At 44.7% G+C, this 144,179-nt stretch overlaps 1 protein-coding gene across 3 annotated transcripts; it reads right to left on the reverse strand.

The window, feature by feature from the left end:
• Positions 1–1,227: 1,227 nt before the first annotated feature.
• On the reverse strand, positions 1,228–121,372 carry NCOA1 (nuclear receptor coactivator 1). 3 transcript variants are annotated; one of them, XM_069975768.1, is made up of 21 exons: positions 121,280–121,372; positions 95,018–95,117; positions 89,673–89,839; positions 52,434–52,534; positions 44,514–44,691; positions 44,039–44,218; positions 34,396–34,491; positions 31,971–32,111; positions 31,307–31,454; positions 29,839–31,141; positions 24,315–24,489; positions 17,335–17,502; positions 15,214–15,334; positions 9,244–9,394; positions 8,375–8,695; positions 7,471–7,572; positions 6,837–7,257; positions 6,549–6,723; positions 6,218–6,401; positions 4,958–5,047; positions 1,228–1,912 (listed from the first exon to the last, which is right to left on the reverse strand). In XM_069975768.1, exons 2-21 carry the CDS (start codon positions 95,098–95,100, stop codon positions 1,745–1,747), a joined length of 4,473 nt encoding a protein of 1,490 aa, XP_069831869.1. In that variant the 5' UTR covers positions 95,101–95,117; positions 121,280–121,372; the 3' UTR covers positions 1,228–1,744. The 3 variants fall into 3 exon arrangements, with proteins under 3 accessions (XP_069831869.1, XP_069831868.1, XP_069831871.1); XM_069975767.1 differs by having other exon boundaries at positions 4,958–5,050; XM_069975770.1 differs by lacking the exon at positions 17,335–17,502 and having other exon boundaries at positions 4,958–5,050.
• Positions 121,373–144,179: the final 22,807 nt, after the last annotated feature.

Genomic DNA, 144,179 nt, shown 5'->3' on the forward strand with positions numbered 1-144,179 from the left:
GAGATTTTTAATGCTTTTTGATTTATTTAATACAATTTCCAATGCTCATAATCATTGTTCAATCATGAATGGCAAATTGATTGAATGTCTAAAAGTTTCTAGTTGCTGAAATATTTTTGGATTTTTAATATTTATTTTGTTTTTGCTGATTTTCAAATTTACCTTCAAAATCAACAGGGCCCCACAAGTGCAAGTTATCTGCCAATACATTTTCTTCCCTCTCAACAACTAAAATATGTCCAAAAATTTGAAAAAAAAATAATAATAATGTACAACTATAATTACAGGTAGAGATGAGCGAATTTACAGTACAAACGAAGCAAATCGCTTCATTAGCTCAGCAATCTGCTTATCAGCCTGTTGCGTTTGAAGTCTATGCCAGTCCACTCTGGGTGCCTGAAAAGCTGGATCCAGTCCCGGGAAACTTCTCTCAGGACTGGATCCAGCTTTTCCAGGCACTGGGATGGAGCAATACAGAGATCAAGGGCAACCGGCTCATAAGCAGACTGCCGAACTAACAAAGTGATGCGCTTCATTTGTACTGTAAATTTTCTCATCTCTAATTACAGGAGATGGTCACTGACATACAGGATGTCGGGTGTAGAAGTAATGCTGTCAGGCTCCAGGCCTACCTCTGCGACCCCTAAGGTTGTAAAGACCCTTCGCAGAGGTAATATGGCGACACCTTAATGGACATGTTACTTGTAGATCAGAATCTGAATGCCAACCTATATAACAAAGCTCGAAGGGATTACCGGCGCTTTAGAGGCCGTCCTCGGCAAATTTCACTGACCTCCTTTGTGTATACAGCGGATGGCAAAAAAACAAAACAAAAAAAACACTTCAGTTAACTCCATGTATTTGCGACATAAGGATTTTTTTTTTCTCTTTTAATTTTTTTTTCAAGAAATTCTTCAAAACTTCAGGAAAAAAAAAATATCACGGGCTGCCACCTTCGCTGCACCAGCAGCAAGAAAGGGTTAAAAAACATGCCCCCCAAAAAAGGTGCGCAAAGCGGGCCTCTCACTTAGTAAAAACATGATTGTACATACTAGCCAGAAATAGCTTCTACAAATGCACTTCAGCTGCAACAAAGATGCGCTTTACCTCGGTATAATATATATATATAGACTTTCTCTCTTTTTGTTGTTGTTTCCCCCCCCCCCCCCCTCAATCCTCGCCACCCGTAAATTACCCAGAACCCTCAATTCCCCTCCCTCCCCCCATCTTCTACTTCGGGTTCCACATCAGTGACAGAACCAGCTGAAACTGACATTCTGCGACATTCCTCTCCGGGCACCAGAAATGCGCCGGTTCCGTTCAGTGTCATCACAGCAACTGCGTACAAAAATAACTATCATCTCTCATTTGGCTCGAAAGGGGGACCGTCGGTCCGATTGTCCAGCCCTACAGCTCTTTCTCTCCAAAAGTCCAACGCCAACCAAGAGTTATCCAAAAAAGGACACGGGGCTTCAGGGTAAGTGAAAAAAAAAACTGTGACAAATGTTTTTGTCTGTTTTTGAAAGTTCTTCTCGCTCTCCTTTCTCCAACATTTGTCAACGCGTCTTCGCAGTCTTCCTGCCCGAAAGGATGGCTGCAGTGTAAGAGATAGTCAGATATCTCTTGCAAAAATATAGAAGGTATATACGTTGCATATATATAGACTTCTATAAATCGTCTGCGTTTCACGTCTCTTTGCGCTTTGTATCACTCCCCTTCACAAGGCTCAATCCTGACAAGCTTGTCATTCGGTCAGAAGCTGTTGCAAAAGGCTCTTCTGTTGAGCCTGTGGTGTTTGTGAGCCGGGCGTGGCCTTCTGAGTAGGGATGGGTCCTGGTTGGTTCAGGTAAGGGTCCCCGCCCACGAGGTTCACTGTACACTGAACATCTGCAAAGACCTGCACTTGTTGTACCTGTCGAGAGAAGAAGACAATACTACAGCTATCTCCGATGGACCACAAAAGGGACACTAGGCACTAAATGCATCGCCTCCTCAGATGTATCAGATTTCTCTAGAGAGTTCCTACAGATATGTTTGCAAATCGTCTTATTTATAAAAAATAACTCCTTAGGCTGGGTTCACACTGCGTTTTTAGCATACGTTTAACGGACCTGTTTTTTTTAACGGACAAAAAAAATAGTGTCAGCAACGTTTTTGTGTCCGTCAAAAAAAAACGGATCCGTTTTGATCCGTTTTTTTTTTTTTTTTATAATGGAAGTCAATGGAAAAACGGATCAAAACGCATGCACACAAATACATCCGTTTTTGCAATCCGTTTTTCTTTCGTTTTTTTTTTCTCTCCAAAAAACGGATTGCAAAAACGCAGTGTGAACCCAGCCTTACTCCAGAAAAGAGAGACCCCTATAGTTTTTGCCACTAGGTGTCTCAATTCTCTGCAATTTTCTGTCTACTGCTTGTGCAGTGTCCCAGAGCAGGTATGGCCCCGGCTATGCTTCTGCCCTCCTGTAGAAAGGTTCCTTCGTATAGGACCCTCTGCGTTGTATGTGTATGTATTGTATGTACTGTATGCACAGCTGAAGGAGATTGTTCACAAAGGGTTAAAGCGACTCCGTACCCACAATCTGACCCCCGCAAACCACTTGTACCTTCGGATAGCTGCTTTAAATCCAAGATCTGTCCTGGGGTCCGTTCGGCAGGTGATGCAGTTATTGTCATAAAAACAACTTTTTAATCCGACATTGCTGTGTCTAACGGCCGGGGCTTACATTTGTATATGCATTAGGCTGGCACCACCTCTCCGTCCTTCCTCCCCACCCTCCTCATTATTAGGACTGATCCAGGAACATTTACTGCTGTTTGAGCTTTGCACAGGTGTATTAACAATCCAGCCCATGTGCCGGGCTGCCACAGGTGGGGAATAGGAAGCAATCTGCCTGGAGCATTCCTAATGATGAGGAGGGTGGGGAGGAAGGACAGCGAGGATGTGCCAGCCTAATGCATATACAAATGTAAGCCCCGGCCGTTAGACACAGCGCTGCAGGATTAAAAGTTTTTATGACAATAACTGCATCACCTGCCGAACGGACCCCAGGACAGAGCTTGGATTAAAAGCAGCTATCTGACGGTACAAGGGGTTTGGGGGGGGGGGGGGGCAGATTGTGGGTACAGAGTCACTTTAACTGTCCAACTGTCACTGTTGTATGAGGTGATTTTCCCCTGACCAATCCCTGAGCTCGGTACCTCACGTTATCTCACCAATCACTGGCCAGCGGACAGACCTTCCAGTTGTATTCTGCCCAATCAGAGTGTAGTTTATTCCCTGAGGGGCATCTAGTTAGTTTCTGTGAGGGAGCTGCTGCAATGAATCCCCTGTACAAGACCCCTTCATTATTTCTTTTCAAGCAACCCCATCTTGGCTATATGTGGCTAAAAGCTCATAGGGGAGACTGAGGGACTGAACAGTGACTAAAGGCAACACCTCTACCTATGCTGGACGACTGCTCTTTATTCATCCTGATAACCAAGACAGAATCTCAAGTCAGTGGCTCAGTAAGCGTACACTGCTGTTGATATGGTTTCCTTAGGGGTCACCCTGACGACTAGCTTCATCCACAAAGTTGGGGCCTACGTTCCTGTTTTATGTCACTCCGTGCCCATAGACCTATGGGTGTAGGTACTTTTACTCTAAGCCCACAGCCTTAGGGTCTAGGTGGGGCCCCCTATATCCCTGAAGTAGCACTCAGTCCAATCCTCTTCTAAAGCCAGTCTATCAGACTAAGTTTAAAGAGGATGTACCACCTGGTACATCCTCTTTAACCTAAACCCACGGATCGATTGGCGCCGGCACGGGGAAGCCGGTGCCGCGGTGCTGAAGCACTGGAGGTCGGCCGGGCCGCCCCCAGTGGGAGGTAATTCCATCCCCTGTATGACGCGGCTCGCTTAGAATGAATGGAGCCGTGTCATACAGGGGAGGGAATTCCCTCCCACTGGGTTCTTGGTGCACGGGAACCGAGCGGCGGTCCAAAAAACGCCGATCGATCCACCGATCGATCCGTGGGTTCAGGTTATAGAGGGTATACCGGGTGGTACATCCTCTTTAAGCTACAGTATCCAAAGACTTTTCAAGTAAATACATTACTACTCCTTCAGCAAGAAGCTGTATTTACTTCCAAGTACCCAGCTCAAAGGATTGAGATTCCTTTATTAACTATGAGGGAGATTTATCAAACATGGTGTAAAGTGAAACTGGCTCAGTTGCCCCTAGCAACCAATCAGATTCCACCTTTCATTTTCCAAAGAGTCTGTGAGAAATGAAAGGTGGAATCTGATTGGTTGCTAGGGGTTACTGAGCCAGTTTCACTTTACACCATGTTTGATAAATCTCCCCCGATATCTCTACTGGAAAAAGAGAACTGTAAACTGTGTATTGCATTTAAGGATCTACAGTAAATTGGTTCCTGTTAAACTTCAACAAAGACTGTGTGATTTTTTTTCCCCACCTACATCTATACTAAAAAGTTTGTGTTGGTATATCCAGGGGTGGGCACATACCACTCCTGGCCACCGTGACAAGTGCCTTAGGGGTACACCACCATCTTTCCCAGCTATATAACACCACCTAGCAACGCCTGGTTACCACACTTGTTGTTAGGCTTAGTCTGTCTCTAGTAACAGAGACACTGAGACATATTCATCACAACTACGCAATGGAACAACAGATAGATGTGCTGTCCTGTGATTGGCCAGACAAAACTATGCAGCCATACACTATGTTCTCCCAGAGATCTAGTGTACTGCCATATATGCCCCTAATCATACACTGTGCTAACATATAATGTATGCCAAATATACCGTGCAGACTTGGAAACAAATTCGGATCTCATACCCCAAGTTGTCACCTGCCCTTGCCCCTTGTGGGCCCTTGTATGGGGGAGATTTATTGTGTTCTGTACAGTCTTACAGATCAGTCAGTGCAGGGTGAGGGACCATTATTTACCTGCCCCGTGTCTGGCTCTGTCTTCAGCAGATCCGTCGAGGAGAGTTGGCTGCAGTAAAGTCCACCGGGTCTCAGAGAAGGATCGTTCACCTGCTGTAAGGAAGAGACTTTATAACACTGCCATGGATTCTTGTATACAGCTTTAGTATTAACTCCGGTTGTATGTGCACTGTTTAGTGGTATTTTTTATGCAGTGTATATTATATGTATTATTTATGTACTGTATATTGTCTACTGGGTATTATACAGTGGTGTTTAATAATGCACTATAGGGCACTGCTGTATCAGTACAGTAAAGCAGTATTAAGTATAAACTGTATAGTGGAAACATAGTATTTAGTGCTTGATACTGTACCACCACCCATATGGGTAATATATGGAGGTATTTAGGCATGTAGTATACAGCGCTGTCATATGTTCACTGTATAGTGATAGTATGTATGTATTGCATAGTATATAACACACAGTAGTGTATGGCATTATACAGCGCTGTTCTATGTTCACTATATAGTGGTATTATGTATGTATTGCATAGTATATAATACACAGTAGTGTATAGCATTATACAGCACTGTTATGTGTTCACTGTATAGTGGTATTGTGTATGTATTGCATAGTATACAATGCACAGTAGTATATAGCATTATACAGCACTGTTCTATGTTCACTGTATAGTGGTATTATGTATGTATTGCATAGTATACAATGCACAGTAGTATATGGCATTATTTGGCCACTATGTGGTATCATTACTAACCTTATTCTTAAAAAGGTTGTTCACGGACATTTTTTTTCTTTCAAATCAACTGGTGCCAGAAAGTGCCAGAGATTTGTAATTTACTTCTACAAAAAAATCACAAGTCATCCTGTACTTAGAAGCTGATGTATGTCCTGCAAGAAGTGGTCACCAGTCTGACACATTGCTATCTGCTGCCACCTGTCTGTGACAGGAACTACTGTTTAGAGCAGTAGCAAATCGCCATAGGAAACTTCTCCTGCTGCCCAGACTGGAAACAGTACCACTTCCAGCAGGGCATACAACAGCTGATGAGTACGGGAAGAATTTTTGAATAGAAGTAAATTTCATATCTCTGGCACTTTCTGGGACCAGTTGATTCAAAAGAAACATTTTTTGGGTGAACAACCACTTTAATGCCCCCATTTACCTTAAACTGCAACTAGATATCCACAGGCACCTGCATTATGCTACCCAACCACATCGACAGTGACGACAATGGCAAAACCTTAAATGACACTGACCTGGTCTGTACACATGCTGTTCATGGTTTGCATGGGCAGGGAGCTCATCTGCATCTGCCCAGTCATCTGGTTGACATTCTGGACCCCGGCATTGTTGCCCCCCATAGATACTGTAATGCTCATGTTGTTGTACATTCCTTGCTGGCCTGGGGTGGGCTGGTTCTGCCCTGCTTGCCCAAAGACACTGTGAAAGCGAGAGAAGAATGTTGAGCAATGGTTACTTCCTCCTGTCTATAGTCTGTGTGACCCTCATTGAGTCCATGTATCTTCTTCCACCCCCATTACACACATAATGTCATGCCGTAATTTACACCCCAGACGTTCTACATACCTTGAGCTTCCCAGTGTGCTTTGCTGCCAACTTTTAAGGTCAGGTGACTGGTACCCAGGAGTGGATGGATTCTGCTGGAGCATTGGGCTTTGAGAAGGGGTAAGACGAGGGGACATCAAGGGACTGGTGGGGCTCAGAGATGGTGCAAATGTTGGGTCTGTCTGTTGGCTGATACCTGCAGGAAATAGAGGTACAGGTGTAAGCTTCATCCTACACTATGGCTGCACATCCGCCACATACAGGCCTGGTTAGTCGGCCCCATAGGTCATCATGGCTTTCCCCCCTTACCTGTTCCCGAGTACTGAAAGACATTTTGTGTCATCTGAGGGCTCATCCCAGCTCCAAACTGCCCTCCGACGTTTCCCATCATGCCTCTGTTCACTAAGCCTCCTCGAGTGGCGCCTCCACGGTTTGGTAATGTGGCCTCAGGGGTTGTGGCCATGGGTGAAAAGGGACTGGTGGACGGAGGTGGGTTCACAGGGTTGGTACCATAACTGTGAGGATAAGGGAACTGCTGTGGAGGTCCCTGTGGGAGCCTGGAAGCCCCAATGGTGACAGGAAGTCCAGCGTTAGGGGGGATGTTGTTGCCAAAATTTTGCTGCCTCATAAGAATCGCTCTTTGCTGCATGATCTGCTGCTGCTGCTGCCGATGCTGTTGGCTGTACAGTTCCCGCTGGCGCTGGGCGAGCATCTGAGCATTTATCGGAGGCTGCGGGGAAAAGCACACATGGGGTCACATGACCTGAAGCTAACAGTAGCTGTAGCAGGTTCTACAAAGCTCCCAGGCCCAAAGCTTGGCCCACAATATGAGAACAAGTCATAGGCAGGAGACATAGGCAGTGGGAAATATTTCCAACATTTGTGCAACAAATCAATACATGGCTTAAAAATTTTACAATATAATGTATCTACATAACAGTACCTGAGGGGTGATGGCTTGTTGTATCCCCGGCCTCATTCCCATCTGAACTGCATTACCAACACCAAACTGACTGAGAATGGCCTGACGGTTCTGGTGCAGGATCTTATAGATAAAACAAAAGGTTATAAGAACATAAGATGAGGGTAACATACGTTGCATATCGGGGGCAGTATTATAGTAGTTATATTCTTGTATATAGGGGGTTGAATTATAGTAGTTATATTCTTGTATATAGGGGGCAGTATTATAGTAGTTATATTTTTGTATATAGAGAGCAGTATTATAGTAGTTATATTCTTGTATATAGGGGGCAGTATTATAGTAGTTATATTCTTGTATATAGGAGCAGTATTATAGTAGTTATATTTTTGTATATAGAGAGCAGTATTATAGTAGTTATATTTTTGTATATAGAGAGCAGTATTATAGTAGTTATATTTTTGTATATAGAGAGCAGTATTATAGTAGTTATATTCTTGTACATAGGGAGCAGTATTATAGTAGCCTCTTCCATCCCCTCCCCGCTATGTGTAAGTTCACACAATAAAGATTTGCCTGATTGCATCGGATCCGGTGAGTGTGGAACTTGTTTTCTCTTACCTCATCATTATAGTAGTTATATTCTTTTATATAGGACCAGTATTATAGTAGTTATATTCTTGTATATAGGGAGCAGTATTATAGTAGTTATATTCTTGTATATAGGAGCATCATTACAGTAGTTATATTCTTGTACATAAGGAGCAGTATTATAGTATCGTAGTTTTGTTCTTGTATATAGGGGGCAGTATAACAGTAATTACTATTGGCCTATGAATGACAATAGTGTCATACAATTAAGGCTTTCCCCCATCTCTATATTATGAACCTAGGTATGTGGTTACAGCCTTCTTTGATATGTTACCTGTTGCTGTCCTTGTAGCCTTTGCTGCAGCTGTAGACGTAGCTGGTTGGAGGGTGTTCCTGGCCTGGCTAGTGCCTGCCGAGGTTGCATGTTCATAGCATTTGGATGAGCCCCTCTTTGCATAGGTGGTGGCACTTGAACTGGCATAGGACCAAAGTTGGTCTTTTGTCTGACCATGCTGGAGAAAGGACTGGGAAGTCCAGGGTTGGGAGAGGCAGCAGGATAAGACTGAGGATACATTCCCGGCTTCTGTTCCATAAGGACCGGAGCAACGGGCGGCTGCTGAGGAAATCTGTCATTGACGATGTCCAGACCTCCTCCCTACGGGACACAAATAGGGGGAATGTAAGCCAATGTAAATACACACAAGCAAATAACATGGATGACATAATACGATGTGAGAGCTCGCTGCTAACAGTTCTCCACTAACACAGATATGAAGATTTCCCTGTTAATTTCTATTTCAGCCAACAGAAGGCTTTGTTTTGGGGGACTCTGTGACCCTTCACTGGAGCAGGAGGCACTTATAAAATATGTGAGAAAGAAGAATATGTACTCTGTCCTTTCTGACACATTGGCCTGCTTCTTTTTAGGCAAGGCCTGGCATTGCAGCTTAGTGCCATTTACTTGAATGATAATGAGCTGCAATAACTGTTGCAGTCAATGGACAAGAGTGGTGAAGGTTCTGGAAAAAAATCTAATAGTTTGGCAATACATACATTTAGTTTCAGACCAGGGCTATGTCTACTTCTCCCGTCAGTTTCTGTCATCACCACAGCTTAGCCTGCAGCCTCCTGACATTGATTCTGTCCATGAAGGACTCTATATACCAGCAGTGTGGCCAGAGGCTTTCTGTATGCCTTTCATACCTGCACTAGCTTGTCAATTCCCAGGGCTCTATCAAGTTCAGCCAGCTCGTTCTCGTCTTTGCCGTTGAGGTAGGATACGAGTTGCTCCAGCAGGATCTTCTCGTCGTCTCTTCCCTCCACAGTGGTTGGAGAACATAGAAAGACATCAATCCTGCCAGGGAAGGCAAAACAGTTATGGAGCTGCAGGCAGGATGGCAGAGGTTACTGGCGTTAAGTCAATGACACGAAACATTGCCTACATGAATTGTCCTTGTTTTCGGCACAGAAAAAGCAAATTGTCTAAGCACATTAGTAGCGTAAGACTAAAGACTGGTGCATGAGGGGCATCCAGGCCTTACCCTGTTTAGAAAAATTTCATGTGATTTAGGTTCCTGTCTATATGGATTTCATATCACAACAGAGGGAACTTATTTCTATCCATTGCATCTATTCAATGTAGCCATACTGTGTACCCTTAGGAGGGTCTTGTCCTTGATCGATCATTAGCCATCTCACTCTACTGCCCACCCTTTTTTTAGTGTTATGAAACTTTACACTGGTACAGATTAAGGGACATGAGCTAGAGGGCAAGGCTTGGTGCCAGAACACCCCAAGCGGTGGAAATCTACTAGTGGTGGAGGTGCTTTTGTATATTCACAACCTTTGAATCTATGGGACCACAGTGGTCTATGATGGGAGTTAACTACCTTATTTGCCACTGGGACTACAACCCATTATGGGGATGGTGGTCCTTGCCCCCCAAGTGAGTGAAGTGGCAGCGCACATGTTCTTTCTCCAGTCTATTTCTCCACTACAACTATCTACTGCTAAGAAATAAATTAGTGTTAGGTGGTCAACTACTTTGATGCCTCCCTTCCAATACCTTTATGATTGTTTCAGTATAGCAGTATAGCTTGTTTAGTATGATTGCAACCTGTATTTGACCCATCTTGCATGGCTTCAGTTGCCGATCCTGTTCACCTGTTGCAGTTGCCAACCTGGAACAGCCTGACTGTATCTGTAGAACAGTTTGGTTGACCATCTAATGGAGACTGTTCTGGGTAAACAATGGTGGATACACAGACTCGTTCCAGGGGCAGTCAATCCCCTGGAACTCTTTTTTGCTTTGCTTGGTCTTAATTCTATTTGTTCCTCTCCAGAACGTCTGCTGCCTCCACACATGGCTAGCTATGCTCTTGGACTAGTGTTCATATGGGTCTACAGCTAGTGTTGCAAATAATCCATTGACCTTTATTGATTTTTGTTAGTGTTTATCAGGCAAGAGTCTGGTCAGGTTAGCACACAAAGGCTTGCCTAGACTAAATACAGCAAACTCTTAGCTTTGAGAAGTATTCGGCACACACATCTGTTCCCTAAGGTGGCAAAAGATGGCCACCATGGATCCAAAAGTAGTGGTAATGACCCTCCAACATTTACCTCTTTACCCAAACCCATGGCGCACAATGGCATGGCAGCTCATGGTTAATTGTAGTAAGATAAAAGCAATACGAAAAACTTTAGCAAAACAAACCCAAAAAACTAGAGCAGATTAGGTGATATCTGTTGGATTAGGTTGAGGATCCAAACCCACAAGTCCACTAAGTGCACACAATAACTAAAGACTTCAGGGGTTAATTCTAGTAATCTCGTAAACCCAGCTTTGTGTCCATTCTGCAAGTCACATCAGATGTAAAGAATTAAATAGGTCACCGGTGACCCAGGGGCCCCCGAAACTCCTACACGACTCTATGGCCACGACTCCTGAGTGTTCACAATATATAAGGTATCAGGTCCCCTCCAAAAGATCCTATAATTACACCCAGGACCATTTAGGCTAATAAAATCCTTGGATGTGCCAGGGAAACAGAAGGCGGCTTTGATAGGGAATATGTGGAGTGCGCGCTTCCCCTGGACCAGTAATGTTTATCCTTTTAGTGATAGATGAGTACCAGATGTGGAGACCCCGAGCTGAAAATATAAAAACAAATGTAGGGACGGTGTACGAACGTGACTCCATGAAGAAGAAGTCTTCCCAGCTTTGTGCTGCCCTGAGCCGGATTAACTCATTTATAGCTGGAGCATCAGACGGGCACTGCCAACGTGTGCTGCCCAACAGTGCTCACATCCTCTAAGATGAACAATCTGTAAGGGGGAGAACAATCTTTATGGACCCCTATAGTATGTGGAAGATGATTGCGTGATGCCGATCTCATTCAGCATGCTTGAGATTCCAGTTATGTCTTCTTCTCTTTAACTATAGCAGAACTACAATAGATTCAGGTACAATTTCTCACGACTACTGGTGTAGGGCAATTTTATAGTGGGGTCTTATGGTGTACAGCTGTTGGACCACTGCACTGTTGTGTGCTGTGACCCAGTAACTATATAAGCTATAGACCTTCACCATGGTTGTATAGGTGTGATGGTGACCTGATACCCCCTCCTTATGTTGCACCATACAATGCCCAAACAATACAGTCATAGGTCATGTTCACATGGCGTAAGACACTGGCCGTTCCGTGACCCGGCCAGTACCAGAGAAGTTCAGTACTGCAGTACCGGCCGGATGATCTTCACTCTTGATGAATTGGGATGCCGGCGCATCCATGCGCGCCCGCATCCCGATTTGCCGCCGCCTGCTCCATTGTGTGCACTGACAGTTTTTTTGCGGACGCTATTCAGTGATTAGCGTGTGCAAAAAACTGACATGTCAGATTTGTGCAGTGATCCCGGCCGGAGCGTATACTATGTGTATACACTCTGGCCGGGATTCAATAGACGACAGCACTGTGTAAGTTCTGTAGTAATCATGGCCGTTGTTGCAAGAACATAGCCATACAGTGTATAGATATAACTGCCACAATGGTGCCTATGTAACACTGGAGGTTCTTAGATACAGGTGCACAGGTCATAGGAGCTAGTGGCAGTAATGTAAGGAGATGCTCTTTGCTACACACCCCTAAGGCCAGTTGTGGATACTAGTACATTTTGATTGAATGCTAGACACAGACTTTAAACCTTGGCAACAAAAGGGTGTTCCATCTAGACGCATGATCGGAGGTGGAGGTTGAACTTTCAGTGCCACAGACTTTGTAGTGGTAGAGGACATGCTCGATTGCCAATCCATTCAAAATGATTCTACCGGTGGTCATGCATCTGTTGCAAACAAAGGACTGGAATCCCTTGTCCGCCAACTAGTGAGGGTCCCTGTGATCAGACTACTGATCCATCACTTATCATCTATCAAAGATTGGTGATCAATGCTTAGTCAGTGGGGGTTCAACCATCTGCGCCATAGACTCTAAATGGAGTACTGGAGGTTGTGCCCCTACATTCAGACTCTTTCTAGCTGAGATCACGTGGCTGAGGGTCTGTCGTTCTACCTCCATGTCTTGGGGCATCTGGTAAAAACCAGGCCAGTTTCTTCTCTCCCATAGGCAATAATGGACTTTTAGAATCCCTACTCTCAGCTCTGAAAAGGATTACACTGATCAGACACTATTAGTGCATGTAATCCATATGCAGTGTACCATTTTATCTAATCCTGGCTATTGCAGCAAATGTGGGATATTTAGCAAAGATTAAATGTGCATAATGACATCCATGTCATGCATCTGCATTAGCCTGATGGTAAGTTGCAGTCCAGAATAAGGACCCTCAGCTGCATTTTCCCATTGTCATACAGCATCGCTACTCCACCAGCAACCATAAGGTGGCAGCATTCCTTCTTAGCGGTCAAACAACCAGATTACTGTAAATGATGCAGGCCGAAGAAAAAAATAAAGAAAGAAAAGAATAAGAATTTAAAGCCTCTGCGACGATCCTATTATGCCCTGGGAATTCAGGTGCCTTTGATTTCCTCTAAAAAGCACTGAAGGGGAGCAAAGAGCGCCTGAAGGGGATTATCGGTGCATGCTCCCCGGGGAAAAACATGTGATCCCATTGGTCTGCCCTAAACTCCCTAGAAACTTCCAGAGCTTTTTAAGGAACAGAGACCTAAAGAATAACAGGCAGCTGTAAGCTTTCTAAAAATAGCCGGGGCGGCCGTGCAATGTTTTGTGCTCCCTGTCCTCAGAAGACCCCTGCAATGAGGTAGAGGCTTCTATAATGGCTGCACAGATCTACGGCTTTATGCGCCTTCTGGACACTTGTTATAATAATGGATTCGTAGGCGGTGGATATATTATACACATGGAAGCCCTGTGCAGTTTAGAGGCATGCAACGTGCTCCTCCGAGCCTCATTCTTTAGGTTTCCTCCTGCTGGATCTCAGGCAGTAAAGGACAACATATGTTAGGGGCCCAGCGAAGGGTTGGGACAGACCTAAACAATACTGCAGGCTATGCGGAGGAAGACATTTCTCGTACAACGGGGGATGTGATTTATACCCCTCAAGCTTCACCAATGCTTAGACAAATGTGTTATCGGAATTTAATCCGACATCTGAAAATAATTTTGAGAGATCTTTGTGGAAAGGTGCTGTAAGGGCCTGAGAGCTATGCTTTACCCGCTATCCGTGAGGTTTCCTGTAAATAATTCAAGGGGGCATCTACCCTCTGTGAGTAGAGTGACCCTCGATCTTTAGGGGTCATGTAGTATATTCCCAGCTCAGATTATGATCACTGGAGGTCTTGGTACATGGGTGAGATTTTGCAATGGAGCAATTGGATAGAGGATAATCACTGGAGATCTTGGTACCCTGGCAAGGTATCAAATTACCATCTTGTGGTGGTGGAGTTATAGCATTTACCCCTTGTGAGAAGAGCGACCCTCAATCTTAATGGGCCCAGACACTAGGCTCTCAGCTCAGAATATGATCACTGGAGGTCTTGGTACATTGATGAGATGTTGGATAAGCATCCTGCAATAAAGGAATTGTAGCATTTACCCCTTGTGAGTAGAGCGACCATTGACAGTAGGTTCCAAGCTCAAAATATGATCACTGGAGGTCTTGATACATTGATGACATTTTGGATGAGCAACCTGCGATAGAGGAATTGTAGCAGAGTGTACACAGAGTACAGTGACCCTCATACTTCAAGGGCTTCGATAGTAAATTGTCAAATCAGAATCACAGGAGGTCTTGGTACATTGGCGATGGCTTCCAAATGAACAGATTTTGGTGGAGTCTTGGAATTTACCCCTTGTAAAGTTGTTACCTTTAATGAAGCGTTCAGCCAGTAGATTCCAAGCTCAGAATATGATCACTGGAGGTCTTGGCACATCAATGACATTTACAATATGCAACGAATGGTGGTGGAATTGTAGCATTTACCCCCTTGGGGAGTACAGCGATCCTCATTCAGCCCTAGAGGGTACATGTTGGTTCACTGATGACATCTTTCCAATTTTGGTAGAGGAGTTATAGAATTTACTACTAGTAGGTTATGTTAATGTTGTTTAAAGGCTGTAGATCCTAAACTCAGAACCTGATCACTGGAGGTCTTGATGCACTGATGTCTTCCCAATGACCATCTTGTGGTGGCAGAGCTGTAGCATTTATCCCTTGTGAGTAGAGTGAGCCTCATTCTTCAAGGATCCAGCCCATATTGTTTACCAGTGATGTATTTCCAATCAGTAGCTTGTAGTGGAGGAGTTGTATTTTTACTTAAAATCCATAGAGGCCTATTAATGCCACTGACCCATAAAAGATAAGTTGTCAAAATCTTGGCAATCCCATTAAATCAATACTAAAACTGTATACTTAAAGGGTAAATCTGTCTTACATCAAAGTTAACAAGATGTAGTCAATATCTGGAGAAATATTTAACCAACAAGAACCATTGCTATGACATCAATGATTATTTATTCTTAAGAAGTGAAACTCTATGATTCACAATGTTGGTAAAAGGGGTGGAGCTGTGACAAACTCTCTCATTTTTATAGAAAGAACTGTGAAATAGGAGAACATTCTAATTCTATGGCCATGTGATCATAAATGATGGTCTATCCCTTTAAGAAATGTTGTCTCATCACATGCCAGGGTACTCACTCTTCCTGTGTGCTGGGAGTCACGCGGTTCTGTAAAGTCAAGCTGTCCGACCAGGGCATCTGGTCAGCCATCCCCGACTGCCCAAACTGGTCTGCGATTCCCAAATCTGAATCCGGTAGACCTGAGGAGATAGGGAAGAAAAAAGTTGGATATGTACTGAATCCCTTTAAGTATACATCATGCCTCAATACTAAATATTATTTCATTCTCAGAATACAGAAACCATTAATATTAATATTTGTTATGGATCTTATGGCCATAGTGAATGGATCCAAGGTGTAGGTGGCGCTATACACCATTGCTGTAGATGTGATTGCTACAACTTTCCAGATCATTGTACGTAATCCTTTGTTGACTTGTAGTAAAGTAAATATATGTAAAAAGCAAAAAGATATGTAATAAAAGGAAGATAAAAAGTTGAACAGTAGCTATATGCTATATTATATATACTGACGGCTCTACACAGTAGTATTTTCTCACACCAGATCTCACTCTAGGTGGTGTTATCTCTCGCTAGGTGTTGTTTTCTCATTGGGTCTCGTACAAGGTGATAATGTCTCAGAATAGATGTGCTTTCGTCAGTCAAGGTTGGGGAATTTGCGGCCCTTAAGCCAAAGGCTTGATGGAAATTGTAGTTTGGCAACAGCTGGAGGGCTGCAGGTTTTCCATCCCTGGCCTAGGTCAAACACTCTCAGACCAGGCGCCTTCTTCTGTTGCTCCATGCTCTAGTTCTGATGCCCCTGTAGACAATTTTGGTGGTGGACAGGGGTCAAATTGGCGCTCTGACTGGTCTGTGGGGCCCCATACACAGCAAGCTGCCATGTCCTGTGTGATTTGACTCCTTTCTATTACAACCAGCAGGAAGTTTTTCAGTGCTTTGCTTTACAGCAGCTCTTCTGTAGACCACATAGGCTAACCTTCACCCCCCCCCCCCCCATACATATCAATGAGTCTTGGGTCCCCATGCCTAGTCCTTGCTCCCTGCTTGTCCTTCCTAGGACACCATTGGTCGGTACTAACCACTACATACCAGGAGACAACCCACAAGACCAGATGCTCTTGAGATGATCTGACTCTGGAGTCTACTCATCACTATTCGGCACTGGTCAAAGTTGCTCAGATCCTTACACTTTACAATTTTTTTTTGTATCAACTTCAATAAGTGACTGGTCACTTTCTTCCAGGTATATCCCACCACCGGCAGGCGGCATTGTCACCAGATAGTCCATGTTAATCCCTTCCCCTGGTTTTAATGTCATGGCTGCTCGGTGTATGTCCCACATATCAGATTCAGTTCTTCATATGCAAACCGTGCTACGGCAAACAGCTTGGAGATGTCAGGCCGGGGCCCCGCGTGGCTGGCTCTGTGTTCAGGCACTTAGCATGCACATTATACAGGATACGTCTTAATGAGACAGGACTGTATTTACACACATCCGCCGGCACAATTAGCTGCAGGCCGTAATTGCGGATTTATAGGGATGTGAAAGAAGACGAAGCCTGTGCTTCCCTAACAAAGAGGGGTTAACCTGAGTCAGAACCCTCATGGACCCCCTGGTGAAAGGTAAATATAATATGTAAATCTTAGGAAAAGGAGAAAGGAAAGGAGAGAACACAGTATTCCTTACGGAGATATGGCGGGTGTAAGGGTTGTAGTGATACAAGGGCCCTGGTGGGGGTTCTTTGATGCATTATTATAAATGTTAAATGTGTGACATTAATGTTTGGGTTACAAGCTGCACCTCTACTTCTTTACTAGTATACAGTAACAATATGTCATAGGGGGTCCTAAAAGATGTAACCCCTAATGCTGTGAATGGTAGAATTCTATCTGACTGCCCAAGAGAGAACAGGTGCAGCACAGGCAAAGGACAGATTGTGATTAGATACTATACATCATTGCTTGTAGGCAATAAGAAGTCTGGCAAGGTAAAGCATGGTGGGCAGTCTTGAGATCAAGAGTATTAGATTAGATTGTCAAACTTACTATTAGTGGGGACCTAGCATGCACGGGGGATGAGAATCCTAGCAGGACTACAGCTATTTGATGAACTCAATCCATTCGCAATCCAATTGCAAAAAAAGTCTATGTGTGTGTGATGTTACATTGGTGTTACATACCAGGATCTGTCTGAAATGTTGGTGCTCCAGGTAAAACGCCACGGCCCTGCTCCGGGGTCAGTCCTGACCGAGGACTGGTGTCAGTAGGTGCAGGGAATGGATTCAGCTCCGGGTCTAAGGACTCACAGAATCCAAAGGGAGACTGAGTTGGGTTGATGCCATTGAAATCTAAGGAGTAAGGAACATGCATGTGTGTGGTTAGAGTCATGCCATGTACATGCAATATCTATGCATCCAATGAACCATGCAAGTAATGAGCCCAGATACTAGAACAGAAATATTGCCTCCCACACCCTTAGTCTTCATTGTTCCTAAAGTTAAGAAGTTCCTATATCTGCTCTGTCTTAATGTCCTTCCACTCCCAGGATCTATCTATTAGATCTTCTCATTCGAGAGCATTCTAGATCTCAACTCATTTTGATTAGCAAATAGTGAGAACCTCCACCACTTATCATCTCAAGACCACCCACAAGACGTTTGGCCAATGGCTTACACATCTGGTTGGAATCAAGAAGGTTTGGAAACATCTAACATCTGGTAGTGTAGGTGTTTAGTTATGGCTGTTCTGGATTCTAGGCCATAGTGTGGTGTTAGTAAGAAGCCAGGCATTGTATGGAAACATTAGTACAATCATTGTTCAGGTTTTTCTTTTGGGAGTCTATGGCTGGTGTGCGATTTGTCTAATCATCACTCTCTATTCTTGGTTTTCTACTACTGTAAAATTTTGGAGGCAGTAGGACATTGTTTGGAGTCTTGTTAGCGCTGGTCCAGAACCTTGATGTCAGGATGGTACTGTGGTAGAATCTTTTTTAACAGATCATGTGACAGAACTGGAGAAATCTGCCATACAACAACTCACACATATCTAACTACATGAAGTGTAGGCCCTTTAGTGTAAACTCCAAGGTGTCGGCTCCTTGGTGTGGATCTTTATGGTCCTTTTAGACGGAGCGATAATTCGCCCAATCACACAATTAACGATTTTGAATACACAATGTGTTTTTTATAACAATCATCATTTAGACTGAACGATACATCGTACGGAGAAATTTTTTTGCGATCGCTTAAGCCTATCTCACACATAGGTCAAATCGTTGAAAGAATGTTTACACGGAACAATCTGCAAATTTTTAGCGAACGATCAACGACGATTTGAGAACATGTTGAAAGATAAAAATGAACGATTTTTTGCTCGTCGCTTGATCGTTCGCTGTGTTTACAAGGAACGATTATCGCTCAAATGCGATTGTTATCGTGCAAATTCAAACGATAATCGTTCCGTCTAAAAGGACCATTAGTCCATATTCCTTGCTGTCTCATTGTGAAAGGTCCTTGATGTTGCTTCCTTGCTATGGCTCTTTGATGTACATTGCTTGGGGTTGGCTCTCCGATGTAGGCTCCATAGCGTAGATTCATTGTATAGGTATAAATAAAAATAATGTGTAGGCATGGTGTAAACTTCACGGTGTAGAAGCCTTGATGTAGGCTTCCAAATTAAGCTAAATGGTGACAGGCTCTATGGTGTAGTGTGACTCTCTGATCTAGGTTCTGTAGTCCACAGTGTTAGCTTTGTGGTATGGGGTGGATGTAGTATGGATGGACTCCCAGGAGTAGGCTTCATTGTATTGGTTCTTTGGTGTAGGTTCCATGGTGTAAGGTCATTGGTGTATGACTCATTGTAGAGGTTGATTGATGTAGGCGGTTCCTTGGTATAGACTTCCATGAGTATAGGTTCTGTGGTGTAGGCTCCATAGTGTAGGCTGGTCATTGATGTAGGCTCTATGATATGGGTTTATTGGTGTAGGCTCCATTGTGTAAGGTCATTGGTGTATAAATCATTGTATAGGTTGATAGGTGTAGTTGGTTCCTTGATGTAGACTCCATGCTGTGAGGTCACTGGTTTAGGCTCCATAGGGTAAGGTAATTGATGTATTTAATCATTGGATAGATTGATTAATGTATGTGGTTCCTTGGTATAGACTTCGAGTATAGGTTTTATGGTGTATCCTCCATAGTGTGTGCACGGTTCCTTGATGTAGGCTCCCAGGTGTAGACTTCTAGGAGTAGGCTCCATGTTATGTGGTGTAAGTTCCTTGGTGTGGGCTGCTTAGTGTACACTTCCAGGTGTTGACCTCTATGTTACTTACTGATGTTTTACTCACTTAGACACTACTAAGTAGGCACAACCATGACTCATATGGTGCTATCTATACCTGCTACAACAAGACAACTCTTGGTCTTGTCTCAGTATGAGGAGGTTGTTCTGTTTAACGCCTTGGCTTAGTACACAGCTTGTTGAAGAGAACCTGTAAGTGCCTCCTAGTTCATGGCTGACAGAGGTCTCAATGAAGCATAGACATAGCTGTCACCAATCACTCGTATACAGGAGGTGTCGCTGTGATGGGGCCAGGAGAGACTGCCTGATTTTCCTAGCGCTGAGTGACATGCCTCTATAGGACTTAGTTTTCGTCCTTGAGAGTTGACAGCCCGACACTGGGAGAGTTGAACAGGCTCAAGTCCAGACATCCTTCTGGCAATTCCTCTGCGTCTTACAAAGTATATAAAAAACACAGGCAGAATATGGCTTAGTGTCTCCGCAGGTTTGAGGCTGGATTTGGCCCAAGATTGGTCCCCCCCTCCTCCGAAACATGAAAAAACTTGCCTTAAATTCTTTAAACATTCCACGCTGCTTATTCTCACCCATTAAGATCTTCATATCAAGTATTAACCTACTGGTGGACAGAGAGGAGAAGACTATGTCTGACAATGGTGACCTATGGCCTACTACGAGTAGCTTCCTAAGGCGCTGATCAAGAATGTCATGTTTTATAGCCGACTGAGTGGCCATGGTGATCCAAGGTGGCAAAACAACCCAGGGTTCAAATATGTCCTGCATTGTCACCCCCTGGATTCTCAAATTGATTGTGGGCAAATAGGGATGACACCCCACCACAACTGTGGACTGTGGTGACCAACTACTTGTACATTATATGGGTATTCCACTCAAGCATAACTATTCAGTTTCCTTCCCCCAGTTCTCAGCTGCTGCTGAAGACCAAAAATCTTTGTGTGAGCCTTTCTCTCTGTCTACCCCTCCCTTCTGAGACAGCTAATGAAAACAAGTCCCTGACTGACTTTATATGCAACATTGTAGCTTCTTTGTAATGTTAGGAGAGATAATCACAGAGAGTTTATGAGCAACCTGACCTCAGAATAACCCTCCCAGCATTACAAAGAAGTTGTCAGGGACTTGTTTACATCAGCCGTCTCAGAAGGGAAGGGGGAAGAGGGGGAGACAGAGAGAAAAGCTCACACACAGATTTTTGTGTTTACAGCAGAAAGCAGCAGCTCAGAACTGGGTGGAGGAGACAAAATTGATAATAATTATGGAATGAATTGTTAGTCTCATCATGGGCAGCAACAGATCAAAAGTAATGTTTGAGTGGAATACCCCTTTAACCCCTTCCTGTAACTGTGATTTTTTTTTTCCTCCTTGCCTTCTAAGAGACTATCATTTTTATTTTTCCATCAAGTCATTCGGTGTAGGGTGCAATGGGAACAAAACTAGCGGGCTTAGGGGCCTTCACTAGGCCTTCAGCTGTCATCTCAACCACATCCATCACGGGGTGGCAGCCACTAAAGCAGAAATAGGCCCTTCACCCGTCATCTAATACTGTGAAATGGATTAATTAGACGGAATCCATTTTATCTCAGATCCCGGCCCCCAACCAATGTCACTGATATTTTTTTCTGTAACATAGAAGTTGCCCAACCATCATAGTAGTGGAAAAATGGAGGAGATGATGGTCCACCAGCCACAGGCCCATGCAGCATAACCGGAGGTGGGTTCATTTTTAGTTCCTCCTATGGGGCCTCCCTTACCGCTATGTACCCCTAGTTTTCCTTGTTGCTGACACTTTTTATCTTTTTCCTACTTAGATGAATGAAAGATTGTGCAGGAATACATGCAGGAACAAGAGGTACTGTGTTAGGGAAAGCTCCTGGTGCCCCATTAACCCAACAGAGACCAAAACAGTGTAGTCAAAATTGAAAGCATTTGGGGTGCAATACCAGACCCAGCCTAATGGAGCGCTGTTTCTGGAAGAAGTTAATTATGTTTTTTCTAATCCCGTAGAACCCCTTTAAAGGGGTAGTCCACCCAAATTTTTTTTCTTTCAAATCAACTGGTGCCATAAAGTGCCAGAGATTTGTAATTCACTTCTATTAAAAAATCTTAAGTCTTCCAGTACTTATCAGCTGCTGTATGCCCAACAGGAAGTTGTATTATTTCCAGTCTGGAGAGCAGGGGAGGTGTTCTATGGGGATTTGCTGCTGCTTTGGACAGTTCCTGACATGGACAGAGGAGGCAACAAAGAGCACTGGGTCAGACAGGAAAGAAAACACCACTTCCTGCTGGACACACAGCAGCTGATAAGTACTGGAAGACTTAAGATTTTTTAATAGAAGTGAATTACAAATCTCTGGCACTTTATGGCACCAGTTGATTTGAAAGAAAAATTTTTTTGGTGGACTACCCCTTTAAGAGCATAATATGCCTATTTTGAGGGCTAGTCAGCACCATGGGATCCTTTTCCCTCTTTCAGTGTCATGAAATGTCTTGACGCCTTTTGTAGCACAAAATCCTTTCCAGACCTTTTTAAGCAAATATCGTCCCCACGTACAGGTCTTCTGTGACTGCAGATCTGTGTGCCTCCACTTCATATCATCCTCCCAGAGACAAGATGTTTGTTTATTTTATGGAGGAAAAATCAGGATATGACTGTACGGAATTTCTGAAAACAAATTATCATGTACAGTATATACAGTATGAGCGAGCGGGAAGCCGAGCGAGCGGCTCAGAATTTCTCTTAATTAGAATTGCAGAATTTCTCCCCATCACAGACTAAACTGTATGGTGTTTCCAAGCTGAATCGAATGTGTTGGTCATTTAAAGGGGAATACCCCATCAGTGGGGTCGAAAGGTTGAGACCACCCTGCAATTCCCAAAATGAAGGCAGATTACTTTAGTTATTTTGAGTGTGTTCACAATAGAGAGCTATAGAAATTAGTGGCACTCTAAACAGAAGGCATTCTAAAATGTATCAGTTATTGGAATGTTGGCAATCCTTAAAGGGAAATCCCACAAATTCTGACAATGAAGGGGTCACAATGCTGGCATCTTAACTATCCCCACTCCCTTGCACAGCAGCGCCCCCTAAAGCCCAGAATCAGGACTGCAGGGGTCCAAAAGGTTGGACAGCCATTGATGATAAAGTAGTGCCTTACATTCCAGTAACATCCCCATTCACTAATGGCAAGCAGAGATTTTAAACAACAACAACACAAAGTCTACAAGAAAGTTGTACAACTACTGAGTTGGATGAACCCTTTCAGGGCCACCGTCCACATGTAACAACTGCTATAGCTCCCTATTGTCCCCAGTGTGAGCAGATGGAGGGGCTCCAGCAATGCTGAAGAATTATGAGCCTTGGGGGGGATGGGGGGGGGATACGGTGCACTGACTGTTGTGTGCATACAATCCATCAGCAGCCTCTTCCTCCCCTCGCTGCCATCCATCAGCCTCCTGTCCTCCAGTCTGGGCCAGAATGAGTATTAATGCTGATTCCTCTTAGCAGGTCACTCGTACAAATCACCACAGCAGCTCCATGAGATAAAGCAGCCCGGCCTGGAGATTTATGTCGCAGCCGCTCAGGGAGGGGGGGCGAATGTTACACAAACCATCCAGACAAGGGCGCCGAGCCATCGCCTGGACTCCTCCTACTCTTCTGTCAAGATGGGTGACAACCAATATGGCCGCAATGTGGCTCCTACATGGGGGTTCTCAGGTTCTCACTCAGTCTAGTAATGCAATGGCGTGGAAGTGGCGCATATATATATATATATATATATATATATATATATATATATACACACACACACACACATTTGTTGTTCAGGAGCATGGGAAAGCAGAGTACCCATATGGGCACTATTACGGCTCCCACATGGGGGCTCTCACCCAGTGTACCTAATCCTAGTCTAAAATCAGACAAGTAAAGCAATGCCATATATATATATATATATATATATATATATATATATATATATATATATATATATATATATTTATTTTTTTTATTGCTGTTAGGGAGCCTGGGGAAGCAGATTACCCTTATGGGTCTCAACCATCATTCTTATTTGCCAGCCTTGGTATACAATGACATTGGAGTGGTAGGTGCATGTTTTGTATATTTAGGACAATTTGCCAATTAGAAGCCTGTCAAAGCTGGGTGTCCATATGGGCACTATAACAGCTTATACATAGGGGTCCTTAATAAGCATTTCTACTCCTAATGTAAAATCAGCCTAGGTATGCAGTAACAGTGATTGTATAATTTGGATGATTTGCCATTCAGGTGCCTGGAAAAGCTGTGTAACAATCAATATGGCTGCTATGACTGGTCCCACATGAATTCTCATTCAGCATTGCCAACGTACAATCAGACTGGTGACAGGGTCACATGGAACTCACATATAATGTAAACATATACTAGGGCAGTTTGCTGTTCAGGAGCCCGAGAAAGCTGGGTGACCAATATTGCCGTTTTTACTACTCCCACATGGGTGTTCTTAATCAGCACTCCTAATCCTAATGTGAAGCTGACCGTAAAACTTATTAACATGGTAGCAGTGGATGTATATAGTGTATACCAAGGCACCTGGAAAAGCTGGGTGACAACCAATATAGCTGGTATTACAGATCCAAGTAACACAGTGACATGGGAGAAGCAGATGTATATAATGGATAAGTAGGGTGTCCTGCTGTTCAGGACCCTGAGAAAGCTGGGTGACAACCAGCTGTTGATGGACCCTGTTTGTTTATCCAGGATGTCATGTCAATGGGAACTACTGGCTGGGTGAGATGAGTAGCGCCATGGGCGCTAGTAGTTGGTACCGATGTAGGTGAAGTTTATACTTACTGTTCAGCCCCGTGGGCGTCCGAGCCACGGTACCAGCTTGTAAAGATGGCGGTAGATTTTCACTCTTCAGAGGTAGCCCCGTCTCGGTCTGGTCAGTTCCTCCAAATCCAGGAAGCTGCGCCTCTTTTTCCAGTGTTGGAAGTAACTGGTCCAGCTGATCAAACTCTGCCGCAAACTGTAATAAAAGGCGTAAAAGTTATCAATGTGACGCAGGTAAAGGGGTGGACTGAAGAGTGTGGTGGTATTATAATGTGGACTTTTTTCTCTCTTATATGTTGTAAGTCAGATCACTATCTGGCTTTGAAAGATCTATAGGACAGCGGTAATTTTTATGGAATTTAAAGTCGCAAGATAACAAATAATACTGTTTAAGGAGCACACATTCAGTTATTGTGTCTGTATCAATAAAGTTATCCCACTTGGGATGCAGTCCTATGTCCTGCGGCATCACCACAGGGGGGCGCACAAGATCACATATGCATTATCAATGACTCCCTGACATAAAGGGTCATGGCCCTAAATTTAGGAACCATAAAAGCAACAAATTTATTTACATTGTATTTAGTGATGGAAGCTCAATATATCTGTGAAGAGAAAAGTTGCAGGTGGAGTTGCCCTTTAAATGTTAACTCCCTGCAGAAGACAAATTCTCTGGAAACGTCCTCCTGCCACTTTATTCTCCTAATATCCTTTAAGCAAAAACTGGAAGGACCATTAATAAATCCACTGAAGTGGCTGCAAAAAACACTCCAGAGGAGAAAGGAGAGAGAAGAGCGTCCGTACAAGTGATCAAATAGAGAGAGAGAGAGATTGTGTCTATTAGGAGAACGGCACATCTAACAGAGGAGGACAGAAACTACTGTATTATAGTGTCCAGAGGTGAGACCCCGGGCTGTGTACTGTCTATACTAATACATCCACCAGCTGTACATATATAGTTATATACAGGAGATACCCAGGTTATACCGGCTGTACATATATAGTTATATACAGGAGATACCCAGGTTATACCGGCTGTAGATATATAGTTATATACAGGAGATATCCAGGTTATACCGGCTGTACATATATAATTATATACAGGATATATCCAGGTTATACCAGCTGTACATGTATAAATACATACAGGAGATACCCAGGTTATACCAGCTGTATATATATCATTATATACAGAAATACCCAGGTTATACCAGCTGTACATAAATAATTATATACAGGATACATCCAGGTTATACCAGCTGTACATGTATAAATACATACAGGAGATACCCAGGTTATACCAGCTGTACATATATAATTATATACAGGAGATACCCAGGTTATACCAGCTGTACATATATAATTATATACAGGAGATATCCAGGTTATACCAGCTGTACATATATAATTATATACAAGAGATACCCATGTTATACCAGCTGTACATATAATTATATACAGGAGATACCCAGGTTATACCAGCTGTACATGTATAATTATATACAGGAGATACCCAGGTTATACCAGCTGTACATATAATTATATACAGGAGATACCCAGGTTATACCAGCTATACATATATAATTATATACGGGAGATACCCAGGTTATACCAGCTGTACATATATAATTATATACAGGAGATACCCAGGTTATACCAGCTGTACATATATAATTATATACAGGAGATACCCAGGTTATACCAGCTATACATATATAATTATATACGGGAGATACCCAGGTTATACCAGCTGTACATATATAATTATATACAGGAGATACCCAGGTTATACCAGCTGTACATATATAATTATATACAGGAGATACCCAGGTTATACCAGCGTGCTCCATGTAACTGTATATAAGCTTGTGATATTCTAGGCCTAGGGCACCTGGTGAGACACTAGGGGGCGATCTGTCTGTATACACACTAGGTTGTATACTCAGTGTGGTTTCCAGGATTATATTAGATCTCAGTTATTGGGGTCACATATGGTTCGGGGGTCACAGACGTGCTCGGCGGTGGCACTAAGCATCCATAAGTGATTGTGGCCTAACAAGTGCGGTGCGGCTGCAGTCACGGTGAAGCTTCGGTCTCGCTCATTGCCGGCCTCATCGCCATGGTGCTTGTTGCCTGGCTCCCAGCAGGCACATTATTCAGGCCGCAGCTTTGCTTCTCCATCAATCACAGACATGGCTACTCATTCCCCCGTCTCTGCTCTAGGGTGGGGGGCACAAAGCAAGCGGGAGATACAGCTCCCCTCAATCGGAATAGACAAAGCACCCCCATAAGAGACACAGCACCCCCATAATACAGCCAGACACAGCACCCCCATAATAGAGCCAGACACAGCACCCCCATAATACAGCCGGACACAGCACCCCCATAATAGAGCCAGACACAGCACCCCCATAATAGAAACAGTGCCCCCATAATAGACACAGCTCCTCCATCATAGTGCCAGACATAGCTCTTCTATAAAAGAGTAAAAGTGCCTCCATAATAGAGCCAAACAAAGTACCTCCATAATAGACACAGTACCTCCATAATAGAGCCAGACACAGCACCTCCATAATAGAGCCAGACACAGCACCCCCATAATAGACACAGCACCTCCATAATAGAGCCAAACACACCGCCCCCATATTAGAGCCAGACACAGCGCCTCCATAATAGACACAGTGCCTCCGTAATAAAGCCAGACATAGCGCCCCCATAATAGAGCCAGCCCCCCCTAAAATAGACACAGCGTCTCCGTAATAAAGCCAAACACAGCATCTCCAAAGTGCAGCCAGACACAGCTCCTCCATAATACAGCCAGACACATCTGGTCTGGGGTCTGTATACAGAGAAGGCCGGATCTGGGGTCTGTATACAGAGGAGGTCTGTTTTGCGTCTGTATACAGAGAAGGCCTGGTTTGGAGTCAGTATGCAGAAGAGGTCTGGTCTGGGGTCTGTATACAGAGGAGGCCTGGTCTGGGGTCTGTATACAGGAGGTCTGGTCTGAAGTCTGTATACAGAGGAGGTCTGGTCTGGGGTCTGTATACAGAGGCAGCCTGGTCTGGGGTCTGTATACAGAGGAGGTCTGGTCTGGGGTCTGTATACAGAGGAGGCCTGGTCTGGGGTCTGTATACAGGAGGTCTGGTCTGGGGTCTGTATACAGAGGAGGTCTGGTCTGGGGTCTGTATACAGAGGCAGCCTGGTCTGGGGTCTGTATACAGAGGAGGTCTGGTCTGGGGTCTGTATACAAAGGAGGCCTGGTCTGGGGTCTGTATACAGAGGAGGTCTGGTGTGGGGTCTGTATACAGAGGAGGCCTGGTCTGGTGTCTGTATACAGAGGAGGCCTGGTCTGGGGTCTGTATGCAGAAGAGGTCTGGTCTGGGGTCTGTATACAGAGGTGGTCTGGTGTCTGTATACAGAATAGGTCTGGTCTGGGGTTTGTATACAGAGGAGGCCTGGTCTGGTGTCTGTATACAGAGGAGGTCTGGTGTCTGTATACAGAGGAGGTCTGGTGTCTGTATACAGAGGAGGTCTGGGGTCTGTATACAAAGCAGGCCTGGTCTGGGGTCTGTATACAGAGGAGGTCTGGTCTGGGGTCTGTATACAGAGGAGGCCTGGTCTGGGGTCTGTATACAAAGGAGGTCTGGTGTCTGTATACAGAGGAGGTCTGGTCTGGGGTCTGTATACAGAAGAGGTCTGGTCTGGGGTCTGTATACAGAGGAGGTCTGGTCTGGGGTATGTATACAGAGGAGGCCTGGTCTGGGGTCTGTATACAGAGGAGGTCTGGTCTGGGGTCTGTATACAGAGGAGGTCTGGTCTGGGGTCAGTATGCAGAGGAGGTCTGGTCTGGGGTCTGTATACAGAGGAGGTCTGGTCTGGGGTCTGTAAACAGAGGAGGTCTGGTCTGGGGTCAGTATACAGAGGAGGTCTGGGGTCTGTATATAGAGGGGCCTGACCTAGGCCTGGTGTGCTGATCATATGTGAAGATGGTGGTAAAGTAGGACAATGCTGTAAGAATATTCTATGACAGGCTGAGGCCGGGGATGTGATGTGGAGGCATTAATCCTGGAGAGCTGGAAATAGCAATAATCCAGAGCCCCCCTCCCCCCGAGAGGGGACCCCCAAAAGACAACTACAAACAGCATCTTCACAAAGCCTCAAAGCTTCCCGCTAATCTCCCCCGAGTGGTAATTCTACAGACTGTGATACAAAGAAACACTCGCTTACAGTCCTGCAAGGCTGCGGGTGAGGAGTTCAGGAGAAAGATCAATGTATAAACTGGATGACAAGAACAACCCCCAGAGTCATAGGACCATCACTACAACCCCCATCCCTAACCACAGGAAAGTGATAGGACCATCACTACAACCCCCATCCCTAACCACAGGAGAGTGATAGGACCATCACTACAACCCCCATCCCTAACCACAGGAAAGTGATAGGACCATCACTACAACCCCCATCCCTAACCACAGGAGAGTGATAGGACCATCACTACAACCCCCATCCCCAACCACAGGAGAGTGATAGGACCATCACTACAACCCCCAGCCACAGGAGAGTGATAGGGCCATCACTACAACCCCCATCCCTAACCACAGGAGAATGATAGGACCATCACTACAACCCCCATCCCTAACCACAGGAGAGTGATAGGACCATCACTACAAGCCCCATCCCTAACCACAGGAGAGTGATAGGACCATCACTACAACCCCCATCCCCAACCACAGGAGAGTGATAGGACCATCACTACAACCCCAGCCACAGGAGAGGAATAGCATCATAAATACAACCCTCATCCTCCGAAAGCCACCGGAGACTCATAAGACTATGAATACAACCCTCATCCACCAAAAGCCACGGTAGAGACATAGGACCATCAGTTCGGTGTATGGAGAATAAACACACAGGAGTCATAGGGCCATTAACACTAGACACTCCAGCCCAACTGCACCGCCTATTGGTGTCTTAGCTTCACTGTCTGGTGTCAGTGTGTCATTATCCTGTACCCCAAGGGTCAGTGTGTCAAGTCTTTGCAAATCAGACTGAATAGACATGGAATGCACTCTCTTAGGGCCCTATTACACGGAGCGATGATCTGCTGAATAAGGCCGATTCGGCAGATCATCGCTCCGTGTAATAAAGGCAATGATAAGCCGTTGACAACGATGATCGTGTTTTAAGGTCCAGGCCTAAAATAATTGGCTGCCGGGAATGCATCGCTATGTGTAGCCATCGGTGCACCTTCAGAGCGGTCTCTGCAGTGACAGGCCACTTAGCCAATCACTGGCCGGAACAGGACCGCCATGGCCAGTGATTGGCTGAGTGGCCTGTCACTTCAGAGAAGGGCTACAGGGAGCGGGGAGAAGACTGAACAACATCGGGGAGCGTTGAGAGGTATATACATACATATATATATTTATTCATCTTGTCCAATAAGGCCCTTCGAGCTTTCCTCCCTGTATAGCGGTGGTCTGGAGACCACCGGTGTATACAGCATCTGGAAAGTTCTCAGCAATAAAAGCTTTGCCCAGACACTCACCTGGTCATGTGTTTCCAGTTTTATGTCCTCTTGGATCGGCTTCCCCATATTGTTGGAGACACACTGATCAATTGACTCGTTCTTCTCCAACTTCACCTTCACATCATCCAGACTCAGAGAAGGAGAAGGTTTCACATCCTTCTCATCCAGTAGGTTACGTAGAATCTGATCTTTGGAGTCCTTTTTCTCCATTTTTATCTCCTGTGTATTCCCCGAAGCCTGGCCGCTGCCAGACCCCGAGCTTTTCTTGTCGTGGTCTAAAGACAAAGTACTTAAGTCTGAGGGGCTCCCTTCTTGAAGGAGTCGATGTAGTAATTTGTGCCTCTCTGTCAAAGAGCTGTGAGATGAAGGACACGTCCCACTCGAGGAACTTCCACAGCTCGAGTTTGAAACAACAGGACAAGTTAAAGGGTCTCTGCAAGTAGGGTCGCCTTCCCGCAACTTGCTTTCAGCAGTGGACGCCAAGAGTTGTACAAGTTTTTGACTTGAAGCAGCCAAGGAACTTTTGGTGTCTCCGTCCCCGACCCTGTGCTCACTACTATTGTCCTTGGGTTCCATTTTTATGGGCTGCATACCGAGTCTCCCAGGAGAGTTCTGGGACGAGACCTGTCGTAGGACAGGGGATGTGGTAGAATAGGTTGACTGGTTGTTAGGTCCATCATTCATGGCCTGATTCATTGGGGCATTAGAAAAGAGTCTACCGTTGTTGTTGGTGCACATCCCACCCACCATGCCGGGAGATGGAGAAGAATACCCTACGGGGGTCATGGGTCCTTCATTGAGCATTGGCATTGAGTTTGGTGGAACGTTGGAGAAGGATCTGTTGTTACTATTACAACCACTGCTTGAGATCCCAACAGGGGAGTGCATGGTAGGCATTGGAGGAGAAAAGGGGTTACCTGAAGCTCGAGGCCGAGACACCAACCCTGGACTTCCCCGGGGCCTCGGAGACATGAATTGAGGAGGACTTATCCCTGGACTACTCATGGGGGAACTGTTGAGGTTTAGATTGTTACTGTTTTGGGGTCCAGCCTGCCCCATATTTAAGGCAACATTGGTTCCCATCTGACTTCCAGGGGAACATCCATAGTTTGTTTGGCTGGTGTTGGAGCTGCTGATGTTATGGAGGCCAGTGACTGGCTGCTGGTTTATACTAGAGGTCAGCATGTTGCCACTGGATGGGGAGGTTGTCGAAGAGAAGGGCACCCCCGGAGCTGGCGAGACGGTAGAGTTGATTGAGGGGCTTAGCCGGGGTAGTGACATTCCTGAGTTAGTGTCTTGACTACAAAGAGAGCTTTGATCCCTGAAAGAAAATAAGAGATATATAAGATATGTATACAGAAAGACGTTCTCTGTAGTATGGGTAACACTAAATGGGGGCTCGTCTCTACTCATCTGACCCATGGTGGAGATCGCATTATGTTAAGAGCAACACAAGGTAAAGAGCACTTGTAATTCCCTCCATCACCTTTCAATGAAATGAATTCCCATGACGAAAGGTTGCATCTCAGCGCTCTGGGGGTAGTACAGCTTGCACTTGGTGTGCGCACTCAGCTCGGTCCCGTCACTCAGGGTGAACTTGTATGATGGGCTGCAGGCCGTTCCCTTCATCATTACTGCAAGGGGGGAGAAGAATAGTAGTAGTCAGATCAGTGATGTAACTAAGGATCAGTACAGGATAAGTAATGTAATGTATGTACACAGTAACCCCACCAGCAGAATAGTGAGTGCAGCTCTGGAGTATAATACAGGATGTAACTCAGGATCAGTACAGGATAAGTAATGTAATGTATGTACATAGTGATCCCACCAGCAGAATAGTGAGTGCAGCTCTGGAGTATAATACAAGAGGTAACTCAGGATCAGTACAGGATAAGTAATGTAATATATGTACACAGTGACCCCACCAGCAGCATAGTGAGTGCAGCTCTGGAGTATAATACAGGATGTAACTCAGGATCACTACAGGATAAGTAATGTAATGTATGTACACAGTGACCCCACCAGCAGAATAGTGAGTGCAGCTCTGGAGTATAATACAGAATGTAACTCTGGATCAGTAATGTATGTCCACAGTGACTGATCTTCTCATGTAGATAGATTCTATAGCTTTACGACCCTTGAGCACTCACCTTCTTGAAAAAGCTGTTTGGCATAAGATGGTTCCGTACCCTGAGCTTGAAAGAAAGCATAGATACATTTTCTGACCAGGTCTTCCCACCCTGTGCTGCCTGAGGCTCTCAATGTACTGGTATCAATGGAGATGATTTTTCCTAAAAATGAGCAGAAATAATAAATAAATCCGCGCCGTGGTCATTGCTGGAGACAGTCTCCTGGTATGAGGCGGAGCAGCTCATGTTTAATGGGGAAAAATGACAACATTGTCTCCGGCCATCGCACAGAATGGCACCTAACGCTGGGATCCGTCCGCTGCGGCCTCGCTGGAAGGAAAGATCCCTGGATACGGGGAGAAGGTTTATGCAGCGCCTGTTTACACAACCTCTCGACCGCTCTGTCACTGCGCCAATGAAAATAAGTGGAGAATGAAACGTCTCTCGTCCAACTTTGCGGACAGATCTGTGATATCAATTTGTCATTTGTTAACCATGGTCTAAGGAGGTGTGAAGATTAAACGGTACATTGATATCCACTGCCAGAGGGGAGAACGTGTGCTGAGCCCAAGAGCTGGCAATCTAAATATCCACATTGGAGCAAAACAATGTTACTGGAGAGCTATGAGAGGTCTTAAAAGAGGATAACACTTAAAGGGGTTATCCAGCGGAATTATTGTTCTTTCTGGCATCAGCTGAAGTTATTGAGATTTGTACTTCACTTGTATTTAAAAATCTCAAGTCTTCCAGTACTTATCAGCTGCAGTATGTCCTACAGGAAGTTGTGTATTCCTTCCAGTCTGACACAGTGCTCTCTGCTGCCACCTCTGTCCATGTCAGGAACTGTCCAGAGCAGTAGTTAAAGGGGTTCTCCAGCGAAAATCTTTTTCTTTCAAATCAACTGGTGTCAGAAAGTTATGTAGATTTGTGATTTGCTTCTATAATAAAATCTCAAGTCTTCCCATACCTATTAGCTGCTGTATGTCATGCAGGAAATGTTGTTTTATTTTCAGTCAGACACAGTGCTCTCTGCTGACATCTCTGGCCGAGACAGGAACTGTCCAGAGCAGGAGAGGTTTTCTATGGGGATTCATAGAAAACCGAGACAGAGTTCCTGTCTCGGCCAGATATATCAGCAGAAAGCACTGTGTCAGACTGAAAATAAAATAACATTTCCTGCATGACATACAGCAGCTAATAAGTATGGGAAGACTTTTTTGTTGTCTGTGTATGTTTGTAGTCTGTTTTAAGTTTGTCAAGGTATGGTCCGGCTGGTCTGGCCCGGGGGGTGTTTGTTTATTTTTGGCCTGGGGGGGACGGGGGGATGCTCCCGCGCCGATAGGATAGGGTAAATATTGTTTATGATAGGGGTGGTTTATTGGAGGATAGACAGGCACCCTAGGTTTTTGGGTCAGTGTTAGTTGGGCCGTGGGGTAACTCCACAGTACTTCAAGTTTTTGTATGAGGTTGGCGATTTAATCGGGAGGTATTCTCTGTGTTAGGGTGGGGTTGGGGTTCGTAATATTTGTGAAGTGTCCTTTTTTTCTTTTTTTTTTATGGATGTTTTGACTTTTGTAAAACTAATAAAAAATTTTATAAATTAAAAAAGTATGGGAAGATTTTTTTAATAGAAGTAAACGACAAATCTATATAACTTTCTGATATCAGTTGATTTGAAAGAAAAAGATTTTCGCTGGACAACCCCTTTAATCCCCATAGAAAATCTCTCCTGCTCTGGACAGTTCCTGACATGGACAGAGGTGGCAGCAGAGAGCACTGTGTCAGACTGGAGATAATACACCACTTCCTGCAGGACATACAGCAGCTTATAAGTACTGGAAGACAGGAGATTGTATATCAGAAGCAATTTACAAATCTACATATCTTTTTGGCACATGTTGATTTGAATAAAAAAATTGCTGGAGTACCCCTTTAAAGGGGTTGTGTGTAATTACAAAAAAGTATTTTATACATCCTATCAGGAAATTCTGAGTTTATGCAGAATGGTCTTCTTTAGGAACAGCATCCCTTGACCAGAAAGGAGGACAGCTCCAAAGAGCGCCTCTCGCTCTGGAGGACCTCCCCTGTGCTGCATTACATAGACAACACAAGGATGTGAACGGACACTGTGCAATACTTCATCTCCCCTGTGGTGGCACTGCAGGGACACTAAACACTTCCTGCAATGTCTCCTCACAGATCACAGCTGATCAATGGGGGTATCAGCAGGAGGACACTTTGCTATCAGCTTATTATCAAGTCTAAAGTGGAGTACCCTTTGAACTCCTTGAAGCCCCTTTAAGGGTATGTTTACGCTAAGTAAAACAGGCCAGTGTGAACAGGCCCTTAGGGTGGCATCAATCCGAAAGAAATCCTAAACATTCATCACTGGGGTGTACTGTGATTCTCAACCTATGGCTCTAACCCCTAATCCCATAGCTCTTACCTGTAGCATCTTGCTTTGTCACAAAAGACTCTAGCGAGGTGATTGGTGTGGGCCGAGGTAATCTCCGAGCTATGCAGATTAGACAGGACTGGAAATCTGTAAAGAAAGAAGACATTGGTTAAGATAGCCGTGACTTGTAATGTATACACAGGTTATACTGGGCACAGGTGATTGTACCAGTTGTACTGTGCATAGATGGTACTGGGTACAGGTTGTATTGTGCAGAGGTGCTGCTGGGTTTGGGTTACAATGGGCATAGATGTTACTAGATGTAAATTGTACTGAGCACAGGTGATATTGGGTACAAGATGTTTTGCGCAGAGGAGGTACTAGGTATACTGTAGGTGATGATAGGTATTAGTTGTACTGGGCATAGGGAGTAATATTGGTGGTTGTGGGTACAGGTAATAGTAGCTGGTACTAAGTACAGGATTACTAGGATTGGATAGTACCAGGTGTGGCTTGGACTGCACATGGGTGGTATTGCGTGCCAGTACTTGGCGTGCTAGCTGCAATGGGCACAGGTGACACTGGGTATTAGTTATACTGAGAACAGGTTGTATTGGGTACTGGTTATACTGAGCACAGGTGACATCGGGTACTGGTTATACTGAGCACAGGTGACATCAGGTACTGGTTATACTGAGCACAGGTGACATCGGGTACTGGTTATACTGAGCACAGGTGACATCGGGTACTGGTTATACTGAGCACAGATGACATCAGGTACTGGTTATACTGAGCACAGGTTGTATTGGGTACTGGTTATACTGAGCACAGGTGACATTAGGTACTGGTTATACTGAGCACAGGTGTATCAGGTACTGGTTATACTGAGCACAGGTGTATCAGGTACTGGTTATACTGAGCACAGGTGACATTAGGTACTGGTTATACTGAGCACAGGTGTATCAGGTACTGGTTATACTGAGCACAGGTGACATCGGGTACTGGTTATACTAAGCACAGGTGTATCAGGTACTGGTTATACTGAGCACAGGTGACATCGGGTACTGGTTATACTGAGCACAGGTGACATCGGGTACTGGTTATACTGAGCACAGGTGACATAAGGTACTGGTTATACTGAGCACAGGTGTATCAGGTACTGGTTATACTGAGCACAGGTGTATCAGGTACTGGTTATACTGAGCACAGGTGTATCAGGTACTGGTTATTCTGAGCACAGGTGTATCGGGTACTGGTTATACTGAGCACAGGTGACATCAGGTACTGGTTATACTGAGCAAAGGTTGTATCGGGTACTGGTTATACTGAGCACAGGTGTATCAGGTACTGGTTATACTGAGCACAGGTGACATCGGGTACTGGTTATACTGAGCACAGGTGACATCGGGTACTGGTTATACTGAGCACAGGTGACATCGGGTACTGGTTATACTGAGCACAGGTGTATCAGGTACTGGTTATACTGAGCACAGGTGACATTAGGTACTGGTTATACTGAGCACAGGTGTATCAGGTACTGGTTATTCTGAGAACAGGTGTATCGGGTACTGGTTATACTGAGCACAGGTGACATCAGGTACTGGTTATACTGAGCAAAGGTTGTATCGGGTACTGGTTATACTGAGCACAGGTGTATCAGGTACTGGTTATACTGAGCACAGGTGACATCGGGTACTGGTTATACTGAGCACAGGTGACATCGGGTACTGGTTATACTGAGCACAGGTGACATCGGGTACTGGTTATACTGAGCACAGGTGACATCAGGTACTGGTTATACTGAGCACAGATGTATCAGGTACTGGTTATACTGAGCACAGGTGTATCAGGTACTGGTTATACTGAGCACAGGTGACATCAGGTACTGGTTATACTGAGCACAAGTGACATCGGGTACTGGTTATACTGAGCACAGGTGACATAAGGTACTGGTTATACTGAGCACAGGTGTATCAGGTACTGGTTATACTGAGCACAGGTGTATCATGTACTGGTTATACTGAGCACAGGTGACATTGGGTACTGGTTATACTGAGCACAGGTGACATCGGGTACTGGTTATACTGAGCACAGGTGACATTGGGTACTGGTTATACTGAGCACAGGTGTATCAGGTACTGGTTATACTGAGCACAGGTGTATCATGTACTGGTTATACTGAGCACAGGTGACATCGGGTACTAGTTATACTGAGCACAGGTGACATTAGGTACTGGTTATACTGAGCACAGGTGTATCAGGTACTGGTTATGCTGAGCACAGGTGACATTGGGTACTGGTTATACTGAGCACAGGTGACATCGGGTACTGGTTATACTGAGCACAGGTGACATCAGGTACTGGTTATACTGAGCACAAGTTGTATCGGGTACTGGTTATACTAAGCACAGGTGTATCAGGTATCAGGTACTGGTTATACTGGGCAGACCAAGCCATGTTCTTATTCCCTGTACAGATTTGGCCTTTAACCTAGGACAGAAGCGCCCAGTGCGTCTCCCATGGTATCATCTCCTTCATTCACTATACCTTCTTAAAGGGCGGGGCTTATTCTGTCTGACTCCTCCCCTGCAGACAGGACAATGGGGGAGGGCTGCTACTGCAGTAAGCTAACTGTCTGATCTAAGACCTGTTAAACTAAAGGATGTTTTCTCTAAAGACACTCTGTTTACATTCAATATCCCTTTAAGAAATCAAGGAAGTATATACATAACTAATCCAGACGGTATAACTAGGAGAGTCAGACGTCAGTCCATCTATCTGCACAGTCCATCTCCCTTGTGACTGGCTCTATGTGTGTCCTCTATACATCCATCTATACATCAGCTGAACCATGCCTCCATACATCCCTGACCTTTCCCCAACACAGCCGCCTTTATGATCATTTTCCACGTTCCCTTCGGCTTCTTACACAACAGGAGACGCCACACTTTAAAGCTGCAAAATTACTTATGTAAACCTTCCCTTATATAAGATGTAACAGCCCGGCTACTTATTAGTGGCGTCCATCACTTAGGAGTGTTAGGCCTCCTGGAGCCTGTGTGTCTGCACATGGTGCCCCCAATAGATAGTCAAAGGGGTGGGGCTTAGCCTACTTGGTTCTTTCCCTGTAAACTCCTAGACCAGGAATATGGAACATTTGGCCCTCCAGCTGTTGCAAAACTATAATTCCCATCTTGCCTCGACAGCCAAAGCAAAGCCAGGCATGATGGGAATTGTAGTTTTGCAACAGCTGAAGAGCCAAAGGTTCCCCAGCCCTGTCCTAGACCCTCAATGCAAAATTTGCACCAGGTCCATATAGTCTTATGAGGTGGATAAGCCTTCAGGACCTTTAGTGGCTATAGCCCTGATATACCGGAACTATATGAGAAGCTTATGTTTAGATACCTAGGGGTGTAATGACTTATGCAATGGCAGGTTGCACAAGTCCAGAATTGTCGGTCCTCTGACTTTGATTAAGAAGCGGTGAGTCAGCGGCTTCTAATTATTCTGCCATTACTTCTGCTAATTGTTTCCGCAGCCCTAATGGTCACCATAGCGCTGAGCAGGTGGTCGGGGGGAGGGGATGTCACATAAGTCGTTGTCTTATATTGTGCCAGGCTAGCAGTTTTTCCTGTGTATTAGGTTATTGTTATATAACATGACCTGGAGTAACCGCGTGCTCTTCTGCTGACATCATACTTCTGCATTTCGTATACAGGATGTGTGAAGCATGCTAGCACCGGGATATACCATTAATAGCTGGCTGATCATGTGACTCACTGACAGCAGTGTGCCCTGCGCTGAGCACAGACTGGGCAGGCTCAGAGATACCAGGGAGTATAACATAGTCCTAGGTGTCCCCTTATGTAGACCCCACAGCTGATCCCCTTACAAACATAGAGCCCAAACCAATGCCCTTTATACAAACCATAAGACCAGACCCCCCCCTTAATATAGACACAGGACTAGCCCCCCTTTATACAGACCTTACATCAGACCCCTCCTTATACAGAACTCAATCAGACCCCCCTTTAATACACTAGACCACTATATATTCAGACCCTACACCAGACCACTATATATACAGACCCTACACCAGACCACTATATATACAGACCCTACACCAGACCCTCATTTATACAGACCCTACACCAGACCACTACACCAGACCACTATATATACAGACCCTACACCAGACCCTCATTTATACAGACCCTACACCAGACCACTACACCAGACCACTATATATACAGACCCTACACCAGACCCTCATTTTTACAGACCCTACACCAGACCACTATATATACAGACCCTACACCAGACCCTCATTTATACAGACCCTACACCAGACCACTACACCAGACCACTATATATACAGACCCTACACCAGACCCTCATTTTTACAGACCCTACACCAGACCACTATATATACAGACCCTACACCAGACCCTCATTTATATAGACCCTACACCAGACCACTATATATACAGACCCTACACCTGACCCCCATCTATACAGACCCTACACCAGACCACTATATATAGAGACCCTACACCAGACCACTATATATACAGACCCTACACCAGACCACTATATATACAGACCCTACACCAGACCACTATATATACAGACCCTACACCAGACCATTATATATACAGAGTTGCCGTGATCAAGGGGTTTCTCCCCGAAACATGTAGGCCTACGTTTTTATCCTCCCTTTTTGTAATTTTTATATGCCCTAAATAAAGAATCTACTTTGTTGGAAGCTGTGGACTCTCTACGTTCTATTTCCATTATTTACCGGGCGCGGCCCGCTTCACATCCACCTGCTTCAACTGGGATTACCACCAACCCTGCACAAGTCTCCTCATGGTGAGCTGACCTACCCCTGTATCTATCAGATTATATATACAGACCCTACACCAGACCACTATATATACAGACCCCACACCTGACCACTATATATACAAACCCTACACCAGACCACTATATATACAGACCCTACACCAGACCACTATATATACAGACCCTACACCAGACCACTATATATACAGACCCTACACCAGACCCTCATTTATACAGACCCTACACCAGACCACTATATATACAGACTCTACACCAGACCACTATATATACAGACTCTACACCAGACCACTATATATACAGACCCTACACCAGACCCTCATTTATACAGACCCTACAACAGACCACTATATATACACACTAGTGATGCACGATGCACCGAAATATCGATACTACTATCGATATTTCGGGCATAAAAACGGTTCGGTACCAGGATTTCCTGGTATCGATACTTTATGTTAAGCTGCATAATAGAGCAGCTTAATATAAAGTATAGAGCAGAGAACACGGGCAGCGGCTAGTTGAGCGCCGGACGTGTTCTCTGTGTGCCACCCCCGGCCCCCTGGTGTCCCCTCCTCCGCCCACGTGGTCTCCGCTCCCGGCGGCGGCAAATTCAAATAGCCGGCACATAGCGAGCGCTAGTGCTGGCTATTCAGGGTAAATGCCGCTGTCACAACTGACAGCAGCATTTAACCCTTCCCGAGCCGCTCCATATGCAGCAGGAGTCTGCTGCATATGGAGCGGCCCCCACTGCTAATGACTGCGGCCCGCGAGCGTGTTCGGGCGGCAGTCATTTAACTATTCCATTCCCACCTGGCAGTTCCCCACCATCCAGCACCTGCCAGTTCCGCACCCGCCCCGAGCAGCATGGTCCCCCGCACCCGCCCGTGCAGCATGGTCCCCCGCACCTGCCCGATCCCCCACCACCACCCTTCCCCCGGGTACAGTGACACAACAACTCCCAGCATACCTTCTTGTGGGGAGTTGTTGTGCACAAGGAGGTATGCTGGGAGTTGTTGTGTCAGGAGGCTGCTAACGCACTACAACTCCCAGCAGCATACATCCTTGTTCACTACAACCCCCCAGCATACCTCTTTGTGCACAGGGAGGTATGCTGGGAGTTGTAGTGCACAAGAAGGCATGCTGCTGAGAGTCGTGTCAGGAGGCTGCTAACGCACTACAACTCCCAGCAGCATACCTCCTTGTGCACTACAACCCCCAGCATACCTTTTTGTGCATAAAGAGGTATGCTGGGGGTTGTAGTGCACAAGGAGGTATGCTGGGAGTTTCAGTTTTGCATTAGCAGCCTCCTGATACAACAAATCACGGCATACCTTCTTGTGCACTACAACTCCCAGCATACCTCAGTGTCCACTACAACTCCCAGCATACCTTCTTATGGTGATTTGTAGTGCACAAAGGGGCTATTCTGGGAGTTGTAGTGCACAAGAAGGTATGCTGAGAGTTGCAGTTGTGCAGCAGAAGCCTCCCGACACAACATCCCAGCATGCCTCCTTGGGCACTACAACTCCCAGCATGCCTCCTTGGGCACTACAACTCCCAGCATATCTTCTTATGCACTACAACTCCCAGCATATCTTCTTATGCACTACTACTCCCAGCATACCTCCGTGTGCACTACAAATCCCCATAAGAAGGTATGATGGGAGTTGTAGTGCATAAGAAGGTATGATGGGAGTTGTAGTGCACAAGGAGGTATGCTGTTGTGCACAGGGAGTTATGCTGCAGGGTTGAGGGGAATTAAAAAGTGTTATTAAAAAATTTAAAAAATCACAATAAAAGGTTCTAATAATCCATTTTGCTTTTTTTTAAAAAAAAAAAAAAAAAGTGGAAGAAAAGGAACATACATGTTTGACATCCATTGCATGCGTAATTGTCCGAACTATAAAATGTAACAAAGTTATCAAAAATCACATAAATAAGTATATCGCTTATATTTGTATTGTTACTTATTTTTTTTAAACTTTATTTAGTATCGAATTGGTATTGAGTATCGAAATAAGAAAGCTGGTATCGGTATCGAACTCAAAATTCTGGTATCGTGACATCCCTAATACAGACTGTACACCAGACCACTATATATACAGATTCTACGCCAGACCTCCATTTATAGAGACCCTACACCAGACCACTATATATACAGACCCTACACCAGACCCTCATTTATACAGACCCTACACCAGACCACTATATATACAGACCCTACACCAGACCCCCATCTATACAGACCCTACACCAGACCACTATATATAGAGACCCTACACCAGACCCTCATTTATACATACCCTACACCAGACCACTATATATACATACCCTACACCAGACCACTATATATACAGACTCTACACCAGACCACTATATATACAGACCCTACACCAGACCCTCATTTATACAGACCCTACACCAGACCACTATATATACAGACCCTACACCAGACCCCCATCTATACAGACCCTACACCAGACCACTATATATAGAGACCCTACACCAGACCCTCATTTATACAGACCCTACACCAGACCACTATATATACAGACCCTACACCAGACCCCCATCTATACAGACCCTACACCAGACCACTATATATAGAGACCCTACACCAGACCCTCATTTATACAGACCCTACACCAGACCACTATATATACATACCCTACACCAGACCACTATATATACATACCCTACACCAGACCACTATATATACAGACTCTACACCAGACCACTATATATACAGACTCTACACCAGACCTCCATTTATAGAGACCCTACACCAGACTCCCACATATTCAGAACAGAATCCTACCCTATACACACCTGGCATCAGGGCCCTCCTTCACACAGATCTCAGCCCATATGTGCAGATACCATTCACCTTTCCCTGTTATTACCGTCCTCTTCATTACTAGGACCACCATAAGGGCACTGTGTGCAGCGGTGCCCAGGAGTGAGGAGAACGGCGGTATCAGGGAGAGGAGAGTAGTTTCCTTCCGGTGACCAGGAGATTTATCTGTCCTTCCCGGGCTCGCACATCTCCCCTTGGGGGTCTCCTGCACATTGAGGGAGAGTGACAACTCTGAGGGCTTAGCCTTCTAATTCTACATAAAATGGGATGTGGTGACTATAAGCAGTGAAAGTCTCTTGTGTAATGAAGGAAAGTGACAACTAGAATGCTTAGAGCTTTCAGATCCTAGATGAAAAAGTATAGCTTTCTAATCTTGTGTGACCTAGGAGAGTGACAGCTATAAATGTTTATAGCCTTCTATTTTTATATGAATAAGAAAAGTGGCAACTATAAACACCAAATAGCCAGACTGCTTATAATGTATGAGAATGGAAAGTGACAACTATGAGTGCTCAGAGCCTTCTGATCCCGAGGCAACTAACAAAGTGACAACTATGAGTGCTCAGAGCCTTCTGATCCCGAGGCAACTAACAAAGTGACAACTATGAGTGCTCAGAGCCTTCTGATCCCGAGGCAACTAACAAAGTGACAACTATGAGTGCTCAGAGCCTTCTGATCCCGAGACAACTAACAAAGTGACAACTATGAGTGCTCAGAGACTTCTGATCCCGAGACAAATAACAAAGTTACAACTATGAGTGCCTTCTACTTTTACGCAAAGAAAGAAAGTGACAACTATGGGAGCTTAGAGTGGTCTGATCCTGTGCGATGTACAAAAGACAGGATCCTTATCATAAAGATGAAAAGTGACATCAATGGGTGCTCAGAAGCTTCTGAACCTGTGTAAATGAAGAAGGTGACAACTAAAGGCCCTAGTCCACGGAACGTTTTCGAACGATTATCGTTCATAAAATCGTTCAAACGACCGCTCATTAACGATATTCGTTCTGTGGAATAGCTGTAAACGAGCGAACGACAACAGCGAAATCGTCGTTGAGTCGTTCCCTATTTTTTTTCAACATGTCGAAAAAAAAATTGTTGGTCTTTCAACAATAATTCGCTAATCTTTTCGTTGAATAAAAAAATCTTTCAGTCGTTCTTGAAATGTCTACCTACATTTCCCCATGTTTTAAACGAACATGTTACGATGTAACGACCGCAAAAAATCGTTACACTACAGATATCGTTCACGTTCCCACTCGTATTATGTGTTATCGTTCGCTTAAAAAAATCGTTAAGTGCTAGTTAACGAGCGGTCGTTGGAGCGAGTTTATGAACGATAATCGTGTAGTGAAATAGGGCTATAAGAGTGCTCAGAGCCTTCAAAGTGACAACTATGAACACTACCAACCAGCCTCCTTATCATGTATGAAGATGAAAAAGTGACAACTATAAGTGCTCAGAGTAGTCTGATCCTGGGTAGACTATGAAGGTGACAACTACAAGTGCTCAGAGCCTTTCAATCTGGTGTGTGTAGAAAGAAAGTGACAATTTCGAGTCCTCAAAGTCTCCCAATTCTATGTGAAGTGACAACTATCAGCCTCCTTATCCCATATCATATGTAAAGAAAAAAAAAAAGTGACAACTATGAGTGCTCAGAGTATTCTAATCCTTTGTGATCTACAGAAGAGAGATCTAATCCTGTGTAAAGGTGGAAAGTGACAACTATCAGCTCTGAGAGTCTCCCAACCTTCTGTGAAGAAGGAAAGTGACAACTATAAGTACCAGGAGCCTTCTAATTCTGTGTAAAGAAGTAACGTGACAACTATGAGTGTGAAGGAAAGGTGATACCTATCAGTGCCCTTAGCTGCTCACTAAAGTGACAACTATGAGCGGTGACAGGCTTTGCCTTTATTTTTAGCCCCAGTCACACACAATGTACCACATGTATGACAGTCATCCAGGCCTTACCTTCTCCTTCCTCCTTGAAGGATTTGGGTTGGGACACAGTAAAACACTGCATCACTTCGTACCGTTGCCGTGCCTCCTGGTTCTCCGCCCCGGCATCATCCGGGGGACGGATCAGCATTCTACAGTTTAATGTATGGCTATTTCGCCTGTTGGATTCTTGGGACCAGGGGGCTCCATTGACTATAAGAAATACAAAGAGTTAAAGGGGTTCTCCACAATAAGAAATAGTCAAATTTACTTTCTTGCAAAAACAGCACCACCCCTGTCCTCACGTTGTGTGTAGTATTACAATTCAGCTCCATTCACTTAAATGGAATGGAGCTGCAAAACTTTAGGTTGCCTAGCAACCACTGACTTCCTGTCTGAGTGACTACTTTCATTCTACGTACAGATATGAGTAGTGAAGTGATCACAGGAAATGAAACCAAAATGGCCGCAGTCATACCTGAACCCCACCAAGCGACTGGCTTCTTACCTAAAGATTTGGGCAGCAAGTTCTTGACAAACTGCTCGTGGTCCCCCACGTGCAGGATGCTGTAGATGCTGTCCTTCATCAGCTCCTCCTGCTTGTAGCCCAGATAATTTGTGACATTTTCAGAGACAAAGACAATCCGACCCTCCTGGTTCACAACAAAGAAGAAACCGTCCAGAGCCTGAAGCCGATCGAAAAAGGGAAAATAAATTATACTAAAATAATAGTATTCAAAAATATTTTCCACTTAAAGGGTTTGTCCATTCTTAAAGGGGTATTACCCTTTCAGAAAATAAAGTTAATGGTTATTTTTTTTATTATACTCCTCATCAGTTCTGATTCTACATTTGACTTCTATCTGTTTCTGGGAAAGCTGGGTGACAACCATTAGGACCACCACGATATAGGCGACACATCAGGGTCACTCAGGATCCAGAGTGTCTGAGCTGCCCGTTGTATGCCTGTTGTGTAGTATGTGACGAGTTGTAAAGCTGCTATATGAGCAGCCGCAGTCAGGTCAGTGTCCGGCATTGGTCAGGAAGGGGTTAAGGCCGACCTGGTGTCTCGCCGCCTGATGTGACGTAGAGCACACAGCTGTACGATGGTTGTTGTTGTCCTGCCAGCATACATCCTTGTTATGTCATGGCTGGGAACGGCCTGGAACGCGGAGGACATTCCCCTTCCAGCCTGTGATCAGCAGCGCTCACTCTCTGGCCCCCGGCCTAATATAACAGCATCTAATGTACCCCGGTAATTATTAACAAGTGCCCCCGCCGCCAGCACCGGAAAACCCCCAAACGATGCCGGGATCTCTGACACCCCTCCCCCCCGCAGGGGCAGCACCATTATATCATTAACCCCATCCCTGCCAGACTGATATCTACTCCCTGCACCATTATAACATTAACCCCATCCCTGCCAGACTGATATCTACTCCCTGCACCATTATATCATTAACCCCATCCCTGCCAGAATGATATCTACACTGCAGGATTATAACATTAACCCCATCCCTGCCAGACTGATTTCTACTCCCCACACACTGCAGGATTATAACATTATCCCTATCCCTGCCATGCTGTTATCTACTCCCTGCACCATTATAACATTAACCCCATCCCTGCCATACTGATATCTACACTACACCATTATATCATTAACCCCATCCCTGCCAGACTGATATCTACTCCCTGCACCATTATAACATTCTCCCTATCCCTGCCACACTGATATCTACTCCCTGCACCATTATAACATTAACCCCATCCCTGCCAGACTGATATCTACTCCCTGCACCATTATAACATTAACCCCATCTCTGCCACACTGATATCTACACTGCAGGATTATAACATTAACCCCATCCCTGCCAGACTGATTTCTACTCCCCACACCATTATATCATTAACCCCATCCCTGCCAGACTGATATCTACACTGCACCATTATAACATTATCCCTATCCCTGCCATACTGATATCTACACTGCACCATTATAACATTACCCCTATCCCTGCCATACTGATATCTACACTACACCATTATATCATTAACCCCATCCCTGCCATACTGATATCTACACTACACCATTATAACATTATCCCTATCCCTGCCATACTGATATCTACACTACACCATTATAACATTATCCCCATCCCTGCCATACTGATATCTACACTGCACCATTATAACATTACCCCTATCCCTGCCATACTGATATCTACACTACACCATTATAACATTATCCCTATCCCTGCCATACTGATATCTACACTGCACCATTATAACATTATCCCTATCCCTGCCATACTGATATCTACACTACACCATTATAACATTATCCCCATCCCTGCCATACTGATATCTACACTGCACCATTATAACATTACCCCTATCCCTGCCATACTGATATCTACACTACACCATTATAACATTATCCCTATCCCTGCCATACTGATATCTACACTGCACCATTATAACATTATCCCTATCCCTGCCAGACTGATATCTACACTACACCATTATAACATTATCCCCATCCCTGCCAGACTGATATCTACACTACACCATTATAACATTATCCCCATCCCTGCCAGACTGATATCTACTCCCCACACACTGCAGAATTATATGGTCACCACTCACAGGCGCCCCAGTATTAATAAAGTTAACCCTTTCCGTGTCACACTATATTCGCTGCCTGCACACAGAGGCTGCTAAATTACATAGTTAACTCTATCTGTGCCATACTAATATCCACTCCTTGCACACCGCTGCTCACAGGTAGTGTAGAATCATATGATTAACCCTTTCCCTGCCACACTGATTTCTACTGCCTGTATACTGTCACTTGCAGGAGACGCAGTGTATACAGTTAGTCCCGCACTGATATCTTCTTTCTCTATACTTCTGCGCACAGGGTATTATACAGTTAACCCTATCGCTGCCACACTCCCTCCTGCCCCTTAGCGCTCCTTTTATCGTGCCTCCCCAGTATATCCGTCACTCTAGACTCCCACCTGGGTCCATGTGGGTGGACGGGGGAACCTCTCTATCATCCATTACTGTACATCGCCTTTTCTTCCTCTATAGGAATGTACGTTCCCCCTCCGTCCTAGCATAAAACAAACCTCACCCCCTGACTCCCGCAGAGTACAAAGGGACAGCATGGACAGTTCAAAGGCAAGCGAGTGTATGTGAGACATTATGAGAGTGTACCACACACCTTGTGGGCTCAGCATAAGTATGTGCCCCCCATGTTTACAGAAAAATAGCCCAGGAGACATGGACTGCTTAGCTACTGTATCTAAGCCTAATATGTTAAAGTGTCTTCTGACCTTTGTATCAAAACCTTTTAGGTGCAATACTTTTTGCAGAGTTGGTGTATCTAATCTTATCAAGTGTGATACTATGTGCTGAGTCACATCATCTAATCCTATCACGTGTGATACTGCCTGTTGATCCAGTGTATCCAATCCTACTGTGTGATACAGACTGCTGCAACAGTGTATGTCAATGTGTCTTGTAAGATAGGGTCTGCCGAGCTGCTGTATCATACCGTGTGGTCATTTAATAACACCACCTAGTGGTTAGTTACTGTGAAGAACAGAACCGTCCAGGGGTGAGTTATTATGTACAGCGCCATCTAGTTATAAGTCATTGAGAATCATAAAAACATCAACACCTAGGGGGAGATTTATCAAACATGGTGTACAGTGAAACTGGCTCAGTTGCCCCTAGCAACCAATCAGATTACACCTTTCATTCCTCACAGACTCTTTGGAAAATGAAAGGTGGAATCTGATTGGTGGCTAGAGGCAACTGAGCCGGTTTCACTTTACACCATGTTTGATAAATCTTCCCCCTAGAGCTCAGGTTTTATGCAAAAATACTATTCTTCATATTAACTGACCACTAGATGGTGCTATTCTGTTACTATCTATCATAATACCAGACCACTAGATGGTGCTATTCTATGACTATGCCTCATAAAAACTGACCACTAGATGGTGCTATTCTGTTACTATCCTTCATAATACCAGACCACTAGATGGTGCTATTCTGTTACTATCTATCATAATACCAGACCACTAAATGGTGCTATTCTATGACTATGCCTCATAATAACTGACCACTAGATGGTGCTATTCTATGACTATCCATCATAATAACTGACCACTAGATGGTGCTATTCTATGACTATCCATCATAATAACTGACCACTAGATGGTGCTATTCTATGACTATCCATCATAATAACTGACCACTAGATGGTGCTATTCTATGACTATCCATCATAATAACTGACCACTAGATGGTGCTATTCTATGACTATCCATCATAATAACTGACCACTAGATGGTGCTATTCTATCACTATCCATCATAATAACTGACCACTAGATGGTGCTATTCTATCACTATCCATCATAATAACTGATCACTAGATGGTGCTATTCTGTTACTATCCATCATGTTAACTGACCACTAGGTGGTGCTATTCTGTTACTATGCCTCATAAAAACTGACCACTAGATGGTGCTATTCTGTTACTATCCTTCATAATACCAGACCACTAGATGGTGCTATTCTGTTACTATCTATCATAATACCAGACCACTAGATGGTGCTATTCTATGACTATGCCTCATAAAAACTGACCACTAGATGGTGCTATTCTGTTACTATCTATCATAATACCAGACCACTAAATGGTGCTATTCTATGACTATGCCTCATAATAACTGACCACTAGATGGTGCTATTCTATGACTATCCATCATAATAACTGACCACTAGATGGTGCTATTCTATGACTATCCATCATAATAACTGACCACTAGATGGTGCTATTCTATGACTATCCATCATAATAACTGACCACTAGATGGTGCTATTCTATGACTATCCATCATAATAACTGACCACTAGATGGTGCTATTCTATCACTATCCATCATAATAACTGATCACTAGATGGTGCTATTCTGTTACTATCCATCATGTTAACTGACCACTAGGTGGTGCTATTCTGTTACTATGCCTCATAAAAACTGACCACTAGATGGTGCTATTCTGTTACTATCCTTCATAATACCAGACCACTAGATGGTGCTATTCTGTTACTATCTATCATAATACCAGACCACTAGATGGTGCTATTCTATGACTATGCCTCATAAAAACTGACCACTAGATGGTGCTATTCTGTTACTATCTATCATAATACCAGACCACTAAATGGTGCTATTCTATGACTATGCCTCATAATAACTGACCACTAGATGGTGCTATTCTATGACTATCCATCATAATAACTGACCACTAGATGGTGCTATTCTATGACTATCCATCATAATAACTGACCACTAGATGGTGCTATTCTATGACTATCCATCATAATAACTGACCACTAGATGGTGCTATTCTATCACTATCCATCATAATAACTGATCACTAGATGGTGCTATTCTGTTACTATCCATCATGTTAACTGACCACTAGATGGTGCTATTCTGTTACTATGCCTCAAAATAACTGACCACTAGATGGTGCTATTCTGTTACTATCCTTCAAAATAACTGACCACTAGATGGTGCTATTCTGTTACTATCCCTCAAAATAACTGACCACTAGATGGTGCTATTCTGTTACTATCCTTCAAAATAACTGACCACTAGATGGTGCTATTCTGTTACTATCCCTCAAAATAACTGACCACTAGATGGTGCTATTCTGTTACTATCCTTCAAAATAACTGACCACTAGATAGTGCTATTCTGTTACTATCCTTCAAAATAACTGACCACTAGATGGTGCTATTCTGTTACTATCCTTCAAAATAACTGACCACTAGATGGTGCTATTCTGTGACCATCCATCATAATAACCGACCACTGGATGGTGCTATTCTGTGGGGGGTAGAGCATGACACCAGAAAATTTTCAGGTCAGTAAAAAGATTAGTCATGCTCTGCCCCCTTAGGCCCTGCACCAAACATACCAGTGTGATCCTTAGAGGGGCACTTTCATAAATAATTTTTTGTATTCTTTACATAGTGAAAAGCATTGTGTGCCTATTATATGAGTAAGTTCACACTGACACATGATGTAGGATAAGGCTGTGGTGTCCCTTTAAGACAGTAGCTGTGTGTCACCTGTGAGCGGCATGGCCTTGCCTGGCAGCTATTTGATCACACACCTTCCTGTTGACTCCTGGCGATCAGAGCCGTGAAGATCCGCTCTGGTGATTCCATTATTTGATCCCGCTCCAATTATCCTGCATTTAAGAGCGGCGGGGAAGATTTACATGTGTAATAATGTGCTGGCGGGAGACACAAACCGCAGGCCCTGCTGATGACGGAGCCGGCTCCGTGTGCTGGGATCATTCCTTCTCATTAATAGTGCTACTGATACACTGTCGGCAAAGCTGCATCTCTGCAGCTTAGAGTGTAAGCTCCTGGGGCTCAGGGTAACGGGGAGCGACCACCACCAGCTCTGCACAACTAACATAATGGTGTTAACTCCGTACGGAAGACAAGGTGCTGCCCTATGGGGTGACACAATATTGATGGGAACATCACCGATTTCTTAGGGTGCAGAGGAGGGATGCTATAACCTGCACGGTAGCGCTCTGAGAAGTATTAGAACAGGAAGGGTTAATAAACTCTGGATGTTCATACTCAGATTGAGAAATTGAAATGCAAAGTATATGGGAAACTTGTAGATAAAGTTTTTAAGTTATAATAAAGGGGTTATCTGGAATTAAAGAAAGAAAAGCTACTTTTTTGCAAAAAAAAAAAAAAAAAGCGCCACCCCTGTCCTCAGGTTGTGTGTGGTATTACAATTCAGCTTCATTCACTTCAAGGGAACTGAGATGCAAAATCACAATCAAACTGAGGACAGGAGAGGCGCTGTTTCTGGTGGACGTGGCCTGGAAGAGCCACGCTGGAGGGAACACACCTGTTCCCCAGTTAAGATACAGCAGACAAGGACACTCACACGTTTTACCCAGTGAGGAAACAGCAACATATGTGACTGAAGGCCTGAACTCCTATGAGCCAGCTGCCCTGCACCTGCCGCTATCTACGGAGCTGGAACACGACAGGTTAACCCCTCCAAGGCCATAATCCACCCACACAGGCTGTATCATATAGAAACTGTATCAGTCTATACACTCCAGTCACAGCCAGAGGTTACACAAGACCTCAGCTTCACCCCCTGCTGCTTCAGTGTATGATGTATGGAATAAAGAAGGTACATCTTCTGCAAGTCAAAAGGTTTGTCTATGATCATCTGATCGAGGGTCCTGGGGGAGAGACCCCCCTAACTCCAGACATGCCAGGATGGCGCAGACTGACAATCACTGATCCCTGGATCATCGTTATACAGACTGACAGCATGACACAGACAGATCCAGCGTGTCACTCACAGGAAACGTGGCCATTAGTGACTCGCTGACGAGGCAGGTTGCTAAGCAACATCTATTTCTGCACTGGATCCAGACTGGGATGCGATAGATGGCGGCAACGGAGTATTATCACTGTATACATCCATACTGCTCTGTATATCACCACAATGTATATACACAGTGACTCTAGCAGCAGCAGAATAATGAGTGCAGCTCTGGAGTATAATCAGTGGCGTAGCTACCATAGAGGCAGGGTAGTAAGTTGCTATGGGGCCAGTGCAGGAGGGGGGCCCAGGGGAGAAGATAAGAGTGTGTGTCCTTCTGCTTATGTACTGCAGTATGTAAGTGTAAGTAAGTGACCCAGTGTTAACTTACATGCTGCAACACAAAAAAAGGGTTAACAAGCAAAAGACAGATCTCTGCTTCACTGCTCTGATAACCCCTGACCTCTGCACTTGCAGCTGTAGAACAGTGGAACAGTAAAGCAGATATCTCTTTGTCTTCTGAACTTTGGGTCACTTACACACTGCAGTACTAAGGGGTTAAGCAGAAGGTAGTCTGCTCCTGCACCTATGTATTTAACCATAAGGGCTCCTAATGGGCCCTTATAGGTAAAAACAGTGGACTCATAGCAAGCAGCCATTGGCTCTCTGCTCTGCCAGTCACTCTTGTGGCTGCAGCCAGGAACATAACAGAGCATATACTGTGTGTGTATATTGCTTTTTGTTGTGCGTAGGGGAGGGGGCCCCTTACATTTTTTGCTATGGGGCCACGTGAATCAGGATCAGTATAAGTAATGTAATGTTTGTACACAGTGACCCACCAGCAGAATAGTGAGTGCAGCTCTGGAGTATAATACAGGATGTAACTCAGGATCAGTAATGTATGTACACATTGACCCCAAATAATCATTATATCCCAGCAGTCCTTTGGAGTCACACCACAATGTCAGCATATCCACCCCTCTATACACACCACACACTGTACAGACACCTCATGCACAGGGGGGTCACCTACCTCCAGGAGTAGAGGACCCAGCGACTCCTTCTCAATGACTCCTCCGCTGCTGGACGAGATGTCAGATTTCTGAACGTCGTCATCGATGCCAGAAGTTTTCTCTGCAAGATAGAAATAACTAAGTATCAGACTGGGATTCGTGGTGCCAGTACCCCCTTCAGTACAAAGCGCTAGATCATATACTGTATATACATGTTCCTTCAGGGTATATATACTGTATACATGTTCTGCTTATATCACATACTACCCTTACGTGAACAGACGGACACTGCTCTGATCCTAAGAGCTTACACTCAAAGGAACTGGAATAGTTCCTCACAGTGCCCCCATACCAATTTTTTGGCTTCAAATGGGAATGTGATTTTTTTAAAATTTATTTCGAAACAACTGGTGTCAGAAAGTTAAGGCCGTATTAAGGAGCAAGCAAGCGCCGACCTGTCAGGAGCAGGGGTTAATCGTTTGGTGTAATAGGGCCCTTATAGAGATGTGTAATTTAAAAAAATGACACAGTGCTCTCTCCTTCCATCTCTGTCCATGGGTGCGTTTAGATGACCCGTGGCGGATTCCGTCGCTCACCCCCGCTCGCATCCACGCGCATCTCTGCCCGTGCCATAGACTCCATTCTATGGTTGGGCAAATTCCACCGTCCACCCAAAGAATTCTTTGGCTGGATGGCAGAATCTGCCTGACTATAGAATGGAGTCTATGGCACAGGCGGAGATTTGCGCAGCCATGAGCAGGGGTGAACCCACCCCATGTCAGAAACTGTCCAAAGTAGCAGAGGTTTTCTATGGGGATTTGTGACTGCTCTGGACAGTTCCTGACATGGAGAGAGGTGGCAGCAGAGAGCACTCTGTCAGACTGGAAAGAATCCACTACTTTCTGCAGGACATACAGCAGCTAATAAGTACTGGAAGACTATAGATTTTTAAATAGAAGTAAATTACAAATCTATCTAACGTTCTGACACCAGCTGATTTGACACCCTTTTAATGATTGCAATAATGAAATTGTGGAGGCTGACAACACTGATTGACGCACCCCACATCTGAGGGTTTGTTACAATTTCATCCAGTCTAGACAGTCATATGTTTACAGCTCTACAGTGACCCATCACCTGGTATCAGTATCAGTGTAAAACTAAATAAATCTGCCGTTCAGGGGTGTGGGAAAGCTGGGTGATGGCTCATGGAGGAGCTCCGCTGAGATCTAATAGGAATTGTCTTCCCATTTCAGGTACTGCAGATTAGAGTCAGTAGAGCCCCCCCCCCCCCTTTGTGAGGAGACAGACGTGTCAGCGGCGCCCACACACACACAGCCACTTACTGTAATGGACTTAAATACTAAATTTCATTAGATGCCAATCTGTAAGTTTCTATCTTCTAAAAGCACTTGCTGCAATCCCCGGGGGACGCCAGCGGAATACATTACACACCGGGACCGGGGAGGGGGCACATACATCCACCGCCTCAAGGTTACCCGCAGAACCCAACAATAGTGAGAGAGGAGAAAGAACTAGAACATAGGGAAGAGATGTATGGATCAGTAGGAAATGATCAGCAAGATTGATAGATAGATAGATAGATGGATATGTCTTGGGTGGTATTGTGACAGTCACGCCAGCAGTCTGTCATGGCTTGTAGCGTCCTCCCAGACAGGAGTGCGGTGCCATACTAGGCAGCTGCTATATGGCGGTATATGCGGGGTGAGTCCCCGGAACCGTCTGGCTGGCCACCTTCTCCTTGCTATCTTGTGGGATCCTTCAGCAGCTTGTGAGGAGGAGGACAGATGAGGCCCAGGACCCGCCAGCACATTACATAACCCAGCAGTGTGTGGTGGTGCCGGTGCCAAGACCCCTCAGGAAGGCGGCTGCGACAGGGTGACCGCGGAAGATGTGCTCCTCAGGAAAAGGAGCTGTGATTGAAAGGAAGAGGAAGGAATGGCGGAAGCTCAGGAAATCCTGCTGCGTCTGGCTATTTTAGGATAGGCCAACAATTTACTACAGGGCCTAGAAGACAGAGACAATACAGAAGGTGGGCACCATAGTGGGGTCTCCATAGCAACAATGACTACAGAGCCCCTTCCATATACTTATACCCTCATACTGCCTGGGCAGTACCCAATACATGTTGCATCAGTATAGAGTGAGGGACACATACTTAAGGGGACTCCCTGATCTTCTCCATGGAGGAGGAAGAAAGAGAAACTGCCCATCCTGCTGGGGGAAGAGGAGAACACAGTGGCTATAGTGGCACAATATGTCAGTTTCTGTCATGGTCTGTGATATACCATAGACTTCTCCCCTACCCTGGATGTGTCCTTATCCTACCTCCTTCTAGAACCTGCGCCTTCCCGCCACCATATTGGCAGTGGACCCCATAGAGAGACATACTACCCTCAGGGTATGTTGGTCTCACCAGCTCCCTATGCTTTGGCACAGGGCGGCCATTAATCTGCAGGTGGGCTCTGTCACGGAGGGTTCTGCAGCAGCCAGGGAGAGAGTATTACAGAGAATCTGTGGCCTTGTGTCTATACATTGCCGCACAATTCACCTGTGGCTTGTAATATTCTTATAATGAACAGCATGGTATATATGCCACATGATCTTGCAGTAGGAATCTCCATCCAGGCGTAGCCCCCCCTCCCCCGCCATTATCCCTGTTTACTAGCCAATGGGAGCGCTGGTCCCCGCTCACACTATGTATTCATGGCTGCCGCTCTCTATAGATACAATATGAACACAATAGCTGGAGGGTATAGAGAAAAGTGACGGTTCATCTGAGGACAATGCAGTGTCACCGCGGGGGGAGGGGGTCCCGGCAGGAGCAGCTACATCAGCAGCCCTGGAAAGCTCCGGCGTTTTCTTCCATCACATTCACATCTTCTACAGACATCTGACTCCACATTGTCAGACACACCAAGGGATATAGCTGTGGCCTCTATGATACACTGTAATATATATATATACAGTATAATTCCTCTAATCGGTGTAATCAACATTGGGGTCTGGATTATCAGAGACCCCTACTCACTCACATCTTACATCACAGACTTCACTCACAACTCAGACAGCAGACGTCTTCTGGTTATACAGTCACAGCCTGGATATATGGACCCTCCAACAAAGCTTAACACTTAACCGCAGGGGTGACATTTGAAATCTACGTGTAAATGTATATATATATACATGATAGATAGATGATAGATAGATAAGAATGAAATCAATGGGAGATAAAGCATTATTACTATATGGGAAACAGCAAAGGGTATTATTACTATATTGGGGCACAGCAGGGGGCATTAAAAATATATGGGGGCACAGCATGGGGAATTATTACTATATAGGGACACAGCAGGGGACATTTTTACTATATGGGGGCACAGCAGGGGGCATTATTACTATATGACAGCACAGCAGTGGGCATTATTCCTATATGGGAGCACAGCAGGGGGCATTATTACTATCTGGGAGCACAGCAGAGGGCATTATTACTATATGACGGCAAAACCAGGGGCATCATTACTATATGGGAGCACAGAAGGGGATATTATTACTATATGGGAGTATAGCAGGGGGCATTATTACTATATGGGAACACAGTGGGGGGCATTATTACTATATGGGGACACAGGAGGGGGCATTATTACTATATGGGAGCGCTGCAGGGGGCATTATTACTATATGGGAGCGCAGCAGGGGGCATTATTACTATATGGGAGTGAAGCAGGGGGCATTATTACTATATGGGAGTATACCAGGGGGCATTATTACTATATGGGAACACAGTGGGGGGCATTATTACTATATGGGGGCACAGGAGGGGGCATTATTACTATATGGGAGCGCTGCAGGGGGCATTATTACTATATGGGAGCGCAGCAGGGGGCATTATTACTATATGGGAGCGCAGCAGGGGGCATTATTACTATTGGAGCACAGCAGGGGGCATTATTACTATATGGGAGCACAGCGGGGGGCATTGTTACTATAAGGGGGCACAGGAGGGGGCATTATTATTATATGGGAGCACAGCAGGGGGTATTATTACTATATGGGAGTAAAGCAGGGGACATGATTACTAAATAATTATAATAGGATAATAAGAATAACTAGTGACTATTTTTGATAATTATTGATGGTGATATAATGGTTATAAGATCGGTGTCTTTCCTCTCTGATCATCCAGTAATGGAGAGCAGTACGCTCACAGAGATCCCCTATACTACATACAACAGTAGCAAAGCCTCACAACAATGCCAGGAGCAGTTTCCATGTTGCCGTTCACTGACAGCAAGCGGAGATCTTAAAGAAAAGGTGAAGAATCAAGACACCGGCTTAGAGTCATGCCAGCCGTTTAAAGGGAAAGCCATCTATTTTGCCCACAGCAACCAACCACAGCAAAACTTTCACTTCTCAACCAAGAATAGTAAGGACACCTGCACTTCGATGGGTTGCTATGGGCAACAAAGATGGTGTCCTATATGTGTTGTGATAAAAATGTAGAGCTGTTCATTGTACAGCGATGGCGCCATCACGTCAGCATCCCCCCCAATCTGCCTGGCCTCACCATGTTTGTGCCCACCCGATAATCCATAACAATGCCAGACTAAAGGAAATGGAGACAATCCTCACAGCAACGTAAGGTTGTGTAGACCAGTCGGCGAACCCCCTGTCCTCGTCCCCTCCGCCCACGTTAAAGGAGACGGTCCCCAGTGTGCAGGAGGCGCTAATTACTATTGATGGCGCGTCCGCCGGCCTGAAAGGAGTGTTTAACCTTAATGAGCTTTTTCATTTCGAGAAAAGAAAACAGGTAACGGAGGGGAGCGCAGCCCCGCAGAGAGCAAACGCACAGCAATTAGCAATTAGTACCCCTAGGGGGCCCCGCTCCAGAGGAGGCTGGTAATGCAATAGCCCAGGTTGGGTTACATCATGCCGAGCAGGGAGGCTAATTAAAGGGGGTGGCACAAAGTAGGGCACAGACGCTCTATCTGGAGCTCATTCTTTTATTGGTGAACGGCGCGGCTCCGGCTATGGCTCGGCAGTGGCGGCTTTCAAGCTGCATTAATTAAACACTGAGAGGCAAGTGTTAACCTGGCGGCACGCCAACGTAGGGAGGCATACAATGGCATCAATACCAACTCAGTATTACTTGGCTTAAAGGAAAAGCGCAACGTGTTTGGTCACGTCACTGTGAGTACTTTCCTATAGAGGGGAAAGTCATGATACACTCATGTCGGAATTCTTAACCCCCCACCCCAATGGTCACCACTCTCTATTGATTTAAAAAACATGACTGCCTTTTTTTTTTTGCAAATACAGCACCACATTAGTCCACAGGTTAAAAGTGGAATCGCAGCTCTGTTCATTTCAAAGATACATAGTAGCAGCAATACCAGGATACTGCGACCAATATATTAGCACCATGTTGGAATTCTTGCAGTCACTGGGAGTCACCACGGCGGCTGAAGTCATGTGACTAACACGATTTTACTAAAGCTAAAAGTGAAGTGTAACCCACCCACTTAAAGGGATTATGCTTGAATTATAATTTATCCTCTGATAAGTAGCTGGTTGGTGGGACCCCCACTGATCGCAAGAGAAAGGGTCCACTGTCAATAGGAAAGAATAGGGTGGCCAGTGAGCTTGTATACTGAGACACTGAATAAGCAGGGAATGCTGGTTGATTTCAGCTCTGAAGTATGCGGAATTACTCATTCATATAGTTATACGGTCACTGGTAATCACCTCACGTGGACAGATCCTGCCAGTGACTGGCCGCAGTTGGTTTGGCCGTCTCGGGGATGTAACACGGTTCTCGGCTTTCATGCTGGGATTACAGATTGGCTTGCAGGTGTCTTTATACAGTGAGTGTCACATAATATGACATAATGCGGTGTAATAACTACCCCAGTGTTACAGCACACCTCCCAAATATTAAGGATTGAACTGGAGCTAAGCCCAGTATTCCCCAAAGGCTTGTCATAGTCACGGGGATCTAGGCTGCTGTATGCAGGCTCCTTGTAATGAAGATTGGGTGGTTCTGGTTATGGACTGAATATACACAATGCATTTGGTCCATTATAGTCAATGAACTCATGGTGGTGTCCACCAGTAACCTTTTTTGACGGCCTGCAGACGTCTAAATAAGTCACATATGCTTAAAAAGTGTTGTGAATAGAGCCTTAGGGCCCTATTCCACCAGACGATTATCGTTCAGATTATCGTTAAATCGTTCGAATCTAAACGATAATCGCTCGGTTGACGATTAACGACCGAACGAGAAATCATTGATCGCTTTATAAGACCTGGACCTATTTTTATCGTTGCTCGTTCGCAAATCGTTCGCATTGAATAAGACGTTGTTCAGTCGTTCGCAGTAGATACGAACGCAATAGCGAAGAAATAGCAAAGAAAAAACGAGCGCAAATACGATCATAAGTAACGATTATCGTTTCATGGAAATGAGTGAACGTTTTCAGGTGTTTCGCAATAGCGGTCGTTTGAGATCGTTAATCATTAACGATTATGCGGACGGTCATCCGGTGGAATAGGGCCCTTAGATGGCGGATGTATTATATGTTGTATATAAAGTCTTCCACAAGGATCTGATAAAACTCCATGTAAATGGGGCACCTAGGAGCAGCTGTAAAGTTTGTAGGGTCTGAAATAGAAGATTATGAACTGCTTGGTGGGTCATCTTGACAGGCTTCAAGACCCTTGATCTCAACACTGCTGATGGGGTGGGGCTTCGGGAGTGGGGGGCAAACTTTCTTTTTGATTCCTGACCCAGCACAGACAGACTAGTCCATTTACTAGCGGAGCTACTCTTCTTCTCTTATTCCAGGACCTCTTGTTTCTGACCATCCTATCCTGAGACCCTTCGTTTCAGCCTATCCAAGGACTTGTGGTTTCTGTCGATCCCATTCTGGGACCCCTTGTTTCTGTCCATACTGAGACATCTAGTTTTTGCCCATCCCAGGACCTCTAGTTTCTGTCTAATCCATTCTGAGACATTGCATGTTTGCCCATCCTCTGCCAGGACCTCCCATTTCTGCCCATCCCAGTAGCTGTCTTTGATGCCCATCCTAGGACCTCTGATTTCTGCCCATCCCATTCTGAGACATCTCATGTTTGCCCATCCTCTGCTGGGACCTCCTGATTCTGCTCATCCCATCCCAGTAGCTGTCTTTGTTGCCCATCCCAGGATCCCTCATTTCTGCCCATCCTATCCTGAGACATCTCATGTTTGCCCATCCTCTGCTGGGACCTCCTGTTTCTTCCCATCCCAGTACCTGTCTTTATTGCCCATCCTATTACCCCTCATTTCTGCTTATCCTATCCTGAGACATCTCATGTTTGCCCATCCTTTGCCGTGGCCTCCTGTCTCTGCCCATCCCATGCTGGGACTTCTTGTTTCTGTCGCTTACATCTGGTCTGCCCATCCTATCCCGAGACCTTTTTTAGGGTCACAGTGTTGATATCCTTGGGTCTTTCGGTAATCTCATACAGATAGGACTCCATTCAGCTCAATCTTTTAACGACCGTTTCCTACATAGTCATTAGCGAGGCCCCGACAGGTTACATTTAAGACACTGCGGCGCCAAAACTATTCATTAAGAGCCGGCTATCTCTCGAATTTCCAGCCCCCATTGTCATCTCGCCCTGTTTCCATTTCTTGTTACCAGCTCCCATCAATAATCTTATATGGTGTTAGGACGGTGGGTGGGGTGGGGGTGGAGGGGGTCCTCAGGATGAGATCAGACTTATGGATTCTTCAGGTTGCATAAACAGCAGGACTATGGGGGTTTGGGGTGGACAGGAATTCGGGATGGTGGCTCGCTGCCTTCCCGTGTTACAGTATCCTGGGCAGGCAGCCAACTCCAAGCCATAAATTATACAGTATATCTCCTCTAAAAATGCTATGTGATTTTCCATGCTCTCTATTGGGTTACATATGTGACACCTGCGCTCCTATGTATTCTCATTCCGGGAGCAGATGACAGGAGCTGGGATATAGCGAGCACCTGAAGTGTAACCTAAAACCCCTGGGGCCCTAATACAAGACCTGGCACAGCCCCCCCATCTATATTATTTATGGTATATATATAGTATACCTACTGTACTACTACAACCCATGTAGGTTCACCCCATGGCAGCAAACATGAGTGGCTATAATTATACAATGATAAACCCTGAGAGATCTATGGAGAATTAGGGTGCATTGTATATTTATCCACTGGGGGGGCGCTCTCCTTGTCCTTGTGTTATATTTATCCTGACATATGGATTGGACGTGTCACATGCTATATGACCATTCTATTGGCATAGTTAATGAGCGTGGAGCTCGCTGACAACCATTCTCTATAGATTCCATTGACTGACTCTCATCCCAGGGAGAAGGTGGTGTTGGGGTGGGGTCAGGAGGGAGCCCACTAGGGTTCCTGTCACTCCAGCTAAAGACTTCTCAGGGATAAGACAATATACACCTGAAATATAGAGCTAAATAGATACAAAAAGTTTCCACAATCCTTGGCCGTGACACTCAGGGGACCTGCGGTCCTCTGTTGTGGAAAAAATGTCCTGACGCCTGGATCTCAGTGATCATGTTCAATTCTCCTGCAGCGCCGCCACAGGGCAAAGGAAGTATTACAAGGTGTTCAATGTAATGCATGGATGTGTGGGGTGCTCTGGATCAGCACTCTCTTTGTAGCTCCTCCTCGACCTGGCTATTGGACTGGGGTCCTTAAAGGGGGATTCCTCCCTATCCCTAACAGCTCCTCAGCTCACACATTACATTATTAATATTCACCTGACAGGTGGGAAGGACAGGTGTCAGGTCCTGGGGCCCATCTGCATAGCACCTAAGATCTGAAAGGTTCTTTTTAAAGTGCCTATTCACACACAGCGTTCAGTTATTTAGTTAGCCTGATTTATGTACAATGTATCAGGCTGGAATACGGGCTGCTTAGCTCACAGAGCATTGCCTACACTGGATACAATTGTATCTACTTCTCAGCTGAGAGCAGGACTAGCTATGTACAGTGTATCAGTATGGAGTCTGGGCTGTTTAGCTCACAGAGCATTGTCTAGACTGGATACCATTGTATCACTTCTCAGCTGAGAGCAGGACTAGTTATGTACAATGTATCAAGCTGTAGAGCTCACAGAGCATTGTCTACACTGGATACATTTGTATCACTTCTCAGCTGAGAGCAGGACTAGCTATGTACAATGTATCAGTCTGTAGAGCTCACAGAGCATTGTCTACGTTGGATACCATTGTATCACTTCTCAGCTGAGAGCAGGACTAGCTATGTACAATGTATCAGTCTGTAGAGCTCACAGAGCATTGTCTACGCTGCATACCATTGTATCACCTCTCAGCTGAGAGCAGGACTAGCTATGTACAATGTGATTGGAAGTAATGTGTGTCCATCCGGAGTCACAGATGACTGTATGCAGCTGTAACAAACCCTCAGCTGTATATAAGATCTATAATGGAAGCTGGAATGTATTGGCGCTGGGCTATAGGGAGGAAACTTCCAGCTGTGTGAGGTCTCCGGGTAATGTTACAGTGTAACCGCTGACTAATGAGGAAAGTCATCTTATCAGATTAAGGTTTTCACCTTGAGGAATAATTTTTCCTTCAGCGTGGAGAGAAAGAAAGAGCGAGGGAGAGAGAGAGAGAGAGAGAGAGAGACGTCTTCACTAACCCAATGTAATAATTGTGGCCCCGGGAGATGAGGACAGGCCGGGGATAGATGTCTGCCATACAGGTAGCTATGATCATAAGTGAAAACAGACGCCCACCAGGGACCATGGATGACACAGAACAACAACCTACCATGGACTGTATACCGTCCCATAAACCAGCTGTGTTGTAACATTGCTTGATCCAGTATTTCACCTATGTGGATAGTCAGATGCATCTCTCTCTCCCCCTCTCTTAGCAAGAAATCCCAGCACTGAATGAGAGCTGAACTGGGCCTACAGCGAGAGGGAGCAGGGACCTGAAGGTGTCTCCCAGCCAGACTACAAAGTGGGCTCCAATGCCACATGTGTTAATCCGGGCCAATCACAGGTTAGACTGCAACTTCTGCCCGTGTTTAGGGTATGAATGGTTTCATCCCAGCCCACTCTATCCTAGTATAATATCTTTTTAAAGGAGTACTCCAGCAATAAAAAAATCTTTTAAATCAACTGTGGCCAGAAAGTTATATAGATTTGTAATTTACTTCTATTTAAAAATTTCAAGTTTTACAGTACTTATCATCTGCTGTATGTTCTGCAGAAAGTGGTGTATTCTTTCCAGGGTGCCACCTCTGTCCATGTCAGGAACTGTCCAGAGCAGGAGAGGTTTTCTATGGGGATTTGCTGCTGCTCTGGACAGTTCTTGTCATTGACAGAGGTGGCAGCAGAGAGCACTGTGTCAGACTGGAAAGAATACACCACTTCCTGTAGGACATACATCAGCTGATAAGTACAGGAAGACTGGAGATGTTTAAATAGAAGAATTTTACGTATCTATATAGGTTTCGTACACCATTTGATTTGAAAGAAAACTTCTTTTTCGCCGGAGTGCCCCTTTAATAAGCCCATGATGCACTGCGGCAGGCTGCAGCCATTGTTACAGCTCCTGTGTGGGTTGTGAATAGTAATACCACCTAGATGTTAAGTGATAAGAACGGCTAAAGACGGCTGAATGGACAACTACAGGTAACGTCCAATGTAAAGAACCATATGAATATATTATATATGGCCCCCCTCCCTGCCTGCTATTGTTCTCTGTAGTCAGGCCATTGTGTTTACACATTAAAGCCATGGCAGATTAGAGGTTTTACGTAAATCACAGCGTCGCCTCCAGTTGAACTTATACATTAAAAGGTCGCCCCCGTTTACATAATCCCCCCCCCATTCACCTGCCTATAGAAGGGTCGTTGTGACTTATGCATCACCGCCAGCATACGACTCCCCCTTCCCCCCCCAGTAATGGGTCCAAGATTTATCTCAATTAGAGGAGTCAAACGACGCGAACACAATGACACAAGTCACCGAGTCACCGCCGCTGCTGCCGCGCTAAAACCAAGTCGCTCCATTAATCCGCTCAAGGAGATCAGACATAAAGGGGCTCCTTGTGACCGCGTCTTTATGCTTTGTGTGCCGCCTGCGTCTCCACCACTAAAGAGCGTGCAGGGCGAGGATTATCCGACAACACAACACAACTTTATATACAAAACGGAGGAACAAAAGATGATTCCGGAGGAGGATGCCATAAGAGGAAGGGGGGAGCTCTACTATATGGTCACCAGACAGCGAGGGAGGAAGATTTCCAATAACCCCAGTAATAAGAACACATAGATCCAGTATGCCAGGACCGAAGGCTCTCCAGCTGTTCCTGAACTACAATTCCCATCATGCCGGAACAGCCAAAGCCTTCGGCTTTGGCTGTCCAGGCATGATGGGAATTGTAGTTCCGCAACAGCTGGAGGGCCGAAGCTTCAGCTATAGAAAGCCATTGATTGCATATTCTGAATATCATTCTATTCATGCACCAGGAAGCTCAGGATGAGCGGCAGATATCATTTAAGAAAGGCCACTACTTCGAATGGCTCAGATGACAGCGACAAAAGGCCAGTTTAGCGCCGCCGTCGATTTGTAGGGTAAAAGCGTCTCCATTTGTTCTTGGAGGGCGAGCTGCCACTTACGGTTACCTGTGAGCGGGATCATGTGGACGCCATGCTTTTAGTATTGTCAGGAGCAGATGCATCATTCATGAGGAACCTTTCACTGAACAAGCCTATGGCCGGAGATCAGCTTCCCCCCAGGAGCCTGGCCGATCCTGGTTACTCGTACACCCCTCCCCCCACATGGGACACCTGCCAACAGGTAGTGCGAGGAGGTGAAGCCACTTATCCCTTGAATTATCCAAAGCCGATCGGTGTCATGTGATCCGGCGACACCGACTTTCTAATAATACGGTCAGGTGTCCGCTCAGAAAAGAAGAACCTGCGGCTTTCTAGTTGTTGCACAACTACAACTCCCAGCGTGCCCTATCAGCTCTATGACAGTGTTCTGCAACCTGTCTCTTTGTACTCTTTTGTAAGACTACAACTCCCAGAATGTTCTAACTGTTCTGTGGCAGTGTTATCCACATGAGGCTCCTTAGCTATTGCAAAACTATTACTCCCAGCATGCCTGAGAGCTCTATGGCAGTGTCTCTCTCTCAAGCATGCCCTGACAGCTCTCTATCAGCATCCTCCAACTAGTGTCTCTCTAGTTGTTATAAAACTCTCAGTATGAGCAGACAGCTCTATGACCATGTGCTCCAACCTGTAACTGTTCTAGGGCAGTGTTCTCCATGTTTGGCTCCCTAGCTATTGCAAAACTACAACTCCCAGCATTCCCTGACAGCTCCATGGCAGTGTTCTCTGAGTTTAACCTGTACCTTTCTAACTGTTGCAAAACTACAACTCCCAGCATCCCCTGACAGCTCCATGGCAGTGTTCTCTAACCTGTACCTTTCTAACTGTTGCAAAACTACAACTCCCAGCATCCCTGACAGCTCCATGGCAGTGTTCTCTAACCTGTACCTTTCTAACTGTTGCAAAACTACAACTCCCAGCATCCCCTGACAGCTCCATGGAAGTGTTCTCTAACCTTGACACTCCAGCTGTTGCAAAACTACAATTCCCATCATGCCTGAACAACCAAATATGCCTTTGGCTCCCCAAGCATGATAGGAGTTGTAGTTTTGTAACAGCTGGAGTGTTATGGTTAGCCATCACTGCTGTACCTTTCTAACTGTTGCAACACTACAACTCCCAGCATTCCCTGACATCTGTATGGCAGTGTTCTCTAACCTGTAACTTTCCAACTGCTGCAAAACTACAACTCCCAGCATTCCCTGACAGCTCTATTGCAGTGTATTCCAACCTTTATCTCTCCAGCTGTTCCAAAACTATGGGGGAGATTTATCAAACATGGTGTAAAGTGAAACTGGCTCAGTTGCCCCTAGCAACCAATCAGATTCCACCTTTCATTCCTCACAGGCTCTTTGGAAAATGAAAGGTGGAATCTGATTGGTTGCTAGGGGCAACTGAGCCAGTTTCACTTTACACCATGTTTGATAAATCTCCCGCTATAACTCTCAGCATGACCAGATCGCTCCATGACCAAGTTCTCAAATCTGTATCTCATGCAGAACTACAACTCCAAGCATGCCCTTACAGCTCTATGGCAGTGCTCTCTAACCTGTAGCTCTCAATCTGTTACACAACCACAACTCCCAGCATGCCCTGTCCGTGTCATGGCATGCTGGGAGTTGTAGCTCTGCAACAGCTGGCGAGCCTAGTGGATTGGGGACTAGTCGTCTATGGCCAATGAAAGGGCCGGTTCCAGCGCTGAGAAGCGGGTGTTACACTGTATGGAGGGAGGAATGTTTCAGTGGAATGGAATCTGCCCGGAGGGAGGTAGAGGCTGTGGAGGAATGTTCACAGGGTCTATACCACATGGCGGCTGCAAGGGGATTGGACGGTGAAAAACAAAATCTATATTTTACTGTAACATGCTGCAACACAGGGTACAGTTACAGATTCTCGCTCTTAAAGGGATATCGCCCCTAAATGCCCCTCTGGGTAGAATCCGAAAATCTGTAACCAGGACAATTCTGTTGCAAAAGAACCAAAGGAAGGAAGGAAGTGACTGTATCTGGGGACTGTTTTATAGGCTAAAGTTGCATGGCGGCGTAAAATCTCGGTAGCCATGTGACCAGTATTAAAGATTTATTGTATTTTAGTGATTTGTGCGCAGCTTCTTGACGCCATGTTGAGGTTGTCGCTGCTGAGCCCCCTTCTTTAGCAGATGGTGGATGCCACTTTACCTTCTGTATGTTAAGTACATGCACCGTGGCGTGATCCTCCGCTGCTCAGCATGCCGTCCCATGACAAGCTTTGCAGCTGGTAAGGTGTCACATTAACCTACAACAGTTGGTGAAAACTGCTGCTGCGCCTTCCTGCAACTTTATGAAAGTGTCACGTAATATCACATGAGGATGCAGGTGCACTTTACAATGTGCACCTGCTGATGTCCTTCACTTACGACACAGATTGACAGGGAGAATCAAATCGTATGCTAAAGTTGCATGACGGTGCAAACAATCTGATTAGTTGTATTTGTGTATAGGAGGAGACAATGATTTTTCTATAGTCCGCCAGTAGCTATAATACTGGGATTCTGAAAGAGTTTTTCACAAGGTCACTGGTGACTTTTTTCCCCCATAGGATATAATGAAATGAAATTGTGGTTGTATTGTCACTACAACTTTATATTGATCTGTGGATGGCTTTATGACACTGTGTTCCCCCCAGCCTTATGCTAGGATGAAGCTGTTACTAGTAAGTCCCCTCTTGTAGCAACTGGCATATGCTATATCTCCATTTACTACCTCCACTTTTGTTAAAGTTGCATGATGATGCAAGACAACAATGGTTTTCTATGATCTGCCATTAATTCAGTATGTCAAGTACTGTCATGTGCCTCCTTTAAACCTGCACCAAAGTTATCCTCAGCTCCAGCTTTACAGATGATATTACGTTACGTTACGTTAAGATACAGTCAGTGTCATTGCCAAAAACTGTTGCGGCACCTTCATGCAACCTTTGCAGAAAAGTTCATGCTACAGTATATCTGTCACCAGCCACTTTATAAGATTTAAAGCGTTGCACATGTAATGTCACATGATACCTTTTATTTAAAATCTAGAATGACTGGGATAATATAATTATGTGCTAAAGTTGCAGGATGGTGCATTATTACATCATTTCATTATTGTGTTTTGTAAAGGAAAAAAAAAAACAGCAACGACTGTTGTCACTTGTTGTTAAAGTGACAGTGACGTTCCACAGCCCACCCATGACTGCAACATTGAGTGGGCTCACTTGGCCGCCACAATTTTCTGAAAATTCCTTAATAAAAAAAACAATGGCACAATGGCGTCTCCATGAAGCAACGTGGAAAGTTTCAGAAGAAGTTTACAAATAAGAGAAGTTTTTGGTGTGACCATTATCTGCAGGGTCTGGCGGTATCAGGGAGGCCGGGTCCTCTATACGGAGGCGGATAATGGCGGGCTGTCAGCTCAGGTGAAGGCTGCACTTAAACAGCTGAAATTATTAGCTTTCCGCCGGTACACTGGATGCTGAGAGTTGACACAAAGAATCCGGCATTTTTTAGGCGTTTGACATGTAAAATTATGGTTCTTTACTTAGTATTCGAGGAACAATCGTGCTGCAAAGAACAGCGCTGGTCACCGGCGGTGACGAGAGAGACATGGCGGGGGAGAAGCCGGCTGAGCCGGGAATAAGGAGACAGGACATGTCTGAAGATCTACCTGTGTCTATAATAATCCTAATCAGAACAACGTAAAATAATAATAATAATAATAAATAATAAAAAAAATCATTAAATAATATAAATTATCATGTGACTGTGCGGTACAGGGGGCAGTGACTGTGCAATACAGGGAACTGTGACTGTGCGGTACAGGGGGCCGTGACTATGCGGTACAGGGGGCTCTGACTGTGCGGTACAAGGGACTGTGACTGTGCGGTACAGGGGGCTGTGAATGTGCGGTACAGGGGGCTGTGACTGTGCGGTACAGGTTACAGGTGACTGTGCGGTACAGGGGATGTGACTGTGCAGTACAGGGGACTGTGACTATGCGGTACAGGGGACTTTGACTGTACGGTACAGGGGGCTCAGGTTTTCCTTTATGGTTTGATCTCTGTTTATAGTCTGTTCTTGGCTTTGGCTTCAAATCTTTGGCAGATAATCTTTCTGTGTAAATGGACCCTTACAAGTTACGATAGTGAGTCTCTGTCCCCTGATCTGACCTGCGCCCCCTCTGGGTGTAGATCATCACGTCTTTCAGAGCTGTATATAGTAGTAATGGCTGTCGTCCCCCGCATCGCTCACTGGTGTTACTGAAGGCGACAACTAAAAAGTCTGCAATCATAACTGTACACGACAATCTGACAGCTGTCTATACACAGCAGCAGAAACGTGACTCTGTACCAGCACGGCACACAGACAGCTGCGGCAGCTACATAACGTGTGCAACACATTCATCTCTATGAGCTAAACAGATCTGAAAAGGCTGCATACAGTACATCCTTGTGCTACAATGTATCAGTCTGGAGTCCAGGCTGTAGAGCTCACAGAGCATTGTCTAGACTGGATACAATTGTATCACTTCTCAGCTGACAGCAGGACTAGCTATACAACAGCCATTTCAAAGTCCCACCCCACTTCCTTTAATTTGTCCAGATCTAGCTGTTACTAGAGACAGATTTCCTGTAACAACAGACTGTGGACAGGAGACTGCAGAGAAGAGAGACCTAGTGACCGAGACTTGAGGGCTATTTTTCTGGGGTAAGGAGTTACTTTAAATATGTAATTTAAAGATCTGTGACAGATCCTTTACATTATCACATGGAGGGAAGTACACACACTCTATTAAAAATGCGGCCTTAGCACCTGTTCCCTCCTTTGACTTTCAGAAGATACCTAAAAGTGGAAGAGGCAGTGATGATGAGATCACAAGAGTGCAATCGATTTAAGATAAAAAGTGACACGTCCTCTGTGATAAGACAAGTGCTATCGACAAAAAACAAAAGGCATATAAGATCAAAGGGAAGAATACAACACAAGGAACACCGCACCATGAGTCAAGAGGTAATTGTTGTCTTCAAGATGCCTTATATACTGTTCCCCATGTATTCCCGGGGGCCACCTTTGAAGTCGGCTGTATCAGGCTGCAGCTGGCATTTACCTTTTGAAGAGTCTTCCTGCTATGAACACAATGTAATCGCTCCGCCAATAACTCCGGATGTATAGGTAAAGCTAGAGAAGTCTGCTATAACATAGGCGGAGGCGCGTAAAATATGCTGGGTGAAACCATCATAGTGCCTAGTTCTGTAAGGATGGACTCTAGAAGAGCTGCTCTTAAAGGGGTTGTCCAGCGAAAATATTTTTCTTTTAGATCAACTTTTTTTTAGAAAGTTATATAGATTTGTAATTAACTTCTATTTAAAAAAATCTCTAATCTTCCCATACTTATCAGCTGCTGTATGTCTTGCAGGAAGTGCTGTATTCTTTCCAGTGTGACACAGTGCTCTCTGCTGCCACCTCTGTCTATGTCAGGAACTGTCCAGAGTAGCAGATTTGTATAGGGATTTGCTGCTGCTGTGAACACTTCCTGTCTCCGACAGAGATGTCAGGAGAGAGCACTGTGTCAGACTGAAAAGAAAACACATTTTTTCTGCAGGACATACAGCAGCTGATAAGTATGGGAAGACTTGAGATTTTTAAATAGAAGTAAATTACAAATCTATATGACTTTCTAAAAACCAGTTGATTGTGAAGAAAAAAATTTCCGCCGGACAACCCCTTTAATGACAAATAGCCACTGCCAATGACAGCCACTCTTTCAGCAGAATGACAGCTTCAGCTTCACATATGGTACAAAACTTTCAGGTGACAGCTAACAATTGGCAGAAGCTCCAACTTTGTCAAAGAAAAGTGTCAGATGACAGTTGCTCATCTTCTTTAAAGGGAACCTGTCACCCCCCTGTGCCGGGGTGAAGGCCGCCCGACCCCCCGCTAGAGCCCCGGATACTTACCCCATCTTGCCAAGTCCCATTCCAGGAGCCGGTCCCGGGACGAAGATATCCCCGTAGGAAGCCCGGGGTGCACGCTGCTGAGTAGAGATGAGCGAATTTGCCGAAGTTCAGGTTCGTATGAACCTGAACTCTCGGCTTCTGATTCCCGCTGTCTGCAGCCTCCGTGAACAGGGTGGATACAGCCTTACAGACAGCCTTAGATCCGTAAGGCTGTATCCACTGAGGCTGCAGACAGCGGGAATCAGAAGCCGATAGTTCAGGTTCATACGAACCTGAACTTCGGCAAATTCACTCATCTCTACTGCTGCGATGAGTCCGACGCCCTTAGAGAATGACGGCTCCATTCATTCTCTATGGGTGTCTGACTCATCTCTGCAGCGCGCGCCTGGCTTCCGACGGGGCTATCTCCGTCCCGGGACCGGCTTCATGAACGGGACTTGGTGAGATGGGGTAAGTATACGGGGCTCTAGCGTGGGGTCGGGCAGCCTTCACCCTGGCATGGGGGGGGGGGGGGGGGGGTGACAGGTTTTCTTTAAGGTAAATGAATATGACAGCTGCTCCATTTCTACAACAAAATGGCTGTCAGGGAACTACTGTAGCTGTCAAGTGACTAATGGTGTCCCTCTATTAGGGCCAGTTCACACTGAGTAAACATGGCGTAATTCCACGGCGGACCTCTCCGCCACGCTTAGTGTGCTGCTTTGAGCGAATGGGAGAGCGCGCGCTCGTCCGCTTCCTCTCCTCTCCGCTCAAAGAACTAACATGTTAGTTCCTTGAGCGAAGAGCGGCGGCAGCGGACAAGCGCGCGCCCTCTCATTCACTCAAAGCAGCACACGGAGCACGGCGGAATGGTCTGCCACGGAATTACGCCATGTTTACTCAGTGTGAACTGGGCCTCAGGGACCATAGTGACTGCCAAATGACAGCAGCTCCAACATTTAAGGAAACTGTCAGGTGACAGCTTTTCGTTATTTTAGGAGACCTAATTGTCAGCTGCTCCACCTCTGTTAGGTCACAGCACCTCCTCCTCTATCAGGTCACAGCAGCTCCTCCTCTATCAGGTCACAGCAGCTCCTCCTCTATCAGGTCACAGCAGCTCCTCCTCTATCAGGTCACAGCAGCTTCTCCTCTATCAGGTCACAGCAGCTTCTCCTCTATCAGGTCACAGCAGCTTCTCCTCTATCAGGTCACAGCAGCTCCTCCTCTATCAGGTCACAGCACCTCCACCTCTATCAGGTCACAGCATCTCTTCCTCTATCAGGTCACAGCAGCTTCTCCTCTATCAGGTCACAGCAGCTCCTCCTCTATCAGGTCACAGCACCTCCACCTCTATCAGGTCACAGCACCTCCACCTCTATCAGGTCACAGCAGCTCCTCCTCTATCAGGTCACAGCACCTCCACCTCTGTTAGGTCACAGCATCTCCTCCTCTATCAGTTCACAGCAGCTTCTCCTCTATCAGGTCACAGCAGCTTCTCCTCTATCAGGTCACAGCAGCTTCTCCTCTATCAGGTCACAGCAGCTCCTCCTCTATCAGGTCACAGCAGCTCCTCCTCTATCAGGTCACAGCACCTCCACCTCTATTAGGTCACAGCATCTCCTCCTCTATCAGTTCACAGCAGCTTCTCCTCTATCAGGTCACAGCAGCTCCTCCTCTATCAGGTCACAGCAGCTTCTCCTCTATCAGGTCACAGCAGCTCCTCCTCTATCAGGTCACAGCACCTCCACCTCTATCAGGTCACAGCACCTCCACCTCTATCAGGTCACAGCAGCTCCTCCTCTATCAGGTCACAGCACCTCCACCTCTGTTAGGTCACAGCATCTCCTCCTCTATCAGGTCACAGCAGCTTCTCCTCTATCAGGTCACAGCAGCTCCTCCTCTATCAGGTCACAGCACCTCCACCTCTGTTAGGTCACAGCATCTCCTCCTCTATCAGGTCACAGCAGCTTCTCCTCTATCAGGTCACAGCAGCTCCTCCTCTATCAGGTCACAGCACCTCCACCTCTATCAGGTCACAGCACCTCCACCTCTATCAGGTCACAGCAGCTCCTCCTCTATCAGGTCACAGCAGCTCCTCCTCTATCAGGTCACAGCAGCTCCTCCTCTATCAGGTCACAGCAGCTCCTCCTCTATCAGGTCACAGCACCTCCACCTCTGTTAGGTCACAGCATCTCCTCCTCTATCAGTTCACAGCAGCTTCTCCTCTATCAGGTCACAGCAGCTCCTCCTCTATCAGGTCACAGCAGCTTCTCCTCTATCAGGTCACAGCAGCTCCTCCTCTATCAGGTCACAGAACCTCCACCTCTATCAGGTCACAGCACCTCCACCTCTATCAGGTCACAGCAGCTCCTCCTCTATCAGGTCACAGCACCTCCACCTCTGTTAGGTCACAGCATCTCCTCCTCTATCAGGTCACAGCAGCTTCTCCTCTATCAGGTCACAGCAGCTCCTCCTCTATCAGGTCACAGCACCTCCACCTCTGTTAGGTCACAGCATCTCCTCCTCTATCAGGTCACAGCAGCTTCTCCTCTATCAGGTCACAGCAGCTCCTCCTCTATCAGGTCACAGCACCTCCACCTCTATCAGGTCACAGCACCTCCACCTCTATCAGGTCACAGCAGCTCCTCCTCTATCAGGTCACAGCACCTCCACCTCTGTTAGGTCACAGCATCTCCTCCTCTATCAGGTCACACCAGCTTCTCCTCTATCAGGTCACAGCAGCTCCTCCTCTATCAGGTCACAGCAGCTCCTCCTCTATCAGGCTACAGCAGCTCCTCCTCTATCAGGTCACAGCAGCTCCTCCTCTATCAGGTCACAGCAGCTCCTCCTCTATCAGGTCACAGCAGCTTCTCCTCTATCCGTTCACAGCACCTCATCCTCTATCAGGTCACAGCACCTCCACCTCTGTCAGGTCACAGCAGCTTCTCCTCTATCAGGTCACAGCATCTCCACCTCTATCAGGTCACAGCAGCTCCTCCTCTATCAGGTCACAGCACCTCCACCTCTGTTAGGTCACAGCATCTCCTCCTCTATCAGGTCACAGCAGCTTCTCCTCTATCAGGTCACAGCAGCTCCTCCTCTATCAGGTCACAGCAGCTCCTCCTCTATCAGGTCACAGCAGCTCCTCCTCTATCAGGTCACAGCAGCTTCTCCTCTATCCGTTCACAGCACCTCATCCTCTATCAGGTCACAGCACCTCCACCTCTGTCAGGTCACAGCAGCTTCTCCTCTATCAGGTCACAGCATCTCCACCTCTATCAGGTCACAGCAGCTCCTCCTCTATCAGGTCACAGCAGCTCCTCCTCTATCAGGTGACAGCAGCTCCTCCTCTATCAGGTGACAGCACCTCCTCCTCTATCAGGTCACAGCATCTCCACCTCTATCAGGTCACAGCAGCTCCTCCTCTATCAGGTCACAGCAGCTCCACCTCTATCAGGTCACAGCACCTCCTCCTTTATCAGGTCACAGCAGCTCCTCCTCTATCAGGTCACAGCACCTCCACCTCTATCAGGTCACAGCAGCTCCTCCTCTATCAGGTCACAGCACCTCATCCTCTATCAGGTCACAGCACCTCCTCCTCTATCAGGTCACAGCAGCTCCTCCTCTATCAGGTCACAGCACCTCATCCTCTATCAGGTCACAGCAGCTCATCCTCTATCAGGTCACAGCAGCTCCACCTCTATCAGGTCACAGTAGCTCCTCCTCTATCAGGTCACAGCAGCTCCACCTTTATCAGGTCACAGCAGCTCCTCCTCTATCAGGTCACAGCAGCTCCTCCTCTATCAGGTCACAGCAGCTCCTCCTCTATCAGGTCACAGCAGCTCCACCTCTATCAGGTCACAGCAGCTCCTCCTCTATCAGGTCACAGCAGCTCCTCCTCTATCAGGTCACAGCACCTCCACCTCTGTTAGGTCACAGCATCTCCTCCTCTATCAGGTCACAGCAGCTTCTCCTCTATCAGGTCACAGCAGCTCCTCCTCTATCAGGTCACAGCACCTCCACCTCTGTTAGGTCACAGCATCTCCTCCTCTATCAGGTCACAGCAGCTTCTCCTCTATCAGGTCACAGCAGCTCCTCCTCTATCAGGTCACAGCACCTCCACCTCTATCAGGTCACAGCACCTCCACCTCTATCAGGTCACAGCAGCTCCTCCTCTATCAGGTCACAGCACCTCCACCTCTGTTAGGTCACAGCATCTCCTCCTCTATCAGGTCACAGCAGCTTCTCCTCTATCAGGTCACAGCAGCTCCTCCTCTATCAGGTCACAGCAGCTCCTCCTCTATCAGGCTACAGCAGCTCCTCCTCTATCAGGTCACAGCAGCTCCTCCTCTATCAGGTCACAGCAGCTCCTCCTCTATCAGGTCACAGCAGCTTCTCCTCTATCCGTTCACAGCACCTCATCCTCTATCAGGTCACAGCACCTCCACCTCTGTCAGGTCACAGCATCTCCACCTCTATCAGGTCACAGCAGCTTCTCCTCTATCCGTTCACAGCACCTCATCCTCTATCAGGTCACAGCACCTCCACCTCTATCAGGTCACAGCAGCTCCTCCTCTATCAGGTCACAGCAGCTCCTCCTCTATCAGGTCACAGCAGCTCCTCCTCTATCAGGTCACAGCAGCTCCTCCTCTATCAGGTCACAGCAGCTTCTCCTCTATCCGTTCACAGCACCTCATCCTCTATCAGGTCACAGCACCTCCACCTCTATCAGGTCACAGCAGCTCCTCCTCTATCAGGTCACAGCACCTCCACCTCTATCAGGTCACAGCAGCTCCTCCTCTATCAGGTCACAGCACCTCCACCTCTGTTAGGTCACAGCATCTCCTCCTCTATCAGGTCACAGCAGCTTCTCCTCTATCAGGTCACAGCAGCTCCTCCTCTATCAGGTCACAGCACCTCCACCTCTGTTAGGTCACAGCATCTCCTCCTCTATCAGGTCACAGCAGCTTCTCCTCTATCAGGTCACAGCAGCTCCTCCTCTATCAGGTCACAGCACCTCCACCTCTATCAGGTCACAGCACCTCCACCTCTATCAGGTCACAGCAGCTCCTCCTCTATCAGGTCACAGCAGCTCCTCCTCTATCAGGTCACAGCAGCTTCTCCTCTATCCGTTCACAGCACCTCATCCTCTATCAGGTCACAGCACCTCCACCTCTGTCAGGTCACAGCAGCTTCTCCTCTATCAGGTCACAGCATCTCCACCTCTATCAGGTCACAGCAGCTCCTCCTCTATCAGGTCACAGCAGCTCCTCCTCTATCAGGTCACAGCATCTCCACCTCTATCAGGTCACAGCAGCTCCTCCTCTATCAGGTCACAGCACCTCCACCTCTGTTAGGTCACAGCATCTCCTCCTCTATCAGGTCACAGCAGCTTCTCCTCTATCAGGTCACAGCAGCTCCTCCTCTATCAGGTCACAGCACCTCCACCTCTATCAGGTCACAGCACCTCCACCTCTATCAGGTCACAGCAGCTCCTCCTCTATCAGGTCACAGCAGCTCCTCCTCTATCAGGTCACAGCAGCTTCTCCTCTATCCGTTCACAGCACCTCATCCTCTATCAGGTCACAGCACCTCCACCTCTGTCAGGTCACAGCAGCTTCTCCTCTATCAGGTCACAGCATCTCCACCTCTATCAGGTCACAGCAGCTCCTCCTCTATCAGGTCACAGCACCTCCACCTCTGTTAGGTCACAGCATCTCCTCCTCTATCAGGTCACAGCAGCTTCTCCTCTATCAGGTCACAGCAGCTCCTCCTCTATCAGGTCACAGCAGCTCCTCCTCTATCAGGTCACAGCAGCTCCTCCTCTATCAGGTCACAGCAGCTTCTCCTCTATCCGTTCACAGCACCTCATCCTCTATCAGGTCACAGCACCTCCACCTCTGTCAGGTCACAGCAGCTTCTCCTCTATCAGGTCACAGCATCTCCACCTCTATCAGGTCACAGCAGCTCCTCCTCTATCAGGTCACAGCAGCTCCTCCTCTATCAGGTGACAGCAGCTCCTCCTCTATCAGGTGACAGCACCTCCTCCTCTATCAGGTCACAGCATCTCCACCTCTATCAGGTCACAGCAGCTCCTCCTCTATCAGGTCACAGCAGCTCCACCTCTATCAGGTCACAGCACCTCCTCCTTTATCAGGTCACAGCAGCTCCTCCTCTATCAGGTCACAGCACCTCCACCTCTATCAGGTCACAGCAGCTCCTCCTCTATCAGGTCACAGCACCTCATCCTCTATCAGGTCACAGCACCTCCTCCTCTATCAGGTCACAGCAGCTCCTCCTCTATCAGGTCACAGCACCTCATCCTCTATCAGGTCACAGCAGCTCTTCCTCTATCAGGTCACAGCAGCTCCACCTCTATCAGGTCACAGCACCTCCTCCTCTATCAGGTCACAGCAGCTCCACCTCTATCAGGTCACAGCAGCTCCTCCTCTATCAGGTCACAGCACCTCCACCTCTATCAGGTCACAGCAGCTCCTCCTCTATCAGGTCACAGCACCTCCACCTCTGTTAGGTCACAGCATCTCCTCCTCTATCAGGTCACAGCAGCTTCTCCTCTATCAGGTCACAGCAGCTCCTCCTCTATCAGGTCACAGCACCTCCACCTCTGTTAGGTCACAGCATCTCCTCCTCTATCAGGTCACAGCAGCTTCTCCTCTATCAGGTCACAGCAGCTCCTCCTCTATCAGGTCACAGCACCTCCACCTCTATCAGGTCACAGCACCTCCACCTCTATCAGGTCACAGCAGCTCCTCCTCTATCAGGTCACAGTACCTCCACCTCTGTTAGGTCACAGCATCTCCTCCTCTATCAGGTCACAGCAGCTTCTCCTCTATCAGGTCACAGCAGCTCCTCCTCTATCAGGTCACAGCAGCTCCTCCTCTATCAGGCTACAGCAGCTCCTCCTCTATCAGGTCACAGCAGCTCCTCCTCTATCAGGTCACAGCAGCTCCTCCTCTATCAGGTCACAGCAGCTTCTCCTCTATCCGTTCACAGCACCTCATCCTCTATCAGGTCACAGCACCTCCACCTCTGTCAGGTCACAGCAGCTTCTCCTCTATCAGGTCACAGCATCTCCACCTCTATCAGGTCACAGCAGCTCCTCCTCTATCAGGTCACAGCACCTCCACCTCTGTTAGGTCACAGCATCTCCTCCTCTATCAGGTCACAGCAGCTTCTCCTCTATCAGGTCACAGCAGCTCCTCCTCTATCAGGTCACAGCAGCTCCTCCTCTATCAGGCTACAGCAGCTCCTCCTCTATCAGGTCACAGCAGCTCCTCCTCTATCAGGTCACAGCAGCTCCTCCTCTATCAGGTCACAGCAGCTTCTCCTCTATCCGTTCACAGCACCTCATCCTCTATCAGGTCACAGCACCTCCACCTCTGTCAGGTCACAGCAGCTTCTCCTCTATCAGGTCACAGCAGCTCCACCTCTATCAGGTCACAGCAGCTCCTCCTCTATCAGGTCACAGCAGCTCCTCCTCTATCAGGTCACAGCAGCTCCTCCTCTATCAGGTGACAGCACCTCCTCCTCTATCAGGTCACAGCAGCTCCACCTCTATCAGGTCACAGCAGCTCCTCCTCTATCAGGTCACAGCAGCTCCACCTCTATCAGGTCACAGCACCTCCTCCTTTATCAGGTCACAGCAGCTCCTCCTCTATCAGGTCACAGCACCTCCACCTCTATCAGGTCACAGCAGCTCCTCCTCTATCAGGTCACAGCACCTCATCCTCTATCAGGTCACAGCACCTCCTCCTCTATCAGGTCACAGCAGCTCCTCCTCTATCAGGTCACAGCACCTCATCCTCTATCAGGTCACAGCAGCTCTTCCTCTATCAGGTCACAGCAGCTCCACCTCTATCAGGTCACAGTAGCTTCTCCTCTATCATGTCACAGCAGCTCCACCTTTATCAGGTCACAGCAGCTCCTCCTCTATCAGGTCACAGCAGCTCCACCTCTATCAGGTCACAGCAGCTCCTCCTCTATCAGGTCACAGCAGCTCCACCTCTATCAGGTCACAGCAGCTCTTCCTCTATCAGGTCACAGCAGCTCCACCTCTATCAGGTCACAGTAGCTTCTCCTCTATCAGGTCACAGCAGCTCCACCTCTATCAGGTCACAGCAGCTCCTCCTCTATCAGGTCACAGCAGCTTCTCCTCTATCAGGTGACAGCACCTCCTCCTCTATCAGGTCACAGCACCTCCTCCTCTATCAGGTCACAGCAGCTCCACCTCTATCAGGTCACAGCATCTTCTCCTCTATCAGGTCACAGCAGCTCCTCCTCTATCAGGTCACAACAGCTTCTTCTCTATCAGGTCACAGCAGCTCCTCCTCTATCAGGTCACAACAGCTTCTTCTCTATCAGGTCACGGCAGCTCCACCTCTATAAGGGAACACACTCTCATATGACAGCATCTCCACCTCTATAAGGGCTGTACAGTCAGGAACGGGGGAAAGCTGGGTGACTACCTCTGTAAGGGCTGTTTGGCGGCCATATTGATTACTTCACTTTTCTTTAAAAAAAAAAAAAATATATAAAAAAAGATATATAAGAAATTTGCCTAACAAACAAAGAGAAGAGGACAAAAGAAGAGACCTTTTCACTGTTTTATATTTTGCAGTTTTGTTTTTTTTAACTTTAGAAGGAGATGCCTTTTAAGTGCCGCCAAACATGGCCTCTTTAGCTTCAGGGTCAGCCTGCCTGCTATTTATAGCGAGCATGATCATATTAAAATAAGTGCATCCCCCCCCATGATGTCATTTTTACAGAAGCTTCTTGGCCAATGTTTGCACAGATAGCTTGGAGGGAAGCGGGCTGTCATGCGGACTGTGCAGAGTTTATGAGTATATTGGACTGCGTGTTATGTAACATGAGGCGGTATTATGTTCTCACTGGCCCAGTGCACGGCTGATAGGATCGTGTATCTTGGCCGCGCTGAGCGACTTGTGATTTATGTAAAACCTGGAATTAATACAGAGCCTATTATTGGCTCAGCAGGACGCTGTACACTCAGTTAAAACATAGCGACCTGTTGCTGGAACGGTCGCGGCCTCGGTGGCAAGCTGCCGACGTCTCCCAAAACATCCTGTAACTATGAGATTATTTTTGTTAAAGGGACAGCGCATCATATTAAAGACAATTAAGTGTGGGAACTTTGGGAGAGTTTCTCCAGAATAAGAAAAAAACATGGCTGCTTTCTTCAAAAAACAGCGCCACACCTGTCTTCAGTTTGTGTGTGGTACTGCAGCTCAGTTCCATTGAAGTAAATAGTGCTGAGTTGTAATTCAGGTTTGGTGCTGTTTTTAGAATAAAGCAACTATGTGTTTCTAATACTAGACTTTAACGGGAAAGGAGGATGAGGAGGATCTGAAGTAGAAATCATAAAGAGGCCATAGGAAGTTGTCTTCTTAATATTTTATAATTTCACAGGTCATGATAAGCTGTTGTTTAGGAGTAGGAGGGGCTTCTAAAAGCGAGATACCACCCCCTGGACCAGCTTCAGGGAAAGATGGATATCCCCTTTAAGTGATGACATCATACACACAGATATAGTCACTAGAGCATATTGATAAAAAAAACTTTCTTTGCTGCCCATAGCAACCATGATTTTGCATGAGACTAATGCAAAACAAATGCTGTGTGGTGATTGGTTGCTATGGGAAACAGTTCATAAATCTTTTTTTTTTTTTTTTACTTCCATTGTTGTCCCTAGCAACCAATCTTGAAAAATGAAAGCTGTGCTGTAAATGGTTGCTACAGGCAACCAAGCTTTCATTTTTATAGAACGGAATACCAAGTGAAAGCTGCGTCGTGATTGGTTGTTGTGGAGATCACAACCAATCAGAGCTCGTGAAAAATGAAAGCGGCTCTGTAATTGGTTGCTGAAATAGACACATTCCTTAGCTAGGTTTCTGATTGGCTGAAAGCCAACCTCATATCTCAAGCCAGATCTTCTAACTTGCTGATAGGTGGATGGAATAAATCTCTTCCTTGGAAAGCTGGGTGACAGCTGATATAACCGTCATTATACTTCCTATTGTGGTTGTCACTCAGCTTTCCTTATTCCCAGTGTACAATCTATATCTCATACAACACAACTGCCCCTATATATACACTGCTTAGCTAGCTCATCATTCAGGGTTCTAGGAAAGCTGGGTGACTTTATTATATCAAAAGTAATATGGGCCACAAACTCTGACTGGTGTCCACTCACAACACTTGTATGCCTGGTTTGTCATAGAGAATGGCAACAAAATGGCGGCCATATTGGTTGTCTGTCACCCAGCTTTCAGGTAAGAATATGTCTACAGCGACTGTGGTACTACAAGTCTCAGCATGCCAAGGCCCACTTCCCTATTCCACATCCCCCCTATGTCAATTGCTTATGTCTGGGCATGATAAGACTTGTAGTTCCACAACATGCATGGCACCTGAGGTGTTTCCCCCATGCCCATTGCCATCACATACATGTATCTCATGTTGCTCCTCTGCCCACCATCACTTCTCCATTCACCTCATATTCCTTACGGCTGCCAGGGCATGACACTTATCGGCCTATGACCGCCAATGAGTCCCAGGTTGCATACCGCCATCTTGGGCCATCTGAGGTGCTGGCCACTGCCCTCTTTTACATTCACCTCATGTTGACCGACTATAACAAACATTTTTTTTCCTTGCCTTGAACCTGGTCGCCGCCTCATGGAGCAGACTTACAAGACACGGGAGGCCTGCAGAATTATCCCCCCTCCTCCTCCTCCTCCCTGGCTCCTGTTCCTTTCCCTTGGCAAGAAAATGGCAGGATACCGCCACATCCATGCCAGTGTGGTCCGTGCCAACTGTACGTTACTTGCGCTGGAAGCCGACCAAAGCTGGCGTCCTCTCCCTTAAAAAACATTGGCCTCATACTTTAAATAACAGGATCCTGCGTGCTGGAAGAGGTTTTCATGAAGACGGTGACATTGTTCCTTCCCGCTCCTTGGCTACGACTCCTGCGCTCGCAGATAAACATTCATAGTACCAAGATTGCACAGTAGCAAAGCAAAGAACGCAGCAGTGCCAGAAAGTGAGAGGGAGGGGGGGGGCTGAAATATGAATGGAGGGAGCAGCAGCCATGACTGACTTCAAGGAAAGGGCTGAACGTAAGAAGTAGTACTGTGCTTACAGATGGGCTATGAAGAAGTCCTAACAATTGTACCTTCTATAGATAACATGAGAAGTAGTACTGTGCTTACAGATGGGCTATGAAGAAGTCCTTATAATTATACCTTCTAGAGATGACATGAGAAGTAGTACTGTGCTTACAGATGGGCTATGAAGAAGTCCTTATAATTATACCTTCTAGAGATGACATGAGAAGTAGTACTGTGCTTACAGATGGGCTATGAAGAAGTCCTAACAATTGTACCTTCTATAGATAACATGAGAAGTAGTACTGTGCTTACAGATGGGCTATGAAGAAGTCCTTATAATTATACCTTCTAGAGATGACATGAGAAGTAGTACTGTGCTTACAGATGGGCTATGAAGAAGTCCTTATAATTATACCTTCTAGAGATGACATGAGAAGTAGTACTGTGCTTACAGATGGGCTATGAAGAAGTCCTAACAATTGTACCTTCTATAGATAACATGAGAAGTAGTACAGTGCTTACAGATGGGCTATGAAGTCCAGAGAATTATACTCCATTTACCTTTATATATAAGAAGTAGTACTGTGCCTACAGATGGGCTATGAAGAAGTCCTAACAATTATACCTTCTATAGATGGTATGAGAAGTAGCACTGTGCCTACAGATATATAGATAGAGAATTATACTCTATTTACCTCTATACATGAGAAGTAGTACTGTGCTTACAGATGGGCTATGAAGAAGTCCTTATAATTATACCTTCTAGAGATGACATGAGAAGTAGTACTGTGCTTACAGATGGGATATGAAGTCCAGAGAATTATACTCCATTTACCTTTATATATAAGAAGTAGTACTGTGCCTACAGATGGGCTATGAAGAAGTCCTAACAATTATACCTTCTATAGATGGTATGAGAAGTAGCACTGTGCCTACAGATATATAGATAGAGAATTATACTCTATTTACCTCTATACATGAGAAGTAGTACTGTGCTTACAGATGGGCTATGAAGAAGTCCTTATAATTATACCTTCTAGAGATGACATGAGAAGTAGTACTGTGCTTACAGATGGGATATGAAGTCCAGAGAATTATACTCCATTTACCTTTATATATAAGAAGTAGTACTGTGCCTACAGATGGGCTATGAAGAAGTCCTAACAATTATACCTTCTATAGATGGTATGAGAAGTAGCACTGTGCCTACAGATATATAGATAGAGAATTATACTCTATTTACCTCTATACATGAGAAGTAGTACTGTGCTTACAGATGGGCTATGAAGAAGTCCTTATAATTATACCTTCTAGAGATGACATGAGAAGTAGTACTGTGCTTACAGATGGGCTATGAAGAAGTCCTAACAATTATACCTTCTATAGATAACATGAGAAGTAGTACTGTGCTTACAGATATATAGATAGAGAATTATACTCTATTTACCTCTATACATGAGAAGTAGTACTGGGCAAAGTTATATAGGATGGGAAAAGGAGAGGACTTCTACTTACTGAACTCTGAGAAGTAGTTCTGCACAAGGGTATATATGTCTGGGATAAGGATATAAGCATTTTATGCTACAGCCTATATAGGTGGAAAGTAGTACTGTGCATCAGGGAGATTACACAGTGAAGCGGGTTCTTTGAAGATGAAAGCTGCTGATGTAATGGGTCAGGGACAATACAGGAGCCACAGGGACCTCACTGCTGACTCCAGTGGGGGGTAGGACCCCCCGGCCCCCCATGGCTGGGCCCGTTCCCAGTCCTGGTGTAATGTGTGGGTTGCTACACAACCTCATATCGGCTTTTCCTGCCATGAACTCGCAGAAATCCCGGATAATCCCGGCCCATTGATGCCGCAATAAAGGCCGCACAAAAGCCCCAAATTCTCCTCAGTCCCTCCAGTATCCTAGACACAAAGGGATTTCCATTGTAAATAGGCTCCTCAGAGGGTCCACAGACACCTGGAGCAGAGGAGAAGGCTACACAGAGCTCCTGGGAAATCTGCTGAACGTGTATTTTACTACTCTGCTCCATTCACACCCAGAGCTGCAATCACAATTCTGGCTGTGCATTGTCAGGACACTGTGCAGCTTTGAGTGTGACTGGAGTAGATCTGTAGCCTTGTTCTGTGCTGCCTGAGTGTGCACATACTGAGCAGCACTATATCTATGCATTTATTAATCTAGTATATGTATTTCTCACTCTCCCTCCCATCTTCCTCCTCCTCCCTCCATAGACTTATAGCTCAGTGATCAGATTACAAGTCAAAATCAGAAAACAAAAGTCATTGCTAAGATGATGCCTCAGAGTGGATGACATTTAAGTAGAAAAGGAGGAGGGAGGAAAGATCCTTGATAACAGGAGAAGGGAGCATGCTTGTCTGCTAAGATATATTACACTGTTTCTTAAATTCATTTGTGCTGTTCATCTATGCTTCTTTTTTTTTAAATTAATAAAAGTGCCTACGTAGGGGTGCACCATAGCCGCTCTGTTATATGGTCATCCGTGATAGTTGGTGACTGTTAAAGAGGATCTCTAAATGATCTGTCAGGATCTGTGGTGGTGGTCACTGTTAGGGGGGATCTGTGGTGGTCACTGTTGGGGGTTTCTGTGGTGGTCATTGTTAGAGAGGAATCTGTAGTGGTCAATGTTATGGGGGCAGGGGCGTAGCTAGGATTCACGGGGCCCCATAGCAAAAACACAACGCACAACACAAAGCACTGCGCATATACAGTATATATATATATATATATATATATATATATATATATATATATATATATATAGTGTATGCTCTGTGATTCGGCCAAAAAATAAAATATATTGTGGCAGAATCCTAACTGCATCCACAGGAGTGACTGGCAGAGCAGAGAGCCAATGGCTACTTGCTATGACAGTCCACTGTTTTTACCTATAAGGGCCCATAAAGAGGCCTTATGGTTATAAACATAGGTGCAGGAGCAGACTACCTTCTGCTTAACCCCTTATGTACTGCAGTGTGTAAGTGACCCAAAGCTCAGAAGACAATGAGATATCTGCTTTACTGCTCGTGCACTGATAACCCCTGACCTCTGCACGGAGATCTGCACATTTTCCTTTCCTACTTGATTGCACAGCTGGAGAACAGAGGTCAGAGGTTATCAGTGCAGTGAAGCAGAGATCTGTGTCTTTTGCTTGTTAACCCTTTTTTGTGTTGCAGCATGTAAGTAAACTTTTGGTCACTTACAAACTGCAGTACATACAGGGTTAAGCAGAAGGACACACGCTCTTACCTTCTCCTCTGGGTCCCCCTCCTGCACAGGCCCCATTCCAACTGCCTACCCTGCCTCTATGGTAGCTATGCCAGTGTATGAGGGATTTGTGGCTGTCTCTGTTAGGAGCAGGGGTTGGGGCACGGCTCATTCAGGGGCATTTAAGTAAAATCAGGGGCAGCCCTAGCTATGTGCTGGTCAAGAGATTGTTGCTAGGGGGCACCATTGGGATCGGTAAGTAATTAATCAATATCTATGCCATCCCCTACAGGGCTGATGGAGAAAAAAAGAAAAAGTAAAAGATAGTGGTCATGGTGTGGCGGTATTATGTTATGGTATCATTGGCAATATCTTTAAGTTTTGTTTAGAACAGTTTGGAGGAAATCTGTAATCACTGTATGGTGGTAAGAGTGTTATAAGATAACTACTGTATGTATTGGGGCTCTTAATACAGTGTGAGGGCATTATACTGTGTGGAGCACTGATTCTGATAACCCTGCGTTCGGGTCGGTGGGGGGGTCGCCAAAAGTGAATTCCGCACAGGGTGCCATCTACCCTATATGTAAAATAATGGAAGAGGCAAGGCTCCACAGCCCGGATGGAGGGGTGGTGGTCCGGAGGTAAGGATCCTGGCTGCTCTCTGTAAGGGGCATTTGGTGACATTATAAGAGGCCCCGCCATATGCCAAAACAGATGAGGGAGAAGGTCAATGGACGGCCATGTTGCCAGCCTTGCAGCCAAATCTGATGTTAATAAGCTAAGAGCAAATAGATTTTTGTTTTTCCCCTCTTGTGAGGATGGCGGACGGCCAGGGAAACGCCAGCTGTGGCCACCTCCGAATTCAGTTTTATGGGCCTGATCCGCGGCCAGTGCTCGCTTTTGGAAACATTCACCTTGGACAGAACCCAGTGCGGTGCCAGCGCCGCCTCTCATTAATAAAATAATCCGCTCTGGCAGCGAACATCAGCTCCGGAGGGGGGAGAAGCAAACAGCAGCCGGCAAAACAGAAACACGAAGGCTCGTCCGCCACTCAGTTAATCCTTCCTGGTGGCTCTGACCGGCCCCTCTGACTGCGACTGTGCCCAGCCACCAGCCAAGTCCACAGTACTACTATGATGGGGAACTACAAGTCTCAGTAAAGCAGAAAACACAGTGCAGGCTCACATCAGAAGCAAATTGTCTATGTACAGCAGGACTACAACTCCCAGCATGACCAGCGAGCAAAGAACACTCTTATATGAGAAGCAAATGGTCTATATATAGCAGGACCACAACTCCCAGCATGACCAGCGAGCAAAGAAAACTCATATCAGAAGCAAATGGTCTATGTATAGCAGGACCACAACTCCCAGCATGCCCCAAAACCCTTCCTAGCACTTTCTGATTTAGAGCGGTAAACAGTGCATCAACCTGTGATGCGGCACCTATTGTGGGACTACAAGACTCAGGATGCCAGTTGGTCTTTCATATGTTCTGTTGGCAGCAGACCTTTCGTAATACTAGCACACTGTTTCCTTAAACACTCTGTGCTTCTGTCTTTGCTCCTCCCACAATTAATTTTTAGCCTGTAATTTCGCAGATGATCTACATACTTCTCTCCTGAAATCCTCTGTACTGCTAAAGACTATGCTCAAAAGCCGCAGACTGCTTTTCCTCTGTGCTGCTGTGAGCCTTGCTTCCACCTCCATGTTCTCTTATACTGTGAGATTAGCATACTACTTTTCTGAAATCCTCTGTGCTGCTCCTCCCAACTCACAGTCTGAGAGCTGTCACAAGATTGACAGGTTCTTTTCCTAAAATACTCTGTGCTGCTGCTCCTACAACCATATCATTCACAGTCTGAGAACTTTCACACAGCAGGCTCCTTCTCTAAAATCCTCTGTGCTGCCGAAGAGTCCTGTTCCTCCAACCATGCAACACTTGAGCTGTGAACTCCCATACGTCTCTCCTGAAATCCTCTGTGCTGCTGGGTGTGATCATGCCCACAGACGAGACTCTTCAATTACCTCTGATTTAAGAGCAGGGAAATCTCTCTAAGAACTTCAGAGATCTGCAGCCAACCTGCAACCAGACAGCCCAGCCCCTGGCATCAATCCTCCGGGCACAGCGCTAAGTACACAAGGGTTTATTTATTACACATTACCCCAGGTTTCCTATGTGGTGACCGGATTACATAACTGTTATATTTTTCACTGTAAACTGGTCACCAGGGGGCGACATTCTACATATAAACATATAGGGGGGGATTTATCAAACATGGTGTAAAGTGAAACTGGCTCAGTAACCCCTAGCAACCAATCAGATTCCACCTTTCATTCCTCACAGATTCTTTGGAAAATAAAAGATGGAATCTGATTGGTTGCTAGGGGCAACTGAGCCAGTTTCACTTTACACCATGTTTGATAAATCTCCCGCTTAGAACTGACAGCTGGACTAGCTACGTACAGTGTAACAGTCTAGAGTCCAGGCTGTGTACTTCATAGAGCCAATTCAATGAGGAAGTATATAAAACATAACTTTGACTAAAACCATTAAAAATGGGCACACAACCAGCCCTACTATATCAAAACCCAATATTAGACCAAGTAAAGTATAGGTCTTACCACTCCGTGGATAACGGATGATAGACTTCAAGGAGTTGTCCAGCGCAAATCTTTTTCTTACAGATCAACTGATATCAGAAAGTTATATAGATTTGTAATTTACTTCTATAAAAAAAAATCTCAAGTCTTCTCATACTTATTAGCTGCTATATGTCCTGCAGGAAATGTTGTTTTATTTACAGTGCTTTCTGCTGACATCTCTGGCCGAGACAGGAACTGTCCAGAGCAGGAGAGGTTTTCTATGGGGATTCATATAAAACCGAGACAGAATTCCTGTCTCGGCCAGAGATGTCAGCAGAGAGCAATGTGTCAGACTGAAAATAAAACATTTCATGCAGGACATACAGCAGCTAATACGTATGGGAAGACTTGAGATTTTTTAATAGAAGTAAATTACAAATCTATATAACTTTCTGATATCAGTTGGTTTGAAAGAAAAAGATTTTTGCTGGACAACCCCTTTAAGGGATAAGAGGGTTCAAGTATTGGAATTACCAGCAAGCATGTCTTGGTTTTAGCTGGTTACCATATATACGGTGGACAGAGCAGGTACACCAAGTACATAGCAAAGTGCTTTGGCTGCCAGTCCCTGCTGTACCCTATTCTATCCCTCCGGACAGAGTCCCTGCCCTACAAAGGGTGACCCCGCCACTCTGACCCTCTATAAACCCCAATGGATGTCGTTCCCAACAGGGAGCTCCTCAGGGGATTATATAGGCCACATAGATGAAAAGTGCGGGTAACAGAAAAAACAGCTGTGGCACGTATGCGCCATACGCACATGTTACCATACGTGCAGCAGCTCCCTAGAGGGCTGTTTTTTTTTCTGTTACCCGCACTATTTATCTGAGCGGCCTATATTATCCCCCGAGGAGCTCCCTGTTGGAAATTAAATGCATTGGGTGTTTAAAGCCTATTGGCGACCACAGTATATTAGGGTAAAATAGGGTTTAGAGAGGGTGAGAGTGGTGGAGTCACCCTTTGTAGGGCAAGAGCTCAGTCTGGAGGGAAAGACTTGTGCAGAATAGAATAGGGTACAGAGTCTGATATTAGCTCTATGAGGTACCCAGGGAGCTGCTGTCAGTATATACAGTAAGTACACATGCAGCTGCTTTAAGTATATACAGTGAGTACACAGAGAGCTGCTGTCAGTATATACAGTGAGTACACAGAGAGCTGCTGTCAGTATATACAGTGAGTACACAGGGAGCTGCTGTCAGTATGTACAGTGAGTACACAGGGAACTACTGTCAGTATATACAGTGAGTACACAGAGAGCTGCTGTCAGTATATACAGTGAGTACACAGAGAGCTGCTGTCAGTATATACAGTGAGTACACGGGGAGCTGCTGTCAGTATATACAGTGAGTACACAGGGAGCTGCTGTCAGTATATACAGTGAGTACACAGGGAGCTGTTGTCTGTATATACAGTGAGTACACAGGGAGCTGCTGTCAGTATATACAGTGAGTACACAGGGAGCTGCTGTCAGTATATACAGTCAGTACACAGGGAGATGCTGTCAGTATATACAGTGAGTACACAGGGAGCTGCTGTCAGTATATACAGTGAGTACACAGGGAGCTGCTGTCAGTATATACAGTGAGTACACAGGGAGCTGCTGTCAGTATATACAGTGAGTACACAGGGAGCTGCTGTCAGTATATACAGTGAGTACACAGGGAGCTGCTGTCAGAATATACAGTGAGTACACAGGGAGCTGCTGTCAGTATATACAGTGAGTACAAAGGAAGCTGCTGTCAGTATATACAGTGAGTACACAGGGAGCTGTTGTCAGTATATACAGTGAGTACACAGGGAGCTGCTGTCAGTATATACAGTGAGTACACAGGGAGCTGCTGTCAGTATATACAGTGAGTACACAGGGCGCTGCTGTCAGTATATACAGTGAGTACACTCAATAATACTGTACACTGAGCTATTTTACTATAAAGTGGCCAAACCCTTTAAGTAAAAGTTATGTTTTATATACTTCCTCAGTGAATTGGCTTTGAAATGAGATTGGAGTATTTTCTTACAGGTCATATTTCTGTGAGGTAGCTCACAGAGCATTGTCTAGACTGGATATTATTGTATCACTTCTCAGCTGAGAGCAGGACTAGCTATGTACAATGTATCAGTCTGTAGAGCTCACAGAGCATTGTCTAGACTGGATATTATTGTATCACTTCTCAGCTGAGAGCAGGACTAGCTATGTACAATGTATCGGTCTGTAGAGCTCACAGAGCATTGTCTACACTGGATACAGTTGTATCACATCTCAGCAGAGAGCAGGACTAGCTGTGTACAATGTATCAGGCTGGAGTCCAGCAGAGCACTGGCTACAGCTTTATCCACATCTTAGCTATATTCAGGGTTTGCTGAGCCTCCTCTTTCACTGACAGCAAACAAATATCTTGAAAATGGAGAAGAACTGAAATTAAAAATATATTGGAAAATTGTAAATTAAATACTGCCATCCTAAGACTGGAAACTCCCTTTAAGGGGAAGGTGTGGCTAATAAGCGGGGGCGGGGCTTAGTCCTGCAGTGCTGTGACCCGTCCGCCCGGCTCTCACCTTGTTTCTTCTTCTTCAGCTGCTGGATCTGGTCCATCCTCTTGATAAGGATTTTGCATTTGTCCGGTTTGACACTGAAGTTGTCGATATCCCCGATGTTTGCAGAGAGAAGCTCCGCCAGCTCCTCCAGGTATTTGTTTTCCTGCTCTCGACGGCGCTTTTCATTGCTGCAGAGGAGAAAGATGAAGAATAAGTTATGATGGAGATAAAAAAATAAACTACCGTTGCCTACAACTACTCCTACTACACCTCCCATCATGCCTGCACAGCCAGAGCCTCCATTCACTGCCAGGCAGCAATGGTCCTAAATACAGTAAAGATTAAATAGGCACTGCCACTTAAAAGAAAACTTTTGAAACACCTCAACTTCTTATTCTAATGGCCTCTGCTTTCTCCTCATTATGGCGGGTAATGGTGGCTCCACAGGGTAATCACAAGCAGGTAAGTGGCACCACATGAAAGGGGGCACTTTTTTTTCTTCTTCAAATCAACTGGTTTTAGAAAATTTTAAATTAAATCTATTTAAAATTAATAAATTAAATCTATTTTAAAAAGTCTTCCAGTACTTATCAGCTGCTGTATGTCCTGCAGGAAGTGATACTCTTTCCAGTTTGACACAGTGCTCTCTGCTGCCACCTGTGTCCGAGACAAGAACTGTCCAGAGCAGGAGAGGTTTTCTATGGAGATTTGCTACTGCTCTGGACAGTTCCTGTCTTTGACAGAGAGCCACTGTGTCAGATGGAAAGAAAAACACCACTTCCTGCAGGACATACAACAGCTGATAAGTACTGGAAGACTGGAGATTTTTAAAGAAAAGTAAATTACAAATCTATATAACTTTCTGACACCAGTTTACTTAAAAGAAAACATTTTTTCACCAGAGTACCCCTTTAAGACCAGGGCAGTGCTGATAATTGTCGGCACAGGTCGGCCACATGGGATCATATTACGCCCATGCTAGTGACCCAATTCACGTGGAAAGGAGCCTCATTTATGTAATGCTGCTAAGGAGTTCAATTACATGACACATTTAATATAAGCGCTAGGAGATTGTGCACCGCAGGGACTGGAAAAGGTCACGGCACGCACGGTCGGCCATCACTCAATAACCCTATTACTCCTAACAAGGGAATACTGGGAAACCATTAGTGACATGGGTTATAGGAGAAACCACTGCCCTCCAGCTGTTGCAAGACTACAACTCCCATCAGGCCTGGACAGACCAAGCTTTAACCAGCCAGGCATGATGGGAAATGTAGTTTTGCAACAACTGGAGGGCCGTGAGTTTGACACCTGTGGGATAAACTGAGGAAACTCTTTTTTAAAGGTGTAATACCATCTCAGCTAATATAGTTACACACGTAGGACTCGTCAGATTCAATATTTTTTTAAATACATTTATATAGCAAACTTGTCTCCCCCTCCTGGTATGCTGCTCTTTTCCTCCTATTGCTGACAGTTCGTTGTCTAGGTTACCGACCACCACTCTGCTCTAAAAACAGCTGATATATATGTATAGACATATAAAGGGCCATGTATAATATGGTGTAATGCTATTTTGTAGCCTAAATGGGATCAATTCGCATACATTTTTGCACAAATAATTTTCCAAATGTTTTATTTGCATCAGGCCGCTTGCGCAAGAGGGGCAGGGAGGAGGCGGAACAAGGGACATGGCCTCTGCATGTGTCACATTTAAGATTTTTACTTCGGGAAAATGGCAGTGATATCTACGCCAGCTCTGAGGTTTAAAGGGGTTGTTCAGCTAAAATCTTTTTCTTTCAAATCAACTAGTTTTAGAAAGTTATATAGATTTGTAATTTACCTCTATTCAAAAATCTCAAGTCTTCTCATACTTATCAGCTGCTGTATATATTGCAGGAAGTGGTGTATTTCTTCCAGTCTGACACAGTGCTCTCTGTTGCCACCTCTGTCCATGTCAGGAACTGTTCAGAGCACAAGAAGTTTTCTATGGGGATTTGCTACTGCTCTGGACAGTTCCTGACATGGACAGAGGTGGCAGCAGAGAGCACTGTGTCAGACTGGAAAGAATACACCACTTCCTGCAGAACATACAGCAACTGATAAGTACTGAAACATTGGAGATTTTTAAATAGAAGTAAATTACAAACTAGAGATGAGCGAACCTTGAGCATGCTCGAGTCGATCTGAAACCGAACTTTCGGCATTTGATTAGCGGTAACTGCTAAATTTGGATAAATCCCTAAGGCTATGTGGAAATCATGGATATAGTCATTGGCTGTATCCATGTTCTCCAGACAACTTTAGAACTTTTAAGTTCAGCAGCCCCCGCTAATCAAATACCGAACGTTCGGTTTGCTCATCTCTATTACAAACCTATATAACATAACTTTCTGAATCCAGTTGATTTGAAAGAAAAAGGTTTTCGCCGGAGTACTCCTTTAAGTACTAGAAGACTGGAGATTTTTTATTCGGAGTAAATTACATATCTATATAACTTTCTGACACCTATTGATTTTGAAGAGGAAAAACAAATCACTGGAGTACCCCTTTAAGATATCCGGTGGTGATGTTACTTGAACGCTTTACGCTTTACTTATTATGGGTGGGTTCACACTTCGGAATCCACGCGGATGAATTACGTCCGTTCGTACCCGTTTGCGGCAGTGCGCATATCCGCCCGTGCCATAAACACCATTTTATGGCCGGGCCTATTCCATGTTCCGCCAAAAGAATTGACACGTCAGTTCTTTCGGCAGAAAGCGGAATCCGCCCGGCCATAGAATGGTGTCTACAGCACGGGTGGATATGCGCACAGCCATGAGCAGATACGATCGACAGAATCTGACGGAATTTATCTGCGCGGATTCCGAAGTGTGAACCCGCCCAAATTAAGATAAACTAAGGAGAAGATGCAAATGTATTTTATACCCGGCAAAAAAAAAAAAATCTATTACAGTAATAAAAAAGCAAACAAGAGAAGTGAGAAGCGAGGTAAGAAATCACTTAGTGGTCGTTATGACAACCCTGAAGCCGCTCGCTGCAATAGACCCGCATGTACATAGGCCAAGTGGTGTCTATGCTACAACATGAGTGCACGGCCCGATGCACAGATACAAGAGGACTGGGATACTAGAAGGGCAGGTGCACACTATGTATTATTGCTGAAGAAATCCTAGCCATTCCCCCCGCCTAGTTCATTACAATTTCCCCGTAATGTGCTTCATATTTTTAATGGTTTTCATGAGTATTTCAGTAGGAAATGTGCGAAATATATAATGTAGGAACATGACAGGGAGGGTATAACCAGGGATGGGAAACCTGCAGCCCCCCAGCTGTTCCGGAACTACAATTCCCATCATGCCTGGACAGCCAAAGCCAATGTATGCCAAGATGTGATGGGAATTGTAGTTTTGCAACAGCTGGATGGCCCAGGTTCCCTATCCTTGTTATGAACAAAGAAGCAGAAAAGTTAAGAAAAAAAGGAAAAATAATAAACAACATAGATAAGATAAACATAAAACAAAAGGGGAAGAAATAAAAATAACAGAGAGAAGGAAGAGGAAACAACTGTGCAATAAATAAGTAAAATAAAACAAAATACAAAAATTAAAAAGCTATTTAAAAAAAAATAACACTAACACAAACCACCAGATCCAAAAAAAATAAAAACAGTCAAAGATGCAAAATTCTGTGATTACCATCCGTGCGCAGAAGATGTGGTGCGAAACAGAATGCAGGACTCCTGGCATCAAATTCAAACCGCAAGCTCTAAAACAGTTTGAATGGTCGCGATACTGTACTGATACCGCCTGTTAGTACAGTAGTGTGAATGTTAAGGCCAAGTTCACACACTGTATTATTAGAATAAACAACATCGGTTGTAACAGTTTGCAACAACGGCCACTATTTATTAGCAGTGTTAAATCACACTAGTGTGTATAGAACAGCAGCCGCAGTGTATACACTCTGTATACACTCTGGCCGCTGTTCTGTGCAGCTGCACAGAAAACTGAAATGTCAATTTTGTGAGGCCGCTATTCAGTGAGCAACGGCCACACGAAATAGCCTGTGCACACAATGGATAGTACGGCTCCAAGCCGTACTTTACATTGTCTGCTATGGCTGATTGGAGTGCAGGCACTCCCGAATGTGCCCGCATTCCAATTCAAGTAAAGTGACAGACAGCGGCCGTTCTGTGACATGGCCGTGTCACAGTAAAGCCGTTTTTTTGCCATATGTGAACATGGACTTCAACAGTTTCGGAGCTCCTGGCATCATAATGAATCACAATGCTGGGAGTTTCACATTTCGGTAAGTAGCACATCTTTTGTGCACGGATGGTAGTCACAGAACGTGTCATAGCCCCTAAATTTTTTTTAAAAAGTAGAGGGGGCAAGTCAAGCAAAGAAAACAAAAACAGAACATAACCCCCCAAAAAATGGACCATAAATTATGGGAAAAAAACACTAATTTATTTAAAAAATATATATAAATAAATAAATAGAGACAGAAAACAGTGAAAGAAAAGATAAAAAAGGGTAAATATAGAGAAATAAAAAAGAGTAAAAAGAGAAAAAAGTAGAAAGAGAAAAGAGAAGCAAACAGTAAAAAAAAAAAAAAAAAAAAAGATCATAAAAGTGAAGAAAAAGTAGTAGTAGTAATACTGGCAGGATAAAAGTAAGAAAGTCTATGTTCTATGTCCCCGCTGGTGGTTTATAACATATAATATACAGCACCGCTCTGATGTACAGTCTCATCCACTGGATTAGTGCATTGTGGTCCGTTTCTGCCATTGTGATGGGTTGAGCAGCGCTGCACTAAGTCCAGGGTCTCGGCCAGTGTTCCATAATCTGTCGGTCTCCAGTCTATTGCTGTTGGGGCATGATGGGAATTTTCCAGCAGCACAGGTTAGGAAACACTGGTCTATGCCAGAGACGAGCAAATCTGGAGCATGTGCAAGATCCTTTGAACCAGAACTCTCGGCATTTGATTATCGGTGGCTGAAGAAGTTGGACGCCCTAGGGAGTCCCAGATAACATGAATACAATCATAGGCCTTAGGCTGGATCCATGCTTTCCAGGACTCCATAGGGCGGGATCCATCTTCTTCAGCCACCGGTAATCAAATGCCGCACTAGAGATCAGCCGGCGCCGGAGGCCATGTGCTATATGTGATGAGAGCAGAGCAGCTGCCCAGCACCCGGAACCGTTCACACACCCGCAGGTAATCCAGCGTGGCAGGGGGGGCTAATGTATAGGTCACGCTGAATGCTGCCATTCTCCACACATCAGCCCCGATCTTTATCTCTTCTATGTAAATTAGGATCTAAGTAACTTCACAGCTCATGGGTGACTACTCACTTTTGCATGGTGTCACATGGCGAGGCCTTCCTCTTACGGTCCTGGCTAGCAGGGTCGATTGAACTGTCCCCAAGACCGCTCATGTTGACCTATTTCACACCTGTTGACAGAAGGAAAAACACACAGATCAGAGTCAAAACCTCCAGAACTGGATGATGGTGGTGTATTCCAGAGGTCAAACTGTTTCTTAAAGGGGAGTTCCTCTTTAGGTGATTTTGAAATGTACCATTTTATATTAAGGATAACTAAAAGTGGAACTCCCCTTTAAGGTTGATCTAACCAATGCTAACCAATCAGTTTGTAATGAAAAGTTCCAAGACCTTCCAGAATACTTTGTACGTCAATTCCTCAAAGACACCCAATTCTCTATCATGTTATGATAACACTTATCCTCATTGGGATCTTTACCCATCATCCCCTGCAGTATAGAGGGTGACCACCCTGGTGTCCACTAACACATGGAGATCCAGAGTGGTCACCTCTACAAGGACAATAATCTCCACGCATTCAGGTGCGGCTCAGATGGTCTGACCATTGTGGAGCCTACGTGGGAGACACCAGGACTCTACAATGAATAATAACTATGGAATGTTCAGATTTTATACAGATGGTGTTCCCCTTTAAATAGACCAAAAACACAACAAGAAGCAGAATCAGATATGTTCTTCCTTTGAAATCTCAACCAGGTGTAGAAGAGGGAAAATCTCCTGAAGAACACATGGCGTCCAGGCCATCCCCAACTGGTATCAGGCTGAGAGCCCCGAGATCAGATCTGTCTATTCCTATGTTACATAAGACAGAGCGCAGTGAATCCGGCCTGACAGCTCCTACCCCAGATCTGTCTGCAGTTCAAAGCAACCCCACACTACCCAAAGACTTGTCACGCTACATCCCAAATGATCAGCATCTGCTGCATCCCCATTCACAGATCCAGGAGACGCTGCACTCCACTCACTGTCAGAGCTGCACTTATCACTGTGTATCTTAATGCTTCTCACTTAGGTACATTACACTGATGCCCCATCCCTGGCAATGACCGGGGGAGAGGAACCACTGTACTGTAGTGTGGGAAACATTTATAGTAGCTATATTCTTGTACTATTCTAGGGGACAGTATTATAGTAGTTATATTCTTGTATATAGGAGCAGTATTATAGTAGTTATATTCTTGTATATAGGAGCAGTATTATAGTAGTTATATTCTTGTATATAGGAGCAGTATTATAGTAGTTATATTCTTGTATATAGGAGCAGTATTATAGTAGTTATATTCTTGTATATAGGAACAGTATTATAGTAGTTATATTCTTCTATATAGGGGACAGTATTATAGTAGTTATATTCTTCTATATAGGAGCAGTATTATAGTAGCTATATTCTTGTATATAGGAAGCAGTATTATAGTATATTCTTGTATATAGGAGCATTATTATAGTAGTTATATTCTTGTATATAGGGGCAGTATTATAGTAGTTATACTCTTGTATATAGGAGCAGTATTATAGTAGTTATACTCTTGTATATAGGAGCAGTATTATAGTAGTTATATTCTTGTATATAGGAACAGTATTATAGTAGTTATATTCTTGTATATAGGAGCAGTATAATAGTAGTTATATTCTTGTATATAGGGGGCAGTATTATAGTAGTTATATTCTTGTATATAGGAGAAGTATTATAGTAGTTATATTCTTGTATATAGGGGGAAGTATTATAGTAGTTATATTCTTGTACTATTCTAGGGGACAGTATTATAGTAGTTATATTCTTCTATATAGGAGCAGTATTATAGTAGTTATATTCTTCTATATAGGAGCAGTATTATAGTAGTTATATTCTTGTATATAGAAGGCAGTATTATAGTAGTTATATTCTTGTATATAGGAGCAGTATTATAGCAGTTATATTCTTGTATATAGGAGCAGTATTATAGTAGTTACATTTGTGTATTCTCAGTATTGTACATGGTATATTTCCGTATACATGGACGGCAGCATTGTAGTATACTATACTATGAATATTGTTTGACCCTTTCATTTAACTATATTGTATTTATTTTAGACAAGTAGTTAAGAAAGTAGTGGAATCATTAGATTTGGGGGAGGGGGTGCTCCAGGCAATGTTGCCCCCTCCCTCCCACTTCCCGCACACTGGAAGCAGAGTAAAGAGGTTTGATCTATCAAGGGAGAATTTATAAGTGAGATCCCGCGCTCTCTTGCAGCTAATGGACTGGAATCAATAAGAGTAAATGGTGTGTTTTATTGCGCTGCAGTACTGTCTGCTACATGTCTTGTGATAAGCGCCAGAAATTACCTGCCTTTAATTTTCTTCTTGACCTAGTTGGCGTATTGAGGAAATGTTCTCATTGGTCACATGACTCCACCGCACACATCTACATGTCGTAATCTACTACACGCTTGTGGGGGGGGGGGGATTCTAAATATGTGAAAATTGATTGATGGGTTAAGAGCTCTTAATATGGGAATATATGAGCCACCTCTAATGAAGTCCATGGACCGTCACCAAGACCGTAAGGAGCTTTTACATATCTAGACAGTCCCTGTGGGTTCTGGTGAAGTTTATAATCCGAAAATGAAAGGAGGCGGTATTATACAGGAAGAAAATAGATATGTACTGTTAACCCTCTTCTCTTTTAGAGGCGGTCACCCAGCTTTCCTGTGTCAAGGAAAAGCTGCTTTGGATATCTCTCTATTCATCCCATAACTATCTTTTATGTACATCATATCTATCTATCTATCTATCTATCTATCTATCTATCTATCTATCTATCTATCTATCTATCTATCTGTCTGTCTCCTATCTATCTATCTCCTATCTATCTATCTATCTATCTATCTCCTATCTATCTATCTATCTATCTATCTCCTATCTATCTATCTATCTATCTATCTATCTATCGATCTATCTATCTCCTATCTATCTATCTCCTATCTATCTATCTATCTATCTATCTATCTATCTATCTATCTATCTATCTATCCAGGGACGTAACTAGAGTGAGCTGGGCCCCATAGCAAACTTTTCATTTGGCCCCCCTCCTCACCCAGTTACCCCTCCGCCCAGCAGATAGCATATGTATCTCCCCTGGTATTCCCCAGTAGATAGTGGCCCCATGTGTTCCCATGGTAGGTATCTCCTAGAGTATCCTACCCTCATGTACATAGTATCCCGCATGGTAGGCATCTCCCTTGGTAGTATGGTGACAGTTCAGGAGGCCCAGTGTATTGCAGGGATGGGCCCCCTTAAGCAGTGGGCCCCATAGCATCCGCTATGGCTGCTACGGTGGTAGTTACACCCCTGTATCTATCTATCTATCTATCTATCTATCTATCTATCTATCTATCTATCTTTTATCTATCTATCTGTCTGTCTCCTATCTATCTATCTATCTATCTAGATACAGGAGAAAGCAGCACGTCCAAAACCTCATGAAGCGGGTGCTGTATGAAGTCAGTCCCCCGGCTTGGGGATCCCCAATAGTATGCACAGATATTCCGCAGCACACCAGCATAGGTGGAAAAGGTGAAATATTTATTACAAAGGATGTAAAAAATACAGAGATGCGACGTTTCGACCCTCTCACAGGGTCATTATCAAGCATGCTTGATAATGACCCTGTGAGAGGATCGAAACGTCGCATCTCTGTATTTTTTACATCCTTTGTAATAAATATTTCACCTTTTCCACCTATGCTGGTGTGCTGCGGAATATCTGTGCATATCTATCTATCTATCTATCTATCTATCTATCTATCTTAGACAGGGATATTGGTTGAGCTGAACCTCAAAGAAGAGGATTTCACTTCTTATATTTACTGCAATTTCTTTTAATGACTACAAATAATCACTTTCTATAGTAAAGTACTGACTCTAAGAATTTACATTGAACTGTAATGTGACTTTTTCTTCTCTTTATCATGAAAAAGTTGCATGACTGTCAATGCGTAACAGGAAAAATGCCTGTAAGCGTCAAACGTCACTTCATAATAAGAGTAAGACGAAGAAGAAGGGATGATGTTCATGGGTAATTTGATTTAGAGGGATCCTGTAATTAATTTCATGCTGCCTGAGCCACAAGTTATTGGGACGGTCCGTAGGAGTTTCTCCCCGCCCAACCAGCCCTATATGATAGAGAATTATTTGTTTGGTTATAGGGAGAGATCTATAAATCCAGAATGGCAGATGCCACCCCAATAACTACAATGGTCCAGGGACTATAACAGTGGTAACAGGTTTCCTTTAAATTATGTGAAAGCCGCATGTTTGTAATCAAAGAATGTATCTGGCCCAACCTAAAGGGATAACGGTGGCAAAATGGATTTATATAGGACACATAAGGACAAAACCTTCAGAAATGTGCGATTGTAAAAGTCGCATGAAGGTGAGCAGCCCCAGCATAATGGGATGAAAGTGATAGGACTGATTCATATAGGATCCATCATTAGGACGATACTCTCAGAGTTGCGTGCCGTGTCCCCCTCCCCAATAATGATAAGGATGAAGACGCTCATCTTGGTTGGATGTTTATTATGTAAACAGACTTGAGGGACTCTTGGCAGAGGAGCGCTGTGACAGATATCCCTCGCAGGCTTCACTGCCGTCATATCCACAGATGCTTCAGATCATTCATTCTTCTCTTCATCGGATATGGCAGCGAGATCGAGACCTAATTTAAGTACCAACCCAGATGGCTCTTTTTTTAACATCTTCTCACATGTCAAAATAGACTGTGACCGCAAAATGCTGCAGTCCTATGTAAATGAAGCCAGGAAATCCTGCAGTCCTATGTAAATGGGGCCAGGAAATGCTGCAGTCCTATGCAAAGGAGGCCCCCAAATGCTGCAGTCCTATGCAAAGGAGGCCCCCAAATGCTGCAGTGCTATGTAAAGGAGGCCACAAAATGCTGCAGTGCTATGTAAAGGAGGCCACAAAATGCTGCAGTCCTATGCAAATGAGGCTATGAAATGCTGCACTCCTATGTAAACGAGGTCAGGAAATGCTGCAGTCCCATGTAAATGAGGCCAGGAAATACTGTAGTCCTATATATATGAGGCCACACAATGCTGCAGTCCTATGTAAATGCTGCAGTCCTATGTAAATGAGGCAACTTTGTAATAGAACTTTCTCTTCCATTCTATATTCAACATCGCTTGTTGTCAATAAATTGTAAATAAAGGCCTAACATGTCAACAAGCAAAACATACTAAAAAAACTCGATTAATAAGGTAGAAAAGGATAAGGTGTGGTGTGACACACAATGTAGACTGATATAGTATAAAACAGATACTAATCCAATACATACAGCAGTAAATGATGGAAGAGGTATGAGTCTAATAAGACCTTGATCTATAGGACAGACTGGTTGCTAGGGACATACTGTCAGCATCATATAGCAACACTACAGTTACCATGGTAATTAGACATGATCATACCACAGGTATACCTGCAGGCAGTAGTAATCAGATTTGTCAGGTTTCTAGACATTTTAGGCTAGATACAAAATCAGCTGCGGATCCAGTGTCAGTGCATCCCTATGAGGATACATACTCGCAGTGGGATTGACATCCCGCTGCGTGTATGTAAGTTAAATCCCTACCCCCACCCCCCACCCCACCCGCGGGCCGGTGCATACTGTGCTTCCACCACGATCCGGCTTGCTTCGGTTCCTGGCTTGACGTCCCGCTCAGCCAATCAGTGCGCTGCCCCGCCGAGCGAGTGATTGGCTGAGCAGGACATGCAGACGCCTGGAACCGCAGTATGCACCGGCCGCCGGGAGGGGGGATGTGGGAATCCGTGTTCAGACGGATCAGAGCGTGCTGGAGGTTCACTCGCTCTCACACCCAGTGTAACCTCTTTATATAGAAAGGTATATGGCGCAATTCATGGCAGGCACAGCGGACAGTCTATTTACAATGAAGCAGCTGTCAGATGAATAATGCCCCGCTGCATGATGTTCCTGTCACAACAAGATGTATGTGACTGATGAAGGGTCCCGTCCCCGGCAGAGATCAGCGGCAGCAATGTTTACTATAATTACTAAGGAAGGCTGCTAGGCTAGGGAAGAAAATCTTGAACTTCATCTATATTATAATAAGATCACCAACTGTAATAATAGGTATTCCATTAAAGATCCCCATAATAGTGTCATCTACAGATCCCCCATAACAGTGTCATCTACAGATCCCCCATAACAGTGTCATCTACAGATCCCCCATAACAGTGTCATCTACAGATCCCCCATAACTGTGTCATCTACAGATCCCCCATAACAGTGTCATCTACAGATCCCCCATAACAGTGTCATCTACATATTCCCCATAAAAGTGTCATCCACAGATCCCCCATAACAGTATCATCCATAGATCCCCCATAACAGTGTCATCCACAGATCCCCCATAACAGTGTCATCCACAGATCCCCCATAACAGTATCATCCACAGATCCCCCATAACAGTGTCATCTACAGATCCTCTATAACAGTGTCATCTACAGATCCTCTATAACAATGCTGTACTATAGAGAGAAGTGATGACAGGTTCTCTATAGAGAAGGATGAGCTCTTGTTACTACCTAGCTAAATATTATTATTATTGAAGCGTTATAGTCCAGTATATCTGGTAATCCCAGAGGCCTCCCACGTGCCGGATTATAGGATTTCTCCATATTACACTGTTGCCTTCCCCTATTATGGAGGCTCTCGCCTGCTGTAATCCCTCCAGCACCAGTTTGGGCAGCTGTTAATAGAGTTGTGTAAGTGCAGATATTCCCCATCCCCTGGGGTTATATCTCTGCTCCTCTGCTGGGGAGGAGGATCCCATCCACTGCTTTGCTGGGTGTTTACATAGATTTATTGGGGATTACTGAGCGTGCAGCGCCCGCCGCAGCTTTGGTCTGTGATTACGCCGCTAAACACGGGAGCCCTGTAACCTGGTGATCAAGGTAAACATAGGCAGGATACGGAAGATTCCTGATAGGCAGAAAATGCAAGTACAGGCACGACGAGAATGAGAGCTAAAGAACACTGCTATATATATATATATATATATATATATACCTGGCGAGTTAAGCAGTGGTGAGGCTTCACATACAGTACAGTGCTGTATAAGACTGCTGGAGTGCATATACAGTGCAGTAGTAGTACAGGCAGTGCACCACAATCTCCCATACATTACAGTGCTTGGATGGGGGGGGACGCTATACAGTAAAGGATGGGTGAGGAGTTGGTGACTACTGTACTATAATTGCTGGTTCTGATGAACATTTCTTATGTTTAATGTCCTGTACAGTATAGTGCTGTTCTGTAGTGTACTGTAGTGATTATACTGAGCACTTATCAGTGTAATAAATGAGTATTGTAGGTAATTATTGGTGGCTGCTGGAACCAATTCATCACATTTACATTATTTCCTATGGGAAGACACTGCTCGGTTTTCAAACTGCTTGGTTCTCAAACTGCCTTCCGGAACCAATTAAGTTCGAGAACCGAGGTACCACTGTATATATATATATATATATATATATATATATATATATACATATATACTCACTATTCTGCTGGTGGGGTCACTGTGTACGTATATTACATTACTTATCCTGTACTGATCCTGAGTTACATCATGTATTATACTCCAGAGCTGCACTCACTATTCTGCTGGTGGGGTCACTGTGTACATACATTACATTACTGATCCTGTACTGATCCTGAGTTACATCCTGTATTATACTCCATATATACAGTATATATATGCCACACATAATGTATTGTGAATTCACTACAACCTCAGCTCTGCTAATCCTCTTGTCTTTGGGTCTTTTTATGCTTTCTATCCCCCCCAAAATTTGCATTCTGTATAGAAATCCTCCATGAAATGTCATTGTGGACAGTGCACCCGCCTGTGTCCTAATCTCCCCTGCCTTTGCAAAGGCCGCTTCAAGGGCTGGGCCAGTCAGGAAGGTGTTAAATCAATTCTGTCCATATCCCTGAAAGGAAACGGGAAGAGATTTCAATGCTTAGTTGCCTAATGGGGTGGAAAGTAGCAGAGCTGTCTATGCGCGGTGCTGAGAAAGGCCTGGCACTGGGCTGCCGCGTATTGAACTCTCGGGTGCTCGCTTTGTAAAATAATGTAAACCGAAGTCTCCGCTGAAATCCCTGACTACAGAGCAGACCACAAAAGGAAGAATTGTTCATTGTGGTTTTGTGTCCAGACCCCGCTAACTCCATCACATCACTACCAGGATGTATAAACACGGGCCTCAGATGACCCCACAGTAAAAGAAATGATGCCCACAGCGGGCACAGCGCAGAACCTGACGGCAGGGGGTCCTGCAGAAATGTGATGCCTCCAACATAACAAACAGATGTAGCAGAGCCGACTGTCCCCGGCCCCTTCCAGCAGATATTTATTCCTAGACAGACCCTTTTTTTATTTTTGATATATATAAAAATGCATTGTGGGTCTGATATAGAATAAGACAGGTTTCCCGGGGTAATCTTCGCATTCACCGGTGTACACGGCTGCACACAACTGAGGTTGAAGAATTTTCCATGAGTCATGTAAGTTCAACCAGAAATTTCTCTTCTGACTTGAGCGGTGACCTGATGGATTCTACGGTGTGAGGTCCTACTCATAGCCCGAGGATGACGACACGGGGGTCTAACCTGGATGGCAACTAGGTGACTGTGATAGTCTCACAGTCCATCAATAAGTCCATAGATGTGAGGTGTTGGTGGCTCACTTCTTGTACTGGTTAACCCTACCAACTAGCTGGGACCGGTGGGCTCACCACTGGTATCCAAGGCTCACAAGGAGGAAGGATCAAAGCAAAGGATCTTGCCAACTAGGGATGGACCCCTTATCTTATGGTTCAATAGACGCCTTTGAGACCTTTCCCTTTGCTCATATTCAGAAGGTCCATCTCCAGAAGGTCGCTACGAGTCCTCTACCCTTTTCATTCATCTGTTATCACCGGCACAGGAAACTCCAACCCAAATTCCAAGACAATGGACTTTTGAGAAAGTTTTCGGATACTTTTCCATGTCAAAAACTTTTTGAATGATCGCTTCTTATAGGAAACGTTACATATAGCCTATAGCTCCTGTAATTGAAGAGCGTCCCATCCTCGTGCAGTAGTTAAACGGTATCATGAGGCCCATGTGGTGGTCACATTACACAGAGGGCCATTCCTCCAAGCTGTTGTTAACCCATACATCCCCCATAAGTAATAGTGCTGGGAAACCAAGATGTTTACAACGTGGATGAATGCTGCATTATCTACTAGGACATTTCTGAGCTATGAGCAACTCTAGTTTTTAGTTGTGGTCACAGATGTTTTTGTACAATGGGGGTCCTCAACCTATGTATAACATCTAAGGCCACGTTGTATTTTGAGTAATCAGAAGTTCCAGACCAGCAACATCCAACATGACCGAGCCTCTCTGATCCATTACACCCAAAGACCCTGATGGGACTCCAGTTCACAGATCTTTTTGACCGAGCCTCTCTGATCCATTACACCCAAAGACCCTGATGGGACTTCATTCAACAGATCTTTTTGATACTAAACCTTCTAAGCTCTGGAGGTCTCTGTATGTTATGAAGGTGCATTGTAATGGACCAGTAATGTATCAGTGGAGGTCCCAGCTTACAGAGCACTGTGTTAATTTTTAATACAAAGGCAAAAGATAAAATAAGGTCTAACAAAAATATTCAGCCATTGCATTGTACCAACCCTGAGGGATCCAACCTTCTGCTACTGCCAAAATTGATGCCTGGTACTTTTTGCCCACAGCCAACCTTTTATGACCTAGTCAGAAACCTAAACATCTATAAGAAACTCAACCTAGGTAAAGTCTATTCCCTCTTTTGGGAGATTTAGGTGAAGAATAGGGGGAGTTCTTTAGACACCACACCTTAGGTCCCCCCCCCCCGTCCCGTGCCAATTCAGTAATGGTGTGTCGGAAACGACACTGGTTGTTAAAGGGGTTCCTTATAAAAGAAACTTAGGTTAAGGGATAAGTTTCTGGTCAATTAGGGTCTTTTTGCTGGGACCACACTAATTTCAGGGGTCCTGTGTCCCATCATTTGAATAAAGTGGTGGTCACAGCAAAGTGTTATAGTTGGCTAGCTTCAGAATGGTGAGTGAATAGAGGAGAAGCGTACACATCCAACGCTGCTTTAGACCCCCCACTGACCAATGATCATCCTTATCCTGTAGACGGGATTTTTTTTTTTTGCGGGGAAATGCCCCGGTAAGCTCATTTCCACAAGTCTGACCTGGTGACGCTACTACAGACTTTTTGAAAATGCTACCAAAAAAATTTAAAATTAAAATTCTGCAACATTCCGAGCTGGTTCTTAACTGACAATGTCACAGATTCACTTCCATTGTGTGCCCTGAACCTTCCCACAATCCTTCTGTATCTCAGATATAGGAAACCATAGAAACGGCAGTCAACCCTCAGACCACGTGCGCGTCTCCAGAACAGACAACCATTAGAGGCTTATCTCAACGCTAATAGATGGTGGGGGTGGTAGTTAGGGCCCCATTAACCCCGTTCAACAGGAAGGCTGATTAAAAGGCAATAATAAGTCTGAGACTGATAAGAGGTGAACGTCGGAGTAATTCATGGCGCTTTCATGAAGCTATCGACTACGAAGGTTTCGGGAATTGCAGGGGGATTCTACGGCAGGGAAAAAGAGAGTGCTAATTACTGGGCATAGCCCATCTCACCTCATGAAACTCCGATCAATAACGTTATCTATGGGGGCGGAGCTGTGACAACCAGGAAATACTAGAAAACACTTTATTGTTGCTGTTTCAACACAATCTAAAATGGTTTTATAGGTAGAATAATGAACATAATGTGGAGTTCCCCTTTAAGTTCTTACTATAGTTTAATGAAGAAGGGCTGCATTATTGTTGTGTCCAGCCACATACATACATATAGGGGCGTTGCATTCTGGGTAATGGAGGGGGGGGGGTTAAAAGAATGTAACCCCCTCTATGATGTCCATATTCTCTCTATGGATGGGGGGTTGTAGTCCCGTATGGACTTCTCGGCAAAGGAAATCGTGCAATGCATAGATCTCACGGTATCTGAAGCCAAACTTTATCATGGAAGCTTCAACTCAGGTTTCCATGGCAACCAATTCCCAGAAATGCCGATCCTCGACATATTGTTGCGGTAATAACCCGGCGCTCGCCCATCTTGTTAATTAATTTAGTGATTAATTATGTGGCTGAAACGGGAGCGAAACAAGGAAAAATAAATTACCATTTATAATGCATTATATCTGAGTCCAAAAACAATCTTCTCATTTCTTACAGTGAAATCCGTCGGGGCTCGGGATAGCGGAGAACTTCACAGAGGAGGTAAGGTACGGAAGTGAAACGCAGTAGATTGTGAATGCAAAGTCCAGGGTCGTAAACATCAATGACAGCAAGCAGAGATCTTATACTGGGGCAGAACCATTATATAAGGATTACACTTTAATGACATATAACCGAGGCAAAACGGTGGCGTTATCTGTGTCTGGCAGAACCGGCGCGGTGACAAGGACACTTTATGTAAGCCAGTTATTACTTCAGTCCCCTATGTAAGATGATCTAGAATTTCACCTGTAAAAGGCCGGCAGAACATGGCTTCCATCTCATATCACATCGTAAGGGCAGGCCATTAAATCTGGCACAGTTACAGAAGTCGCCGTCATCGTAACGTAATATGATATAATAGGTTATTAAAGGGGAATTCTCATCTTAAAAGTAATGGTGTGGATAACTTCTGAGAAAGATAGGGTCACAGGTCTCCTTCATTGTTCCCCCCCTCCGCACAGCAGTGCCCACCCCCTGAACTGTGCCGCTCCATCATCAAGTCAGATTCTCATGGCTCTGATGAGGGATTCGGACTCCCATTATTCTATTCTTCCCACCTGAATGATGGACACCACATCAGAACCTGAACAAACGGATCATAAGTCAATAGGGGCTGTTGGAGAGAAGTTGGGACAAGTTGGTATCGGTTGTTCAAAGGGTCCGGTGATGGAAGCTATGATGGAAACCACTACTTTCACTATGCTTTAATCTGCACCATTCTCAAGATCTCTGCTTGTGCTCAGTAAATAAAAACATTCATTATTTATATCCAGCAGCTGAAAACTTGTCTAACCGTCTCCTAAAAAGGCCACTTTAAAGATGACCCTTAATAATCACAAATCCCTTTAAGAAGCCATTCAACCATGTGAGTGGGATAAGCTCAGGGCACACTTTCCTCCTCCAGGTGTAATGGTAAGGATCAATTTAAAATCCAGGAAAACACCTTTAGGCATGTGTCAGGGGCACTGCACCTGTAAGAGCGGGACAAGGGTACAGGTGCTTAATGTATTGTATATATATCGGGGTCAGAGGTCAGCTGCTACACCAACTTCTGAGCTGCTAGTTGAGGGTCCCCGACGAGAAGGTTCCAGGCCCTCCTCCCACTATTATATATGGTTACATCGACAGCTATTATTATTGCCTGTACATTATGACAATCATTGTGAGGAACATCATAGAAACCCTAAGGGCCTCAGACAAGGACCCGCTGTCTGCCGAATATCGAGAAAACAGAACGGCACTGGTGAGAGGGTGCAGAGCGGGTGGACGGGCATCCTGCCAGGCAACTAATAAACCTGAACCCCCGGAGACTTGTTATCTAATCTAAACCACCCAGGAGAAGGCCGGGGGACAATGCTGGAGTGAGGCCCAATGATGTGTGTGTGTGTGTGTGTGTATATATATATATATATATATAGACAACAGGGACCCTCACTACAGCCATAAATGACCCCAGCTCATCATTATATACACTCATACTGCTATATAACAGCCTAGGTCATGGTTTGGTGCCTGTAGCACTATTCAAACATTCATCACGCTGGACGTTGGGTATTTTGACCTAATCCAACAATTATCTGACAGTGATTCATTTTGATGTTTGTGCCAATTATATAAATCATCAAAACTAAGATCCAGCAAGACCACCCAGCATGGAAGCACAGGGAGCTCTACCCCCTGCATAAAGCTAGTGACATAATCTGACGCACCCTGTAAGATCGATATGCACCTGTGTGGACGCAATTTTTTCTTAAACCTAGAAGGAAGATGAGACTTTGTTCTATGTATTTTTCATAGCCCATAATGAAGAACCATCCTCTGCAAGTAGCATCTTTATATATGTGCTCATCTCAAGGCAATATATATCATATAGGTGGCACCATCTGCCTAATGCAAGAACAAGAGGGGCCCCTTTGTTTTAAGACCCCAAAATGAAAGCTTTATAGGAAAGAGAGCCATCTCTTACACGAGTTTTGTTAAGCTGGGGCCATTTGGTGAAGAAGAGGTCCTAGGTTCTGGTTGGTCCCATTTACTGAACCTTTGGAAGTTATGGACCAGGCTTAGACCCCTCTTCCTTGTGATGGCATAATATGGAGGGGGGCCAAGTTAGAGGATCAATCAACCCCTTTTAGACTGGGTTCACACTACGTATATTTCAGTCAGTATTGTGGTCCTCATATTGCAACCAAAACCAGGAGTGGATTAAAAACACAGAAAGGCTCTGTTCACACAATGTTGAAATTGAGTGGACGGCCGCCATTTAATGGCAAATATTTGCTGTTTTTTTTTAAAACAACAGCGGTTATATTAAAATAATGGCCGTTATTTACTGTTATTTGGCGGCCATCCACTCAATTTCACCATTGTGTGAACAAAGCCTTTCTGTGTTTTCAATCCACTCCTGGTTTTGGATGCAATATGAGGACCACAATACTGACTGAAATATATGTAGTGTGAACCCAGCCTTAATAGTATTTGTGCAATAAATGTTTGAGGCCCAAGGAGAAGACTCTTGTTCTAGTTGGCCCCATTTACTTTCCCATTGAGTGTTATTTGGGTGCTATGGGACCTACATGTGGGCTCAGACTCCACATAATCTTATTTGCCTTCCCACTGGATATGGTTATTAAGATGCTAAGATGCTTATTAAGTACCCGAGAGGTGAGGCGCATATGTGCTGCAAAGATGGGGCCATTCAGATTCTACAGCCCCAAAATTGGGCCAATAATTTGGTGGGCCCCATTCTGGCTGGCTGGCTGGCAAGTGGAGGATCCAGGCTTTGGTTTCTACTAGAGATAAGTGCATCTTGAGCATGCTCGAGTCTGACTGTTGGGTATTTGAACACTGGTGGCTTAAGAAGTTGGATACAGCCCTAAGGCTGCCTAGAAAACGTGGATACAGCTGTAGGCCATATCCATGTTTTCCCGGTCTCCCTGGTGCTGCAGCCCACTTCCTCAGTCACCGGTATTAAAATGCTGAACCAGAATTTGTGGAAGTTGCGCTCATCTCTAGTATCTTTCCAATGGGTGGTGGGAACCAACAGATACCATAATGATATCGTAATAGAGGGGAGGTGGGTACAGTCTGAGGCTCACATCACCATCTCTTCTACCATTAGGATGAAAGAACAATAAGGCTGTCCCCATTATACTGAATGTTTGTAGTCACATTGGCCAGTGACCATGTTATGGTTACATCCACCAATGCCGACAATGAGCTTTCATGTGAATATCTCCCGTCAGGAATATGTTTCTTCTTTCAGCCTTTGATTTTTAGCGCCCGAAATTGAAACCATGTGTTATCCAGCCGATACTAAAGATAAAGGATGAAAAACTCTATCGAAGGATGAGGTAGTGGAAAATAAATCCGGCGCAGCACTTCATGGAATGCTTCAATGTTATAATATTGATTAGTTTACATTCCGAGGCGCCTATTATTTATCTATGAAGAAAAGACGAGTCGTGGACCAGATGGCTGCCGATAGTCGAGAAGCCGGAATGACGCCGAAACGCATTGCAGTCAATTGTCTATGCCAATAACAAAACTCCAAACGTCTACTGTGTCCGTAAACTCTCTACAGCCCCATCTCCTATCCCAGGTCTACAGTCGTAGTCATGATACTAATGGCGGCCATCTCCTGTATATCCATGGACATCTATTACCAATGGATGATGTCACTTCCGCATGGGTCTGTGATGAGTTACATATGAAGGGAATGAGGAGCCGACAGAAACTAATCAGATCACTGCCTTCAGTTCTCTTTGTACGTTCTCTATTCGACATAATAGGCTTAGATACACCAGCACTCTTAGATACACAGGCTCAATAGAAAGCATTACATGCTTAGAGGCTTAGATATACAGCTTGTACACCAAAGACTTACTTATGAATCAGTGTAAGACATGACAGGCTTAGATACACTAGTTCATAATACAGTACACTGTTGTGTGATTGCTTTGGACAGTATCACACATGATCGGCTTAGATATACTATCTCATTATACTGTAGCCCACATAATAGGCTTAGATGCATCAGCTTAGCAGAAAGTATCTAATATGATAGGCTTACATAGACTAACACTAATAATTAACTTAGATACAGCAATATAACATTTGACAAGCTTAGATACACAAACTTTGAAGATAATATCAAACATGAGAGGCTTAGATACCCAGGCTCAGCAGACAGCATTCCACATCTGAAGCTTAGATACACAAACTCATGATAGAGAATATTACATTCTCTATCATGAGTTTGTGTATCTAAGCTTCAGATGTGCAGTACGCCTTGTAGTTGCTTAAAACAATATCAAAGATGACAGGCTTGGATACGCAGCTTTTAAGGCTGTATCACACACAAGCTTAGCTACATCAGCACAGAAGACAAAATCACATATAATCGGTCTGGACCAGCAGCTCTAGCAGACAGTATCACACAAGATAGGCTTAGATACGCAGGTTCTACAGACACTATTATACAGGGACTTAGATACACCTGCTCACCATAGGGAATGTATTGCTATGTGGTTGTTCAGGACAGTACAACATATGAAAGCCTTAGATACACAGCTTGGCAGAGTCAATTATAGACACAGTCTAATAATGATAATTGATATGATGAAGATACATTATAATGATTATTATATACTAGTATATTATATTGTGATGATAAAAGGATGAAGATATATTATAATGGTTATTATATACTAGTACATTATATTGTGGTGATAATAACGTGATGAAGATACATTATAATGGTTATTATACACTAGTATATTATATTGTGGTGGTGATAATAATGTGATGAAGATACATTATCAAGGTTATTTGACATTAGCATATATATGTTATTCTGTGATACTAGTATATTATAATATTATATTGTGATGATGCGGGTATAATATGACATAGTCATTCGTGCTGCTCTATGAGATGACCCTCGGCCTTCTGTGATTGGTCAGACACATGCCTGGTTATTACCTATGATAATAGACTCTTCTCTGTCTATTCAGGAAGAGTAAGTAAATGCTCTGTGACCCCCAGTGACATTTCTGTAGAATACAATAGAGGAACACAAGGTTATGGCTGACCTCTGACCTGCAGCTGTCAGGGGCCCGAGCCAGAGATCATTGGAGGTCTATGCTATGGGAGGCAAATGGGTGAGAGAACCTGCTGCCTGTCTCTATTTATTGCTGTCAGTGACGCATTATTCTTATTCTTTTCAGCCTCTAAAAATCCTGAAGACCCCCCTACTAAATAACTGCAGATAGATAGTGGTAGGGACGAGGAGACCCCCCTACCAAATAACTGCAGATAGATAGTGGTAGGGAAGTGGAGGCCCCCCCACCAAATAACTGCAGGTAGATAGTGGTAGGGACGAGGAGACCCCCCTACCAAATAACTGCAGATAGATAGTGGTAGGGACGAGGAGACCCCCCTACCAAATAACTGCAGGTAGATACTGGTAGTGAAGAGGAGCCCCCCCCTCCACCAAATAACTACATGTAGATAGTGGTAGGGACGAGGAGCCCCCCCCCCCCTACCAAATAACTACAGGTAGATAGTGGTAGGGACGAGGAGACCCCCCTACCAAATAACTGCAGATAGATAGTGGTAGGGAAGAGGAGGCCCCCCTACCAAATAACTGCAGGTAGATACTGGTAGTGAAGAGGAGCCCCCCCCCCACCAAATAACTACATGTAGATAGTGGTAGGGACAAGGAGCCCCCCCCCCCACCAAATAACTACAGGTAGATAGTGGTAGGGACGAGGAGACCCCCCTACCAAATAACTGCAGATAGATAGTGGTAGGGAAGAGGAGGCCCCCCTATCAAATAACTGCAGGTAGATAGTGGTAGGGAAGAGGAGCCCCCCCCACCAAATAACTGCATGTAGATAGTGGTAGGGACGAGGAGACCCCTCACCAAATAACTACAGGTAGATAGTGGTAGGGACGAGGAGCCCCTCTACCAAATAACTGCAGGTAGATACTGGTAGGGGCGAGGAGACCCCCCACCAAATAACTACAGGTAGATAGTGGTAGGGAAGAGGAGGCCCCCCTTTACCAAATAATTGCAGGTAGATACTGGTAGGGAAGCCTTCCCCTACCCAATAACTGCAGGTAGATAGTGGTAGGGACGAGGAGACCCCCCCCCCCCCCTACCAAATAACTACTGCAAGATAGTAGTAGGGAACGAGGAGACCCCCCCCCTACTAAATAACTGCAGGTAGATACTGGTAGGGACGAGGAGACCCCCCACCAAATAACTACAGGTAGATAGTGGTAGGGACGAGGAGACCCCCCCCCCTACCAAATAACTACAGCAAGATAGTAGTAGGGACGAGGAGACCCCCCCCTACTAAATAACTGCAGGTAGATAGTGGTAGGGACGAAGAAACACTGCTACCAAATAACTGCAGCAAGATAGTAGTAAGGACGAGGAGACCCCCCTACTAAATAACTGCAGATATATAAAGGTAGGGACGAGGAGACCCCCCCTACTAAATAACTGCAGATAGATAGTGGTAGGGAAGAGGAGCCCCCCTACCGAATAACTGCAGGTAGATAATGCTTGGGCAGAAGAGACCCCCTACTAAACAACTGCAGGTAGATAATGCTTGGGCGGAAGAGACCCCCTACTAACTGCATGTTGAAGGACGAACAGCACCTTACCAAATGAATGCAAATACATAATGATTGTAAAGCAGAGAGCCCCACTACCAAACAAATGCATGAGATAATGGTAGGGAAAAAGAGACCTCCTACTAAATAACCTCAGGTTCATAATATTTGGGCTCTTCTGTCCATATTGGCTATGAGGCCACGTTACCAGGCAGACATTAAATGGGGCTTTTCACTCTGAAAATAAAAGGCTTAAGTCCTTACTCCCTTTAAGAAGGCAATGTATAGTGCTGGGTCGTAGTTCTAGTTACTATTTGCCAGGTAAATAAAAAATATGGGCCTGCAAGTCCCGGCCTGAGCAAGAAAAACACGGGGACAGCTCCTGCACAAAGGTCTCCAGATAACATACAGCGAGACGTCAGATAAAGCAGGGTCACCCGACACGGATTACTGCGATCCACTGTACAAAACTGTGTAGACGCCAATTACTCTGCTGTATACATAGAATGGGGCCTTCGGTATATGGGGAAGCTGGGTGACCACCCCTGTAGGAGATGTAGAGACAACCATATTTGTTGTCCCCCAAGATGTATATATATATATATATTTTATATATATATATATATATATATATATATATATATATATGTGTCCGTCTGTCTACCTAATATGAGAAGCCCACACCAGCTTACTCCATACTGTCCTGTGTTCTAATATTATAGCAGAAGATGCCCATGTTATAGCAGCATGTTCTACATCACAATATGGCGGTCTCTGGTTAGCCATATTGTTTCTTACAGTGATGTTACATGTCAGCAGATCTCCGTGCCCCCCTATTACACATTAGTTCTGGGTCACGGCCTAATGCACGCAGTAACATATGTGTCTAGTAATATATATGGCCTGGGCTTAGAAATCGCTTTTTATTCATATTAACCAGTGAATGACCTGCGACTCTCCACATTCTGGACATAAATGGCCGGGATCACATTTCACCTTCCAAAGACATTTTACAAGGGGCTTTCCCCGGGCCTGCTGTCCAATGCATTAAGAAGCCAGCAACTCAACGCCTCTGCACAGGTTGCCAGGCAACTTCTGTGGGAATAGCGCCATGACTAAGGTTAAGGGGGCAGGTACCAGGGCGCCATGGCATAACCCAGCACAGCGGGCACTAGGACCCATGAGACCCCCAGGTCCCAGACACTTGTCCCTGCTCACAGAAATAAAAACCCATGTTATATACACCTGTCCACCCCCACCCACCCTGACCTGCGACCATGTGTGTCCTCACCCTGTCCACAAAATGGTTAACAGCTGCAACAACAGAGACAGGGAAGTTACCATGGTGACAGAGGGGTTAATAATGGACGAACGAGCAACAAACACTCAGGGATATTATGTCGCCCTTTACCTTCTATGACATAAGGACCTACAACTAATCATATATGCATCATATGGGGCCCAGTGCTGTGTATTCATAGACATCACCTAATACCTTGTATGTAATATATACTGCAAAAGTATCACCCTAACATGTATAACATATGCCTATCTATATACATTATATGGAGGTTATACCAGATATATATATAGCTGTATGCTCTGTGTGCTCTATGTTCAGGATGTACCAATGTTATAGCAGCTGTACATATGTTATTATCTTGAGGTGATACCCAGGTTATACCAATTGTAAATATATATAATTTTATACCCAGGTTGTATTAGCATACCTCATATCACTATATTCAGGAGGTACCCAGGTTATACCAGCTGTACATATATAATTATATACAGGAGATACCCAGGTTATACCAGCTGTACATATATAATTATATACAGGAGATGCCCAGGTTATACCAGCTGTACATATATAATTATATACAGGAGATGCCCAGGTTATACCAGCTGTACATATATAATTTTATACCCAGGTTGTATTAGCATACCTCATATCACTATATACAGGAGGTACCCAGGTTATACCAGCTGTACATATATAATTATATACAGGAGATATCCAGGTTATACCAGCTGTACATATATAATTATATACAGTACAGGAGATACCCAGGGTATACCAGCTGTAGATATATAATTATATACATGAGATACCCTGGTTATACCAGCTGTACATGTATAATTATATACAGGAGATACCCAGGTTATACCAGCTGTACATATATAATTATAAACAGGAGATACCCAGGTTATACCAGCTGTACATATATAATTATATACAGGAGATACCCATATTATACAAGCTGTAAATATATAACCATAAACAGAAGATACCCAGGTTATACCAGCTGTACATATATAATTGTATACAGGAGATACCCAGGTTATACCAGCATTCTCCACATCACTATATACATATAAATGCTTAAATTCAACCAGCTGTGCCCAGAATATTCCAGTGTGAAGTAAAACAATACTCTGCAGTCACAACATCGCTTGCTCTTTGCCGTGCTCTCTGGCTTTTAGCCTAGTTGTGCAGTAACAAAGCGAGTATGTAAAATCTGTTTCCTCTTTTCACACCATGTTCACACACTCAGGACTCAGGTGAGGATTTTGCACCTACATACTGACATTTCTCGTTGAATTCTGGTGAATGCTGTATTTTTTATTACTACATTCACTTTAAATTCACATGAAGGTATAAGAGGCAGAACCATCTCCAGCCTGCTATGACAGTGTGCCAATCCAATCTACTATACTAAAGAAATCCATGATTTGTGAACATGGACTTGTTCACACATCGTTGTTGCTGACGTGTTATATACCTAAACGCAGCCATATAAGGGATTGACCTAACAGTGACATCATCCAGTGACAACATCCAGTTATTCTACTACATCATTGGATCCCTCAGCAGTCTCTGTTCTTTCATACTCATCACACCAGACCCTTGAATGTCTCAGACTTTTAGAGACACTATGACCCAAGGTAACATGTGCGCTCTTCAACCTTGGGAACGTGTATAAAACCGTCTATAGACGCAATGTTATAATCTATGATTATCACAGTTATTGCTCCTTGGATGCATCAACAATGTGTGAACAGCAGACTTTACCCAAGAGCAAAGTGTAGACATCGCCGTACTGTAATAAAAGGAGCAAGAACAAGCTAACCCCCTGAGGCCCTCCATTCTGGTATAATATGGGGGTATCACAGCCCCATAACACTTTGTGCCCATTTATGGTGTCCAAGGTATATGATATATGGTATAAATATAACATATGTGTCATCGTACTTCATAGAGTCAACAATTCTAGCATCGAGCGGAACTCTAAAGTGTAGGCGAGAGTTATAAAGCCTGGAAAAAAAAATGTTGACACCATAGCTGGAAAAAGTTAGTGAATCATATCTGTGTATGTATATTGCGGTATAATGGATAATATGTCACAGTATATGTTATTCCGGGACGGTTACTAACCAATTCCAATAGTAAATGAGCATTCTACATATCCCACAAACCACCATGGAGTCTAAACTGTCCCCTTCCCTTGGAAGCATTACACACCTGAGGAACCGCAATGGGGTCTGCACTGTCCCCTTCTATTGTAAGAATTAAAGGTCCCCATACACCTTAGATGTATGTCAGCTAAACCCGCTGCTTGCTTTGGATTCAGCCACTAGTAGGAAGTGTATTGGGTCTTTTTGAGCAACCACTGACAAATGATGTTGGTGGCGATGGGGTCAAGTGTGATAGAAAATCACGGCTGTTGCTGCGGCTTACCCCTTCCCATAGAAAACACAGGAAAACTTGGACACACCGAATGTTCCTGTGTATGGGGTAAACGGGCAGTGGGTGGGAAATTTAAAGGTTATTAAAGGTTTGTGAGGACCTTTAGAATTGGAGACATTGGTTTCATACAGATTTTTTTAGTGTTGACAAATATAATAGGTTTTATGTATATAGAATTATGATATAATAAATAATATTTATTTGTACAGTGCTATGTTCCATTGCCCCTAGCAACCAATCAGATTCCACCTTTGATTTTCCAAAGAGTCTGTGAGGAATGAAAAGTGGAATCTGATTGGTTGCTAGGGGCAACTGAGCCAGTTTCACTTTACACCATGTATGATAAATCACCCCCTATATGTCTATAAGTCTGTAGTATGGTGCCTTAAGGATGTATGTAGTCATATAAGATCTGCCGCTTCTCAGAGACGATCCCATCTCCACTTCCAAGATTGAGTTACCTCAGGGACGACAGCCCGCTAAGCCGACTACTGGCTGCTGTATTTGCAACAAAATAGATAAATAGATATACAGATAACCCCTAAACTTCAGGTTAATTTACATGTTATGCAAAAATAGCATCGGTATCCACCGTACTGAAAAATGGAGGGAAAATGAGTATGTGTCATGCCTATATGTACCCCCAAAGTCTCATGAACACACACTATTGCTATCATGTCCTCCAAGTCCATCAAGTTACAATCCTGAGAAACATGGGACGTAAGAGACTGTCCAAATGCCCCACTGAATTGGATGTCACAGATTGGCCTCTGCACCTGTTGGCTTCCATAGCACTACCATGACCCATCCACAGTCCTGCCGACCAGGTGTCCTGGTGAAGTGACTCACCAAAAGTTCTAAAAACTGGCCTAAAAGGAACCTCTAATGCCATTCCCAGGTTATATGAACTGAACTAATTGCAAGGAATCTGTGATTAAGGGGGAAGCGGGGGGAGAGATTTTCCCAAGTACAGTAAACTTCCTGCCCAGTAAAGCCTTTGAAGGACACAGCAGCCAGTCTCTCGTAAGCAGGAAATGGCTGATAGCATAAAAAATACCTTCTACTCAGTTACATATGAAATATTTGTACACATTCAGAATCTGTTAATGTATGGAAACTTTTATAACCACGCATATGAAAGTTATTCTTTATTTATGTAATTACGTATAGGATTACTGCTTCTTGACATAAGCCTGGTGCTGAAGTGGACTGAGAAAACAAGCGCCTGGACACTGGCCAAGGCCCCTGGTCGGCCTAGAGGTGGACCCCATAGCAGTGCCTTGGGGAGAAAGAGCTACGAAAATTCACTTACACAAATGACATCATTGGTCTAAGTGCACTGATATCACTAGTGGTAGCTTAGGGGCCTCCCCCTTGATGATGTCAGAATCATAGATTTCTACTGTGTGTGTGTGTGTGTGTATATATATAAATCATGTCATTATCCTATATAGAAAACAACAACAAACAAACATTGCTGACAACATAGTTGGAAAAGCTTAATCATATTTGTATATATATGTACAGTGATATAACGGGTAATATTTTATAGTAATTGTTATATTGGGGGCTTACACAGAGAGGTTACTAACCAAAATCAATTGTAAATGAGATTTCTATACATTATAGGAACTGCCATGGGGTCTGAATTGCCCCCTCCCTTGTGAAAAAAACAGAGTTATGGACACATTCGTGAGTAATATTAATGGTTTCCAATCAACAGAGATGATCAATATTTTCCTTACGGGTGCGTTCACACGTACAGGATCTGCAGCAGATTTGATGGCGCAGATTTGAAGTTGCAGATTCAACGCAAAGTAACTCTGGGCCATCAAATCTGCTGCGGATCTGCTGCAGATTCAAATCTGCTGCAGATCTGCTGCAGATCCTGTACGTGTGAACGCACCCTTAAAGGGCAAATAACACGGGAGATTCTCTGTAGTGATCATAATCTTGGAACTGAACCTAAGTAGATACACTTCGTAGTAGAAAATTAGAGATGAGCGAACCGGGTTCGGGTTTGAGTCGATCCGAACCCGAACGTTCGGTATTTGATTAGCTGGGGCTGCTGAACTTGGATAAAGCTCTAAGGTTCTCTGGAAAACATGGATACAGCCAATGACTATATCCATGTTTTCCACATAGCCTTAGGGCTTTATCCAACTTCAGCAGCCACCACTAATCAAATGCTGAAAGTTTGGGTTCGGATCGACTCAAGCATGCTCCAGGTTCGCTCATCTCTATAGAAAATCAGTCTTTTGGGTTCTTCCTAGTGCAGATCACTAGGGGTCCTGAATCATGGAATCTTCTGCCCTGTATGAATATATGAGTGTTCCAAAAATACAATAAAAGTACAATCATGCTACAGTATGATAGCAAGACCTCCATAGCCTTTAAAAGGCTTATCCATAATTAAAAGAAAACATGGAAACAGCACCCCATACTGTCCTCAGTTTGTGTATGTTATTGCACCTCCATTCCTAATAAAGTGAATAGAGCCAAGTTGTAGTACAATAAACAACCTGAGAACAGGCATGGCGCTCTTTTACTAAGTTTTTTGTGTTCTTAAATAACCCCTTAAGTTTAGTCTTCACATCCATGTGTTGACAACATCTGGACCTTTCAAGGTTTTTTATGAAGTTATCATGATCCACAATACGACAAGACCATTACACATGGCACCACGGCAGCAGAATTACCACCACGTCTAGTTTATTTGTGCATTAATTCTTTGTATTGATTTTGCGGCGCGCTACATTGTATCAACAAACGAACAAACTTACAGTAGCCCCTGGGTGCCTGCCAACGTCTACAGTATCAGATGAAGAGGGGGAGCTAACGTTAGAACATGCAGTATACAGTATCCCCCTAATAGTAAACAGACTCTGTTTATACATAGAACTCATGGACCCTTGAGCAAAATCAGCAAGACCCCCTCAATCATCACAGCACTGACATGTAGCTGAGGGCCCTCGGGTTCCCTTGGGCACGCTGCGTGTTTACAACCTTTGCTCGCCCTATACACCACTGCATCTGGTTCGGTTACTCAGCTCGGATACATAGTTTAAATATTGAAAATCACAACTGATACATTGTATAACAATCCGCAATGTCACAATCGAGATTTCCCAGCAAAGACAATCGCGAAACGCTGCAGGATATTGCTCAACCTGAGCGAGCGCTAAGTGACCCTAACCTCTAAAAATAGATTAAAACACTAACAAACATAACCACCTATATAGATCAATACGACCCCCCCCAGAGGATGATACTGAGTGACAGCAAGCGACGACTCAATCCCAGAACGCACGGTGCAGCCGTCAACAACTTCGCCAACAATAAGCCCGCTGATTCATTACGGTCCAGAAAAACATCAAAATAAAGTGCAGCGCGCAGACGGGTCACGTGCCGCCAACGAGCCACAGGACTACAACTCCCAGCACAGTCACAGCGTGACTCAGCTCACCATACGTTTACAAGTAAAAACTGGAGCAGCCATTGAAGGGTTAAAATCCCCAGACAACATAAATGCAGACCCCCTTTTGCTGCACCTGCCTGGCGCACATGTGCATCCGCATGAGCTCGCTGTTATTTACTGATAGTCGTTAGGCTGGAACTGCAAGGGTTAAACTGGGTGCTGGAGATGATTCAAAACACTTTAATCTTCTGGAAGCCAGGCACTGGCCTACTTACGCCGTCCTCTGCCAGGGGAAAGGGGGGGGGGGGGGGCTTCAATTCTTTATAGAACGGTGATTTATGTAAAAGGGTTAGCAGAGGCCTGCTTGCCTCAGGGCTGAAAGGGTTAACAAGAATCCATGCCATCCACCTTGCCTTTCCACCCTTAGACCTGTCATTAAAAGGGCCACGGAAGGGGAAGGCACTTGCCCCCATTTCGCCCCCGGCAGCAAGCAAAGGGTTAACAACCAATTCAAAGGTCTCAATACTTTAACCTTCGGCGCACGATTCATGCCTCGGCCACCCCTATCTGCGCCTACAAGTAAATAATCTCACCCCCCTTAACTCTTACAATGCCGCAGCGCTGCCCCCCTCCCCAAAATAACTAATAAGGCAGGGACATCACGATTATCCTCCTCTTAACCACTTCTTCACCGACACCGCCGACATGACGCTCCGAGTTGCAAGGCATGTCTGAGATCTCCTCTACTTGGAATTGAAAAAAAATAAAAAATAAATAAAAATTTCCCCCAAAATATAAAAAGCTGCAATGGTGACAAAATCACCGGATCTATTTAATAACGAGGACCCCCCGCTCCCTTTCATACACACCCCCGCCAGCATGTCGGCTCAAGTCAGGCGTGCACAATCAGCATTGTAACTTCAGCATAAACATGGCTCCAATCCATACTTTACCCCCTTTCCATACGTCTGCTCGCTCCTCCTGCACCGTTGTAGAAAAATGCAAAATAAAGAATCGCTGCATCCGGGCCCCTCGTCCAAATGCAAAACCCAGAGACCCCCGAGAGACGATCAATATCTTACATTTGCCCAGGTAATCCGGCCGATAGTGCTTCTCTGCAGATCACTGATAGTCTGCTTTGTCATTGAGGCTGTCCTGTATATTGCTTCCTTCTCTCAACGTTTGGCTTTTTTTTTTTTTTTTTCAAGCTCCTTCCTAGAGAATTCTGGGTAAACTGGCTACACAAGTTCCTACTCATAGTGTTTACAATTGCATCACAGAACCTGCAGTTCCACGCCTTTTAAAGGGCCAGCTACACAGGCTCCGGGCACAAAACAAAAAACATGTTTTTCTTTTTTTTATTTTTATAAACAAAACTTTGCAATGTTTGTAAACGAGTAGGAAAAAAATGCAGCTTGGATTTTTTTTTTTACTTAATTTTTTTTTTCCACTGCTATTTTTTTCTTACTGAACAAGACATTATGTAATACTGAAGAAGATGCCTGATCAGCAGAATTCAGTAATTTTCCATTTCAGGTTTTAATGTATGCACAAAAAAGAAAGAAAATGGAGTTTTGTTTATCTTTTACTCGCAACTTAATAAAATCTTAATTTTTTTTATATGTTTACATTTTAGCTTATTCTTATAAACTGATTTTTTTGAAATAGAAAATAACAAGTTTTAATATAAAAGATTTAATCTCTTTCAAACTTGTTATTTTGTTAATAAATGAAATGTTATACTTTTTTATGTGCCATTTTATTGTCTTTAACTGCTTTTTTATACGCCTTTACTTTTTGTTATATATCGTCGGGTTTTTTACATGACCTTTATGAACTTTAGCACAAATCAAACTTCTTTGTTATACCCTTGTAAACTGAGGGTGGTTCTGCAGCCTATAAAGTAAAAAAAGATTTATGTGTTCAGACCATTCTGAAACGTCCAACCTCATAAACCATATTAAAATAAATTCAGAATCATGTGATATAAAATATATGACTTTCAGACTCCCCAATATGGGGAAGTAGATGCAGCATGTGGGCGACAACAATATATCTTCATAAACTGGAATATAACTACTATCATACTGCCCCCTATATACAAGAATATAACTACTATAATACTGCTCTTATATACAAGAATATAACTACTATAATACTGCTCCTATATACAAGAATATTACTACTATAATACTGCTCCTATATACAAGAATATAACTACTATAATACTGCTCCTATATACAAGAATATAACTACTATAATACTGCTCCTATATACAAGAATATAACTACTATAATACTGCTCACTATATACAACACTATAACTACTATGCGGGGTTGGCGGTCGCTGACCGACACGGTGTGGAGTTAGCGTAGGGACCCAAGTGGACCAGAGGACCTGCGCAGTGGTACACGGGGCAATATGGCTTGATCTATTCATATACAGACACTCTGGTGTTGATTTTTAATATAGGCCTAGCAGCATTAGTATCAGCCATAGATGGGATGTGCAGCCGTTCCGTTCTCTCCAGTTCGTATAACTACTATAATACTGCTCCTATATACAAGAATATAACTACTATAATACTGCTCCTATATACAAGAATATAACTACTATAATACTGCTCCTATATACAAGAATATAACTACTATAATACTGCTCCTATATACAAGAATATAACTACTATAATACTGCTCCTATATACAAGAATATAACTACTATAATACTGCTCCTATATACAAGAATATAACTACTATAATACTGCTCCTATATACAAGAATATAACTACTATAATACTGCTCCTATATAAAGGAATATAACTACTATAATACTGCCCCCTATATACCAGAATATAACTACTATAATACTGCTCCTATATACAAGAGTATAACTACTATAATACTGCCTCTATATACAAGAGTATAACTACTATAATACTGCCTAAAAGTTTTTGATTAAACAAAAACTTTCATCTAGCAGATATGTAGACGGATGCTTGGGAGAACTACAGTAGATACTTGTGGGTAATGTAGGTGATGTACAGGAGGCAGGTGACAATGATGAAGCTAGGTGTGTCACTGCCTCGTGTGCTTAGGTATCTACATGACATACCACATGCAAATAGATGACACATATACTCGTCTGATGATTTACCATCATGGCTCATCATATTAAAAATAGGGTCAATTGGGAAAGTGAAGCCATCACCCACACCACATTATAAAGTTTTGGCCAGGAGGTATAAGGTAGGATAATCATTGGGTAGAGAAAAGCTGCAGGAGTGCTTGTTTCCTCCATGTAGGGAATGGGGGCGGCCAGATTGTTCTTATAATGCTGATCCCTGGCTGAATTAATAGGATGAAGCAAAGTAATGGTGACCACCATACAGCCAACATTCGGGGATGGTATAGAAAGGTCCCATAGACAGAGGGGTAACATGAGGCTTCTGGGCACTAATACAGAGTCTGTGACAGGACACACCTACTTGTACAATATAAGATTTAGGTTATGTGGCATAGAGGCCACTGGACCGACACATGCATCAGGGCCCGGTTATAACTGATACCTCTGCCTCCCTGTAGTAGTGGTTCTTACAAATGTATGATGTTTCTATTGTGCTGCAGGAGACTAGATAAGCAAGATAACACAATCATTGACAAATGCAGAGGATGTGAACCCTACCCAGATACCTTTACCCAGTACTTAATTGATCACCACTATGGTCAATGATTTGTTGTGGAGGTTACATGTCGACTTCCCGGTACAACCCTGTGGTCTGGGAAACAAAATCCTGGTGGGGGACCTGGATGGCTTTAGCACAAATTTACTTCTTTTACTATATTTTATATAACTGTCAGCTGTTTGTAAATGATTTCATAGGGCTGGAAACCCCCTTTAAATCGTCAATTCAAAGAACTTCTCTCTATGTCATATCCTGTCATCATGTGATCTGTGACATATTTGTAAATCACCTCATTTACCAAAAATCACTCCTTATTCCAGAAAAAGAACTCTAAAGTCTTGGCCACTAGGTGTCTCCCTTTCGTGCAGTCTGCTGCCACTGTCTGTTGTTAGGGGAAATCTGTCAAAGAAAGACAGAACATAAGAAGTAGGTAAATCTAGGCTTCCCTCTCAACTCTCACCACTGATAAAGCTCATGGCAGTTGCCCCTAGTAAAAATCCAAGTGTACGTACTGCAGTGCTCCATGGTGCTGCATTGTAACGCCTCCCGCCCCCACCTGATTTAGCTTCTAGCCAGAAGTGTGTCCCCTCCTTCCTTACTTATGCTGCTTCTTTCTTTTTCTGCTCACACAGCTACTTGCAAAGCCAGTGCATCAGTAACCCCTTCTCTCTGCATATGGAAAGCAAACAGGTGGTTCAGGGCAAGGCCAAGGACAGTTAGGGACAGCTGCACCTGGGCACTGATATTTTAGGGGGCTCAGGGGTCACATAAGAAGACCCTCATAAAAAGTACATAGTAGATGTAGGCCCTGTAACAGATGTCACATTTGGGGCCAGGGGCTACAAATTTCACCACCACTGCAGATCATTCAGGAAAATCGGACCTGGAAATGTGAAAAGTATTGTTGGATTATAGCTGGGCCAGACTTGGACTACAGAGCAGCCCTGGCCCTGTGGGCAATACCCCTGTAGGTAATTCCCAACACCCCTTCCCCCGGTAATCACCTCCCCTCAGGGAAACCATGTGTAGGTAATACCCTCCCTGTAGGATATGCGCCCCATAATTCCCCTTGTAGTATATCCCCTCCCCTTCATGTACACATCCCTCTGTAGGTAAACCACACTGGTAATGGCACCCTACCCCTAGTACAACTTGATCCCCAGGAGACAGAAAAGACCAGCCCACAAAGGGGACCGGCCCATCTGGCATCTGCCAGAAATGCCAGATGGCCAGTCCAGCACTGGATCATAGTAAGCATTATTTGGCTAGTTAATTCTGGACAGAGTCTCTGCTCTCTGCTTGCTGTCAGTGACTAGGTTCATGCTTTCTGGGGCTAGTACTACAATTGTATGTAATCCATCCTTACCACTGGACTGGATACAAAGTGATAGATTTTAATCACACTGATACATTGTAGCAACAAAGGGGAGAGACAGGTGCTGCTGATCTATCTGGTAAGAGCGGATCTAAACTGAATGCAGTTGTACCAAACCCTCAGCTGTGAGAAGTTTCCAATGTGCTATGTATTTAGGTTCTGCACAATTTACAGGGTCCCTTGCTGTCTGTGAATGGGAACTCTGACCAGAATCTTTCCTAGAACAAATTCTTCTTAAAGCTGGAACGTGTGCTTAGCTCCCAGGATACCGTCGGCTGACACACTGTAACGAGAACCGCAGCAGGAAAAGGTCAGGCATGAATTTCAGTTTCCTTCTGCAACAATGACTTTGTGCTGGAAGCAGAAATGAAACACATAGCAAACGAGAAAGTTGCTCAACTCGTCATTAAACAACTTAAAGGGGGTCCCCACCCCTAAGACCAATGCAATGTCATGTGAAGGGTGCTTTGGTGATGAAGTGTCATTTACTATTACATTTAGTTTTCTAAAGAGGCTGATTGCTTTATTCCAGAAACAGTGCCACCATCGGCCAGAGGTTATGTGTGGGACTGCAGCTCCATTGTAGTAAATAGAGCAGAGCTGCCATATTACAGACGTGAAAATTTCAATTTAGACAATACTGGGGGAAGGAAGAAGGTTAAAGGGGGTTCCTTCTTTTTGATTGGCCAAAAAAATACAGAAAATTGGCCAATCAGGTAGAAGGTACAGTAAAATTATTAGGTGGTGGGGATCCCTCTGTGCGTGCATACACCTATATTAATTTTAGTCCATAGATGCCTTGTTCCAAAAACAGTGCCACACCTGTAATCAGGTTATGTCTGGTATTAGAACTCAGCTCCGTTCACTTTAATAGAACCGAGCTGCAATAATATATACAACTGTGGACTAGAGTTGTGCTGTTTATGGATTCTGGGCAAACCCTTTAAGGTATCTGATGGATATCCTAACAGTACTTATTAAAGTAGGGGTCCCATAATCTATCAGGAAATTCTTAGTTGATGGGGGTCTCTGATCAGTGACCACTACCATTTAAAGGGGTTGTCCAGTGCTACAAAAACATGGCCACTTTCTTTCAGAGACAACACGACTCTTGTGTCCAGTTCAGGTGCGGTTTGCAATTAAGCTCCATTCACTTCAATGGAACTGAGCGGCAAAACCCCGCCCAAGCTGGAAACAAGAGTGGGGCTGTCTCTTTAAGAAAGTGGCCATGTTTTTGTAGCACTGGATAACCTTTTTAAAGTCTCCTTGCAGGACACGACATTTGTACATTACATGAACAGCCTATTGATATTAAAGGGGTTATCCAGCACTACAAAAACATGGCCACTTTCTTCCAGACACAGCTGCACTCTTGTCTCCAGCTTGAGCTTAAAGGGGTTATCCAGCGCTACAAAAACATGGCCACTTTCCCCCTACTGTTGTCTCCAGTTTGGGTGGGGTTTTTAAACTCAGTTCCATTGAAATAAATGGAGCTTAATTGCAATCTGCACCTGAACTGGAGACAACAGTAAGGGGAAAAGTGGCCATGTTTTTGTAGCGCTGGATAACCCCTTTAATTGCAAACCACAACTGAACTGGAGACAAGAGTGGTGCTGTCTCTGAAAGAAACTGGCCATGTTTTTGTAGCACTGGATAACCCCTTTAATGAGCAGTGTGTAATACCCTATTACGCCTGTGGTGGCGCTCTAGGAAAATTGAGCACTCATTGCCAGTTTTCTTCAGATCATAACCGATCACTGAAGATCCCAGCACAGAATGTTTCCCTTTGGAGGACCCAGCACACATGTGCATTACATGTGCAGCCCATTGGTTTAAATCAGGGATGGGGAACATTCCGCCCTCTAGTTGTTGCAAAACTACAATTCCCATCATGCCTGGACAGCCAAAGCTAAAGCTTTGGCTGTCCAGGCATGATGGGAATTGCAGTTTTGCAACAGCTGGAGGGCCGAAGTTTCCCCATCCCTGCTTTAAATGAAAGCTATGTAATACCCTATTTCTCCAGATGTGGCACTGCAGGGAAATAGAAGACTTAGTGCCAGGTTCCTCCGCCGATCATAAGTGATCACTGATGTTCTAAGTAATGGAATAACTTGTGATTAGATTATTTTATGAGGAATCTCCTAAAAAAGGGATTGCAAAAGTGGAGAGCCCCTTAAATCCTTGACAAATCAGAAACGCAAATGAGAAGAAAGTCAACAGCTGGGAATAATAGCCTGGCCAGCTTCTCCTTAAGAAAATATGTTTGTAACCTTCAGATGCAGATTTGTGCCATTTATCAAGCTCTCAGCTTATCCCGAAGGCCGATAAGAATCATTGGCAATCCATCGGAAAGGTCAGCGCTGTGGTGGTTAGCACCAAGAAACAAAGCGGCCGCTAATCCAACGGACGACAATTATCACTGACACAAAGGGGAAAGCAAAGTTTACTTGAAAGGCAAAGATTATGATGTTTACCCTGAAATCCCAGACTCAGGGCGGCCATACATGTCCAGATTAACCCCGGATGGGACAATGTTCTCTCATGTCATCATGATCAGAACCTTGTTATTACACAACATCAAAATAATAAGCCGTATGACCATATTCACACAAGATAGGTAAGTGCAGGATCAGTAATGTAATGTATGTACACAGTGACCCCAGCAGCAGAATAGTGAGTGCAGCTCTGGAGTATAATACAGGATGTAACTCAGGATCAGTAATGTAATGTACTGTATGTACACAGTGACCCCACCAGCAGAATAGTGAGTGCAGCTCTGGAGAACAAAAGGTTATCCTGTTAATGCAGTAACAGGATAACCTAGTAGTAAAGGTTGTCTGAAACTGCCGTTCTCTTCAGGACATTCTCCCACTTCTCCACTAGTGATGAGCGAGTACTAAAATGCTCGGGTGCTCGTTACTCGAAATTAATATCTCCCGATAGTAACAAACCCCATTGAAGTCAACGGGAAACTCGAGCATTTTTGCAGGGGACCCAAGTTCGGGAGAGGGAAGGTTGTGTGAAAACCTGTCAACCTCAGAAATTGATGGAAACACAACGGAAATGGACAGGAAACAGCAGGGGCAGCATGTATACATGCCTCTGAGGCTGCCCAATGGCACCATTATGCCTAATTCTGGGCAACAGCTGTGGGATACAATCTGTTGGTGCCTGCACCTATATACACTCTGTGACACCCCCTTTACACTGTGGAAGCAGTAGTGAACTTAGATATGCCTTGCGTAAGAGATACAGAAATCAGGAAATATAGTAGAGGTCCCAATAAAAGAGTACTGAGCACTTCTTAGGGGTCTGTGTGCAACACCTAATGTCCCCTTTCTGCCAGCAGCCGATCACCACAGTGTGCTGCTGAAACTGTGGTAGCTGCACTGCAAGTCCCAGCCAGCAGTCTGTAGTAATACAATTTAAAAACGATTTGAAGCCCTTACAAGGGTTGTTTGGTTGTTCCGCTAGTATTCCCTGCCTACTGGAACGCTAATTCCTACACTGACACTCTCCCTGACCAGCAGCAGCTCTGTCCCTGATCTCTCACAGCATGCGTCTGAAGCGAGCACTGCCGGAGCCGAGTTTTATATGGCAGGGTCATCTGATCTGGCCAACCAATCGCTGCTATCGACATGTATGGGTCCCACGTGATTGCAGGATGCACCAAAGAGTCTCCTGCATGTTTATTGGCTGAGAAATAGCGCCCAAACTTACAGGAAACGGACGATGAGATTTTCTCGAGTATCGAGAGATGCTCGTCCGAGTAACGAGTACCATTGAGTACCCTAATACTCGATCGAGTACCAAGCTCGAACGAGCACGCTCGCTCATCACTATTCTCCACCAATAGATGATGTTGATATACAATATTTATAGGCAGGGCATATTAGAGTATAATTAAACCTTATTATTCAGATGCAACTATTTCAATTTCTCATAAATGGTGGATGATGTCCTTGTCCTGCTATAGCGGAGGAGCCAAGATCCTCCATGGTCATCAGTCATCCTAAGGAACATCTCAGGGGTCAGCGGAGCGTCCTCATATACGTCTCCAATGAGGATCTGCTCTTAAGCTAAGACACTGAAATATTCTGTTTGGAAAGAGAGAAAATTCCATCACCTCCTGACTCCCGAGAAGAGGAATTAGCCTTGAGTCCATGTAAGACAGACAGAAAAGCAACAACAAATCTCCTATAAGAGCAGGCAAGGCCGAGCGAGGGTCCACCCCACCCTGCATACTATTTATTTTTACTTCAGTATAAGTGAAGAAGGACTCCAATATACTGTATATATATATATATAGGGGGAGATTTATCAAACATGGTGTAAAGTGAAACTGGCTCAGTTGCCCCTAGCAACCAATCAGATTCCACCTTTCATTTTCCAAAGAGTCTGTGAGGAATGAAAGGTGGAATCTGATTGGTTGCTAGGGGCAACTGAGCCAGTTTCACTTTACACCATGTTTGATAAATCTCCCCCATAGTCTTGGACATCATCCTATCAGAGAGGACCGTCCTGATCACAGATCATAATTCCTATAGGGGCCTGAGAGAGAACAGGGAAGTGAGACCCCACCCTGAAGAATAGTATGGCATGGTGGTTTGCCAATAAAGATAAAAGGCTTTGAGGTATTGAGGTTGAAGAGAACAATGTAAGATGCTTCATTCATAAAAAAACAATATTACAGGGGCTACACTCATGAAGAGAGCAGGACATGAGGCTCTACCTGTTTGGAGAACAGGGAGAACAGGAGTCTTCATTAATGAAAAGAACATGGAGGGGCTCCACCCATGAAGAGAACAGGACATAAGGCTCCACCCATAAGGAGAACAGAGCATGAGGCTCCGCCCATAAAGAGAACAGGGCATGAGGTTCCACCCATGAAGAGAAAAGCACATAAGGCTCCACCCATAATGAGAACAGGGCATGAGGCTTCATCAAGAAAGAGAAGAGGGCATGAGGCTCCAACCATGAAAAGGACAGGGCGCAAATGCTCCACCCAAGAAGAGAACAGGGTATGAGACTTTAACAATAAAGAAAACAGTGCGTGGAAGCTTTATTCATGAGCACTATAGGACACTGCGGCTTTGAAGTATTGAGGTCAATTAGAACAAGGTAAAAAGAAGGTGAAAAGAACTTGTCAGGGGCTGCACCCATAAGAAGGACAAGAAAGGTGACTCCACCCATGAACAGAACAGGTCAGAAAATGGGACTGAGTGGGTCTAACAATCAAAAGAAAATGGCTGCATGCTCTGACACTCCACCAATAAGAGACTCCGCCTATGAGGAGAAAAGAGCGGGGAACCTCCACCAATGAAGAGTAAGTGGCTTTCAGTATCTTTAAAAGAGGCGACAGACTAAAACTACTAGACTGGCTATTTTCGATCTCTACCGATACCGCTGACTTTTCTAAAATTCTGAAAGTCTTGAAGGAAAGTTCCTACTGCTCCAAGTTTTGAGCAGAGTCAAAGAGTTTAGAATCTAAACCAACCAACAAGATACATTACATCTAAACGTTTAGATGTAATGTATCTTGTTGGTGTATCAGGACAGTATAATGACTCTTATATTTGTCATTTTTTTGTTCCCATTACTTTCCATGAACTAGAAAACTCTGTGTGCAGGTACTGTGCCACATCTGTCATGAGAGCTGATTAAATATAGTATTCATGTGTCCCCAGACACATCACTGTCTCCCACACCGTGCTGCAGTGCGGAAATCTCAAGGGACGAACAAGTCAGTATAAAATATAGACATATTCCGGTACTGAGGGTCTATCTCAAGGCTAAGGCAGCAAGGCTTCATGGGGACTGGCAGTATGCATTATAACAACGTCAAGGCGACAGATTTACCAAGGTTTCCGTATCATTGTGACCTTGAAAAATATCAGGTTTGTCATCCAAGGTCTAAACCAACAAGAAATCACCATGGCTCTATCGCCTGTTGTAGTAGAACATGTACTCTTTGGATAACAGGACAACCCTTTTCTATAAGTTCAAGGTTAAGAAGACTATGAGACCCCTGTACAAGATTGGGTCTCGCCTAATCCCAGTTTCTCAATTTCTTAATGGTAACACTGGAAGGTCTCCCCATGATCATTGTAGACCACATGAAACTATTTTGTCCAAAAAGGTTCCATGATATAACTCCAAATTTCGGTGGTCCCAGTTTTCTTATGCACGAGAGCTACCACTTCAGTCAGTAGCATCATCATCTTTTCGGAAAAAAATGAAATTGCCCATGGGCTTCTGGGAAGATAGATTTCTCCGATGCCTGTTAACTGGCCCTTCTAATAATGGCAGGTGTCGGAGGAGAGCAGGGTTGCCATTCAACCACCCAGTCTTAATGTTCTCAATCTATTTTACTCACACCCAATGGAAACCCAATGGGTCCAGGATACGCCTGCTTAATGTGGACTCCCAAATGACCAACCGACTTATCTGTGATTGGTGCAAAAAAAGGGGTGATGCATTACGACACATATACAATCCAAGATCGGTTAGCTGTGCCATCCAGTCTCTCCCTTTTTCATTTGTGCATAGAGGGGTCTGTTGGGGGCTCATGATCAGAAGATTAGGGAGCGATTGAGGCAACTTTTGTCTATTGGGAAAGTCTGTTCATAAAAACATTATATACTTGGGGCCTATTGAAAGTATATGTCCCCCATCTGAACTTTTTCATCTTTCTTGCCCATTATTCATTACAATATTACTCTTCGAAGCATTTTCCCATCTTGATAGTCTCTTCGAGAGAGATACGTCAATGGCATATTGCTAGGATGCACTTTAAGATTGGAGGAGCTCTAACCTTTGGTACCCCCCATTTTAACAATTAAGGGGCCACAGAATTAATTCATTGCTGTGATCCCTACACAGTCCATTCCTGACCAGTGGCTTCCAATGTGGAACAGCTCCATTTAACACAGCACTGCAGCCCCCTTCGATAGGGATCTGAGAAGTTGGACCCTAAATGGTCTCGGCATATTCTAAGGATATGCTAACACTCTTTAAGCCATACTCTGGTTGAGCCTGCCGCCACCTCATTATAAGTTACGTATGTAAATTAATAAAGATGGTGGCTTTGAGTCCTCCAGAGCACGAGCGCCTCTACAGAACCCATATGCCCTGAAAAGCATTATCTGAAATTCAGTCGTCCTAGGGCAGAGAGGTTGGAGAAAAGGCAGACATGTTGGGTTTAAGTAATCTTATAAAATTGTAAAAATGAATATACTGCATCCAAAGAGTGGAAGATTCACAATTTCAGGGCACAAGTGGCGTGCGAGAGTGAAGCCCAACACAGTATAAAAAGTGAACGCAAAAGTGATGGAGTCAAGCTGCAAATCTGCTGGGACTATGATAGAGAGGGAATGAGTGAAGGACGATATGTGACACATCCATCTCCAGTCTCCAGGGAGGCAAGCCACGACATGTCAGCGGCTGAGCAGCTGATGTATGGCACTGTGCACAAGGGTCACATGACACAACTCCCACAAAGCCAGAGGTGCTGTGTCCCTGACAGGCAATGAGATTTATAGTGACAATGAGTTTAACACTGGCTCCGTCCTCAGCACTAACACCCACCACCTTCTTACATTGTCCTAACTTATCTTTTACAGTCAGTTTTTTATCTGTAGAAAAATAAGTCATTGCCTGGAAACCATCAGTGAGCTGCTGATGACGGATCCATCTGTCTTAGGGCCCTATTCCACCAGACGATTATCGTTCAGATTATCGTGAAATCGTTCGAATCTAAAAGATAATCGTTCGGTTGAAATGCAGTTAAAGATTAACGACCGAACGAGAAATCGTTGATCGCTTTATAAGACCTGGACCTATTTTTATCGTTGCTCGTTCGCAAAACGTTTGCATTGAATAAGACATCGTTCGGTCGTTTGCAATAGATACGAACGCAATATCGCATAATCGTTAACGATTAACGATCTCAAACAACCGCTATTGCGAAAGACCTGAAAACGTTCACTCATTTCCATGGAACGATAATCGTTACTTATGATCGTAATTGCAATCGTTTTTCTTTGCTATTTATTCGCTATTGCGTTCGTATCTATTGCGAACGACCGAACGATGTCTTCAATTCAATGCGAACGATTTGCAAACGTTTTGCGAACGAGCAACGATAAAAATAGGTCCAGGTCTTACAAAACGATCAACGATTTCTCGTTCGGTCGTTAATCGTTAACTGCATTTCAAACGAACGATTATCGTTTAGAGTCGAACGATTTAACGATAATCTGAACGATAATCGTCTGGCGAAATAGGGCCCTTATACTGTGCAAGTATAATTGGGAGATCTAATTTATGAGCAGCGGCAATATATTAATGATCTGCAGAGAGAACTTTTTTATGTGAAGACTAGAGATGAGCGCAACTTGAGCATGCTCAAGTCCGATCGTACAACATTTGATTACCGGTGGCTGGAGAAAAGGGATGCACCCATAGGGAGTCCGGGAAAATATGCATACAGCCACAGGACCTCTAAACAAAAAGACAAAGCAAGAAGGATGCTTGGGTGGTTGGTTAGGCGGATGAATGGCTGCCTGAGTCAATGGATGGTGAGTGTGTCGGTTGGATGGTTAGGTGTTTGAATGAGTAAATGGTTGTGTAGTTGGGTAGTTGGAAGTACTGTATATGTAATTGAATCATTAGGTGGTGAGTTGGTTGGTAAGATAGTTAGGTGGTTGACTAAGTGGGTAGTTGGTTGGTTAGGTGGTTGTTTGATTGGATGTTGGATTATTGGGTAGCTGACTGGTTAAGTGGTTGGATAATTGGCATGTTGGTTGATTAACTGGATGGTGGGTGAGTTGGTTGGACAGCCAGGTGTTTGAATGATTATGTAGTTGAATATTGGATGATTGTATAGTTGATTGGTGAGGTGGTTGGATGACTGGGTGGTTGAGTGATTAGATGGACGATTGGTTGGTTGGAAGGATGGTTAAATGGCTGGAGTATTGGATAAGTGAACAGATGGGTGATTGGATGGTGGGTTGGTTGGATGGTGGGTTGACTGGATGGTAAGGTGTTTGGAGGACTAGGTCGTTGGTTGGGTAGATGGATGATGTTGGCTGGGTAGTTGGTTAGGTGGTTGGATGATGGATAGTTGGTTAGTGGGTTGGTTGGTATCATGGTTAGGTGGCTGGGTAGCTGGATGTTGAATAATCAGCTAATTGGTTAGGTGATATGGAAGATGGTTTTAAGGTTGGTTGGGTTGATGGTTGGATGCCTAATTGATTGATTACATAGTTGGTTAATTGGGTGACTGAACGGTTGGGGAGTTGGTTGGATAATTAAACAAGACAGATTCCAGAGAGGTCACCAAGGTGTCTGCAGGTGGTAGCCACATATCCTTGACTAGGGAACAGCCACAGGGAACCTACCAATATTTCTTAATTTTAATTTGTACTCAGGTTTTATGTCACTTAGGATAACGCCTGCTGTCAGTGAATGAAAACCGTCATATCAGGCACAGCTAACATTTGTCTCTACTGAGGGAATCCTAGGGCCCTATTACACCAACAGATTATTTGAAAGATTTTTACAGCCAAACCAAGGAATGGATTTGACCTTTATGACCTGTTCTCTCTTTATAGTCCATTTTTGGGTTTGGCTGCAAAAATCTGTCAGATAATCTGTCAGATATTTATTGGTGTATTAGGGTGGTATTACACGAAGCGATTATCGTTCGAATAATCATTCAATCGGTCGTATTTGAACGATTATCTTTAAGTGTAATAGTAGACAACGATTAAACGACGAACGATTGGTCGCTGGTCGTTTAATAGGTTTTGAATCTATTTTTATCGTTTGTCTTTTACACATCGTTCGCACATCGTTTGTTTGAATAAGATGTCGTTAGCCGTTCCCTGTTCATTCGCAAATTGAAAGGGGAGTGTTCTTGAATTTTGTTGCTCCAATATAACCGATAATCTTTCCGTGTAGTAAAACGAACGATTATTAGGCAACCGCTATTGCGATCGTTGGAGATCGTTTATCGTTAATCGTTAATTGAAAAAAATCGCTTCGTGTAATACCACCCTTAGGGTCCTTAGAATTGCTGGTCCTCTGGACTCCAGAACGATACATTATATAACCACTGATACATTATAACAAACTATCAGTACAGGAGAGAGATATGCCCTGCTGATGTGTTTAGCTCACAGATGGTTACCTACATTAGGGGTGTGCAGGCCAATGGGGTAAATGATCTGCTGCGGCAAGCTTCCTCCCAACCAGGAGCACAGCAAGATCTTATTCCCAGCAACAGCACTTACCATAACCTGCAACACTCACCCTACATCTATTATACGTTTAGGCAACTTCCTGTGGATGTGTCATACGTGTGTACGAGGGAGATATCCCTTTAACAAAGATAAGGTTATTTATATACCTCCCACTACTGGACTACAGTAAGTCACATGGCTGCACCTCCAACCTGTCTTGAAATAAAGTGAAGCAAAGCAAAGAAGAGTAATGGCTTGTAACATGGATAACACCCGGTGTGTGTGTATAGAGGGCTGGGAACCTGTGAAACATTGATCCTTCCAAAGAAATCCTGCAAAGAGGAAACACCGGGTCATATATAGGACACAGGAAGTTTGTGTGTCGTATGTAGGAGTCCCGAGGTGAACGTGTAGGGATAAGGGGTCAGAGATGGACAACTGATGGGATGTGGTGGGGGGCACAGTATAGTAGTATAGTGTTATAGTAGTTATATCCTAGAACAAAGGGGGCGGTATTATAGTAGTTATATTCTTGTATATAGGAGGCAGTATTATAGCAGTTATATTCTTGTATATAGGGGCAGTATTATAGTAGTTATATTCTTGTATATAGGAGCAGTATTATAGTAGTTATATTCTTGTATATAGGAGCAGTATTATAGTAGTTATATTCTTGTATATAGGAGCAGTATTATAGCAGTTATATTCTTGTATATAGGGGGCAGTATTATAGGAGTAATATTCTTGTATATAGGAGGCAGTATTATAGCAGTTATATTCTTGTATATAGGGGCAGTATTATAGTAGTTATATTCTTGTATATAGGAGAAGTACTATAGTAGTTATATTCTTGTATATAGGAGCAGTATTATAGTAGTTATATTCTTGTATATAGGAGCAGTATTATAGCAGTTATATTCTTGTATATAGGGGGCAGTATTATAGTAGTAATATTCTTGTATATAGGAGGCAATTTTTATTGGTATAAAACAAACAGAAATACAGAAATACTTTTCCATCAGAATAAATAAATAAATAAATGATCTTACAGTATAACTTATACTTGTACAAAGGAAAATACATTTATACTAATTGTAACTTAAGCCCATTTTAACTAAAGGGGAAAAGAAAAAGAAGTAAATAAATAAATAATAGCCTCCATGACAATATACTATATACAATACAATACAATACATTAGTCCAGATGGACGTTCCTCCATAATCTGATGTTCTCCCCCTTTTTCCTGACCTCTAGTGCCTGGATCCACCTGAGCTCTGACAGAATGAGGGATATGGCTTTGGTGGGATTGAATGGCTCACTATGTATGGAGACTCGCGTTCTTGTGTGCCAGTGATAGTACTTTATCACAGAGATGATCAGATACAGGGTCCCCCGGTTGATATTATACCCACTAGATGTGACCCCATAGATGATTTCTGGGTATTTCAGGGACTGTAATGTGGGGATCTGTAGCTTGGTGGATATGTCACACCAGATTTTCCGTCCACCCCAACACTCTGAGATGAAGTGATCCATAGTCTCCTCCTGCTGACAACCCAAGGGACACATGCGATCTGACACACTGAGGAACTTCAGGTTTCCCCTAACAAAGAGCTTCCCCTGTAATGAAAGCCAGGCGATATCCCAGAACTTAGGGGGGAGCCGCGGACCATTGAGAAGCCTCAGACTATCCTGCAGGGTTGTGGTTGGACAGTCCCTAAGTGCAGGTTGTATGTTGTAGAAAGTCTTGCACACTCTGGAGTATAGATCTCTCCTGGTTTTACTCTCAATGAAACACTTATCAATACTCCATTTCTTGAGACATCGTATACCGTACTCCAGATACTGGGGAAGGTGTCCAGGAGTCAATCTCCCCCTCTTGAGACTGCCGCCTCGCGTCCAAGGTTCTACAAAAGGCAATATCCAGTCCCTGATACTATTTACCCACAGAGGACTGTTGTTTGAGTCCAGGCAACCAAAATTAACTTTAAGAAACATGGAGTCAAAGAACACCCTTGGATTTAACATATCTAGCCCACCCTCTCTCCTCTGCAGGTAAGTTATCCCTCTTTTTACTGGATTCAACCTGTTCCCCCATAAGAGCTGGAAGAACAGGCTAAAGAGCCTAGCCGAGAAAGATTCTGGCAAAGGAAAGACGACAGAGACGTACAAGAAGACGGGGACCAGGTAAGTCTTCAACATTGAGATCCGCTCTCTATAGGTCAGCCTCCAGTTCTTCCATCGCTGAACCTTTACATTTCCGGCATCCAACTTCTCTTCCCAATTTAACCTGGAATTATCATCCCTCCCGAATTTAACCCCAAGGATCTTAATATGGGTGGAGGCCTTGGCAAACTGTGGCAGATCAAAATCTGGGTTCGTATTCAATGTCCAGAAAGCTTGACTCTTCTCAAGGTTGACCAGAGACCCTGAGGCCTCCGAGTAGCTTCTGATGGCTGCAGACAACATCTCCACCTCACGAGGCTCAGATATCACTACAGTCACATCATCCGCGTAGGCAACAACATCCAGGGGCAAGCAATGGGGGACCGGTACCCCCTGAAAACCACACCGCTGCAGTGACCTCAGGAACGGATCGATAGCAAATACATACAGCAGTGGACTCAGTGGGCAACCTTGTCGCACCCCGGCCTCAACCCTGAACGTGCCACCCTGCCAACCATTGATCAGAGGAAAGCTCTCGGCCTCACAGTACAAAGTTCTCAGCCAATCTATGAATTGTCCTGGAATACCGTACTTTGATAAAGTGGCCCATAGATACACATGATCTACTCTGTCAAAGGCTTTAGCCTGGTCAAGACCTACAACATATTTCCCACACCCAAGGGCTTTACATCTCTCAAACATCTCCCTGATGGAGAGCACCGCTCCAGAGATGTTCCGCCCTTGTACCGTGCCATACTGACAGCCTGCCAACAGTGCCGGGGACAAACAAACTAATCTAGAAAACAGAATTTTTGCCAGAATTTTCCTGTCAACATTCAAGAGGGCAATTGGCCTCCAGTTCTTGATGTCGCTAGGGTCTTTACCTTTAGACAGCAGAATTAGCGATGAAACCCTCATGGATGGAGGCATCAGGTGATTTTCTAGACAATTCCTATATACATCCACGAGGATTGGAGCCAAGAGGTCTCTGAATTTCTTATAAAATTCTGCTGTAATACCATCTGGACCTGGTGCCTTCTTCAGATGTAACTTATCAATGGCCTCTTTGACCTCCTCCACCGATAATTCTGCTGTCAAAGGAGAAAAGTCCAAATCATTAGTATCAGGCACTGGAGTTGCCTCCAAGAATTGGGTCACTTTTTCCTTATCCAAAGCCTTCCTCCGAAACAAGTCAGTATAGTAAGATCTCACGACCCCCAGGATACCCTCCCGAGATTCCTGCAAAACACCCTGGGAGTCAGTGAGACCCGAGATTAATTTCTTTGCCACCCGCTCCCGGCAATTCTCATAGGGATCAGGAGACCCTAAGGACCCATAATCCCGTTCAACCACCAGGGAGGTATACCTACTGTACTGATACTGGCTCATCTCGGATTTCAGCCGGTCAATCCTTTGTTGGTCACCCCCACCCACCGAATAAAGTGACTCCAATTCTTTGCGCAGTCTTAGATACTGGCCATACTTACTCTTCCCTCTCCTAATAGACAGTTTCTTCAAGAGGGAGCGGATCTCCTCCTTGACATCCTCCCACCAGTCAGCCATGTTGTCATAAAAATCCACTCTCTCAAGTTGGTTCTGGAGGAGGGAGTGAACACAACGCTGGACATAAACGTCATCCAGGAGGCTGGAATTAAGTTTCCATAATCCCCTACCAAGATCTGGACGTTTGGCAACTCCCAGGCAGAAACACAAGGCCAGGTGGTCGGAGTATGGGACGGCTTTCTCATTTATCCCGCTAACAGTTTCTGTGGGATTCACAAACGCCAGATCTATTCTACTCCTCCTGTCACCACAGCAATATGTGAATTTCGGCCTCCTTCCACCCTGTGTAAAGACGTCACTCAGACCAGCCTGCAAAATGATGTTATTAAGGACTGCAGAGTCCCTGACCACAGCTCTGCCGGAGGACCTGTCACCTGCTGACCGGGCAACGTTAAAGTCTCCAGCTAGTACAACGGGAATAGAGGTAAAGAGGTATGGCTTTACCTCATTAAGGACATGGATCCTTTCAGTCACTGTCTGTGGGCCATAGATGTTAATAAGCCTGAGCCGTCTGCTATGGACAGTGACCTCAAGGACCAGACACCTCCCCATAACAACCTCAGTCATCCTATGTACAGTCACGTCAGTTGTAGTAAACAATATGGCTACTCCAGCATAAGGCTCTACAGCCAGTGACCAGAAGGATGGACCAGACGTCCAATCTCTCTGGGCCTCAGACAACAGTCCAGATGACGTTAGACGTGTCTCTTGCAAGAAGATGACATCGGCATTCAGGTGTCTCAGATGGTCATATACCGCATGTCTCGTCCTTCTTACTTTTATGCTGTTGGCATTACTGGAGACGATGTTTAATGAGAACCCAGCCATTAGAAGATAATAGAGGAATACCATATTAGTGACTGCCATCATCACATGTCAGAGTCGCTGTCTCTACCCCCAGTCTCCATGTCTGACTGTGTCGGAGTCTCTATAGTGGGGGTTTTCTTTTTTGTGCGGGGGAGCCCTGTGTCCTCTTCACACTCTTTATCAATCCTTTCTAGCTCTTTCTCGTAGTCACCATCTGATTCTGAGAGGACATCATATCTATTGGATAAGACCATGATTCCATCACCGCTAGTGACCTGTTTCTTGGCCCTCTGGCCTGCGATGGGACTCTCCTCAGGTTTGCGGGAGGACGGGTCTTTTTTCTTCCTTTTATTGCACTTTATTTCCTCAGATACAGATGGTGACCTAGAGGAGACTGTCTGTGTCTGCTGCTGGTCTGAGGTGGCCTGTGTGTGTCCTTGCACCCCCTCTGTGCGTCCCTGCACCCCCTCTGTGTGTACTTGCACCCCCTCTGTGCGTCTCTGCACCCCCTCTGTGTGTACTTGCACCCCCTCTGATGATGGACCTGGTGTTACATTGTCTGACCCCTGCTGGACCTCCTGTCTGGTGAGTACTGTCCCTGATATTAAAGCCTCCTCCTCTAAGACGTCTGCCGCCGCCAGCAAGTCCTGGTCAGGGAGATCTCCACATATATTGTGCCAGGCATCTGGGCATTCCCTGTGCGGGTGGCCGATCCTACCACATAGGTTACAGCGGATGTTCTTGCAGATGGAACTGACATGGCCGACCTCCCCACACAGGTTGCACCTCAGCACCGTGCATACACTCGCCACATGACCCAGTTTACCGCACTTAAAGCATTTCCTGGGCTGCCCAGGATAGAAACAGACCCCCTTCTCTCTCCCAATGAAGAAGGAATTGGGGAGATGCAGCGTGATATTATTGTGCTGCCGTAGTTTCACCAGTGCCCGCCACCCTCCAGTCCAGATACCATCATCATCACGGGCTTTGGTGAGGTCAGACATGAGGTCACAGTGTCGCCTGAGCCATACCACTATATCCTGGGGGGGAACAGACTCATTCCAGAAGATGATATTTACCGTGGCCGTATCGGGCTTAGAAATGGGAATGAGGATGAACTTATTCCAGCTCTCTGTGTCCCTAAACCTGGGAAACTGCGCCCAAAACCGATCCAGACTGGACATGAGCTTAAAGCTAACGTCATAGCCCTGTCTGTCTGGAAGGTTTATAACGGCCAGGATGTCGGCTGGCGAGAACCCCATCTGGTGGCACAGGAGCTCCCGGATGACTAGTCTCCTGGCAGGGAGGTCTTCCTTGTTGCCCTTATGTTTGAACCTCACCACGTTCCTCCTCTTAAACGCCTGGCCGGTATAATGGGCACTGGGGGTGAATGATGGAGCACCCCGACTCCAGGCGTTTCTGGGGGGTTCCTGACGGGGGGCACTCTCAGGGGGTTTAGGGTGAGGATCTGTACTAGAGGGGGCAGCCTCAACATGTGGGGGTAATGGGGGGAAATCACATGCAACATTATTTCCTATCTCCACCACCCCATCAACCATGGCATCATCAGATGGTTCCATCTCCCACACAGACTGCGTATCCCCTCCAACCCCTGACCCCTCAGGTACACCATGACCACCACTACTGTCCACAGTCTGACACCTAGATGACTGTCCACTGTCCTGCTGCTGGGTAGTGTTGGCTGGGACTTGTGGTGCCGATGATGCTTCTCCTGGGACTTGTAGTCTATGTGCTGCTGTCTGAGGGTCAGACACAGCAGGATCATTATTACTGTCCACAGTCCCACACACAGATGACTCTCCACACTCTCCACTGTCCTGCTGCCGTGCTGTGTTGGCTGGGACTTGTAGTGCATGTGCAGTCTGAGGGATAGGTTGTTGCTCAGGGACAGCCGGAGATGTTTGTGGCTGCTGTTGTCTCTGCTGATGTTTCCCCTCCTGGAACACAAAGCTTGGGGCCTGCAGGATGACACGTGGCCCTCGCTGGGACATAGACGCAGCGTCTGAGGGTCTGGACTGGGATGACACAGTCTGAGCTTGGGCAGCAAAGCGTTCCTGGTTGTGGTAAGTCTCAGCCAGAGGCCCCATCCTCTCCAGGACACAGTCCATCTCCCTCGACACCTCAGCCAGTTCAACGCTCAGGGAGTGCAGCTTAGCATCATACAAGGTATTACTCTCAGGGTGGACAGTTTTTAGATTATATATGCAGTCTATTTGTACTTGCAGCATTTGTTTATGGTGTTTTAGCTCCCCCATCCTCCTTACCAGACCTGGGATCTCCTCGGCCATCTGCAGCTCAGGTGCTCTCTCTGGCTCCTTCTCTGCTGGTGCTGCTGGTCTCTCTGGCTTCTCCTCAGGTGTAGGCCTCTGTGGTCTCTCAGGCTGTTTGCAATCACCTGGTTCCAGCTTTGTTGCAGATCTGGTCTTGCCTTGACCCACCATCCTGGAGACCATCACCTGCTGCCTGATGTTCTCCTGCAGGGTCTGTCTCTCCAGAGATGTCCTCTTCTGTCTGGGTGCAGGAGTGGGGGGCTGTGCACCTGCTGCTTGTCTCACCATGTGTTCACCTTGCTGGCTTGGCTTAGGGCTTCCTGCTGCTGTTGTTGTCTCTTTAGTCTTACTGACTTCCATCATGTCTTCTTTCTTTGTACTTGTGCGGCTTACATTCCCATTACTGCTTTTCATACTGGAAACTTGTGGATTTTCATCCACTTTAGAATGATGGGAGTTGTCTCCCAGTGTAGGCCTTGGAGCCTGGGCCTCGCTTGGGGAGCTTCCCCACCCAGGGTGGCCCCGCCCTGGGCTTTCTCCAGGCATGAGAGCAATGCAGGAGAGCTACCAACACACCTCCTCACAGGTAGGAGGCAGTATTATAGCAGTTATATTCTTGTATATAGGGGCAGTATTATAGTAGTTATATTCTTGTATATAGGAGAAGTACTATAGTAGTTATATTCTTGTATATAGGAGCAGTATTATTGTAGTTATATTCTTGTATATAGGGGGCAGTATTATAGTAATTATATACTTGTATATAGAAGCAGTTATATAGTAGTTATATTCTTGTATATAGGAGCAGTATTATAGTTATAGGTCACAGTAAGAAAAATAGAGGCGGTCACTCACCACAAAGTTGCCGTGAATACGCTTTATTGATCCGGGTAGTGAACACTGCAGGGAAGGGGGAAGGTGGAGGAGCGGGTGCAATCAGACAAACGTTTTCACGCGGTCACGCGCTTCGTCAGGTCCGGACCGTGGGTCTGACGAAACTTGCGAGTGCAAGTGAAACAGCCTGTCGCCTAGACGCACCTGCCTTCACCTCCCTCCCCCGTATCGATGCTGAATTACCCTGAATAAATGGACTCTATTTGCAGCAGATGGTGAGTGCTAGCTCTTTTTGTCTTTTGGATTGAATTGTGCTATATCTTGCATAGCTATATGCACCACCTAGCTGCTTATTTTTGCCTGTACGACCTCTATCTCTGGTTATCCTAGCCCACCTAGTCTTTGGAGCCATACATGTACTCTGGTGCTAGCTCTTATTTCTATTGGACTACATTATAGTAGTTATATTCTTGTATATAGGGAGCAGTATTATAGTAGTTATATTCATGTACATAGGAGCAGTATTATAGTAGTTATATTCTTGTATATAGGGGCAGTATTATAGTAGTTATATTCTTGTATATAGGGAGCAGTATTATGGTAGTTATATTCCTGTATATATTAGCAGTATTATAGTAGTTATATTCTTGTATATAGGAGCAGTATTATAGTAATTATACCTTGTACATAGTAGATAGCAATAGAGTGGTGAAATTAATGTAGATTGAAAGCAGCATTATATTATTATTCAGTGTTTAAAGACTATAGATTTTTTTATTTATTATGTTAGCACTTTACTGGCTTTGCTATTTTCATTCTGTTCTCAGAAATGTTTGCTCCTCTTTAACAACACACACACCTGTACTGGTATAGGATGAAAATAAACTGCGGAATGGGCAAATTGCTTCAGCAAATTTCTCACGTTGATTTGCATAATCCTAATTTGCATTACTAAACGTATAAAGTTATAATAATATGGAATGAGATGTGGAAAGGGATTGAATGCGCAAATATTTCGG

The sequence above is a fragment of the Dendropsophus ebraccatus genome, chromosome 6 (assembly GCF_027789765.1).
Source record: "Dendropsophus ebraccatus isolate aDenEbr1 chromosome 6, aDenEbr1.pat, whole genome shotgun sequence".
Lineage (NCBI taxonomy): Eukaryota > Metazoa > Chordata > Amphibia > Anura > Hylidae > Dendropsophus > Dendropsophus ebraccatus.

Excerpts from the sequence above, each read along its gene's own strand:
- NCOA1 (XM_069975767.1), bottom strand. The coding sequence starts at position 95,100 with ATGAGCGGTCTTGGGGACAGTTCAATCGACCCTGCTAGCCAGGACCGT. Across the intron at positions 31,455-31,970 it reads CAAACAGCTTTTTCAAGAAG|TAATGATGAAGGGAACGGCC; the intron begins GTGAGTGCTCAA and ends CCCCCCTTGCAG. Across the intron at positions 5,051-6,217 it reads ACAGCATGTGTACAGACCAG|CAGGTGAACGATCCTTCTCT; the intron begins GTCAGTGTCATT and ends TCTTCCTTACAG.